The sequence below is a fragment of the Thamnophis sirtalis genome, unplaced genomic scaffold (assembly GCF_051295495.1).
Source record: "Thamnophis sirtalis isolate CommonGarterSnake01/CBP01778 unplaced genomic scaffold, rThaSir2_p1.2 scaffold_8, whole genome shotgun sequence".
Lineage (NCBI taxonomy): Eukaryota > Metazoa > Chordata > Lepidosauria > Squamata > Natricidae > Thamnophis > Thamnophis sirtalis.
In genome coordinates, this window is record NW_028261388.1 from 69156877 (window position 1) to 69279195 (window position 122319).

The 122319-nt window shown below is 41.7% G+C and overlaps 4 protein-coding genes across 4 annotated transcripts; 2 read left to right on the plus strand and 2 right to left on the minus strand.

Moving 5' to 3' along the window:
- Positions 1-1601: 1601 nt before the first annotated feature.
- LOC106552653 (histidine--tRNA ligase, cytoplasmic) lies at positions 1602-54854 on the plus strand. The gene is made up of 13 exons (XM_087721847.1): positions 1602-1878; positions 5252-5341; positions 8564-8683; positions 14031-14126; positions 16524-16649; positions 18640-18747; positions 20763-20861; positions 33488-33581; positions 37264-37391; positions 37471-37713; positions 39521-39637; positions 48005-48151; positions 54542-54854. Exons 1-13 carry the CDS (start codon positions 1801-1803, stop codon positions 54599-54601), a joined length of 1506 nt encoding a protein of 501 aa, XP_087577973.1. The 5' UTR covers positions 1602-1800; the 3' UTR covers positions 54602-54854.
- A 2352-nt stretch (positions 54855-57206) lies between these two features.
- Positions 57207-62014, plus strand: DND1 (DND microRNA-mediated repression inhibitor 1). The gene is made up of 5 exons (XM_087722139.1): positions 57207-57230; positions 57957-58086; positions 58396-58857; positions 60731-61153; positions 61998-62014. The coding sequence occupies exons 1-5, from the start codon at positions 57207-57209 to the stop codon at positions 62012-62014; spliced, it is 1056 nt and encodes a 351-aa protein (XP_087578265.1).
- A 14556-nt stretch (positions 62015-76570) lies between these two features.
- On the minus strand, positions 76571-94012 carry WDR55 (WD repeat domain 55). The gene is made up of 8 exons (XM_087721848.1): positions 93934-94012; positions 92305-92453; positions 89082-89182; positions 81563-81650; positions 80375-80554; positions 79413-79512; positions 78597-78766; positions 76571-77684 (listed from the first exon to the last, which is right to left on the minus strand). Exons 1-8 carry the CDS (start codon positions 93949-93951, stop codon positions 77369-77371), a joined length of 1122 nt encoding a protein of 373 aa, XP_087577974.1. The 5' UTR covers positions 93952-94012; the 3' UTR covers positions 76571-77368.
- A 5491-nt stretch (positions 94013-99503) lies between these two features.
- On the minus strand, positions 99504-121527 carry IK (IK cytokine). The gene is made up of 20 exons (XM_087721849.1): positions 121414-121527; positions 119808-119874; positions 116844-116936; positions 116296-116355; positions 115861-116028; positions 115663-115777; positions 114888-114958; positions 114747-114793; positions 114104-114267; positions 113909-114017; positions 113484-113523; positions 112947-113154; positions 111747-111765; positions 111239-111319; positions 108558-108636; positions 107865-107922; positions 101109-101197; positions 100551-100659; positions 100059-100093; positions 99504-99782 (listed from the first exon to the last, which is right to left on the minus strand). The coding sequence occupies exons 1-20, from the start codon at positions 121427-121429 to the stop codon at positions 99755-99757; spliced, it is 1656 nt and encodes a 551-aa protein (XP_087577975.1). The 5' UTR covers positions 121430-121527; the 3' UTR covers positions 99504-99754.
- Between the last annotated feature and the right edge of the window lie 792 nt (positions 121528-122319).

Below are 122319 nucleotides of genomic sequence, written 5' to 3' on the forward strand. Positions count from 1 at the left end.
TTTCTTTTCACATCCAGAGAAATATTCTACCTTTTCAATATTTCCTAGGATATTTCATTTTTCTGGGAGAGGGCTGGATGATAACTTCCCACACTCCATAGATAAGGTAGACAGAGACAGGAGTTTGAACAAAAGAACGCTTTAAAGAGCATGTTGGTAATGAATCTTTTTCTTTGATTGGATAACCTTTGTTTCTATCTGTCTAAAATGTATATAATACTCTGAGCTACTCTTCCAGGGTGTGGCTACTCATTACATTTGTTTGTATGTTTTGGATTTAGTTTGTCACCCAGCTTTTACTAAGGCCATAAATAAAAGCTGCTTTTCTTTGCAAGCCTCGTCTCGAGTCTCACTCTCTTTGGCATTTCAGTGGTTCAGGGAAACTGCTGGAACCTTACAGTAGGTATGAAGCTGTGGGTATGAACTTCTCCTGTATCACCATCATCACAAGAGAGGTTGCAGGCGGTACGCCCCCGGTGCCGTTCCGGTATGGTGCTCCGGAGGGCCCTCCCTCCCTCGTTCCTTACCTGTATTTGAAGGAAACGGGCCATCTGCGCACACATATGCAGCATATGGCACCTGTGAGACGCTCCGCTGGGCAGCTGGGGCATTGCGGAGCATCGCAGGAGGTAAGGACGCATGCGCGTGCTGCGCATGTGTGCACAAGTTCATGTGGTGGCCGCTGAGCTCCGTTGCACCGTACCGGTTGTTACAGGATCCAGAACCCACCACTGCAAGGGAGCCACGATATTTAGAATTGTATTAAAATATATTTTTTAATCTGCCTCAATAGTGTGAGCCCTAGTCACTATTTACATATGTATATTCTAGACTATTTCCTTTTAATAATATAGTAGAGCAGATATAGTAAGGTTAAGGAAGACCAAATTATTTTGCAATTTTTGTTGAGGTTAAAAAAATGAAATGGGTATTTTAAATTGATCCTAATAGTTTCTTAAAAATACAGAGAAAACTGCTAAATTTTGGTAGGGAGATCTCAAAGATGAGATAGTTTGGGGGTTGCTGCAGCCCATCTCGGCCTTTGTGCAATCCTCCTTATTCCTAGCTTATGGTGGCTTCATATGAAGTTCTGACACCAGACAAGTAACTGCTTACCAAACGGCCTTTCTGTAGAATTAGCCATTACCTGGTTTCATAGATTACACTAAACCTTGTTTGCCTGAAATAATCGCAACTGCATGAGATCATACAACACAATCTAAAGCCAATAGACTATATTATGACACAGTGTAATTAAATGACTTACGAAAATGTGCAAGTACAGTTCCTGCACTTTTCTTCTATAAATGTGTTTTAAGATTAACGTATGGTTTCCTGACGTCAAAGGATCTTATTTCTGAACAGAGATTAACAGGACCGCAACTTCTAAAACAAAGAAAGAAAACGGAATTACTAGGAGCAGGTCTCCAACCTTGGCAACTTTAAGACCTGTGGACTTCAACTCCCAGAGTTCCTCAGCCAGCTGGCTGAGGAACTCTGGGAGTTGAAGTCCACAAGTCTTAAAGTTGCCAAGGAAAGGGGAATAAAGTTTAGAACGTCACTTCCTCTCTTCGCTATTTTCTCTTGCATCATCCAGCTCCCATTCGTCCAATTTCGCCCGCTGCACACTGAGTTGGGCAGTGTGGGCAGATTCAGCTGCCGCAACATAAAGCAGTACGCATGCGTAGGAGAGCAAGAGAGTAAATTCATTCTGCGGGTGAGGAAGCGGGCAGAGTGGCTGGTGGCTCTCACATTTCTCTCCTTTTTTAATTTTTACCGTCGGCGAGGAGGGTCATCATCATGGCTGAGGAAGAGGCGCTGAGGAAGCAGGCGGATACGGTGCGGCGCCTTAAGCAGGAGAAGGCTAGCCCGGAAGAGGTAAGAGGATGAACGCGACTACTTCATGGACAATCTTTTTCCATATTCCAGATTTCGGAGGTCCGTAATTTTCATAAAGTGGAGGAGAGAGACACTCCAACTGACCTGTACTTGCTCTATATCCATAACATAGGGTGCCACAGATCACCCTTTCTAATGCGTAGATTGGGCTGGTGAGACAGCTTTCATAATTATTACTGGGCAAGAGTCTTGCTGTTTGGGAGTTTCTGCATTGGTTCTTGATACAGTATATTGAAAGTGCACAATGCAGCGGCAAATAATTTGTAAAACCACGGTGAGAATGTAGATGAGTCATGTACCGCTTTGTAAAGCCTTAGTAAGGCCACACCTGGAATACTGCATCCAGTTTTGGTCACCACATTACAAAAAAGATGTTGAGACTTTGGGAAAAGTGCAAAGAAGAGCAACTAAGATGATTAAAGGTCTTGGAGACTAAAACATATGAAGAACGATTGCAGGATTTGAGTTTGGCTAGTCTAGACAAAAGAAGATCTAGGGTGACTTGATAGCAGCGTTCCAGTATTCCAGAGGCTGTCACAAAGAGGAGGGGGTCAACTTTTATACCAAAGCACCTGTAGGCAGGACAAGAAATAATGGATGGGAACTAATCAAGGAGAAAAGCAACCTGGAACTTAGAAGAAACTTCCTAATAGTGAGGACAATTAACCAGTGGAGCAGTTTGCCATCAGGAGTTGGAGGTTTTTAAGAAGGGATTGGACAGTCAGTCACTTGTCTGAAATGATTATATGGTCTCCTGCTTGAGCAGGGGGTTGGACTAGAAGACCTCCAAGATCCCTTCCAGCTCTATTCTGATTGATTGCGTACTGTACAGGTGAAAGAAAACGCAGTCAGTACAAGTCTCAAGTTGACATAACATTTGAGCATAGACATTATAGCAAATATTTGGGCTACTCTGTCTTTCAAAATAAACTACAGCAAAGTGACAACATATTTTGTCAAAAATCAAGCAGCATAGAGTTGAACTGGACATCTCAGGAAATCCCAGAGTAGGTTGGGAAGCCTTAAAACCAGAAGGCAACATGGTCATGTGGTTGCCAAGAAAATTACATGGAGGTTTTTGTATACTCAGGAGGACCTGAGGTTGACTGAAGAGACCTTTATAATGATAAGCACTGGCCCTGGAAGTCTGCCATTACACTGTCCAATTGAAACTTTTTCCTCACCTCTATTTACCTTTCTCATTCTTTGCTCATTAAATATAGGTAGTCCTCAAAATCAGTGTTTTTCAACCACTGTGCCGCGGCACACTAGTGTGCCATGACATAGTGTAAGGTGTGCCGTGGGAAAATTACTTTATATATAGTCAATATAGGCACAGAGTTAATTTTTTTTAACATTTTCTAATGGTGGTGTGCCTCGTGATTTTTTTCATGAAAAAAGTGTGCCTTTGCACAAAAAAGGTTGAAAAACACTGCTCAAAATCACAAAGGAAGCCATGTAACAAGCTCTTGTTACATGTATGTAGTTCTTCAGTGATTTTAATTTTGCATACCTCAATATGGTGTAAAATTGATACCAAATCTTTACAAAGCTAGTTTAGTATATCTAAAAAGCAAAATAAATAAACAGGTTTTCAAAAATGTAAATGAAATGTTATACTGTAAGACGTATGCTTACTGTATTTTCGGAGTAGAAGACGCACCAAGATTTTGAAGAGGCAATTTTTTTTAAAGTAGGTAGGTAGATAGAGGGATAGAGAGGGAGAGAAAGAGAGAGAAATACAGTAGGTAGGGAGGGAGAGAAAGCAGGTAGGTAGGTAGGTAGGTAGATAAAGGAATAGAGAGAGAAATAGAGAAATACAGTAGGTAGGGACAGAGAGTGTAGTTAGGGAGGGAGGGAGGGAGAGGGATAGAGAGAGAGAAATAGAAAGAAATAGAGAAATGCAGGATAGATAGGGAGAGAAAGGGAGTAGGTAGGTTGGTAGGTAGAGGGATAGAGAGAGAGAAATACAGTAGGTAGGGAGGTAGGTAGATAAAGGAATAGAGAGAGAAATAGAGAAATACAGTAGGTAGGGACAGAGAGTGTAGTTAGGGAGGGAGGGAGGGAGAGGGATAGAGAGAGAGAAATAGAAAGAAATAGAGAAATGCAGGATAGATAGGGAGAGAAAGGGAGTAGGTAGGTTGGTAGGTAGAGGGATAGAGAGAGAGAAATACAGTAGGTAGGGAGAGAGAGTGCAGGTAGAGAGAGAGAGAGAAATACAGTAGGTAGGGAGAGAGAGTGCAGGTAGAGAGAGAGAGAGAAATACAGTAGGTAGGGAGAGAGAGTGTAGGTAGAGAGAGAGAGAGAGAAATACAGTAGATAGGGAGAGAGAGTAGGTAGGTAGGTAGATAGATAAAGGGAGAGAGAGAAATACACTAGGTAAGTAGGGAGAGAGAGTGTGTGTGTGTAGGTAGGTAGGAAGGTAGATGAATAGAGAGAGAGAAATAGAGAGAGAAATACAGTAGATAGGTAGGTGTTTCTGCTGGCACAGCACTTGATCAATGTAATTCTCATCAATCAGTTAAAGAGCTTTCCAAAAGGAAAAAAAAAGTTTTTGCACTCTGCAAACCTCCCAAAAATGGCCCGTTTTCCCCCCCACAAAAAAGGCATGAATAGCCCGGGGGGGGGGGACTTGCAGAGTGCTGGGGGGGGGGGCTAAAAACAAGCAAAAGACAATCCGTTTTTTGTGAAACCAGGCCTGTTTTTTGTGAAAAAAATTGCATGCATAGCCTTATGGAAGTTTATAGAGTGGAGCTGGGAGGGGGAAAAATGGACCATTTTTTGCTCATTTCTGCTCTCCCCAGCCCCCAGGAGCTCTCTGAAAGCCTCCATAAAAGTATGCATGGCCATTTTGGTGAAGGAGCGGGGCTTCGGGGGACAATAAATGCTATATTCGGTGTACAAGACACACCCAGATTTTCAGCCTCTTTTTTGGGGGGAAAAAGGTGCGCCTTATACTCTGAAAAATACGGCATATGTTGTTGGGAAAGAAAGAAACAGCACCAGTATATAGTCTTTACTGGGGAGAATATTGTCCATATAGTATATATGTTTGTTTTTCTTGGTGTAATATTGGGTATTTCTATATCACCCCTAGTTAAAAGTAAACATTTCCTATTATACTAGCTTTCTAGGAAATTTTTGGTTTTTTTAGCACTTACATATTTAAGTAATTTTCTTAGAAGTTTAAAGAGGGAAGAAGTGATGGCTGTGTTCAGCCATGAAAAAAAAAGTTAAATGTGCAGTAAGACAATATAAAAAAAAGATACTTGAATACAATAAAGGAAAAAGTTGTGCATTGTAACAATTAATATATACATAATTTACAGTGATTAAAAATAATATATTTCAGATTACAAAGCAAGTGTCAAAGCTGCTAGAGATGAAGTCAGCAATGCATCCTGAAGAAGGCAAGCATAAATTTGTTTTGAAGACACCTAAGGTAAACTCTTCAACTTTTCCTCTTTTTCCAAAACATTGCTTTTTGTGTAACACTTAACATTTACAGGTAGTCTTTTACATTTGTTTAATCCCTGATCAAAGTTACAATAGCACTTATAACCGTTTTTACAGTTATGACCATTGCGGCATCCCCATGGTTTCATGATCAAAATTTGGACACTTGGCAACTAACATGTATTTATGACAGTATGTCTCAGAGTCATATGATCATCATTTGTAACTTTCCCAGCTGGCTTCCATCAGGCAAAGTAATAGGGGAAGCCAGATTTGCTTAATAACTGAACAATTCACTTAACTGCAGTGATTTATTTGACAACTGTGGCAAGAAAGTCATAAAATGGGGCACAACTCAGTTAACAACTGTCGTGCTTGGTAACAGAAATTTTGGTTTCATTGTGGTCATAAGGACTACCTGTATTCAGTTTTATGCTACCAAAAAGACTTTTTGGGAATTTGATGATTCTTCATTATGGTCTCTGTGCCACACATGTACTAGATTTTCATCTGTATAAGCCCCAGCTTTAGAATCTACTGCAGCTATGATAGATTTTTTTTTAATGAAGAAATTTATCTTTAGTATACACATTTCTGGGTGCAATACTTGCCCAGTTTCCTTTTAACCTCTAACACTGGAAAGACTTTGAAGCAAGTTTTCTATCTTTGTACTTTTGTAAGCTAAATAAAGTGTTCAGTAAGCAAAATACTTAGCAAAAGTTGTACAGGATAGTCCTTGACATATGACCTTGACTTGGGACTGGAATTTTGGTCACTAAGCAGTGCTGTCATTAAGTAAGTCATGTGGCTGGATCCATTTTTACAATCATTTTATCACAGTCCTTAAGGGAGATACAAAATGATATAATTTTATAAAATAAAACAAAAATATTTTGCTAAGATATACAGTTCTATAGACACTTCAAAATAATGGATCTGTGGTCGACAGGCAGTTCTCCAGCTGGACAGACGTGGGGTGTGTGGGCTCCTAAGAGTCTCACATGAGCCCTGTCTGACAAACCATCTCCGAGATTCTTTTGAATCAGAACCCTCACTGGAGGTGGGGGGCGAAGAAGGGCAGCGTCTCATCGGACCCTGAAGGAAGCAATAGATCCCTCATGGGTTAGAGATTTGCCTATGAATTCGAGTTGGAGCGGCAGCCATCAACATGGCTGAAAAGATGCTGGCTTTTTGTCAAGGGCCGGGTAAGGAAATTTATCTAACCCACAACTATAAATTAAAAATGGAAAAGGCAAAGAAATTTTGAGAACATAAGTCATATTGATGGTCAGATCCAAAAGAAAAGGAAGAAAGGAAGGTGGAGGGTTGTAACACCAGCCCCCCCCCCCCCAGAAGCTCTTTGTTTGAAACGCTTTCAGACAAAAGGATAAAAAGCAGACAAGTGACAAACCCACGCAATTATAAATCTGGTTTTGGATCCCGAAGTTTACTTTTACTTTGTTAGAATTCCTCCCAGCAAATATAAACAAGAAAAAAGCATGTCTTCTTTCTGATAATGGATAACTTAACCTTGCCTGTGTGGGAAGTTTTAATCAACCAACTGCCATAAATTAGAAGGCGGCAAAAAAAACTCTTGGCTGATTACAAACTTGCTACAAGTGATTTATTTTGAGCAGTTATTAAAGGAAAGACTAAAACATCACACTCAACTGGGAAATATGAAAGTTTCTTTTTTTCTTCTCTCTCTTCTTTTTTTTCTCTTTTCTGCAAAATATTAAGATGGTGTCAGCTTCTCTTCCAGTTTCAAATTACTTGGATTTACTAAATTTAAAGCGGACCAGAATTTTTGAAATAAGACTTGCATAACTAACTGCAATCTTGGAACTGGATAGCGGTGAAGAACAAAAGACTAAAATGGCTCCAATTGCGTTTCTCCGTAGCAGTTGAAGTAGATAAACTTAAGGTGGATTAGAACTCTGAAACAAGAACAAGTATAACTAACTATAACTTTGGAACTGGACCATGGAAAACTGGGAATTAGAAGAACTACGTGAAATTATAAAAAATGTGCATAAATCATTAAAATCAAGCCTAAATGGAATTCTGAACCCAGGGAAGCGGAGATCTAAAGAAGAACTCAGAGAAGAAGAAGGGGGGCAAGGCAACAAAGGGGGAGAAACAGAGGGAAATAAAAAGCAGACAAAAAACTCCATCAGCCTGGGCAGCGGTATAGGGAAAACAGTAAAAAGAGGAGGTGTCCCAACAAAAGGGAATAAAAACAGACAAAAGTGGTTTTGAAGGTTGTTAGTGGTATAAGGAAAATTGAACTAGGAGACTGCCCCAACAAAGAGAAAAATAAAATATGTTTGTGGGAGTGGCTGGGGGAAAATTGATGGGAGTGGAGGTGTTAAAATAAAGAAAAAGGAGAAGATAGGAATAGAGAAGTGGGACAAAAGACTTTTTGTCTAGGAAAATTTTTTAAAGATTTTTACTAGGAAAAATCAGATACCTAGATATGGGAAAATATAAAGCAAGATGAAGGTTTTATTCCTAAATATGATAATAAAATGGAGTTGCTAACATAATAATGGAAAGATACAGTCATATAAAAAGATTTCTACATTTTGCTGGTGTTTTATAACTGAATGTATCTGTTTATAAGCTTTGTAGTTCTTAAAAAAACAGGCTTGACTGTCATGCCAGATGCATTTTCTTCCCCATTTAAGTTATGATCTGAAAACTTCAGGCTCAGGTGAGTGATATAAGACTCTATTGCACACTATCTAAAATCTATAAAATAGGATGTGGTTATGACACTGTCTAATTTGTCATAAGTGGAATCTTCTTTATTGTCAGCATTATCAGCATCCTCTTACCACCACCAAGGCTGTACTGTTGTGTTTTGTTTTGTTTTTTTGTATCTAGCATATGTGCTAAAGTGGAGGACTTTCCTTTTAATAGTAAAGGCTTTTCCTGTATAAAAAACTATGGTGCCCTGGATTGCATGCAATTGTTTAAAATTGGATAAGAAGGCCATAGTAATTCTCCCATAGGTTTCAACACAATGGAGGTTGGCTTTAAGGAGTGCTTCCTCTTTTTTCCCTTTGATTTTTCATAAGCAAAAGGAAGACATTGGACAGTTTCTACTTAGATATAGTTTCTCCTTTCTTGTTGCTACTCACCAATAAAATCTCACCATTCAGTATTCAGTTTTGGTTTTCTTCCAACGTTTCATTTTTGCTTTCAGGGTACTCGGGATTATAATCCCAAACAGATGGCTATCAGAGAAAAAGTCTTCAATATCATTACTCAATGCTTCAAACGTCATGGAGCTGAGACAATAGATACTCCAGTATTTGAATTAAAGGTAAGATGGCATAAGTTAGAGATGGTACCAGTTCAGAACAGAAGTATATTTTCTTATTTAATGAATAACCTTCAAATCTATGACTTTCAAATAAGTGAGGGAAAATTAAATAAAAATAAAAATATTCTAAGAAGTAATTCCTCCACTGAATTTTACATCCTGAACTGGCTCCATAGTTAACTTTCCCAGTTTTTGGCAAATCTCTGTGTTCTTCCTAATTATTATTTTTTCTTAAAGAGGGGGCAACAGGCAGAAGAACAGAAGCTTCTTGGGAAAGACAGAGAGAGATGAGGGAGAGGAGCCTGTGCAGAAAGAACATATTTTTGGAGTATAAGACGCACCTTTTTCCCTCAAAAAAGAAGCTGAAAATCTGGGTGCGTCTTATACATTGAATACAGCACTTTTTGCCTCCCAAAGCCCCGCCCCCTTCACCAAAATGGCTGCGCATACCCTTATGGAGGCTTTCAGAGAGCTGGAGGCTGGGGAGGGCAGAAATGAGCAAAAACTGGGCCGTTTTTTGCTCAATTTTGCCCCCCACCCCTCAGGAGCACTCTGCAAGCCCCCTAAAGGCTATTCATGCCTTTTTAAAAAGAAAAATGGGCCGTTTTTGGGAGGTTTGCAGAGTGCAAAAACTTTTTTTTCCCCTTCCGGAAAGCTCTTTAACTGATTGATGAGAATTACATTGATCAAGTGTTGTGTCAGCAGAAACAAAGTCTTAGGTGCTGCAAATTGTCAGCGATTTCCTTCTTCGCCACATGGATAAATACACCTGGAAACATCTATCTACCTACCTACTCTCTCTCTCTCCCTCCCTATCTACTATCTATCTCCCCCCCCTCTCTCTCTCTCTCCATCCCTCCATATATACATACCTACCTACACTCACTCTCTCCCTCCCTCCCTATCTATTGTATTTCTCTCTCTTTCTATCCCTCTACCTACCTACCTACTTTTTTTTAAATTTGCCTCTTCAAAACCTTGGCGCATCTTATACTTTGGTGCGTCTTATACTCTGAAAAATACGGTAATGATGGAGCATAGGAGCACCCTAAGTGAGAGTGAGATGCATGATTATCAGAGGGATGATTCCAATAGTTTAAAATTTATTTCAACCAGCATCCCTTCTGGGATACTTTATTCAAAATCCTAAAGGTTTTCGGTGTCCATTAAAGTTACAGATTCCTGCTATGACTGTTTTTCTTGGATCTCAATGCTACTCATTTCTAGTTATGAATATGCTGCCCATGCAGTGTTAATTATTTTACATTTAAGTAGTTTTAATTCAAATCCTTTTTAAAGTAAGAATTTATAGAATCACTAATGTATAGGAGATTTCCTCTCCAGAGAAACCTATGTATTAAGAACCCATCCTATGTCCTCAAATTACACTTAAATATAAATAATAATCAGCATTGTACTAGGGCTAAAACCTACAACTAAAAGTTAGAAAAAGCTAAGAAAAAATCAAATAAAATTAACTATATGAAGTCAGCTGACCCCATTTATTTTCAGTTACTATATTAATGCAATGATAGATGCCTTCATGCAAAGAAGAGTTTCATATACAGTACTCATAATCATTGCAGACTAGTAGACCTTTATTGCTTTATGCAGATGATGCAGTCATGGCATTGCAAACACCAGTGAGTCTTGGAAGAACCAGGGAGCACTAATCCACCTCTGTAGGGAAAGTCATTACAAATAAGTATGAAAAAGGTCTTGTGATTTACATAAAGGTACAAAATACATAAAGGAATTTGTCCCATGTTTTAAAAACTTGTGATTTCTGCTATATTATTCAGGGAAGTGACATACCCATATTTCTGTGATCACTCTGAATATTTGGAAGAGTTCAGCAGTTATCCAGTCTTTTTTTCTAGAGAAGCCCAATATGTACCACCCGTGACCCGTCAAAACCGCGGTCCACAAAAGCGCGCTCGACGAAAGCGCGCATTTGACGTCATCACAGTGCGACGGAAAAAATTAAAAATTGAAATAAAAATAAAATTAAAGCAAGCCGATTCACATAAAGGTAAGGGTTAGGGTTAGGGTTAGGGTTAGGTTAAGGGTTAGGGTTAGGTTTAGAGCGTTAGGGTTACGTTTAGCGTTAGGTTAAGGGTTAGCGTTAGGTTTAGCGTTAGGTTAAGGCTTAGGTTTAGGGTTAGATTTAGGGTTAGGTTTAGGGGGGTTAGGGTAAGGTTTTCGCTTTATTTTTGCATTTATCGATCACAGCGCGATGTTTTCATCGAGCGCGCTTTTGTCTTCCGCGGTTTTGTGGTGGAACCGTACCACCTGCTTTGACGCTTTTGAAGCCAAGATTCAGATATTGGTATCTGAACATTTTTAGCCTCATGGTACATCTTTACAACTTAGCTTAAATGAGAACTCTAGACAAGAAAGCAACATGTGTGGAACATAATGAGGGAATAGGTGACCATTTGACTGTTAATACTGTTGACTATTACATTGGGAGTGAAATTGGCAAAATAAAAAAAATTAACATTGAAAAAATATAATAGCTGTACTGATTATATTGAAGCTTAAAAATCATATAGGCCCAAGACTGAACAGAGAATTGCTCAACTCCAGAATATAGGGACACAAATTAATCTTTGAACGGACTCGAATCCTAACATTGGCCCTAAATGGATAAATAATATCTACTTGGTGAAACTTTAATAGTTTTTTTCCCCCTTGGATTTCTTTTCAACACCACCTCATATGGATCCTTCCTTATCAAGTCAGTTTGCAACAGTTATTGAGTATCTGTTATTGGGCTTTTATACTTTGTTTGAGTCACATTGCCCTCACTGGACCAGGAATTTGTTTTTGATGTGATCTCACTTGAATCCTCACCTTTCTCATCACTACTTAGGATTTAACTTCCTGAGATAATCCAATCCTTCAATTCCTATTTCATCTATGAGTTATTTACATTCCCTCAGTATCATAGTTGTGTCTATTCATGAATCCTGAAGACTCGTCTGTTCTTGGATTAAACAATTTCTCATCTGATTTAATCTGTCTGAACAGAATGCACTAAGTAAAGTTTTATAGGATGAAAAGATTTCATGTTTTCAATTGGAATTTGCTGGAAATCTGAGTAGAAAATTAGACTTTCCTGATAGACTGCTACTATACAGATGTGTCTGATTTCAGGATCAATATAAATAAGGTTTGAAAGATGTTTCTATCTAATCGTTTTCTTTAAAGGCTAGATTTGAAAACTCCAAAGGAAGTTGATTTTCCGAACATATAGCAACAGTTAAGCTTCTTAATAACATTTTTTTAACTATTCCTAGCAATATTCTGATCATTAAATGTTATCACAGCCTGATTCCATCAAAATATAAATATCCTGCAGAGACAGTGTAGAATGCACCAGAGATCACATCACTTACAATGTATAAATGATGAATTATGTGTTCATGCTTAGCTAAAAAATCCTCTAGGTTTGGGAACATTATGAGTAATTTACGTTGAGCAATACTAAATTCCAATTGGTTCTTTTGTGATTCTCTGGCTGTAACTGTCTTTTATAAGCTATAGGACCTGTCTGATTCTATCATTTAAGCCAGTAGTAGCTCATTCACCATCCACTTTCAAACTCTCACTTCAATTCTCAGCATTCCAGTCTCAGTAATTAGGTAGACATCTAGAGACAGCAAAAATGAATCTCAGGAATAGTGTTAACATTATTTGTGGCATTCTTCTTTTGGACACCATATACATTTTGCTTGCTATTTTCCTTTAGGGAAGAAGAATATCAGTGAGGATTTTAACACTGTTTGGCTAATATATTCATAATACGTTTTCCAAATTCCTATAAATGAAAGGGTGGCATGGTGGCTCAGCACTTAAGATGCTGGACTTGTCGGCTGGAAATCCGGCAGCCCAGGCTTGAGACCTGAGCTCCATGCGATGGGGTGAGTTCCCATCCTGCATGGACTTGTTTGATTCTATTTCCCTCAATGACCATAGTTTCAGAGTGGGTTTTTGTTTTGTTTTTTGTCAAATACTGTACTAAAACTTTCAATTTTGGAATGTGATGGCCAGCTTATTCTGCATATTACTGAACTCTACAGAGCATGTAAAGAACTCTACAAAGGAATAAAGAAATCAATACAATAAGAAGAGACAATTATATCCTTAAGTTTTGGGAACACCAAAACTGGGCTATCTAAAGTTTCTACCATAGAATTATTGTAGAGGCTAAATTTGGCTGGAATTAAAATACATCCATCTTTCCCTGTTCTTAACATTTTTGAGGGCAATTGTGTGAATGATCTCACTACTGTTCCTGAATTTTATTGTCAAATGTAAGTCTGCTACAGGCCTTCTATCTAAAAATCTAATCCTGAATAATTATAAATAATTATGACTTTTTCTAGAACCTTCTGCTGAACCTTCTTAGTGTATGGTATTTATGACACATCCGAGTGTCAGAAAATTTGCCCTTGTGGCTCTAGGAAGAATTGCCATCTCTTCATTATTTTTATTTTTAAGTGCGATTAACTCTTCTCTTGTGGCTAGAGTTGTGAAATACTTTAGTGGCCCATACACCTGTGCAAAACTTTGAGTTAGATGTGTTGTTTTACTGCTTTATTTTAATTTCTTCATAATAGATAGATGTAGCACTTTATTTTCTTTCTCTGAGAACAGTTCTGTTAAATGTCCCTGTTCCCTTTTATAGTGTACCTAACACTATCAGAATTGGAGAATATTTATTTAACACAAGGTACCAAGACATCAAGCCTTCTTTAGTCAAGTCTGGTTGCAGCACATATCAGATTTTCCTGATAGTTTTCGGTGTCTGCTTGTGTTCATCGTCCATTAAAAGTACAACTTTTCTCCTACCCATACAAGAAAAAAACCATGTACATGTGCCTCTTTCTGTGATACTGTCATGGTTCTAAAACATCATTTCAGTTAAATCTGCCATGCATTTGCTTTAAAAGTTTTGCACAATGAAGTAAAGCAAAAGGGTAAATTGCTTTAATCTGGTCTCTATATCTCATGGAATGCCCTCCCTGTATTGGTCTTCCTTTCCTATTAATATCACTGCTATTCATTATTTTGACATTTCAATTAAAATTGATTAATTTTACTGGTTTTTGTTTTGTGGGTTTTTGTTTTGTTTAAGCTGCTATTATATGAAGTAGAAGAAAGGAATATAAATTATGCAGTATTATTATTTTTATTCAGTTGCCCAAGTAATTGTGACCTTTGTAAGCACATTGTGAGTAGAACTTTTATTGGTCTCTTGTAACAACATGATTTACCGTTGCTCCTTTCTGTCCTTTTTTATTTCTTTTTCCTGTCTTCTTTCCTATTCTTTTCTTTTTAGGAAACCTTAACAGGGAAATATGGAGAAGACTCAAAGCTCATCTATGATCTGAAAGACCAAGGAGGAGAGCTGCTATCACTTCGCTATGATTTGACTGTATCCTAAAGCCTGGTATTCCTGGCATAAATATAAAATGGCAAGAAAACATTTTTAATTTATATTCCATATTCTGTGATCAGAACTATTCAAGCTCAGTCAATAGACTGGAAGCTTTATTTTGATCGTTTAACTTGTTAGTTAAATACGTTTTCAACTTATTTAATCAACAAGTCAAGAGGGAAAAATATATAAGTATCCAGACAATTTGATGCCACTGTAACAGAAGTTACAAAATATCTTGGGATCCATTGCTAAAATATTCCATTTCTTAGGATTATTTTCACAGCCTGCTTTTACAGAAAACTATGAAGTTGCTTAATTACATGTAGGCAGATGTATATGCACTTATATGAGAGCATGTTCTATTGAGGAATATTGAAAACAACTTTAGTGAGATTTACTTTCAAGTAGGTAATATAACACTGTGTTATTATCGGTATTTTGCAGAAGGTAAATTTAGGTATTAATTTCATATTTTCATATCTCCATATTGGATCAAACCAAATACTGGCTGAACTACGTAAAGTAAGCAATTAGGAATAAAATAAAATCTAGATTTATAGTTCTGATCAGAGTAAATCCCTTTTGCAGTTTTAAAGATTTGTTTCTGAACAGAGAAACAAAAACTGAAGTGACAAACCAAAAAGAAGGAGAAGTGACCATAATATTTTCTTCTGGACTCTTTAAGAGAAATGGTTAAGCCCTCAACAATGGTGAGATTTAGATTTTTCAAAGAGATTTGCTAAATAATATAGCTATCTGAAGCCATATTTCAAGCTGCTTAGGAGGAACATAATTGAACATCTCTATATACATACTTAAAGGGATATGGTGGCTCAGTGGCTAAGACACTGAACTTGTCAATCAGAAAGGTCGGCGGTTCAGCAGTTCAAATCCCTAGTGTCGTGTAACGGAGTGAGCTCCCATTACTTTCCCAGCTTCTGCCAACCTAGCAGTTCGAAAGCACATAAAAATGCAAGGAAAATAGGAACCACCTTTGGTGGGAAGGTAGCATTCTGTGCACCTTTGGTGTTTAGCCATGCTCACCACATCACCATGGAGATGTCTTCAAACAACCCTTGCTCTTTGGCTTTGAAATGGAGATAAGCACCTCCCCCTAGAGTCGGGAACAACTAGCACATATGTGCGAGGGGAAACTTTACCTTTATATAGGTACTTAAGAACAAGATACCTCTCTTGTATTGCTGAGATATGGATTATATCCAAACATTGAGGAAGGTTCTTAGGGTTACAGCTTCTTACTTTAGACCTGACTTCTCATTTTGCTCTCGTGCATTTTTTCCTTTCCTGTTAGTGTTTCAGAGGGTCCCATGACCTGGCTTTGTGGGGATTTTTAACCCAGCTTGTTTTTGTTTGGTTTCATCCATTTTGTTATTCTGCCATCTCTATCTTTTTGTTGTTGTTATTGTTTTGTTATTTTTACTGCCTTATTTTTCATGTTTTAAATCATTTGTGAATCATTAAATTATTTGTAAACTGCTGGGAGTTGATGGGAGTTGGGTTAATTTAAATAATAATGATTATCCCTTGGTGCATCTTTGAATTACTCAGAAGTCTCAGAGAAGAGTATCTTCCTGTTAGGATTTTTAATAGTTTCTGCTTGAGAGAGGTTACTTAGCAGTACAGGTGGTTCTCAACTTATGACCACAATTGAGCCCAGAATTTCTGTTATTAAGTATTTATTGTTTTTGCCCCATTTTATAACTGTTTTGCCATAGTTATTACTGCAGTTGTTAAGTGAATCACTGCAATTGTTAAGTGAATCATGCAGCCATTAAATGAACCTGGCTTCCCCCATTAACTTTGCTTGTCAGAAACCAGCTGGGAAGGTTACAAATGGTGATCACATGACCCTAGATAGTGCAACTGTCATAAATACATGCCAGTTGACAAGCGTTCAAATTTTGATCATGTGATAGCAATAGCAATAGCAGTTAGACTTATATATCGCTTCATAGGGCTTTCAGCCCTCTCTAAGCGGTTTACAGAGTCAGCATATCGCCCCCACAGTCTGGGTCCTCATTTCACCCACCTCGGAAGGATGGAAGGCTGAGTCAACCTTGAGCCGGTGAGATTTGAACCGCTGAACTGCAGATAACAGTCAGCTGAAGTGGCCTGCAGTACTGCACCCTAACCACTGCGCCACCTCGGCTCTGCATGTGATCATGCAGATGTTGCAAAGGCCAGGTGAGAACTGGTCATAAGTCCTTTTTTTCAGTGCCGTTGTAATTTTGAACAGTCTTTCAACAAATGGTTGTACATTGAGGACTACCTATAAAGGTTTTTAGATTCCCCCTCTGTTCTAGAAGAATAGCCACAGAAAGATGGGTTGCCTTAGGATTTCAAGGGTTCTCCTTAACCTTCTTTGTCCAGGTGCCATTTGCTCGTTATTTGGCTATGAACAAAATCACCAACATTAAACGTTACCAAATTGCTAAAGTCTACAGGCGGGATAACCCAGCCATGACGAAGGGACGTTACAGGGAGTTCTATCAGTGTGTAAGTACATGCAAACTTCTACTAGATTGATTGTACATGACTAATTGGCTTTCTCCACAGTGAGATCCATAGCTCCATGGTATTGGATACAAATGTAGGTAGCATTTCCTAATGTTACAACAATTTTTGTCTTCTTCGTTTATGTGATCATATATTTGGATAGTTCTGCAGCAAGCCAAGGAATAACAACATTGTTTCTCTTTTTATCTTATCAATTTCCATGGAAATGTTTAGCCTTTTGGGGGAGTATAGCATGTGCAACGTACATTTATACTGAGAGCAGATCATTCTACATCAGATACTGATATTGTTCTTGTAGATGCAGTATTTCGGATATTTAATACAGATTTCAAGTCTTTCTAATTTCAGATACATGGTAATTTTTCAATAACATATTTTTAATTCTATGTTCTATATGTCCTATATCCATTATCATAATTACATGTGTCCATATATGTATGCTAAAGTGGTACGTATATCTTAATTTAAAAGGAAAAGATGCATTGCTTACCTGGTAATGCTAATGTAATTGAGATATTTATAATTATGATACGAAATGTGATTTTTACTTTTTCTCCGCAATTCCATGTTAAGCATGCATACATACACACACATATATATACATACACGTATACATATACATACATACATATTTAAGAGGTTTAGTTACATTTATCAGCTTAGAGGCCAGATAGTTAATATCCCAGGTATTTATGGAGGATGTTTAGGTTTTCTATAAACAGCCATTTTATCTCTTAAAGTGGTTTTCTAGATGGGAAAAATGCCGCCCCCCCCCCCTTTTGGGAGGGCATTACCTGTTTTTAAAGTTGCAATGGGTGCCTTAAATCTTAAACTATACATACAAGTATACTCTGATTGAACATATGTACTCTGGAAAATGTAAGCATGTCTTGGTGGGAAAGGTGGTTAGGTTTTCCCATAGAGCCATGAATTTCCCAAACTTGCTACAAGAATATGTTTATTCTTCACCCATTGACATTAGAAAAGGCCTCCATAGGTGCATCATAATTTTCTCAAAATAAGTGGCAGTAACACAATACAGTATATTTAGATTCTTTATATAATAACTATGTGCAGGTACTCCTTAATTTACAACTATTGTTTAGCGACCGCTTGAAGTTACAACAGGAATGAAAAAAAGTTATTTATGACTGCTCCTAACAATTACATTTGTCATAGTATTCCCATGTTCACGTGAACACAATTCAGGTGCTTGGCAACTGGCATGTATTTCTAAAGTTTGCAGCACCTTGAGGTCATGTGATCATCATTTGCCAGTTTCACAGCAGATTTCCAACAAGCAAAATCAATGGGAGAAACTGGATTCTATTAACATGATTCATTTAACTGCAGTGATTCCCATAACAATGGTGAAAAGGTAGTAAAATCGAGTACAACTCATATAACAATTGCCTTCCTTTGCAACATAAATTTTGGTCCCAATTATGATTCTATATTGAGGACTACCTGTATGTCTTATTCTAAAGTTTATTGTCCTATTGCAATAAAATTGGAGAGTAGCCATTTTCTGAGTTCTTTCAGACATTGCCAAGGAGGTTGGGAAGCCATTGCTTACTTGTTTTTCCTTCCCACATCAATGCTATGTCTATTTGCAATGTTTACCCATTCCCACCCCTTTATGGTAATTTTTCAGAATCATATGATTATGGATGGGAGGCAATTAAAGAGAGGCAAATGCTTCAAGAAACCTAGCTACTCTGGGATTTATTTATTTCTATGACAAATGAAAGGAGACAGTTAATCCTCCAGTAATAATTTGCATTATTGGAAGATGTAGAAGGCTTAGCCTCAAACAATCCTAGTTGCCTCAGTGTGTAATATATGCGAGATCCTAGAAGTTTCTGCTTTTCTGATATCAAGACTTGGAAAGGTAGTTCCTATATGCCAAGCAAGGCAGCACCAATGACTGAATCACACCTGATTTTCTTATCTGCAATTTGTACCCCAGGATTTTGACATTGCTGGCCATTATGACATCATGATTCCTGATGCTGAGTGTCTGAAAATTGTGCATGAGATTCTATGTGCCCTACAAATAGGAGACTTTCTAATCAAGGTAAGTAAGTACAAGACCTGGGTCAGAATCCACTTTTTTCTTGCAGTTATGTTGGTTTTAGCATTAGAACAATTATAATCAATTGGTACTTGTATTTTCTCCTTGATTTCTGCCAACAAGTGGTAAACTTTAATCATTGAGACATATTTTTAAATCTGTGTGTATTTGGCAGCAGAATTGTTCACATTTTGTAATAAGCCTATTGCTACTTACTTATAAATACTGATATCCCAGCCATTCATTTTGATGCTGCAAAAATTAAAAGAAGTTCTAGAAGGATCTTAAATCAAACACACCTTCAGCTATAGAAGCTACAGGACTGGCCAATTTGGAACCAGTTCCATGTCTCAAACCAGTCTAATGCTTATAGTTATAAGTAAATATTGAAAAGGGAATATTATAAATATTCTTTTGCATTCCTGGGTGAATCTACAGAGGATATAAAAAGTCTAACCAACCCATATTAAAATGCCAGGTTTTTGACATGTTAAAAAAACAGCCCAAGATAAATCACTTCAGAGATTTTTCCACATTTAATATAGCATATAAGATATATATTCAATTGAAAAATAAACATTTTAGGGGGGAAATAAAAATAAAAAACAATAACATGGTTGCACAAGTGTGCAAACCATCTTAAGTAGGTGTCTATGGAGATTCTCAGTCATCCAGGTTGTCCCAAAAGTGCTTTTTTTTTTCAAGAGGTAACAACTTTCTGGTTTTTCTTTCTTCTGGTAGGATTTTTCTGATGTTTACTCATTGCCACTTAGAGCAAATCCCCTGGTTTGCAAAGACCTTATGAAGCATCAAAGGGATCTTGTTGAAAAGTATCAGGAGAAGGGTACAAAATATATCCAAGGCATTGGATGGGACACAGTAGATACAGGGAGGACAGTCATCAACAAGTAGAGAAAATATGGCACAATAGTGACTTTACCAAGAACTAGATGTCCCTCCAAAAGTGACAAAAAAAAAACAAGAAAAAAACCTGGTCTGAGAAGCTGGCAATTATGGCACAAATTTTCAGGCCTCTGCTGAAATGCTAAAAATGAAGATGAATGTCACCTTTCAAAATAACAGAGACTCAAAAGATATCTCCTAGTCAACAAAAGAATGACTTTGTAGAAAAAGATCAAAGTTTTAGAGCTTGAATCTGAATACAATTGAAGCTCTATAGGGTGGTCTGAAGAGGGTTGTGCTCAAGAGATGCCCTCACAATCTGACAGATTTGGAACATTTATGCAAGGAGGAATAGGCAAAGATTCCTAAGGCCAGATGTTCCACATTGATAGGCTTCTGCCCCAAAAGACAGAATGCTGCCAGAAAGTCAAAAACGGAGTATTAGATTAATGGGGTGCACATTTACACAACCATATTTTATAGTAAATAGAACTTAGACTTCTATACCGCTTCACAGTTCTTTACATACCTCTAAGATGTTTCCAGAATCAGCATATTGTACCCAACAATCTAGGCCTTCATTTTACCAACCTCAGAAGGATGGAAGGATGGGTCAACCTTCAGCTGGTCAGCATCGAAGGAATCAAACTACTGACAATATAAGCAAATGCAGTAGAATGCAGTACTGCATTCTAGCTACTTTGCCAACAATTTTATTATTTTTCCCACTAAAAGATTTCAATTTGTTTTTCAATTGACTTATACAACTCATATGTTATATTAAAAGGTGGAAAAAATTTAAATGATTTAACTTGCGTTGATTTTTTCACATCTCAAAACCTGGCACTTTAACAGAAGTGTGTAGATTTTTTATATCGACTGTAACCAAAAAGCATACAAACAAGTAGTATTAGATTTGCCATAAAGCTCAACATTTTTCAAGACTAGAAATAAAAATAGATTAACCATCCAGTAATCCCTAGTACAGCGAGGAGGGTTGGAATAACTTTAAATCAATGGTCTAAGGTCCAAACTACAAATAGTCCAGGAATATTACCAATAGAATCAAAATCTATTGGGAATTGTTGCTTGAAAACATCTCAGTTTCCTTCTAGGTCAATGACCGACGTATCCTTGATGGGATGTTTGCAGTCTGTGGGGTTCCAGATACCAAATTCCGGACCATTTGCTCCACTGTAGACAAGTTAGACAAGGTAAGAAGTTTATTATTAAGATAACAAGGTAACCCAAGTGACTAGAAAACCCAGAAAGAAAATTTTTATATATTTTCATTGACCATGAAATCTCAACAGAATTATGGTGGCTGCTGTTAGAGAAGTTACAAGAGCAAAGAAAATAAAATTTAACTTCTGTATTCAAGAAGATAGCTCAGGATGTCAGGATGGACAACTGTTGAGGGATCAGGGGCCAAAATTTAGGTTCCTGACCTTCCAAATTGCTTTGAGAAAACCAAAATTCAGCTACCAAATTTCAGTGATGTTTTCTTGGAGTGCTAGTGGTAGGCTATTGGTGGCATACCCCTGTTTTATAAACAAAGAAAACTTATAAACAATCCATTCTAAATCTGGAAGCTTTGCAATGAGAAAGAACCCCATCAGGCATAAATAGTTGTGGTTTTGATTTCAATGAGATATCTTTTAACAAAGGAGTTGATGAAACCCAGTAAGACAGTTCACAGGGTTCTGATTTGTCTCCCAGTAGAAATAAAGAGTTCAGAGACCAGCCTGAAAAGTGTGTATTATATCAACGTTTATTATTTAAGGGTGGGGGGGGAATCAACTCTCTACATTTAGAATGAACAGGAATAAAGGAAGCACTATTGATTTCTTTCAGTTTAGCTGAGCTATAGATCCAAATCCTTAGCTTACATAAATGGTTCCCTTAACCAACAAAGAAATTCTACCTCCTGACCAATTTTGAACTTCAAGAATGTAGTGAAACCTAAGGGGGGCAAAGGGAGGTTTTGAGAAATATGTGATATTTGACATCAAAATTATATCAGGTTTTTTTTCCCATAGTGCGCAGTCCCAGTTTCATAACTAACTGTGTTTCCCCGAAAATAAGACAGGGTTTTATTTATTTTTTTGACCCACGAAATATGGTCTTGGGCTCATTATAGGGGAGGGCTTATTATTTTCTGGGGCAGGCGAAAAGCGAGGCGCGTCTTTTACCTTTCCAGCTCCGTCAAGTTCCTCGCCATTGTGTCCAGGGAAGCTGCTGGTAAAAAAAAAAAAAAAAACCTTCTCGCGAGTTCTATCAAACTTCTTGAAGTCGCAAGAAGGGTTTATTTTTTCTTTTTACCAGGGGCTTCCCCGGACACAATGGCGATGAACACGACTGACCTGGGAAGGTAAGAGGCACACCTTGCAGCCCAACACCGCCCACCTCACCCCAATGGTAAAGGCAGCCTGCCTGGTTCCCTTCCCCACTGCCCCTTTAGTGAGGGGTGGCAGGTGGGGGGGGAGAGAAGCAAGGCGCGTGTCCTAGCGCTACCAGACTGACAGCTCCGCTGCGTTCTTTCATCCAGTGAAGCCCCTTGTAAAAAAAACCTCGCAAGTTGAACTCATGAGGTTTTTTTTACAAGGACGAAAAGGCAAGGAACGCAGCGGAGCTGTCAGTCTCCCATAGCACAAAGGACACACGTCTCGCTTCTCCCCCCACTGCTACCCCTCACTAAAGGGATGTCGGGGAAGGGAAGCAGCCAGGCTTGGTGGGAGGTGTTCTTTTTGCGTGAGAGGGAATGGGGTACGAGGTGTGTTGCTGGCCTGCCACCTCCCACCTCACCCCCAATGTAACAGCTGCCTGGCTTCTTCCCTTTAGCAAAGGGGGAGGGGAGAGAAGCGAGACGCCCATCCTAGTGTGGAATGGGACTGTTCTCCTGCCCTTCCTCCGCCTATTTCACCCCCAGGGTTTCTCCCCCAATCATCCACCTCTTATCACTTCACCTCCGCTGTGAGGCACCTGGCTGTTCGTCCTTCTCTTCCATCCCCAGCCCTTTCTCACAGGCCTTTTGGAGAGATACTCTTCACCCCGGCCTTTTGGGCTCAAGAGACAGTTTGCTGCCAGCCAATCGGAGGAAGGGAAGGGAGAAAGAGAGAGGCACGGAGGGAGAAAGTGTTTTGTGTCAAGTTTTCCAGTTGCCTCGGGTCCGAGCTAGAAAATCTAATAAATCCTTTGCATTCCCCCCACCCCAAAATGCTGGGGAATAACTAATAAATCCCCCCACCCCAAAATGCTGGGGAATAGCTAATAAATCCTAAAACAGTAGCCTTGTCTGATTCATTTCAAGAACTGATAGTCCCAGGGGGATAATCAGAAAGAGTAACAAAATAGTGAATAATTACCATCTTGTTAAAGCAATTATTAGGCACAGGAACTAGTCAGATTTCCCAAGTTCATTTCTTTTCAACAGAGATAAACCCTTTTTCCTTCCAAACAAATCTAAACTAAGAAAATTATTCCATCAATAGATATAGCATTTGGAGGGAATAATAATAAATAAAAAGTAATAATTTAATTGTTAAGCATCTGTAAAAACACATGCTAACAATCCTTTATATGCCACCCCTATCTCCTCCAGGAATCAGCACGTACCTATGCTCTATCTCAAATACCAAAGCAATCCTCACAACTTTTGTGCTGTTAATAAGGGGACCAAATGGGCAATTAAGCAAACAGAGAAGGGAAAAGATAACAAAACAAAACATAAACATTGCCAGGAAGGATGTAAATCTAAGTTAGGCTATATGCCTGAGTTTTACAATGTAGTTAGATTACATGACTAAAGTAATTTAGAATAATTAGGATAATCAATTTGAGGGAGCCTGAATGTGTTTTCAAAATGTGAAGTATACCTATGGTTGACACGTGTTGGAGAATCTTACCACAGAACAATGGTGAAGTCGTAATAATACACATTTAAGCCTCTGCAAAGATAAAAGAGAGGAAATAGGCCCTCTCAGGAGAAAGAAATCTTCCCCAGCATTTTGGGGTGGGGGGATTGCAAAGAATTTATTAGCTATTCCCCAGCAGACTGCCTTTACCATTGGGGTGGGGTGGGCGGTGTTATTTTGCATGAGAGGGGACAGGCAGGAGGGGGTGATCGCATTGCTGGCCTGCCACTCTTTTTGCAGCGGGCTCTTTGCACAGGAGGGAATGGGGCGTGAAGCACTTTGCTTGGCCTGCAGCTCTTTTTGTGGCAGGCCCTCTTTTTGTTTTGGAAGCTGTACTGATAGGTGGTACAGTGGTAATGGCGGGGACCAGTTGCGCATGCGCTTAAATAGTTTGGGGCGGGCTTATTTTTGGGGGAGGGCTTATTATGGTGCATGCTCTGAAAAGCCTGATTGGGCTTATTGGCAGGGCGTGTCTTATTTTCGGGAAAACACAGTACAAATACTAATACACTAGATTTATAAATCAGAACTAATAATGAATTAGTGAATATTGTAGTGATAGTAGAGGTTATCATATGAGGAGTCCTTGGTGGTCCCTGAGCTCAGTTGTTGCCTTGCAGACGTTCCATTACTCAAATTAGGTAACATCACATATTTAGAGAGCACCAAGGATCCCTCATTTCAACCCTGAGCTACAAATATTCTCCTTTTTAGGCTATTAGATACTCCTAAAATAGTACCTGTAAGGTCTGTACAGGTAGTCCTCACCTTACAACAGTTCCTTTAGTGATCATTTAGTTATAACAGCACTGAAAAAAGTAAATAATGACCATTTTCACACTTACGACCATTGCAGCATCCCCATGGTCACGTGATCAAAATTCAGATGCTTAGCAACTGACTCATATTTATGATAGTTGCAGTGTCATGTGATCCCTTTTGCGACCTTCTGACCATCAAAGTCAATGGAGGTGCCAGATTCCCTTGCAGTTGTTACTAACTTAACAACTGCAATGCTTCACTTAACAACTATGGCAAAAAATGTCGTAAAATGGGGCAGAACTCACTTAACAAATATCTCACTTAGCAATGTAAATTTTGGGCTCAATTGTGGTCATAAGTCCAGGACCACCTGAGTGTATTAATTATAAAATTATACACTTTTATTTCTCTGAAAATAGGCCTTTGTTATTTATAACTGATTTATTATTAGTTTATACCTCAAAAACTATAATATTTTTAAAAATCATGTTTAATATTAACATTTGTAACAACTTTGTCATGTAGTTACATGAAGGGGATTGTCTGTGGTGCTACTGGAAGAATACATGTGTCATAAGACCATAGGTAACACATTGCAAACCTTGGGTCCTGTGGTTATTTTCAAATGTTTTTGGTGATTCTCCTGTGCGCTGCTTGGGGAATCCAAGCATGGGTTAACTTTGTCCATTAGCCTAGAGTCTGAGTTATGTAATTGTTGACCACGCCTCCTCTGGGATAGTTCAGTTTTTTAACTCAGTCCATCCTAAAGAGATTTTTTTTTTTTTTTTAGAATTTTATTAGAATTTGTAGGCCGCCCTTTTCCCTGAGGGGACTCAGGGCGGCTCACACAAAAACTGGGAAAGGGGAATACAGACAGTAGGACAAAACATGTAATAAAATAGCAAACAACAAACACTCATCATTCGGGCGGGTAACTATCCTATCCCCAGGCCTGACGGGCGAGCCAGTTCTTCAAGGCTATGCGGAAGGCCTGGACGGTGGAGAGGGTACGAATCTCCACGGGGAGCTCGTTCCAAAGGGTCGGGGCTACTGCTGAGAAGGCCCTCCTCCTTGTAGTTGCCAGCCGACACTGGCTGGCCGATGGAATACGGAGGAGGCCTAATCTATGAGATCTTATCGGTCGTAGGGATGTAATTGGCAGAAGGCGGTCTCTCAAGTATCCAGATCCACTGCCATGTAGGGCTTTATGGGTGATTAATAGCACCTTGAAGCGCATCCGGAGATCAACAGGTAGCCAGCGCAGCTCGCGGAGGATAGGTGTTATGCGGGTGAATCGGGGTGCACCCGCAATCACTCGCGCGGCTGCATTCTGCACTAGCTGAAGTCGCCGGATGCTCCTCAAGGGCAGCCCCATGTAGAGCACATTGCAGTATTCCAGCCTAGAGGTCACAAGGGCCCGAGTGACTGTTGTGAGAGCCTCCCGATTCAGGTAGGGTCGCAACTGGCGCACCAGGCGAACCTGGGCGAATGCCCCCCTGGTCACAGCCGTTAAGTGGTGGTCAAATGACAGCTGTGGATCCAGGAGGACTCCCAAGTTGCGAACCCTCTCTGAGGGGTATAAAATTTGACCCCCCAGCCTGAGTGGTGGAATAATAGCCAAATCTTTGGGAGGGAAACACAACAGCCACTCGGTCTTTTCTGGGTTGAGCACAAGCTTGTTCACCCTCATCCAGTCCATAACGGCCTCAAGACCCCGGCTCATCACGTCAACCGCTTCATTGATTTGGCACGGGGCGGACAGATACAATTGAGTATCGTCCGCATATTGATGGTATCTAATCCCGTGCCTGCGGATGATCTCTCCCAGCGGTTTCATGTAGATGTTGAATAGTAGGGGGGATAAGACCGAACCCTGAGGCACCCCATAATTTAGGGGCCTAGGGGACGATCTCTGCCCCCCCACTAACACCGACTGCGACCTGTCCGAGAGGTAGGAGGAGAACCACCGTAACACGGTGCCTCCCACTCCCACCTCCCGCAGTCGTCGCAGAAGGATACCATGGTCGATGGTATCGAAAGCCGCTGAGAGGTCAAGGAGGACCAGGATGGAGGAACGTCCTTCATCTCTGGCTCTCCAGAGATCATCCATCAATGCGACCAAAGCGGTTTCTGTGCTGTAACCGGGCCTGAAGCCTGACTGGAAGGGGTCTAGGTAGTTTGCTTCCTCCAAGGACCGTTGGAGCTGGAAGGCCACCACCTTCTCAACAACCTTCCCCAGGAAGGGAAGGTTGGAGACTGGACGATAGCTATTAAGAACAGCTGGATCCAAGGATGGTTTCTTCAGGAGGGGTCTCACCACCGCCGCTTTCAGTGCGGCGGGGAAGTTCCCCTCCCGAAGGGAGGCGGTCACAACCGCCTGGATCCAGCCTCGTGTCACCTCACTGCAGTTAGTAACCAGCCATGAGGGACACGGATCCAGAACGCAGGTGGAAGTACTTACAGCTCTCATGGCCTTGTCCACATCCCCGGGGGTAACGTCTTGAAACTCAACCCAGAGCTGTTCTACTTGGTCCCCCTGCGCCTCGGCTGGAACTGCGGGGGTGGAGTCCAAGTCCGACCGAAACCGAGCAATTTTGTCCGCTAAGAATTGGGCATATTCTTCAGCTCTGCCCTGCAAGGGTTCCCCCGCCTCCCTTTTGTTCAATAGGGAGCGGGTTATCCTAAACAGGGCGGCTGGGCGGGACTCAGCGGATGCTACCAGGGTGGCTATGTGCGATCTTTTTGCTGCCCTAAGTGCCCTGGTGTATTCCCTGGTGCAGGTGGTTACCATTGCCCGGTTCGATTCGGACTTATCGGACCTCCAACGGTGCTCTAGGCATCTCCTCCGGCGCTTCATCTCCCGGAGTTCCTCGGTGAACCAAGGGGGTCTCCGGGATCCGCCGCCTCGGAGGAGCCGCAGTGGCGCAATCCGGTCGAGGGCCTCCGACGCTGCCGAGTGCCACGCAGCAGCCAGAGTCTCCACCGGATTGTGGGCGAAAGAGTCAGGAATAACCCCAAGCTCTGTCTGGAACCTTACTGGCTCCATAAGACGCCTGGGGCGGAACCACCTGGTCGGTTCCTCCTCCCTACAGTGGGGGTTTGGCCTCCGGAAGTCGAGCCTCAGTAGGCAATGGTCTGACCACGACAGGGGTATGATGTCACTCCCCCTCAGACCAAGATCACAAATCCACTGCTCCGAGAGAAATACGAGGTCAAGCATGTGTCCCGCTGAATGGGTTGGGCCCCGAATTACTTGGGTCAAGCCCATGGCTGTCATGGAAGCCATGAACTCCTGCGCCCCATCAGAGTTTTCACCGAGCGACGGCAAATTAAAGTCCCCCAGGACCATCAACCTAGGGAACTCAATTGCCAGCTCGGCTACCGACTCGAGGAGCGAGGGGAGGGCTGCTGCAACGCTGTTGGGAGGCAGGTACGTTAGCAGCAGACCCACTTGACCCTTGAGGTCCAACTTTAACAGCAAAGACTCACACCCGACAATCTCCGGAGCAGGGACCCTACGAGGAACTAACGACTCTCGGATAACAGCGGCCACACCCCCACCCCTTCCCTGGGCTCTCGGCTGATGCAGCACCTGAAATCCTTCTGGGCACAGCTCTACAAGGGGGACTCCTCCCTCTGGGCCCAGCCAGGTTTCAGTAATACATGCCAGGTCTGCCCTCTCGTCTAAAATTAAGTCCCGGACGAGAGGAGCTTTATGTACAACAGACCTGGCATTTAGCGACAACAGCCTGAGACCAGGGTCCTGACTACTTGCGCCATCTGGTCTTGGAGTGGGACTCCTAGGGCCGGAAGGAGGGATCTCTGTAATGTAGCGAACCCTCCTTCCCCGGTAATGGCCTGCCCTAAAGTCCCCGCCGTATCTGCCCCTCCCTGTTACGACCGCAATACCCCGACCCTCTCCCGTGTCTCTGGTCCCCTCAACCACCCCCGTGGCCCCCGCAACTCCCGGCAGGTCCTCCGAATCACGCATACTCATACACTCCCCCAAACAGTCCCCACGTAAGAAGTTAAAAACACAAAATTACAACAATATGATCATAAAAAAGTGGGACATTCATCCATCTCAAGCGTACCTCAAGCATAACCCATACAAAGACAGAAGAAAAAGGTGAAAGAAAAGAAAGAAATTATAAATTGCGCATAAAAATTGATTGGTTTAAAGTGCGAATAGTTCTGGGAAGGTCCAAAAAAAAAGTCCAAGATGGTTAAGGCAAGCAGAGGGCCTTCTATGTACTGTAAGTACCCCCGCTCGGCCAGTAGTGGCGCTATCTGTGGCCGCAGATGTATAATTTTTTGCTCTAGGGTAATAGACAAAATTTACTCATTTCCTTCCTTTGGATTCCTACTACTATTTGACTGATTGTTGTGGATCGGCCAACTGCAAGACAGGACTGATACACTAAGTTAGCCTGAGCGCCTTAGCAGTTTGGTGAAGTTCCCTTTAAGGCTTTTGAGGCCGGGGGAACCATCGGCTCGAGACAATCACAGTCACGGAACTTGGTTTGCTTCGCTGCCGTGGAGGAGCGTTGGTTTGCCGCTCTCTGTCTGGATTGTTGAAGCAGTCGGAGTCGGTTCGCCGCTCTTGCTTGTCGTTGCCGCGATCAGGAGTCAGTTCACCGCTCTCATGTCAGTGAGCGATCAGTCCCACTTATTTTGCCACCTAGCCGCTTAGCGCCGTTTCCCCTGTTGCTGTAACCAGGTCAGCAGAGGATCACGGGGGGGGGAATTCTAGTGGCAAGTGGTGGCCATTTTGCAACCACATTTGAAATTCGTGCCATCCTTGCTGCGTCGGCTATTTTGATGGCCATTTGGAGTTTGGTGCCAAAAGGTGACCGGAAGGGGCGCTTCTAAAGCTTTGCGCCCAAATTGCAGAGATGATGTTCGTCGTTTTTGCCTGAGCATTGAGGAAGTCGGTTCGCAATCTTACTGCTCCAGCACACACGGCTCTCTTGCCATTCTCAGCAGCCTCAATTAGCTCCGTTACAGCTTCTATCAGTGCACTCACCCGGATTGGGATGTAAGCTGAGCCTTTCAACTCCCCCCCCCTTTATATTTCAATGGCGGATTGTTCAGTTTCTGGAGGCAGCGCTGGGGCTTCTACTCCCCGCTGCACTCTGATGCTACCAGAACTAACACTAGGGTGGGCAGAGTCACCACTAGGGCCGCTAGTCAAAGGACTGCGGTTCCCGACAGGGCCACTAAGCGCAAGGACAAGAGTAAATCGGCCAAGGCACCTGTGGTCACTAGCAGATCACCACCCACGCTTTTGGCTGAGGGTCCTTCCCCTGGTTCTTCCCTTCATTTGGCAGGGATCCAAGGTTGGTCTCTTGACACCTCCCCCTGGGCCTACCATTTGAGGAAGGGGAATAATAATTAAAAGCAATGTCAGATTTGGGGAGGTTTTAAGTCTTTGCTAAAGAATTGTAAAGAATTTTGCAACCTGTGGTTGGTTGAGTTTCCCATTTTTTCTTCAAGCTGAGAATCTATTTTTTGTTAGGATACCAGATATTTAAATTTATTTATTTATTTGATCAATTTACACAGCTGCCCATCTCAACAGCAACACTCATTGAACAATGATTATTGTAAAAAAATACTTATAGAAATAGCATTTAGTCTTATAGATCGCTTCATAGTGCTTTACAGACCGCTCTGAGTGGTTTAGAGAGTCAGCATATTGCTCCCAACAATCTTGAGTTCTCATTTTACAGACCTTGGAGAGATGATTCAACCTTGAGCTTGTCTGAATCCAACTCCAGTTTGTGGGCAGAGGTAGCCTACAATACTGCATTCTAACCACTGTGCCACCATGGCTACTACAAAGTTTAAAATACACAGCAGCTGAAAAGAGCAATAATCATTCACATAGCTAAGAGATGCACTTGCACTGCACCACCTGTTACCCATGCATTCTCATACACCCTCCCCTACCCAACATGAGCCACCTCAAGGTCTGCCATGCTTGTGTCTCCCTTGCCACCTATGTACCCTTCCAATCTTGTACATGCATCACACCTCCCTGGACATTCATCCTCCCAGAGCCTCATTTGTATCATATATCCTCAGCTACTTATGCACCACCACACACTTTCTCCAACCTGGCAGCAGCTACCCCAACCCTTACTACACTTGCGCCATACCTCCCCAGCCATTCATGCCTCAAAGCACTCATGTCATGTTTTCCCAGCCATCTGCAGACTTACACCTATTGGTAGCAGCCACCCCAAATCCATTCCACATGCACCTCCACCACCATCTGCGTATCCTCCCCAAACCTTGCTGTACTCACAACATGCCTACCCCAGCCACCCACACCCTTGCCTCCTCTCCCACTCAGCAGCTACCTATCAGCCTGCTTGCAATCCACCTGGGACTTGCAACTTCCTGCTGGGCTTCCCCACTGACTGTGTTGTTGGAAGATGGTAGGATTTGTGCGGATATACTTGTTTACCAACTCAATCCTCATTTAATAGCAACAGGGATTGTAGAGATTGATATTGCTAAACAATGTGTCGTGTGAATGCTTTATGTCCACATTGCTTAGTAATGAAAGTTGTAGTCCCAATTGCTGTTGTAACTCCAGAATTACCTGTATCTCTCCAATTGCAATAATAGTGGAAGAAATTCATGTGGTAGCATTTCTTTATTTTCTACTGGCAATATTCTCCCAAATGAGATTCTTATCTTCTCTTCCCCCCCCCCCTCCTGTGTGTGTGCTTTGAAAGAAACCTTTCTACAAAGAAAAGCCAATTTTCTTGGAAGATATAAATCTATAAAACTGTGCTGTAGCTCAGTCTGGTTTTATGGCAATGGTAGATTTGATTTCAAGATAGCCTATGGTCAGATTTGAAGAATTATAATGAGAGCTGAATTGAAATAAGATGTTATTGATTTTGTAATTGCTACTGTGTCTTATCTCCTAGAAATTCAGAAGGCCTATTTGTTTTCTTTGTAATTAGCTTTGCTTACTTGACAGGTAAAAATTAGAGGTTGCCTGAATAGATGAACAAGCTAAAATTGTAGAGGCTAAAATTGTAACTCTATTTAATAACAACAAGTTCCTAATAAATTAAAGAGAACCTTGAGGCCCTGAATAGCCATTCCTTTTGTACAATCCAGCAAACTCATTGAGACCTGGTATATAAATTATGCTTCCATGTAACCTAAAACTAATGTACAAAAAAACCAAGACTACTAGCTATCCATCCATTGATTTGGCTAGTTCTGTTTAACAATATTACTACTTGTGTTTTCCCAAAAATAAGATTGGGTCTTATATTTTTTGGGCCTCCAAAAAAGGCACCAGGTCTTATTTTGGGGGAAGTCTTATTCCCCTCCCCCATTTTTTCCTTTAAGGGGAGAAGGGCAGAGCAAGCTGCCCCTCGCACCTCCTTGTCGGGGTTCCAAGTAACAACCCCAACGAAAAGAAACTCCAAGGCTTGTGTTTCCTCAAAGCTACAATTTATTGGAGATGTCATATTGGCACATTTGGAAAAATCTGAATCTGAAAGCTTCCAGGCTTTCCCCACCCAGTTAAAAGTTCAGACCCTGCCCCAACACCCACAAGTCCATCACATGGACAATCATTCATTGCCATTCATTGGATTCTTCCCATCCACATCCGTCCAGGTGCACGGACAAGTCTACCTTGAGTTTCTGAGAAGGAATGTTATGTCTACAATTCTCCCATACTCCATACCACCCCCCTTCCTACAATATAATATTGTTATATATATATGTGGCAGCCTTGAGGCCCTCTCCAAAGATGACTTCCAAGCCTGACAATTGCCTAACGTGAAACAGTTGATCTGCGGCTGCTTTAGGCGCTGCCTTGCCTAACATGAAACAGCTGATCTGCGCTCACTTTAGGAGCATCCTTGCCTAATGTGATACAGCTGATCTGCGGCTGCTTTAGGAGCCTGCATGGACTCCATGAAACAGCTGATCTGCGGCTGCTTTAGGCGCTGCCTTGCCTAACCTGAAACAGCTGATCTGCACTCACTTTAGGAGCCTCCTTGCCTAACACAAAATAGCTGATCTGTGCTTGCTCTAGGAGCTGCCTCGCTTCTTGCGGCCCTGCTTCTTGGAGCTGATGGCAGGATCGCCCATGAAGATCAGCTGTTTTGTATTAGGCAAGGAGGCTCCTAAAGTGAGCACATATCAGGCATCTGTAACAGGAGCAGAATAAGCCATAAATTTATGCATGTTAGAGAGGCCTTCAGGAAAGACCTCTATAGCTGATAACAGAGTTCTGGATCGATCCGGAGCTCTGTTATCGCCTACAGAGGCCTTTAGGAAAGCCTTGCTGGCTGCAGAAAAGATGGGCCGCAGTCTGCAAGACCTGGCTGCAACTATCCAAAGGTAAGTAGTAGAGCAGCTCCAGACACCCCCATCCCCACCCTAGCTTAATTTTTACCTGTGCACCCTGGAGTGGGCAGGGTCTTAATTAGGGCTTATTTTGGGGGTAGGATTATTGGGCATACGTGCCAAAATCAAGCTAGGACTTACTTTCTGAGTAGGTCATATTTTCAGGAAAACACAGTAGTTGGCTATCACCATTTTTGATGGCAACAAATTCTGTAGTTTCCAATTTGTAAAACAATTATCAAATTTAAGTCTTAAATTTTATTAGATAACTTCAATTTTAATATAATAAGAAATAAAGCTTTCCTATTCATTTTCTATACTATGCAATTTCATATACTTCTATAAAATTTTCCTCTTATCAGCCTTTTTTTAAACTAAAATGGCCCAAATATTGTTCTAGTTTCTTGCAGGTTAAGATAGGGTAGTCTTTAATCATTTTGGTAGACTTTTTCTGCGCAGTTCCCAGCGTTATTGTATAGCTTTGAGATACAGTGACCAGAACTGAATACAATATGATTAAAAGGAAGTAATTATATTGGTTGTTTCATGTTTAGTCTTTTTCCTAAAGATTCTATTCAAAGAAATATTTTTATTCCCAATTGTTGCATGTTTTTAATAGAATATTCTGAAAATTACTAGTCTTCTAGACTCAAGAGTGTTTAGAATCAGAGTAGAAAAAACAGGAAGAAACAACATGATTTCAGATTATGTCAGGATAATAGAAGAAAAACATCCTTCATTGAAGCAGATATATATAGTTTTGATCTTGTCTACAGATGGCTTGGGAAGATGTAAAAAATGAGATGGTTGGAGAAAAGGGATTGGCACCAGAAATTGCAGATCAAATTGGTGGATATGTAAGACTCCATGGTGAGTATCAAAACAGGTCAGATATGTATGTCTTAGTTCTCTAAGACTTGCAGGCCTAAAACCTATATCATTCTCTTCTATCTCATTACTGGTTAAGTGATACATAAGAGTTTACCAGAAAATAGAAAGTCACATAAGAGGAATATACTGGCTGTTTGCTTAGCACACTCATGGCTGCCAACACTAAAGAATCCCTTTCAGTGTATATTCCCCATTGTATGCTCTTCACTCTCTTGTATTCCTTCCTTCCTTCCTCTCCAATCTCTCTGCTCTATGTGAGTGGAAAAAGATGGGTCAGGCACAGGACAATGCATACTGAGTTTAATGGGGATCGAAACAGAGATGGTATAAAGATCATAAATGCTTGAATAGATCACAAAGTTGTTTTTTCAGCATCCTCATAACTTTGAACACTTGCTGCACAAGACATTGAGGCAGTCAGTCAGATCTATCTATATCAATATAGGTGTTCCTTGTTTAAAATCATTTGTACAGCAACATTTTGTTTTATTTTACTATTTTTCACATTTTTGAACTGCCCATCTCCCTTAAAGAGGGAATTTATAATGGCATTGGAGTGGTAGTTATGACCAGACTTCATACTTGCTGTCACAGTCTCACAGTTACATAATCTCAAATTGTAATCTTCTCTATCAACTTCCCACAAGCATAGTCTTGAAAACTGACAGGAAGTCAGAAGCCAGGGTTACATGAGGTCTTTGCTTAGCGACCTGAACAGTTTTTGTTTAACTATGGCTACTAGGAAAGCCATCACTAAGCAGTATGTTCATATAGTTTTCAGTTTATATCTGCATGACTTTACAAGGGCATTTCCTGTCTCAGTGTTGTTAAGCAAGGACTACCTGTACTGTATGCCTGCTTCAATTTGCACAACTTGTACATACAATAATGTGAAAAGAAGTATACCCTCTTTGAGTTACCCATGTTTTTCGGAGTATACGCCACTCCGGAGTACAAGACGCACCTTAGTTTATGGGGAGGAAAACAAGAAAAAAAAATGAGATGCAGGGGCTGACGTCGCGATGGCACAATGTGCGATCTTGGTGCTCCAAGATTGCAATCGATATTTCTGCCGCTGGACTGTCCATTTGGACCTAAACTGTCCTGCAGAGAAGGTGATTGAGAAGCACACCTCCTGCTAATCTCAGGGACACTGCAAAGTCCCTGAAAGATCCAGGAATAGCCTTTTTTCCGGCAATAGAAATACAGCTAATGAAGCTGCTAAAGTTGGGACAGCTTCGGAACGGGAAGAAAGCGAAAAGAGAAAGTATGTCAAATTGGTGAGGAAATTTTATTATTAGAAAAAGAGACTACCCCCCCCCCAAAAAAAAATTCAGTTAAATTAAAATTGAAGATAGAAGACTGTAAGCAGTGAAATTAATCTATATTAAACAAATGTGGCACTGTGATTATGGCTAGACATCTCCACTTTGGTCTCATCTGTCCAAAGGGCAGTGTTCCAGAAGTCATGTGATTTGTTCAGATGCAACTTGGCAAACCTAATCTGCGCTGCCATGTTCTGTTTAGAGAAAAGAGGCAAACCTTCCAAACAAACAATACTTGTTCAATCTTTTTCTAATTGCACTGTCATGAACTTTGACCTTTAACTTAATACTTGTGCTAATATATATATGAGTTACTTACACACACACAACATGTATAAATGTGTGTGTGTGTGTGTGTGTGTGTGTACATACATACATACAAACAAACAAACATAAGAAACAGACATTGTGATCTCTGGAAGTGGAATATCTACGTGGAGGGTGATCCCATATATCCGGGGGGGGGGGGTATCCAAAACTGCCGCATCATCCTTTCCACAGGGTCAAGGAGACGCATAAACCAAATCAAACATTTGAGAATGAGATTGATGCGCCCAAAAGAAGCATTACCCAAAGAAGAGGCATCCTCAGTGATTTACCATATTAACTGCAGCAACTGTGCAAGTAACTATGTAGGGGTAACAGCTAAGTGGCTACCGACTAGAGTGCATGAACATGAAGTGACTGTCCAGCGCAAAGAACAGCGCTCTCAGATCTGGACACATATGAAAGAGCACAATCCCATGTTCAATTTTCAAGAGCCAGAAGTTATTACCCATGATGCAATAAAAGGAGGACACCTACTGAAAAAAGCCTCATTTTCCAACAATAACTCCATCAATAGGCATATCGACCTGCTACCCGCTTACTAGGCATTGAGGCACCAAGAAAGATCCTGCAGGATGAGCAGAGACCAACTTCTATCCCGGAGTAGAGATTGATGGCACACACATCCCTTTGGACATGCAAACCTGTCCTACAAAGACATAGCCAGCCCAGGTTGAATGCCAAGGAGCCCTTCAGAATTGTCTCAAGACGTAATAGATATGAACAACGAGGAACAAGTCGGGCCAGTTACAAGATCACAGGCAAAACAACAAATTAAGCTGGTTAATACATCAGATGTGGCTGTGAGGTGAAGAAGAGTGGGGAGGTGTGAGAGGAAGCCAGAGAGAATGCTGTTAAAGCAACATCAGACAGCTCAGCATTATTCCCTGAGGATGAGCAGCCCAAGCTGACATGCCTGATGTAAAAACAACAAAGCTAGTTACAGATGGGAGGCAGGTGGATGGGCCTATCAGCGTGCAATGGCCAAATTGATTAATAGTGTATAAAGGCAGATATCTCTTTAATGGTTTTTACACTTTGATGATGTTAGCAGTGGCTAACGAAAGCTAAGTGAGCAATATATTTTAAAGTTCCAGAGATCGCAATGTCTGTTTCTTCCTTGGGGTGAATTTGCTGGGACATCCACTTCTGGGAACATTGGCAACTGTCATGAATATTTTCCGCTTGTAAATAAACTTCCTTGCTTTAGAACAGTGTTTTTCAACCACTGTGCCGCGGCACACTAGTGTGCCGTGACATAGTGTAAGGTGTGCCGTGGGAAAAACACCCGCCGGGTGTTTTTGCCTCGGGACATCTCTGTGTCCCGAAAGTTGCTTTCGGGACACAGGGATGCCTCTATTAAGTCCCTGCGGCCCCGCGTTTACTTTAAAAATGCGGGGACCGCCGGGAGGTAGCGCACGCAGGGACGTCACTGACGTCCCATGCGTGCGCCCATAGCAACAATCGCGGAGGACTGGAGCAGCGAGGAGAACGTGCGCTGTCAACTTGGTAAGTGTTACCAGCGGCGCGTCTCCTTCAGTGTTCCGAGCACCGAAGTGGGGCAGTGTACACAGGCATACAGCCTTCAGTAATACACTGTATGGCTGAAGGCTGTATGTCTGTGGGGGAACTATACTGCACCTAATGTGGGGGAAATACAACCTATAGGCACAGAGTTAAAAAAATTTAACATTTTCTAATGGTGGTGTGCCTCGTGATTTTTTTCATGAAAAAAGTGTGCCTTTGCACAAAAAAGGTTGAAAAACACTGCTTTAGAATAATTGACTTTGAATTGTTTGGAAATAGCCTTATTACCCTTCCCAGATTGATGGGGAGCAACAACAGAGAATGTACTTTTTTTCACATGACTATACCAGTTTTAGAAGAAATGAAATTGCACTGCATGAGAAATAGAAGAAACAAAAGAGAGATGAATGAAAGGATAAAAGTTTAGTACTACTGCTGAATCCTTCATACAGGCATCAGTCCTACATGTCTTATTCCTACAGGTGGACTCAGTTTAATTGAACAATTGCTTCAAGATCCAAAGCTGTCACAAAATAAACTAGCTCGGGAAGGGCTTGAGGAAGTAAAACAGCTATTCAAATATTTGGATATTTTTGGCATTTCAGATCAGGTAAAATTCTATTATTTCTTCTTCTAATTACATTGAGCCGAGTCTGTTCTGTTAATGAGAGTTTTAAATTGTTTTACAGTTTTCCTTTGATCTAAGTCTGGCTCGTGGTTTGGATTACTACACTGGAGTAATATATGAGGCTATCCTTCTCAAGGAACCAAATGATCATGTAGAGGAGTCTGTTGGTGTTGGCAGTGTTGCTGGAGGTGGCCGTTATGATGGGCTAGTAGGGATGTTTGATCCCAAGGGTCGGAAAGTGCCTTGTGTTGGAGTCAGCATTGGCATTGAACGAGTCTTTTCCATTATGGAACAAAAAATGGAGGTAAAGATTGTTTACTTTTTTTTTACTTGAAAGCTTCTCTCTGATTAGATTAGATTTTCTAGAAGTGGATAAAATGCTTGAAGTCAACATATTCTAACCTCTGGTCAAGTATATCCCAGGTCAGATATCTGTTCTGATGATAGAACAAAAATGAAATGTTCAGTGTCAGGAAAATAAGATGCTTCCTTCTCAAAATTTTCTCCACATCTCCTCTAGTGTTTTTTCTCCGTGGGCTTCTGTGTTCTTTACCATTTATGAATTCTTTTGTCTCAGAAAACCAAGTCCAAATTCATGTTTTGTGTATTGAGTTCTGGATCTGATTTGCAGTCAGATTGTTTGTCCTTCATCATTACTAATTTGCATTCAGTGAAATTGATGTTCTGTAAATGACTATCCCCTCCAGGACAGCCACTTCTACAACAGTCATCATACCATGCCAGATGACCAAATGTGTAGTATCTGTCCAGATAGATAGATAGACAGACAGACAGACACACACACACACACACACACACACACACACACAGACAGACAGACAGACATAAAGGACTTATGCTGCCATCAATCCTATCTTGGCTGGCTCGGAACATAACATTAAAAATATAACAAAAACTCCTATTTTGTAAGATTATGTGAGTAGGCTGTATTAAGCAGACATTTCAGGGGAAAGGGTGTTTCATAAGGCAGGGGGTGCTAAAAAGAAAGTGTGCTTCTTAGTTCTTACCAAGACAAGATTTAAGGAAAGGGACCCACCCTGTGTGGCCTGGTGGAATGGGTAGATTTCCTCTGGAAAAGGCTGTCCCTCAGATAGCCTGGCCCCATAACATTACATAACATTAGGGCTTTAACCAACACATTGAATTGAACTGAATTGAAGAAAGAGACAATAACAGAGTATAAGAAGATAGGGAGGAAACAAGGAGGATAGGAACATTTTTTTTAATTCAGGCAGGAAATTGAGAGCTAAGAGCAAAGCACCTCCTAAAAAGTAATCTGAAAAGTCAACATTCTTTGTGGAGAAAAAGAATTCCTTCCCTTTGTTAAGCAGTCCCATCCCAGTAGCAAAACAAACATAATCATGAGAACAGAAGCTAACATTATAGTTCGTAAAATATGGTTTTTTAAAAAAAAATATTATAAACAGTTATACACATTGACAAAAACATATGCAGCACTTACAAATAACATCAGAACTACATGTTCCTTCTTACAGCAGATATCCATCAGTGCATCTATACAAACACTATTTCCCTCTCAATATATTCTAATTTTACACTTATAGTCCTATTATTTCTTATTCTTTTGCTTATCAGTCTATGTTTGGTTATTTGTATCAGACAGTCTTTGCTGTTCTTCTACTACTATATAACTTTTCCTACTTTTGTAAATCCTACTTTTCTGTTATTCTTTCTATTATCACATGTAAACATACCAGTCTGGAATGGTATAGGACCATGAGGGCAAACCTATGCATATGTGCCAGAAGTGGCACGCAGAGCCATCACCCATTACTTTTCCAGGTTCCGGCACACTGGCCAGCTGGTCTTCACACGCACGGGAGTGCCGGAAACCAGAAGAGCAGCCGCCCAGTGCACATGCACATGCCAGGAAGATGATCTTCTGGTTTCTGGCATGCATGTGCACTGGCGGCTGGGAGACAAGCCAGGTTTGTATGGTTCTTTGGAACATCAATAGGATGGGAGCCATCATAGTAATTTATTAAACCTGAGTTGCATGTATGAATTGCAGTAATATTCTTACTGTATTTCTATAAATCTCTCTCTCCTCAACATTTTTTCTCCATCAGGCTTCTGAAGAGAAAATCCGAACAACAGAGACCCAGGTGCTTGTAGCATCTGCTCAAAAGAAACTTCTTGAAGAAAGACTAAAGCTTGTGTCCGAGCTGTGGGATTCAGGAATTAAGGTGCATCTTAATCATATCTAGGTCAAGCCAATAATTGCAATTCTAGACTAAACCTGAGTTTGGTCACAAAGAATTCTAAGCCTGCCTGATGCAATATAGCTCTTCAATAATATAGATCTATTTAAAACTTGATAATTTAGCTCAATTAACAGTGTCAGCTTGATCATCTTATAATGCAACAGGTATTTAGCTTCTCAGCTAATACTACAGGTAGTCTTTGAGATACAACAGGACACTTAATGAACATTCAAAGTTACAGCAGACACTCCAAAATTACACATGACCCTGTTTCAAAGTTACAAGGGCTGCAGTGCCCCTGTGGTCATTCACCCTTACAACTGACCACAGGGATGCTGCAGTGCCCCTCCACTTCCCCCCCCCCCCGCATTCCACCTCGCCAGGACCCTATAGCATATGCCCATATGCCCATCACCCATCACATTCACTTTTTGAAGCTCTCTGGACCTCATGTTGGGGAACACAAGCAGAGGCCGTGTGTCCCTGAGCTGTGCAGAGACAACCCCAAGGCAGCTGCCATTGTGTCACACCTGCTCATAGGCAGGGAGAAAGTGGCAGCTGCCAGACAAACTCATTCATTTTACTGCTTTAACAGGGTCTGCACCTTACTGCAGAAGCTTCTGAACACTGTAGAAAGCTTCTGCGGTGCTGTGCAGACCTCATTAAGGCAACAAAGTGAAAGTTTGTCCCTTGTCCCAGAACTTCCCATGTGGCTACACAAAGAAACAATCCATTCCAGTGCTCTGGAAGGCCTCAAAGGTCTTCAAAAGGTAAGTGAGGAGGAGGGTGTTTTCAGTGGTGTGTTCTGGGCAGTACGCCCTGGTATGGGCGTACCGGTGGCAGCTGGGAGCAGCAGCCACCGCACAAGAACAGTGTTTTAGAGGTCCCACCCACCCGCCCTATTCCTTAACAGTATTTAAGCCAACTGGGCCATATGCGCACAGCGCCTGTACGACCTCTACCGAGCAGCTGGAGCATCGCAGGTGGTGAGTGCGCAGCGCGCATGGCCAAGGTGGACGCCCGGCCCCACGCAGTGTACCGGTTGTGACGGGATCCAAAACCCACCACTGGGGTCTTTGGCCTGAGGGGAATTAGGCCACAAGTCTCGGGACCCAATGAGAGTGGGAAAAGGGCTGTTGGGACCCATTGTTGTGTATGGGAAATAGAGCACATAGCATCTCAGGCAGTGTGGGACACCTTGATTGTCAGGACAGATGGGCCTGTGTCTGTGCTAGGTCTCCAAGGATCATCTCCACCCAGGAGGCATCCCACATTCCATTTAATAACCCAGGCATTCATTTAATGATTCATTGGGGAGAACAGGGATGGGGGGGTCATTAGGTGAGATGCTTCACCTAATGATCATCACAACTTGTAATAGTACCGTAATAGGCTCCATTAGAGTCGTATCTCAAGGGCTACCTGTGTGAGGATAACCATAAAATAGCATACATCTGTTATTTGATTGTTTGAAGTTTAGTTGGTTTAGTTGGTCAGTAGAGAATACATTCACCTACCCTAGGGAGAAGGTTTCTAAAACATTCAGACCTAAAAACATTCCAGCTCAGAATAAATGTTTCAATTGATCTTTCATTTCTCCAAGCCCAAACCCCCTGACCAGTCCACCAGTAACCAATATACTGCGTGAAGTTGTTTTAATCTCTGAGGTGCAAAGAATAACAGTTCACCCTCAGGGCATGATGGCTTTGAGAAACTGGCTGGGAGGGACCTCACTCTTGTCTCTGAAGATGCCCCCCCTTTTCTGTCTTTGAAGATGCTCCCCTCTTGAAATTCCCAAGTGGTTGTAGCAAAAGCAAGCTAAAATGCCAGCAAGCCTCCTCCCCTACCCTCACACACTTTCAACATAATGGCAGGACATGCAGGTGGATCTGACATGCTTCCCCACACCCTCACCCCCGAACAGCGATGTTAGTCCTAGAGAACAGAACAAAACAAACATGGAGAGACAAAATAAAAAACGAAAGGCATGCTATTTGGATTTGTCCAGGCACTGATTGTGGAAGTGTTTAATAAGTCTAGCGGCCCTAACAAGGCAATGGTCAACCTATTCATTCTAAACTGTTGGGAAAACCTTCATGCTGCCAAATACTGAAGGGTTCCCCTATGTCTAGGGGAGTCTTAAGAGTTCTATGATTTCAAAGTGCTGCTCCCCATCTACCATTAAAGGTTCTGGGGTTGGTGGAAGTTCAGGTCTAAGGGGAGAAGTAATCTCACGCTTCAATAAACTACAATGAAACGTGGTGAGCCGGTCAAAGCGACTTGGGCAAATCTAATTCCACAGTCACAGGTTTAATAATGCACTTAATTTGGAAGGGCAAAATTAGGTGCCAGCTTTTTTGATGGTTTTAGAGATTGCAGGAAATGGATGGAAAGATAGACACGGTTGCCAATCTTAAAACGGTGTGGGTTTTGCACACTTCTTGTCGGCCCAAATGAAGCAACTTGCCACATAGCTCTCCAATGTCTTTTTTCAGAGATGGTCACCAAAACTGTCTTGATTAGCTGTAGAGTTTTTACGAAGCCAAATTGTGCAATAGACTTGGAATCATGACTTTTCCCAAGAACCTACAGCCTACAGCCTCTGGCTTTCCAGTACATGTAATTTAGATATATTGGACTGAACACACATTTCCATGGCTTCAAACCATTTGTCGTGCATCACCTCGTTGTCAACTTGTCAGTTTTCTTTCCCCTATGCCTGGGTGGTCACTTGGGCCGCCAATTGCTTGGATTGAAGTACAGGTTTGACTACTACTGTTTTATGCAATTATATTGAGGCATTTGGGACAAAGCATCAGCCAGGAAGTTCTTTTCTTCTGTGAGGTAGCACAGTGTGAAGTTGAAGTGGTTAAAGTATTACGCCTATTGCATTCGTCTAGGAGACAGCCTCCAAGGTTTTTTTTTGTGTCTCTAGGTTCTTGTTGTCAGGCCAAACTTTGAAAGGCACTTTGCTTCCCTCAAGGAAGTGCCTCCAGGTTAGGAGTACCCAATGTACTGCAGATGCCTCCTTTTCCCATACCGCCCACCTCTGCTTGGTTGCCGAGAATTTCCTGGAAGTGTAAATGCAAGGCTGCATCTGGCCAGCCTTGTTCTCCTGTAGCAGCATAGCTTCCACAGCCATGTCACTAGCATCAGCCTGGATGACAAAGGGAGTGTTTGGGTCAGAGTGTTTCAGGACTGGTTCAGCTGCAAATAGACATTTGAGTTTCTCAAATGCTGGTTGGCATTCCAAAATCCATCCAGGAGGCTAGCTAGGTTTAGGTTTATCCTCCCCTTTTGTCTTAAGTTTGTGATAGGGAGTGCAATCTGTGCAAAAGACGGGATAAATTGGCAGTAAAAATTAGCGAAGTGTAGGAAGCTTTGTAGCTGCTTCTTGGTTCAGGGTGGAGCCCAGTCTAGTACTGCTTGGACCTTTTGGAGGTCCAGGTCAATGCCTTTATGTGAGATGTGATAGCCCAAGTAGTCTATTTTGCTTTGATGAAACTCACATTTGGAGAATGTCTATGGAGATTCTCAGTCATCCAGGTCATGGTTGTCCCAAAGGTGCTTTTTTTTTTCCTTGAAAAAAAGCACCTTTGAGTTACATTTGGAGAATTTGGCATATAGGTTGGCAGCCTGCAGTTTTTTGAGTACATCCTTTACTAATTTCACATGCTCAGTCTTTGTTTTGGTGTAGATTAAAATGTCATTCAGGTACACCAGTACTCCTTTATACATGTGCTCATGTAAAACCTAGTTTATCGATTGCATGAACATTGTCAAGGACAATGGGAGGACTTTGAATTGGAAGCATCCCAACAGGCAATTGAATGCAGTCTTCTACTCATCCTCCTCCCTAATTCCCATGCAGTAGTAAGGGGTTGGAGAAACCCCCGCTGTGGTGTCTAACGCTGAAGCTCGCCCTCCATCCTCCTCCTTGGGTTCACTGGGCCTTGCTGGCAGCAGTCTTGGCATGTGCTTTGTGTGACTTCAGGGTTTGGAAGGCATTCATCATGAACTGCATGGCTTGCCTCATTATTAGGCCTGCTTAATCGAGCTCTTCCAGCTCTAATTGCCTTTTTTGCCACTGGCCGCCTCGTCTGCCTCAGGTGATGGTCACCTCTTCGGTTCTTCCTTCTTTCTGACTCCAGGGATCACCTGGATCTTGATGAGTCTTCCAGATTCTGACTCCATCTGCTGGAAGAGGTCCAGCCTGGGGGGAGTCTGGATGACGTTTCCTTCCAGCACTAGAGTTTCCTCCTGTTTGCTGCCTTGGTCTGACATCATGTGCACAGTCCCCACGGTAGGACAGTGTGCCGCTCCTGATTGACTGAGTTTTCAGCTAGCCCTCAGGAAAACAAGACTCTTAATCCATTAAGTTGACTCAATAGGAACTTTGAGAGAAAAGTGATTGCAGGAGAACAAGGCGAAATCTGAAAAAGTCCATGCAATGCAAACAGCATTGTTTTGTTTCCCCAAGCCCAACCCACCTGACCAGTCCACTAGTAACCAATATACTGCTGTGAAATTGTTTTGTGAATCTCTGAGATGCGAAGAGACAAATGTTCATATTCATGGCATGACGGCCTTGAGAAACTGGCTGGGAGCTCACTCTTGTCTCCAAAGACACTCTGCCTTTCTATCTTTGAAGATGCTCCCCCTCTCTAAATTCTCAAGCAGTTACAGGAAAAGCAAAAAGCTAAAATTCCAGCAAGCCTTCTCCCCCCACTTCCAACAGAGTGGTTGGGCATGCAGATGGATTTGACAGGGTTTGAGATCTGTATAGCCAATAGACAGCTAGTATCGATTTAATCTTTGTTACTATTCGTAAAACCTATTTCATGGGAAGAGGCAGTGGTGTCCATGATGGAGATAAAAGAGGTCAGAGTAATATAAGTAACATCCTGTAACTATAAAACCCTGAACCTCTTCTGTATGACTAAAGTAGCAAGAACCTACAGTTACTTCTGGGAAGAGGGGTAAAATTTGAAGAAAAATTACACCGGAGCTATTTGGGAAATTAAAAAACGGCAACCAACACTACTCTTTTTCTCTTTTTATATAAATTCTTTACTGTGGCAATGTTTGAATTCATGAGTTATAATGGAATGTTGCCCCCATGTGCTCGGTCTTGTATTGTGTATACTTTTGTAGGCAAGTTGACAAATGCACAAATGTGTCATACTATGAAATTCTCAGGCTTTGAAGCTGAAGTCAATCCCTTGCTGTTGCTTCTTTATTGGGCTAAAAAAAATGTTTATCTGTTCATATACATTACGTTGCAAAAAAGTACGATTGACTATTGCTTCTGTTTTCACTATTTAAAAAATTACTATTTAAAGTTTGTCTAAAAATTTCAATCCTTTAACAAATTCTACTGAAATGGGCAGTCTGTAGAATAAAACTTTGACAGAGCCTAGTAATTTTTATTAACTTTGTGACCTAAGGGCTTGTTTCAAGTTCCAAAGGTTTCCTATGATAGACCATAATGGATTATGTGAAATAGAAACAAATCTAATAACAGTATTGTGGTCATTAACCAGCAGAATGAAATAAAAACATTCTATTGGAAAATTGCATGTTTAAGAGATTGCAGTGGAACATTCAGAGTGGGGCTGATTTCTTTGTCTTGTCACTTTGGAACAAAATGTCTATTTTGTGCATACTATTTTTGTTTTTCTATGAAACTGACATATAGTAGCTAACCTCTCATACAAACTGAGCATTTCAAGTGCTTCAGTGTTACTTATAGATTACACATTAAGCAAAGTCTTTGATTTGCCACATATATTATGGATTTATTTAATTGGATCAAGCTTTTTTGGATATTACAGATTATTCAAAATCAAATTCTTGTTTACTGATTGAGCCTAACATTATTTAATTAAATATCCTTTGCAAACCATCAAATAAAATAATAGAGGAATCCAAAAAATTGTACCCTATGAGGATAGCTGCTGTCGATATCATATGCCTAACATTTAATTGGTATAAAATTTGCCACTGCAATTTAGCAATTTGGGAACAATCTCTGTATTTTAGAATTTGAGAAAAAAGCCTGTCAAAGTAAAAGAAACAGCTCCATAACTGCCTGGTTTGGCTCTGCAACCAAACAAGACAAACATAGACTTTAACGGATAATTAGAACTGCCGAAAAAACAACTGCTACCAATCTGCCTTCCATGGAGGACCTATATACTCCACGAATGAAAAAGAGGGCTGTGAAAATATCTACAGACCCCTCACATCCTAGACATAAATTGTTTCAACTTCTACCCACAAAGCAATGCTATAGAGCACTGCACACCAGAACAACTAGACACAAGGACAGATTTTCCCGAATGCCATCACTCTGCTTAACAGGGACGTGCACTCACTAAAGGCAGGGGAGGCGGGGCCTCACCAGTTTCTTGAAGAAAAAGAAAGAATTTTAAAGATTTTTAAAAAAAAATAATTAAAGCCAAGCTAGTTGCTACCAGAGTCCAACTCACAGTGACTTGGAGTCTGCTTATTGCTAACTGTAGGGGGAGGCCAGAGAACTATGGGCCTCCTTTGCATAAGGAATTTTTCGCCTTTTAACAGTTACGCAAGGGTTAAAAAGCAAAAAAATTAGTATGCAAATGAGGCCCATAGTTCTCTGGCCTCCTCCGGCAGAGGGCATGTGGTGACTCTAGGAGCAACTATCCTAGCCTGCCTGGCCCTGGAGCCTGGCTAGACCAAATCTGGAATTTTGGCGCAGCTGGAAGGTATGTGGGTCAGAGGGACGGGGCAGGGGGGAGGAATTCAATTTATTTGTAATGTAATTGTAATTTGTTTTTATTGTGTGTGTGTGTGTGTTTTATTTTTTAAAGTGCCTTCTGGGCCGAGTGAAGCAACAACCTTCGGACAGGAAAGCATACAGCTTGTTAGAGAAGTAGATTTTAAGGGGGGTTTGAAACAATAGCAATCTTACAAGCTCAAAGTTGGCACATTAATACAGAGTTTCTGTACAGGCTCCAAGCCATCTTGTTTCATTTCCATATTCAACATAATCAGCTAGGAAAAGTTGTTAGATCAAATCAGAGAAAAGAACAGACTTTCTGTGGTCTGAATGGATTTGTACTTGAAACTCTTGTTAATAAAGGATCGTGATGTGCATTTTGAAGGCAAAATTGCTTCAGATCAGCTGCAGCTTGGGGAAAGCCAGGGCTTGTGAGTTTGCCAACCGTGCGGGTGTGTGTGTGTGTGTCACGTCGGGGCAGCGCCAAACGCAGAGTCTGACCCTCCGACAACCTAGCTGGAAAAGGATGGGGGGGACGGAAAAACAAGAGGCGGTTTGAGCCCAATCTAATGGGTTGTGGGGACGAGGAGGAGTCGCCTGTTCCTTTAATTTGCTCTGTTTCCTCCCTGCTCCATAATTGGCAAACCGCATCTTCACAAGCCAGGACCACATGGTTCTCTCGAGAGAGAGTTAGAGAGGGAGAGAGAGGAGGGCGCCTTTGGAAAGGGGGCTGCTGACGCAGAAATCCTCCCTCCCATCTCTCAGGTCTCTTTCCCCACCCCATCCCTCTGCTCCCCCCAAAATCCACCCTCTGCCTTGCCAAGCCGCCGTGATGTCCTCAGAGAAAACAGGTGAAGAAGCGCCCTGGAGGCATGGGGGGGGGGGCGGAGTGGGAAAAACGTGGGGGAGGGAATCGCGTGTGCGTGCATGTGCCACGGAAGACCCCCATCTCCACCCACCCTCTCCAAGCAAAATGGATAAGGCCCGACCAAGTGGGGAGGAGCGAGGGGTGTTTTGGCCAGATCTGGAGCAGGAAAGTTTTTATGTGGTGCAAGGGGCAAAGTTGCAGTCTTTGGGAAGGTGGTGGGGTGGGGTGAGGGAGGGAAAGAAGAGCCGCGGTTTTTTTTTTTTCTCTTTCTCTCCGCCTCACCGGCCATGAAGCTCACTGCACGTCACTGCTGCTTAACAACTAATTTCCACAATAGTAAATACATTACTAAGAATGTATTACTATTATTCTTCTCTTCCTTCCTAGTATCTATCTCTCCCCACTTATGACTATAACTATATTGTTTGTATCATTCAATTCATATTGTTTTTATTTGTTTCTTAGTACGATTTGACTATCACTAAGTGTTGCATCTTTTTATTCTTGATGAATGTATTTTATTCTCCTTATGTACACTGAGAGCATATGCACCAAAGACAAATTCCTTGTGTGTCCAATCACATTTGGCGAATAAAGAATTCTATTCTAATGCACTGAGAAAACTGCAATGAAGAACAGAATTTTTAGAACCAGAATACTGAGAGGTAGTTTCCATCATGGTGTACTAACTTTTTCTTTTCTTTTTTCTACATTTTTCCAGGCAGAGATACTTTATAAGAAAAATCCCAAACTACTAAACCAGTTGCAGTACTGCGAGGAAACGGGAATTCCACTTGTTGCTATATTGGGAGAACAAGAGTTAAAAGATGGAGTTGTCAAATTGCGTGATGTGGTTACTAGAGAAGAGGTATGCCTGCCATTTATTGTAGGGTTGTATCTACATATCAGAATAAATACTCAACTAAAAGCAGGAATAATTATATTCTTTGTGATCTGTAAGCTTATTTTTCTTCTTGCAGATATTTCATTATCAAAATGGTTACCATCCTCTGTGATTTGTCCTGATTATCTTAATGGGTTGTTACAGCTAGTTAATACCCATTTCTGATTGACCTTCCTGGCTCAGTTCATTGCATTATCTGGGTTGATTGTTGTGGTTCCTCTTATTTAACTGTTGATTGCTGAGTATGTTATAAGATTTACTCCAATCCAGCGGTCACCAACCAGTGGTCTGCGAGAAAATTTTGGTGGTCCACAATGCACCCAGGTGTAGGAGCTGCTCCAGGATGGCAAGTGGGCCAGTCCTGTGACTAGAGCTCTTGAATATGGGACCGGACAGGCAGTTTGTGGCGGGGCTGGAAATCTCTGATGTAGAGGGCGGTAAGTGCAACATGAAACTTTGCAGGTGGTGCAACCTGTAAGGAGTAGCGCAGCCCTCACCAGCCGGAATGAGATAATGGTGCTGTTGCAGCAAGGAGCGGTGGCGGCAGAAGTGGGCCAAAGCAAAAGGTGTCAGCAACTTTTTTTAAAGACTTTATTTTTTATTTTTGAATAAACACAGACAAAACAGACAAAAAAAAACATAAAGCCATCTTCCATTACAAATTGTAGAAAGTGTGTCGATTGGTTACAAAAACTTCCATGCATCCCTTCCCCAGTCATCACCTACAATTCATATCGAAACATATATTTTAAATCAAATATATTTATATATATTACTATCATCATACCTCAACCTTCATTTGACTATAATTGTTTTTATGTCCTTTTATATAAAATATTCCAGATTTAAAGCAAAACCACATAATGGCATTCCATTAGCTCTTCCCAATATCATCCAGTAACATTACATCTTTATAACATGTTGTAAATAAAAATTGGTTATATTTAATAACAGAGTTTCTAAACCTCCTTTCGTAATCACCATTTGCAATTTATATCAAATTTCCTCTTATCAAACCAATACATATATATGCATTATTATCATTATCAATCAATTATTTAACTGTATCCATTATCACTTCATTTTATACATAATGCTCTAAATTTAACTAAATTTGACTTTTTTATTATAAGCTTGCTTTCATTACATCAACCTGCGTCTTTCCAGTAATAGTGCAGTCTTATGTCTCTTGCCATTTGTGGCATTAGTATTCTGGTTATTTCCTTAGTAAGTTTTGTATGGACTTCTCTTCGCAATTTATTGCTTATTGCATATCTTGTATGAGCTCAAAACCCTCCATCTGTTTCTTCGATCAGCTTATCTTTGGTTATCACTAGTGCTTCTGACAAGATTTCTCTCCTTAGTTCCATCAATTCTTCTCTCTTTCTTCTTCTATACTTTGAAATCTGGGGTAGAGCTCCAGTCCATCTATCTCCCGTTTCCATATACCACTCTTTACATTTCCAACCACGCTCAGTTACTGTCAGTATCAACAATTTTTTTGTCTCTTTGTTTATTTTTTCCTTCAGTTTTTAGAACTCTGACCTCCACTTTCTTCATTTGATGAACCCCCTCAATTTTTCCATCAAATTTTACTGTTCTACGATCTATGTTCTCCAATCTCTTCTCAATTTTCTCTGTTACTTCTAATAATTTTTGAATTTCAGACATAACCTGCAGCAAAAAGATTTCTTTTTCATGTTGCGCCATTCTTCCAACTTGTAAACACTGCCACTCTGGCATTTAAAACTTTTTATTAAATTTAAAGCAAGTTCATTTATAATCTTTCAAGACAAGGTTTTGTTTTCACTCCACTCCAGCTGCCAATAAAGGTCCCGAGGAGCACCTGTATAAACAACCCATGCTCTTCTCACTATCACTCTCTGTAAACAAGCTGAATAACCTTGAAATGCAAAGTCAAATGATCAAAGAGAAAAAAGAAAAGACAATATTTCCAAGCCTCCAGCCTCCAAGTGGCAGTGTTACTTCCTTTCCTTCTATTATTACAGCCCTCTTTGTATTCCTTTAATAACTTCTTTATATTCCAGGCTTAAAGAAAACAAAATTCTTAAATGGAGCAAAAAAACCAACAACTATCCAATCCAGCATTATAAAAATAAGGAAAAAGATTTTAATTCATAGGTATAAAAAAAATATAAAAAGTAGACAAAGAAAAACTAATCCGTTCAATTTAAAGAATAGGAAACATTTGCGAAAGTTCCATCTGTAAAAGAAAATTTTAAAAAAGGATAATACAGTCTAGTGTAGCTTAATTTCACCACTTGTTCTCTTCTGTTTTCAAATTTAATTTAGCTTTAATTTTTTGGGGTGGTAGTCTCTTTTATAATAATACGATTTCCTTACCAGATGGGCACACTTTCTCTTTCCGTTTTCCTCCCGTACCGGAGCTGTCCCAACTTCAGCAGCTTCAATGGCTACGCTTCTGTCGTCGGCTAAAAGAGATTCTTCTGGATCAATCAGGGACTTTGCGGTATCCCTGAGATCAGCAGGACATAGTCTTCCCTGTCACCGTCTCTTTGGGACGGTTTAGGTCCAAAAGGACTGTCCAGCAGCAAAGTATCAATTGCGATCTTGGAGCTCCAAAATCACACGTTGTGTCGTCGCAACGTCAGCTCCTCCTTCCAAGCAAAAATTAGATTTTTGTAAGCAGTCATAGCTCAAAAATTCCATTACTGAATCACCTGTTAAAATAACAAACAAAAAAAATAAGATGGCTTAGAACACATTATCTCCATTTTTCTAATCTATTCCAATGTTAGCTTTTAAAAAAGGTCTTATTTCTTATTCTAACATTATAGACATTTACATTGCATCCAGATTAATTTACAAGCTGTTTGGGTTTAAATTTTTCAATTAAAAAAAGAGCAATCCTTAATATAAAAGATCCAGTAGGCAGGCAGGATAGTATCATAGTACTGGGCAGAGAAGCAGTAGATGGTATAGAGACTGGCTAGGCAAATGGGCACTAGACAAAGTAAATTAGAACAAAGCAAGAAAGGGGAAAGGATGATGAATTTTTAAAAAGTTTTAAAAGGGTTATTCTGGTAAATATTCTGAAAAACATCCTTTATTATCCAGGATGCAATTCATCTGCCCTTTTAAATAATTCAGAGTAAATAAATTGATGTCAAGCTAGTTCTCCATGGCCTGCGGGCTACATCTATTCCTCCAGAAGGTTCCTTCTGGCCTACCAGTTCCTCCCACATGCTGTGCTCTGATCCTTTCCAAACAGCACTGGGAGAAAAAGCAAGGTTGTATTCACCACTGTTTGGAAAGGAAGGTAGGACGTGTGTGTGTGTATGTGTGTGCACGCTCAAATCAGCTGGAGGGTTTCTGGATGAGGAAGGAGGAAATACCTTTCTCTTTAAAATTAGTCTCAGCTTTCAGCCAGCTGAAGAGTTGCTTTCTTGCGGCTGTTTTGTCCCTCTGCTGTGGCTCCCTGTCTGCTGAACCCACCAGTGGCTGGCTTTACCCCTCGCCCTCCCTTCCCAGTCACTCCTCGCCTGGCCTGAGCAGGTAAGGACGGGGAATGGAGACTTGCTCCATGTTTCACAGGAGGAGCAAAACGCCCCTGTACTTGCTTCATCTCTTGCTGGGTCTCGTGGGCATTTCTTTCTTTTTGGTGCTGCGTGCACCTTGGTCACTTGGGGAGACACACAACTTTCTGCCCTGACACTGCTGCTGCTGTTGGTGCCTCCATGGCCTTCCCGCTGCTCTTGTAGCTCCACCGCCACCAAAGGCCAAAGAAGTGCCCGCAAGACCCAGAGAGCATCGGAGAATCAGAATGAGAGAGAGATACAGAGAGAAAAAGAGAGAGACAGAGAGACAGAGAGATAGATGAGAGACAGACAGAAATGAGAGAAAAGGACACAGAGAGAGAAAGAGATGCGTGTGAGAGAGAGGGGAGGGAGAGATATGGAAGAGGGAGAGTGGGCTGGATTCAGATTAATGGTCTGTGGGATTTAAAATTATGAATTTAGTGGTCACTGAAGTCCGAAAGGTTGGTGGACCCTGCTCCAGACTGTTTGTTTCCGTCTTTGGTTTGTGTTTGCTTTCTTCTTTTAATACTTTTAAAATAAAATTAATCTTTTTATGTCTGTGAATGGGTGATCTATTGGAATGCCAAGATTCTAGGAATATTCTTGTTTTTGGGTGGTTGGGCATTTTCTACATTATCCCAGATGAATTTATGATTTGTCTTTACCTTGTAAAATTAAAGAATTTGTCTGTGTATACTGAAATTAAACAAATTAAAACACATGTAGATTAAATCTTTATAATTTTTTAAAAAGCAGTCAAAAAGCCAAGAAGGAAGGCCTATGAAAAAATGGTTCAGGATAAAAATTTATATTACATTTTATGAAAATAAAATGAAAGCCAACTAGGCAACTTTGGACTAGTCACTTTCTCTCAGCCCTAAGTAGAAAGCAAAGGCAAACCACTTCCCAAAATCTTGCCAAGTAAACCGCAGAAACTGGTCCAGGGAGTCACCAAGAGTCAACATTCACTCAAAGATACAATTAAAAAATGGCAGGAAGAAAACCCTTGGTCACAATCACAAAGTAGCACCAGTGTAGTGGTTCCCCAGGCGGGGGGGAGTTCACTTCCTTTGAAAGATGTCAGGATGTAAAGTGAGGCCATGCAAATCTGGAAGAAGTTTCCTGCAATTAAGCATCACCATAGAAGCATTGCCAGTAATACTGCCCTGGTGGCAGCACATCAGTGGTGGGTTTCAAAAATGTTTGGAACGTCTTCTGTAGATGTGGCCTGCTTTCTGGATCCACCGGTGGAACCTCTTCTAACCAGTTCGGTAGATTTGACGAACCGGTTCTACCTAATAGGTGCGAACTGGTAGGAACCCACCTCCGCAGCACATGAATTGAAAATGCACCTTCACACAAAGATAGAAGGTATAAGCCATATTGATTAAAGGCAACTATAGTGCTGCCATATTTCATGTTTTATCGATAAGAGCCTTCAGAGACATATGAAAAGGTGAAAAAAATTGCCTCTGTGATGAATGGGTGGGGAGAGTAGTACCTCGAAGAAAAGTTATAAAGTTATTACCACTGCAGCAGCATTAAATCCTTGCAACTGTTGGAAGAAATACCCATCTGGTTCAGTTCCAAGCTGAAAGACACTGGAAGAAGAGGCTGGTTGGAAAGATGGTTTAATGATGAACAGAACCACCAAGCACATGTGGTTCTGGGTAGCTGACCACATGGAGTTGAGAGTGAGGGGTTTTTATAGCTTCTCTTGGGCTTTGAACTTGAGCTTCCTGTTCCTGTGCAATAACATGTGTTGGCTGCTGTAAAGGTCATAGCTGGTTCTGTAGGTTGTCTCAACTCTCAGGTTTGGTTGAGGTTTGGCTGATTCAATGAAGGGGCTTGTTGGGCAATTCCTATTGTGACTGAGGGCTAATCAGACTGCTGCAGGAAATTTACTTATGAGTAGAGCTAGCTATCTCTTAAGTGCTGATATCTGCTGTGGGCTGTTAGGGAAGGTGGGGGCTGCTTTCCAAGAGCATGTTTTTCCATTTCTCATCCAGGAAAATATAATAAATTGTCTTAATATTTCTCAAAATATTTCATTCTCCAAAGAGAAGGATGGGTGCTAAATTTCTATATAACTTTATTCCACAAAAAGTAATCCACCAGCTCTTCGTGAGACACATGAAGCCTTGAATCAGAATGACCTTGTACCTTTCCAGTCTAAGAAGTTTTATTAGACAGGCATAAATTGTTATGAACTGCAGCTCACTTCATCAGATGCATGGAGTGACTAAACTGATATTTAAACTGATGTTTAATTTGGGAAGGGGGAAGAGACAAGATGCTTATGCAGCAATTGTAATATGTTAAAAATCTACTATGTTTGTGGAGATCCCAACAAACTGCTAATTGATTGTAATCTGCCACACTTGTAACCTACCTAACTATCCTGTGTTCTGGCTTCCCCTCTTCCTCTCCCTCCATCCCCCCCCCCCATCCCAGTTTCAGTCCAAATCAACATACCTCTTCATATATGATGCATGAGCAGTTTATAACAAGATGTGATAGTCTGAAAAGATGCTAACAGGTTTCTTCTGATATTTGGCTACCATAGACCAGCACAGCTCCCCCTTTAAAATGCAGAATTGAATAGGCTTTCAAAAATGTAATTAAAACTGTATCGACTTTTGACATGTCTTTTGCTGCATGAAAATTAAAAAAAATGCTTGGAAATGATGGACGTTATATAAATGTTACATTGTGATACTTTTAAAGTACAGTGAGAAAAGTATTGAGATAGTGTATATTATTTTATACCTTAAGCCATACTTTTTCTTTGCAGGTGGATATTTGCAGAAAAAAGCTTGTGGAAGAAATCAAGAGGCGAACATATATTCTTTAGAAATATTGGATTCCCTTTGAAAAGATCAGCAAAATTCTTCATAAGTGTGCAAATCAGTTTTTTTTTCCAAAGCTGTAATTTATTTTTCTTTAAGCCACTTAATCTTACAAGATCAAGGAGCTTAAGTCTTAAAGAGTAAGGAACTGTGGTTCAAAGCAAATGAAGGCTGGTGTTTTCAATATACTGTTCCAGCATTTAAAATACTGGCATTCTGAATCTATGATTTGACATCAATAAAACTTGTTTCAACCCATGTTTTCTGCATTCGTCTTTTCCACTTAAGCAAAATAATGAAATGTACTGAACATTCAGTCTTACCTTACTCAAATATGGTCAGTTATCCTAATCTGAGATTTTAAAAAGGTATTCTGCCTGTGATATTAGCAAGTCTACCTTGGAAGCTTCATAAAACAGTTGGACATAAACATGGTAGAAATGGAGAGGAGGGGTTTCCAGTTAATTTATTTTGTCCTGAAGCCCTTCTCCAAAACCTTTCAAACTGAAACATTCAAGTTCACAAATTCTGGAGGGCTATAAAAACTTGCAGCGGGGATGGGGGAGGGAAGAGGACACAGCGGTTGCCGTTCCTGTCCGCCAGGCGCGCCTTCCTAGGAGTAGCAGAGCGCCTGCCACCCTCCAAAAGGGATGAGTCTCACTTCCCACTGCGTCCTGCCTGGCTCCACTCAACATCCAGGTCCTCTGGGACGCTCCAGTATCACCAGGAGGAATTGAGTGTAAAGCGGAGCCACGCAGAATGCAGCAGGTGGCGGCGATGGCTGCTCCCTGAAAGACTGGGAAGGGGAAACGCCCCGCCCCCGACTGCCCTTCCACGCGGACTCCCTCGACCTCCACCAATCCGGTGCAGCCGGCAATCTGGAGGAGGAGAGGCAGCCGGCATCGAGGCCGACATAGTTGCACATAAGAACAGAATTAGCCCCAGTTCAGAAAGTGGAGAGGAGGAGGAGGAGGAGGGAAGCAATGTTGCCGGCCCCCACCCCGCTGCCCGGTTTCATTTCTAGTTATAGGTATTTTCCCGGATGATGGTGCAGCGCTATCGAGAACCCGAGGGAATTTTGCCTTTCTTGAGAACTACAAACTTAGTGTCCATGTTGAAAGCAGCACATCTTAAGAGGGACAAGAGAAAGCCAAGGGGTGTACCCCAAAAGCAGAAGCGAGCACCTCCAAATCTGCTTCCTTTGCTACTGGAAGAAGCTGAAAGTGCATGGGTTGCCGTGCCAGCGAGCACCCATGCAGAATGTGGCTAGTTTGCTGGGAAAACCAATGCAGGGTTATTGCTGGTGGTTGGGAATGTTTTCTCTTGCCATTCCGAAGACGCCCCAGTTTTCTCCCCACCAAAGGTTTGACTCTAGTGCTTGCCCGGGCGCGTAGTTTCGTTACAACCCCTCCACCTGCGCGCTTTAATGGCTGATTCTCTTGCATTTTTCTTCTAGGCTGTAGGGGAAAGACAAGCACTTACGATCTCGTAAAGGGCCCGCTGAAGTTGGACACCTTCCCAGTGCACAAAAGGTGGAGAGAAGGGACTTATACGTCCTTACTGGCTGGATCTAAACTAAACAAAGTTTTATTCCCTTCTTCCCATCAATGTTAGATCCAGCCAAGAACAGATTCTGGGGATATTTAACAACATAGTTATTTTCTGGTAAGCTGCATAGCTATCTAAAAGGTAGCAGAAGTCCTTGACTTGGAATTAAAATTTACCACCCGAATCTTCCATTTTCATTAGTCATTCCCTGTAATTTACTGAGCAGGGCCAGGCAGGATGCAATAATGGGACAAAAAGTTGTGGATCTGATATAAAACTTTTTGCTACTGAAGAGGATTCATGCCTTGGACACACCTTTTTTACAACCCAAATGGTTGGCTCCATGATTACTAGGGCTCAGTTCATGCAAGCAGCTGTGATCAATATTTGACGGTTTTAAATTGTGAGAAATCAATCTAACTAGTTGCTTGAATCTTTTTCATTACTGTGTGCTACAGTAAAAAAATAGTTGGTAATGTGCATGTTTTCATAGTGCCTTAATGGGTATATGGGGCATATATAGAAAGTGTGAATATCTTTGCCTCAAATTATTTTGACAATAGTGGGACAAAACATGACACGCGGTATATCCACGCGCTGTGTAATGTAAACATGGAAAATCAAGAGGATCCACTTTCCTTTGGAGAAGGAAAGTTAGCCCAGAAACTCGGGAGAGGCGTGGCTGTCCTGCCCTTTCCTTTTTCAGCAGCCAGTAACTCTGGCCTAGACCAAGCTGGAAGGAGAAGGCCATCAAACTCTTCGCACCTGTCCCATATTAAGCTCCCGCCGCCGTCACTCAACTCAAACAACTCTCCTAGTGACGGGGAAGGCTAGGGAGGCGAAGAGGGCTCGGTCTCTCCTGCGCCTCACGCAGCCTTCGCGCTCTTAATTAGTCCTAAATGATCCAGCGAAACACTAAAGAGTGACCCACCCAGCCTAAAGGAGGGGCTCTTAATTCTGCCCAATCAGAAGACGCCTTCGTTCTGATCCAGTACAAAAGATGCCGCCGCACCTCCCGAGTGAAGGATAGACTTGTGAAAGTGGTGTTCGTTTGGGGCAAAGATGAGTGACATGCTGGAGACCCAGGTACTTGGTGGCGTTGGTTTTAGGGTTTTGCAGCAAATGTTTCCTCATGGGAGTCCAGCATTAGTAAACTCGCTGATTAGCCAAACATGTTGGGTGCTGTTGTTTTAACCTCAGCTTTATTGACTTTTAATGCGTTTACTGACCAATACATAATTACGAATCGGTATTACATTAATATTACCATTCAGACTTTTATTCGGGTTTAGTTAGGAGTACAACGCTGCAAATTCACACTGCGCTCGTGTTTTACCTTCCCGCTTTAATTAAGAGGGCGTGGAGAGCAAATGTATAGAGGCCCCGCCTTTCGTCCAATTTTGCCGTCCTCTAGTAATTCTTCAAGTTTCATGCTGAGTTGGTTGATTCCATACTAATAGAATATTATTGTATTCTAATACAGTAAACCAGAGAATAGGCTGCAGAAACCATACTAATAGAATATTATTGTATTCTAATACAGTAAACCAGAGAATAGGCTGCAGAAACCTTTTTCCCTTATAGATTTGTTAATCCTTGCAATGAGTTTGCTGCATACAAGATTGAAAGAGATTGTTGCCCCTGAAGTACTCTGAATGTTCAGAAAGAGTTACATAAATGGTGGTGTTAAAATCAAGGCAATCAATTGCAGTGGAAATACTTGGAAGAAAATGTCCCCAAGATAGTTGTAGAGTTCTACTTCAATGCTTTCCATTAGAGATAGTTACTACACTGGACTTGTGTTTATTCTAGATACCATCTCAAACGTGGAGTGAAAAAATAAACCAGGCTAATAAAGCTGCCCTTCTGACTTGGGTGAAAAAGACTGGAATCCAGTTAGTGCAGATCAATGGGCAGAGAAAATATGGTGGTCCTCCACCAGGTGAGTAGAAAACTTAGAAAAACCTAGTACTGTAATCCAATGTTGTATTAATGTATAGCTGGATAGCCAGCAATGGCATTGGTGACATTTCCTGTTTCTTTAGTTATATACCACAACTTGCCTTTGATCTATATGTCTTGCTTATTGTAGCCTTTAGTCCTTTTCCAGGTATCAATGGTGTTTCTTGGCCTGCAAAATGGTTGTCTACATGTATTGCAAATCAATATGAACAAGGAACATTTCCCTAAATATTTCAGGGAAGTGAAAATACTTTGCAGATAATGTGACTTTTCCTTGTTCTTTCCACAGGATGGGCTGGCTATGCCCCACCATCTGGTTCAGAGGTTTATATAGGAAAAATCCCCCAGGATATCTATGAGGATAAACTTATTCCTCTCTTCCAAAATGTGGGGAGGCTTTATGAATTTCGTCTCATGATGACATTTAGTGGGCTTAACCGTGGCTTTGCCTATGCTAAGTACATGAACCGCCGAGACGCCCAGGAGGCAATTGCTTTACTCAACAACTTCGAAATCCAGTCTGGCTCCCCCATTTTGGTTTGTAGAAGCACCGAGAAGTGTGAGCTTTGCATTGATGGCCTGGCACCCTCGCTGAAAGAGTGCCACCTTCTGCCAATGCTGCAGGAACTAACCCCAGGACTCCAAAGCATCTCCTTACATGCCAGCCCTTTCAGGAAGAAGAGGCAGCTGGCAGAGGTGAAATACATTTCCCATCAGGCTGCTGCAATAGCCAAGAAAAATCTTGTGGAAGGTTTGTTTTATGTTTTGCCATAGCGGAAAAAGAATGTTGCTCATGATATTCTGTGAACCAATTACTCTTGTCATGTGCTGGAAATGGTCAGGAAAGCTGCAGATTTCCTATGCATCTGAAGCTTTGAGGTCAGCAAAACTCAGCAACAAAGCCTTTGGAAACAGTTTCTAAGGGTGGTATAATGTGATGAACTTTGTTTAAATCTAACATACGTGGTTGAAATTAAGAGCTCCTCTCTCTTCCCCCAGAATAGAGTATAATGAATCTCTTTTGCATTTGTTGTCTTTTCAAAATGTATGACAAAATAAGTAGGTTTGAGAACAATTTACAAACTAACTCTTCATTACTTCGGAAAAAAAAATATTGGACATGCAAAAGTGTATGCAAAAGTAATCTCTTGTCCTAGTTACTAGATTTTCATAGTCTTTTTGTAGAAAAGTGATGGTGAACCTACAAATTGTGTCACTAGTGACATGCCAGGCCTTCACACCCTCTGGAAGCTGCACAAGAGGACCCTGCTCTTGCACAGCCTCTGGAGCCTCTAAAAAGCGTGTGAGAATGGGGCATGCTTTCCTGTTCTTTTTGGAGGCTGAAAGGCCCCACAACCCTTCGCCCCTCAGAGAGGGTCCGCAACTTGGGTGTCCTCCTGGATCCTCAGCTGACATTAGAATACCACCTGTCGGCTGTGACCAGGGGGGCTTTTGCCCAGGTTCACCTGGTGCACCAGTTGCGGCCCTACCTGGACCGGGAGGCACTTCAAATGGTCACTCATGCTCTCATCACCTCTAGGCTTGATTACTGTAATGCGCTTTACTTGGGGCTGCCCCTGAAGAGTGTTCGGAGACTACAATTGGTCCAGAATGCAGCCGCGCGAGTGGTATTGGGTGTACCTAGGTACACCCATGTTACACCTATCCTCCGCGAGCTGCACTGGCTTCCCATCGGTCTCCAAATGCCCTTCAAGGTGCTGGTTGTTACCTTTAAAGCCCTACATGGCTTAGGACCTGGATACCTACGGGACCGCCTCCTGCCACATACCTCCCAGCGACCTATAAGATCTCACAGATTGGGCCTCCTTCGGGTACCGTCGACCGGGCAATGCCAGTTGGCGACCTCTCGGGGGAGGTCTTTCTCTGTAGCTGCTCCGGCCCTGTGGAATGATCTCCCCGCAGAGATCCAGACCCTTCCCACTCTCTCGACTTTCCGTAAAGCCACTAAAACCTGGCTGTTCCGGCAGGCCTGGGGCTGTTGACCCCAAAATATGGTCCAGCCCCACTTGGAATGGAGTGCATGGTGTGTTTTTTAAATCTATTTTTTCTTTCCTTCTTTTTGATTTATTTGTATTGTTAGCCGCCCGGAGTCCTACAGGATTGGGCGGCATACAAATGTTATTAAACTTTGAAGAGTTCTTTGACTTAGACTTGCCTCAGATATTTACAGGTAAGTATTTATTAAATAATAAATTTAAATAAAGTATTACTCTGTTATGAATCGTGTCTCTTGTTGGAGGCAGGGGATGATACACCATCATTCAAGATAGGCACTGTCTGAATTTGTAACAGGCCAAGCCCAAAGGTTTTGCCATCACTGTTCTAGTTCGTTTAGACAGAGTTGGGGAATATGACCCTTTTATGACTTGTGGACTTCAACTCCCAGAATTCTAGCTCAGGAATTTTGGGAGTTGAAGTCCACAAGTCATAAAAGGGCCATAAGTACCCCACTCATTTTTGAAGAACCTATGTATTGCCAAAGCAGAATCAGTGGGGTACATGTAAACTATGATGCCACTATCTTGAAGTTAGCCGTACTATTAATCAAATGCAGAGAAATCTGTATTGAAATTCAGATATGCATTGCTTTTTGTCTTCTGCAGGTAGCTTGTGTCTCTGTGGAGATCAAATTGAAGTGGTTTGGCTAACACCTACTATTAAACAGGAGCTCCATAATGTCTCAGTTGCAGGTAATCTAAAGACCCTGCCATCCAGCTGGAGCCACAGAAGTGCCCTTCCTCAAATGTCTTCCAGGCCTATAGACTGTCATATGCTACCAGCAAGGGCCAGTGTATTAGATCATTTAAAATTTCAGTGTAAGCTGCATCAGCTGGGCCGTCCTGTAATCTTTACAAAATGTGTGCAGCGGAATCCTGAAGACTGGCTGCAGTTCTGGTATCAAGTTGTGATACCAAAATATCCATCACCCTTCAGTGGGTTCATTTGGATCAAGCCTGATCCCTCTGGCTTGGAAGACCATGAAAAAGTGAAGAATTTTGTGGCCTTGCAGCTACTTAAAGTCCTAGGTAAGTGTGTTTATGGTTTAATTTGGGAAGCAATTATTGTGGTAATTTATTAACTGATCATTTCACAGAAAATAAAAGATCTAATTCTGAGCCATTTGCTTCTGGGCTCTATCTGAGATTCAGGTTTAGAGCAGGGGTGTTAAAACGCTTAAGTCTAAAAGGGGCAGAGTTCGCAGTTGAATAACACGTGAGCAATATTTTTTAAGGCTGGGGCGCCACATGTGCTTGTCCCAGCCATATCATGAAGTGCCATGATCATGGAATCGAACAATTTAAATGTTGCTCTAGAATAGATTCTTAAGAATTACAAAAAAACCCATTGACAAGTATTTCTCAAATTGGAAAATGGTTTTATTCTTAGCCAATTTAAAGATCTATTTTTTGCAAGTAATTCCATGTGTGTGTGAGTGTTTGAATTTATGGTAGAGTTGAAAAAGGAGATATGCGACCAGTCTCAGAAGTTTCAAAGATCACTTTGCAGTCACATGGTTGCACTCCTGCTGATGTTTGCAGCATCCCATGAACTGGGGGGATTGCTTAATGACTGCCACAAAAAATGTCCTAAAATTGGATTAGTAATATGATTTATCTGTTTTACAACCATTATGACTTGCAACTGTAATGGGCAGGCTCGGTTATGGTCATAATTCAGCTACCTCTATTCAATTCTGGATTAGCATCATCCTGCACAGCTAATTTTAATTGTTAATAAATGTGTGCAAATAATGAGCTTGTGTTTTCAGACCAATGAAGTGTTTTTTGGAAAGTGACAAGTATAATAGATGTATAGCAGAATGAGATTGGAAATATCGAAAAAAAAAACCTGTTTTTCTTTTTCCAACAGGGTACCCTGTGATGTAAAATAGAACCACTCTTCAAATTAATGAGGCTTGTATGTCTTACTCTTTTAATTGGTTTCACTGAGCCAATTCATAAGGAAAATGTGTGCTGGATCTCTTTTGTCTTATTTTCTGTGGGAGGATTTGAGAATTGTTTTCTGTTCTCGTTTTCATGTTGATAGGCAGATTAGAATTTTCAGTGCACTAAATTATTTAATAGTTATTTTGGGAGCAATCTATGCAGTTTTAGAAAAAAGACAAGCCATTGGTTACTGGATAATATAACGTGGGTGTGGTCTGAACACAGTATTTAAAATCCAGCCAATGACCAATTTCCTTTAAAATTGTGGATTGTTTTTCTTTTATGTTCAAATATTGTCCTTTATATTTTACTATTTGAATGTCTTTTCATTTCTGATGGTTTGAATTTACATTAAGCCAGATGCCTTATGAGAAGAGCATCTTGGAGATACCATAGTACTGAACGTTGTTAGTGCTTGCTGGGTAGGAAAAAAAAACCCTTTTCTATGAAAAGAAGAATGTCTCTGTAATACTTAATCTTTCCAATATTGCAAACCAGCTTGCACTGGACAGAGAGGCCTTGTTCTGACACCTTTGAAATGCAACACTAAAGCAGATGCTGCATTAACAGAGGAAGCTTATTCCACGCGGAAAATAGTAAAGGGGATCTAAGGGGAGAAATGTATGTCTTTTACTGCTCTACATGTTTCAGTGCTGGAATTGATATGTAGGGCATATCTATATTAAAGAGGTTTTGACCCAAATGTGTAGTCTCTTTCTGAATTAATGACTTGCTTTATTGATTACAATTAAATATTTCAACGCGAAATTTAATGATTGCATATCATTTTGTTTCTTGCTTTCCACCCAAGTACCTTTTTTTAAAAAGCTGTCATATGGGCCATATTAGGAAGAGAAATCACTTTCCTGTGGCCTAATTGTTCTATGCATGAGAACTAGGATCACTACTCAACACTGCTTTAACACAGCATTTTCCACAATTTGCAGGAAATGGAAGCAACAGTGAGGCCAATGTTCTAAACAAGAGGGCTGTTTCTCAAGGTCTATTTTTGCCTGCCCCCACCCCTCACCTGAATTTCCTTATGGTTGGTAGATTCTGCTGGTTGCTAAGCACCAGTCGTTGAACAAAAGGTCACACAGTAACTTACACTTTTACTTTTACCTTCCGTATTAACTCTGCTTGACACAAACCAGTTGTGAAGAGTGTACAGTGGTGGTTATGTGACTCATTTAAATGCCGTAAGGGTTCTAAATGCATGCCAGTTGCAAAGTGCCCAAGTGCCAATTACATGAACATGGGCTACGACGACACTCAGGAATGCAAGGATTGGTCACAAAACCATTTTTAATACCATAACAAGTGGTCAGTAAATGAGGCAGTCAGTGAGGACTACCAACAATTTCATTTAAATATACAGCATAAAGTTCAAATTTTTGCTGTTCTCATATATGTCAACACTCAAAGTAATAGGTCCCATTCAATAAGAACTCCAAGGCAGGCAAATTCCTCAAAGAACATTTTATTGGGACGTACCAAATTGGCACATTCTTGGTGGAAAACCGGCTCTAAGTTCCCGCCAGGTTTACACCCAATTAAAAGTAAAACTTTATCATTCCCCCCCCCCACATAGTATTCAGTCACGTGGGTCCAATCAGCATGTAGTTCAGTTGCCCAATGACCTCAATCTCCACCTTTCAAATACCACCAACGTCCTTGATTCCCAGCAGAAAGAATTTTATTTAGTCCGGGACGGATCTGCCACTTGCTGGAGGAGACCTGGGGTCTTTCCTGGTCTTTTTTTCATAGTTGCACAAGTGGCACAGCTTTTCACATAATCCACAAAGTCTTTCTTCATTTTTGGCCACCAAAACTCTCCTAGTGAGATGCAGCATAGAAGCCGAAGTGTCAGGCTGGCTTGGCATCATGGCTTTGTTGAAGCACTTGAAGATATAGGTTTTGAGACACGTATATTTTTGGACTCTTCCATGCCAGTCTGTCTTTGAGGCTTAGTGCCCTTTTATTCTCTTTCTACCAGGGATCTGTTAGCAGCTCCTTTTTAAGGTTTTGGGTCATGTCTCCTGCATCTCTGAATTTTGGTCGTCTGGTTTGTAACCAAATGGTTGCTTGCACTGATGTTTGGGAGGAGGGGATCATTGCATAGATTGCGGCTTGCTGTTGAATTCTGATTTTCTGGATACGGCATCGGCGAGTAGGTTCTTCCCTCCCGGGATGTACTTTAGTTCGAAGTTAAACCGCTTGAACTACTGTGCCCAGCAAATCTGCTTTGGGAGAGTTTTCTGGGGATTTTTAGTGCTTCTAAGTTTTTGTGGTCGGTCCAGACTTTGAACAGTACTTGTACAAAGTTTTTTATTTTTTCATTTTCATAATATATGACCACATGTATACTATTACATAGCCAACATGATATTGTATTATTAAATGTTTACATCAATTCATCTTACCATCAACTCCCAAAAACAATTATTGGCTCTTCTGCTCTCCATACACCATATTTGTCACTTTCTTCTCCCTCTCTCCTCCTCCTCCCTCCCTCCTTTCTTCCCTCTGTTGTCCTTCTCTACTTCCCCTTCCTCTCCCCTTCTCCTCTCTCTCCTTTCCACTCCTTCTTTCTCTCTTCCTCTCCCCCCCCACCCTCTCTCCTATCCCTCTCTTATTCCCTTACCTTTCTATTCTACTTCACACTCTTCATCTCATTTACTTGGTGTATTTCAGCTTCTGAGCAAGCTCCATTTTATGTTGATGGTATTTATAATTCCTTTTCAATATACATATTTAATTTTAACATATCGGTATATCTTACTCCTCCTTTTTTTAAAGAGAAAAAAAAGTATACATATATAGTAATTGTATTTTTAAACCTTCCCTCCCCCAGCCTATTTTTGGCCGAGATGTAACCAGATGTAACCTGGTTACAGTTCCCAGCTATTCTCGTCATTATATTTATATAATTATGCATCCTTACACACCTCAAATTTGTGATTCTAGCTTTATAATCTCAATAGTTTTCCATTGTAAGTATATTTCATGTTCCCTCTCCATTTTTCCATAACTTGGTTTAGGTTACCCTTAACTGTCTATAAATAACAATCTTTGCTGTTCAATATTCATTACAATTGTCCTTCCATTGTCATATTCAACCAATTAGCAACTCAGTTTAATTATCATGTATAAAAGTGAATCACAAACCTCTGCTTTACAATCTCCCCATATCAGTTTCGTATCTGCCCATGGTCCATATATTTTAACCTTTATTTAATTATTTTTCCATTATCATATTCAATCAGTTAGCAACACAATTTTGTCATACTTATGAGTAAACCCTTTATCTCAGCTTTATATTTCCCCATGTAACAACTTCTACTTGTCTGATTTTTCTTTACTATTTCCTAATAAGTTTTTTGACCAACTTCTCTATTCCTGTCTTCTCCCTTTTCTTTGTTTTGACACGTCCACCCTCTTCAATTTTCCCCAAGCGACAGTGAAAGAAATATTTTATATTTCCCCTTTGTTGGGGCGTAACCTCCTCCTTTAGTTTTCCCTATGCCACTGTCAGCCTCTGTAAAATCTTTTGTCTGCTTTTTATTTATTTTGTTGGGACATTCCCCCATTTTCAATTTTCCCTATACCACTGCCAAACCCAAAGAAATTTTTGTCTGCTTTTTATTTCCCACCATTTTTACCCCTTAATTATCCCTCCCCCCTTCTTACATCCCTTCCTCTTTAAATTCGTGCTTCTCTGCGTTCAGAATTCTATTTAGGCTTGATTTTAATGATTTATACATATTTTTTATAATTTCACATAGTTCTTCAAATTCCCACCACTCCATAATGTCCAGTTCCAAGGTTACAGTTAGTTATACTGTTCTTATTTCAGAGTTCTGGTCCACTTTAAATGTATCTAATTCAGCTGCTGTGGAGGAGAGCAATGGAAGCCATCTTGGTCTTTTGTTCTTCCTTAATGTCCAATTCCAAAATTGCAGTTAGTTATACAGTTCTTATTTCAAAGTTCTGGTCCACCTTAAATTTAGCTAATGTGAAAGCGGAAGAGAAGCTGAAGCCATCTTGATCTTTTGCAAAGAAAAAAAACTTCATATTTTCCCAGTTCTTGATTTTATTATTATTATTTCTCTTGCTACCTTCCACTTCTCGTTGGTTATGGTTGCTCAAAACATATTAATTGGAACAAACCTGCATACAGCCAAACTTGGGTATGTTTCTCTTCTTCTCCTGCTTTTCCAAGTTCTGATTTATGGCAGTTGGTTAATTAAATCTGTCGCACAGGCAAGATTCAGTTATCAGTTATCAGTGAGAAAATAGTGCTTTTTCCTTTATTTTTCTCCCTTGTTACATTCCACCTCTCATTAATTGGAGTTGCTTAAGATATATTAGTTAGAAGAAATTCGGACGAAATAAATCACCTCAGAATGTTTGTTTTCTATTTCAAATCCAAAACCAAATTTAGAGTTTGTATTTGAGTGGGTTCATGACTTCTCTGCTTTCTCCCTTTCTGTCCAAATTGTTTGAAACAAATGACTTTTGGGGTGGGCTAGTGTTTCAATGTTCCATTTTCCCCTTCTTTCCTTTTGCCAAAATCCAGATCTGTCTATTAATATTATTTGAACTCTCAAAATTCTTTGCGTTTTCCAAATTTAATTTATGACTGTGGGTTAAATGAATCTTCTTATCAGTCTTTCATCTCTTCCTCACGCTCCTGTTCAGTTGCTTTGGCTGGAAGCCAGGTTTTTGTGCATCCATGTTGCCATGCTACCACCCCTACTCCGATTCAAAGGGCAAATCTCCAACCTGCAAGGGACCTGTTGCCTCCTTCTGAGTCTGATGAGATGCTGCCCCTTCTTCGCCCCCCCCCCCGGGAGTTTCTGATCCAAAAAGGATCCCAGAATTGATTTGTCAGACAGGGTTCATGTGAGGCTCTTCAGAGCTCACATCCCCCATGTCTGTTCATCTGGAGAACTTCCAGCTTCCCCACTTTGAACGGTACTTGATTGCCCTCCAGAAAGTGTCTCCAAGTTAGCAATACCCACCAGACTGCATAAGCTTCCTTCTCCAATACTGCCCACCTCCCTCAGTTTTTTGGAAGTGTAAGCACATAGTTGCAGATCTCCACTTGCATTTCTTTGCAGTAGGACCGCGGCGACAGCAACATTGCTGCCGTCTGCTTGCATTACAAAAGGCTGGTCAGGATCAGGGTGTTTGAGGGTTGGTTTCTCAGCAAACAATCTTTTTAGTGTCCTAAAAGCCTGCTGACATTCCAAAGTCCAGTTTAAGGCTTGGCCAGGACAGGGTTTCTAACCCCCCCCCCTGCTAGTCTTCAATAGTTCCATTATGGGCAAGGCTACTTTGGTAAAGAAAGGGATGAACTGCCTATAGAAGTTGGCAAACCCTAGGAAGCTTTGAAGTTGTCTGCAAGTGCAAAGGGGCTGCCAGTCTAGTACAGCTTTGACTTTTGCCAGATCCATTTCTACCCTCTCATTTGACACTTGGAAGCCCAGGTAGTCCACAGCGGTCTTGTGGAACTCGCATTTTAATAGCTTGACATATAGCTTTGCTGCAAGTTTTTCAGGACTTGGTGCACTAGCTTCACATGTTCCTCCATTGTTTCATTGAATATGAAAATGTTATCCAAATAGACAGGAACTCCTTTATATAGGTGCTTATGCAGCACCTTGTTGATTAATTGCATGAAGACAGCAGGGGGCCCTTGTAACCCAAACGGCATTAGCTTAATTCTGAAGCTGCCCATTGGGCAGTTAAAAGCAGTTTTCCATTTGTCTCTTCCTCTAATTCAGACTCGGTAGTATACCTCCCACAGGTCTAATTTGGTGAACACCTTCCCCTTGCCCAAGTGGGACAGCATGTCTTTCACTAGTGACAGCAGGTAGGTGTTCTCCATGCATACTGTGTTTATTCCTCTAAAATCCACGCAGAGCCTCATTGATCCATCTTTTTTTTTCTTTGAACAAGACGGGGAGCCACTCTAGATTTTTCTGGTTGTATGAAACCCCGGGCTAGATTGGCATCAATAGAATCTCTTAGCTCTCTCATCTCCTTCGGAGTCATAGAATACATTTTTGGTTTTGGTAGTTTAGCCCCCGGCATGATCTCTATTGCTCAGTCTATGGGTTGGTGGGGGATAGAGTATTGCATTCCTCTTCACTGAACACATCTGCTAAATCCAGATATTCTTTTGGGACCAAGGGAGTCCCTAGGAGCAGCCCTACCATAACAGCAGCCTTCTCTCTTTGGTTAGTGTCATTCAGCCGCTGGCAGGCTTCCCTCTCAGTTGAGGTTGGGGGCAGGTATGGACCCAGCGCCAATTTCAATTTTCAGTAAGCCCCTTCCCAGGTGATCATTGGGCAAATCCCAGTATGATGGACTTGGTCATTTTTGGCACCACTATGAACTGGATTAGCTCCCAGTGATGGCCCATCTCTAGTTTGACAGGTTTAGTGACATGTGTAACTGACCCTCCCCCACTGGCAACCCCTCGACCTGTTCAAATCGTATTGGGTTTGCTAGGGTTTTGAATTTATAGCCAGCTTAGTTACTGTGGAAGGCAGCAGGTCCAGCCCATGTCTATGATGGCCTCTACCTCCCCTTGGCATCCTGTATCTGGAACCACCAATTTTGACTTAATTGTGAAAGGACAGATGGCTTCATTTACCATCGCGTTGTCATCACTGCTCACTGCTCATCAATGGCGGGACTTTAGGGACCAGAATTCTCTCTTTCCCTTCTTGGGGGTGTGGGTGGGGCTTATCACATTCCAGCATTTAGCAGACAAAAATGCAGACAACAAAGTAAATTGGGCACCTTTTATTTTTCAAGCTGGAAAACTGGCACGGACAAACAATGAAGAAAACAAAGTCAGTGCTACTTTGGTTTAGCCCTCCACCCCTTAAATGGTCTCTATCTCACCACCGCGGTTTCACCCCTGGGCCCTGCCCTATTTACTTCCTACTCCTCACATGCCAAGAATTTGCCTGCGTCTTTGCCGCATCAGAGCTTCTCATCCATCACACCATGCTCTTTACCAGCATGCCAGGCTCCCTGCGCCTGCGCATGCTCTGCCACCCATCTCTTCTGCTGCCCATCAGCTGTTTATGAAGCATGCAGCTCAGCTGTGTGGCTGAGGGCTCCATAGATGTGGTAGGCTTCTCATAGATGTGCCTATTCACAGCTCGGCAGGGGCCCGGCTGCGTGTGCACACTCTGCGCGGCTCAACTGTGCGGTATGATGGCATTCAGTGGGTGTTCAGTGGACGTGGTCGGCAGTGGGCTTGGACACACATCCCATCTAGTAGCTCTCCTTCCCCGCCCAAATGGCCTGGCCCGGCTGGCAACCCAGGTGCTGACAAACGGCTTGCTGGGTGAATTTTCCCTTTTCCGCGGGTTTCAGCTGCAATCCTTTTGGCTTTGAAGAAGAGGTTTGGCCTCTCGCTTGTGGCATGGGGACTGGGGCCAAGCACTCAGATGCTCAGTGGCCTTGATGTACACCATTGTGGAGGCCCCTCTAAGTGGCTCTTCCAATGGCCATGGGCTGACTCACCATCCCAGTTGTCTTTTAGGCTTCCTCTCTGGGGACTCCTCCTGATGCTGCTCTAGTTTTAAGTCCATAGACACAGCCATCCAATACCAGTTGTGGATGAGATCTGGAACTCCTTGGCAAAGGCAAATTTGAAGCAGTTCCTTGTCTAAACCTTCTTTGAAATTGTGGATCAGCATCAGCTCCGGCCACCAGCTCAGCTTCCTGACAATTCTTCGGAATTCCTGAATGTATTCCTTAGCCAGGCAGCCTTTCTCATCTTATTGTCAATTTCTTTCCTCTGCCTCTAGCCCATGGGATACATCTTCAAATCATCTCCTTAGTTCCTATAGAAAGTTTCTAGCTCAGGAGCCCCCTCATCGTGAAGTTGGGTCATCCATTCCAACGCTTCCCTCTCCAAGTTGTCAGTGAGGGTGGAAACGATTTCCCAGTCTTGGTAGCTGCACCCATAGCGGTTGATATACACCCATGCTTGGTTTAGGAAGAGGGCCAATTTGTCCAGGCTCCCATCAAACGCCGCTCAAAAGCGCAGTGGGGCTTCTCCTTGGAATCGCAGCAGTGGTGGTTGCAGCACAGCCAGTGGATTTGGCACGGCCAATGGTTGCACTGCAACCAGTGGGGCTGGGATCCACTTGGCCTGGACCTGGACCCAGCCCTGTTTGGGCAGAGGTGCTATTCAGCCGGTTTGGACCGGTTCTAGTGTCCAGGAGGGAAAAAGTTTGACTGGTTGAGAACCGGTAGGGAAAATTTTGATTGGCCCTGCCCACCTGCCCCACTCTCATCTCTCCTATATTCTGTTGTTTATTAGCTCAGCTGATTTGTGTGGCCATACTTCAGCTGAGCTAAGAAACAGCTGATGGTCAGTTTGTGTGTGTGTGTGTGTGTGTGTGTGTGTGTGTAATGTCACCTGAAGCGCTGGGTCTCCAAGGGAATCTCTCTCGTTGCACCTTTTCCAAGAATGTTCGGCTTACTTCAACTGGACTTTTTTGCTTTTGTTTTGATGTTCGAGAATGCCTCATGTGTTTTGGCAACATCCTTCCTGCTTTTCATCTTTTGGTTTGGTGTGTGTGTATGTGTGTGCGCACATGTGCGCTTAAAGAGCTTTGCAAGCTGAGTGACTGCATGCTTCAGGTTTCTTTGCAAAGAGGTGTCAGAAGATTCACCTTGGTGCCCCTCCACCTGGGTGAAGCTCCCATATTTTTATCATATTTTTACCATATTTTTAACACCAGAAAAGCAAGCAAACACAATAGAATAATAAACCGACACTTCTTGCTGCTTTTTTCCTTTCCCTCAGGCAACAGGGGAAAGCTCCTAAAGAGCTGGGCGTTCAGCCAAAAGCACTTGTCAGCTCATAAAATGTTGCAAGGCTGAATAAACCAGCTCAGCATTTGCCCAAAGGGAGCCATTAAGAAACTCAGACAATATAGCCAATAGAAACTCTGCCTTGCCTCCAAGGGGATTATTCCCAAAAAATAGAAATCAGATAGCCACAGGAACTCTCTGCCCTGCCCCGATGGGATTATCTCCTAAAATAGAAACTGGACAAAACAAGTACCTCTTGAGTCAAGAAGGGAAGCCCTGGACAGATATCTAACACAATAGAAAGAACTATCAACTCATATTGGCCCAGGGTAGAAAAAACATATAAAACTACGACTCGAGACCCCAGAAGATCACCTTGCAAGGCAGGAACAATGAAGTCACTTTTGCTGTCACAGTATTGCCTTCCTGAAATAAAACCTGCTTTTCCATAGCTCGCTGTCTTCAAATCTCTCAACATTCTCTCCCCCTCCCCCTCCCTCCTCTCTCAGCATTCCTCAATGTGCTGGATCTTTGGTTTGTTATGCTGGAAGAGTGAGTTAGAATTGTCTCTTCTCCCCCACCTTCCTTCCCACTTTCCTAGAAGCAGAAAGTTATAGGGCTAATCTGGAAGGGAATCACTGTGCTGAACCATTGAAGAGTACAGGTGGTGGTCACTGACCCTTTTTCTGCTTCTCCTGGTCTTTGATTTTGGGTTTCCTCTGGAGCAAAAGCAGAGAGCCTCTTCCAATGAAGATTTCTCTGTGTCTTCTAGTTTTCTTCCAGAGCAGAACAAAAAGTTCTTCCTGTGAAGGCTTTTCCAGTTCTTTATTCGCGGGAAATGTGAAAGTAGGTTGGCCCAGGATGATTATCGTGTGACCAGTACACTGCTGCTGGCCGACGCTGCTGAGATGCATCTGTTCGAATCTTTCAGGCAGCCCCTCCAGGGTTTGGCTTTGAGTCTGCTTCCATTCCCCCGACCCATTTGAATCCAGGGATCCTGTCAACCTCCACTCCAGGATTCTTGCTTCCCTTGTGCATGTGATTGGTCTCTCCCATAACTGGTCCTGAGAGTCTAGTTTACAGTCCAGGTCCTCCTCCGTTCAGTAAAGCTCTTCAGAAGCTGGCAGTTGGAATTGTTCCTTCGCCCTGGCCCCTAGTTGGTGTTCAACGTCAGCCGAGGCTGCTCACTCGGGCGTTGAGGGGAATGTCAGGCTCGCCTCGATTCTCCTGCAGGCTCCACCAGTGTTTCTCCGATTCATTCCTCCATCTTCCCTGAATCTTTTCCACTGGTCAGGTAGACCAGAAAAGCAGCCTGAGCTCAGGAGCCTAGACAGCAACTCTGGTTTGGAGCCTTAGAGTTTAGACAACTGGTTTAATGTCAAGCTCCCAAGTAGGCTACAACACCCCAGCTACCTCTATACCCTCCATTCTGTGTCAGTCCTGAAGCAGTGAGAAGAGAAACCTCCCTAGAAAAAAAGTTACCAAAAGAAAATGGCCACAGTTCGGCCAACTTCAGGGTTGATCATATATGTACCTTAAACAAACCAAGAGTTATCCTGTACTGGCTAGTTCTTACTTCCTCTGGAATAGAGGGTTGGCAGCTCTAAGCTCCCTAGCCCCCTATTGCAAAACTCAAAATATCTGAAGATCATACTTAAAAATGCATAGTGAAATGGTGAGATTTCAGTGGCAGCATCTTCAGCTGAAATAAAATGTAGGAATGTGAGCACAAGATCTCTAGATATGAAATGCTCTGAAAGCATACCCACAAGCACAACAAGGAAAATAAGGGGAAGCAAAATTAACTATTCATATAACTACATAACCAAAGGATCTCTTATTTTATCTTCAACTATTCTCTACTGGAATTAATGGGGTGCCAATTCATAGGAGGGAACAGTGGACCATCTCCTGCTTTTTGGGGGGGGGGTGTTTTACTGGAGGATCTCTGGGGTCCCTTCCAACTCTATTATTCTGTTTGTCATTCTGTTATTCTTTCTATGATCACATTATACCCATTCCATCAAGCAAAGGAAGTCCGGTGCGATTTCTCCGTGGGTGGTTCATGAAGCCAATGAGGAAAGAAGACTCGGACACGAATTTCCTTCGGGACGAAACCGACCCAGAACGAAGTCTGGGGGTCCTTTTTTATTGAGCATACACAAGGGAGGGGTGGATTCACATAGCCAATGGGGACCAATCATGATTGTGCAAGCTTACAGTATATGGTAACTCATTTACTCTCATGTAGACTCGAAGAACACTCATAGTCAATAAACCTTTTATCATCATGCAAACATCCAATGCTTAATTAATGTTTGAGAGTTAAACAGTTGTAACCCCTGATTTAATCAACGCTTAGTTACAAGTCTGTGGTTGCTGATCTGCTTAGTGTTAAGGGTACTGATTTAATCAACGCTTGGAGTTGGACAGTTTGTCTTACTGATCTAATCATATGGCCAATTATTGCTTTTAGTTTACTGATTTAATCATATGGTTAATTATTGCTTCTGTTCTATAGTGTTACAGTATGGCTGAATGCATACCTGCACGTATATCGCAACAGTCCGGAATGACATAGAACAGTGTTTCTCAACCTTGGCAACTTGAAGATGACTGGACTTCAACTCCCAGAATTCCCCAGCCAGCGAATGCTGGCTGGGGAATTCTGGGAGTTGAAGTCCAGACATCTTCAAGTTGCCAAGGTTGAGAAACACTGATATAAAATCTCCTGCAATGGGCAGGGGGTTGGACTAGAAAACCTCCAACGTCCCTTCAACCCCATTATTCTATATTCTATCTTTTCTTTCACCAATACAACCCCGGCATAAATCCTGTAAGAAAGGCTAGCATTTCAATTTTTGTTTTCCTTCTTCCTTTTAAGCGGTACTGTCCCCTGGGGGGCGGTGGGATGACTTGGGGGGGCGGGCACTAAGAGGCAAAGGAGGGTGGCAGGGGGGGCGCTAAGAGGGCGAGGAAAAAAGATAGTGTATTGTGTTGGCTGCAGAGGGAATCGCCCCTAGGTTGGTAGCTTCCCCTTAGCTAATTGTCAGATGGAAAGAAGAAACTTGCCGAGCAGAAGATGGATTGTTTAAAGCCCATTGACGCGAGCAGAAGGACGAAATTACCCAAAGAAACCTGGAAATAGCTGCGGGTTTCCCTTTAAGCAACGTCACCACCCTCCCCTCCAATCACCGCCTTCCTCTCAGGAAAGGGGCGTGCCCCGCTTCAATCGCCCACCCCGGCGTCTTAACCAACCAGCTTGGCTTGTGAAAAGTGTTTTTTTAAAACTGTTGGTGGGCGGGGAGATTGTGCACGGTGTTGTTAGGGAGGGGGGAACCCACCAATCCAATTCTAGTTGACCTTGCGAGAGAGCTCTTTGCCACCGGTTTAAAAAGCGGTCGCATATTTCATGCCATCCTTTTCCTTTGCATGGAGACGCTGCTGGATAAAAGTAACTGGGGGGAGGGAGGGATGAGTGGAAGTGCGGTCGCTCTCTTTTGGTGGTGTGGATTTTGGTTAGGGAGGTTTGGATTACCAGCAGGAGGGAGCTCGCATTGCAATCTTCCGTTTCTAGCCTTGGAAATATGGGTGTTGTTAAACTCACGGGAGCTTTCTTTAATATAGGTATAGTATACTATATGTATATACTACTATAGTATAGGTCAGAAGTCCCCATACTTGGCAACTTTAAGACTTGTGGACTTCAACTCCCACAATTCTCCAGCCAGCATAGCTGGGAGTTGAAGTCCATAGCTGTCTGGAGAATTCTGGGAGCTGAAGTCCACAAGTCTTAAAGTTGCCAAGTTTGAAGACCTCTGGTATAGGTTCTCCTGCTTGAGCAGGGGGCTGGACCAGAAGACCTTCAAGGTCCCTTCCAGCTCATTTATTCTAAAGCTTATAAAAGCTCCACTCAATACTGGTCGAGGGTGGATTTTCTTTTAGGATATGTGTTTAGTTTTTGAAATATCCACATTCCCGTCCTCTCTCCTTGCGGAATTACTGGCTTTGAATAGTTGGTTCGGCAAGCAGAAGTTTAGCCATTGAAACCACGTAAGCATTTAAAGGCAGAATGTCTGTGTGTATGCCTTTGTATGTGTGGATATACATAAATTTTGCAGCAGGGTTAACAATGACCAGAGCACCTCTTGGTTAGCATAGCCATAAGAAACTTGGCCAATAACATTAAGGCAAGTATGAGCAATTATCTGTCCATGGTTGCTTAAAAAAAATGACACTAGAGTTTCTTGCCATTTTTTGATGGGGACTGGATGAAAACAGTAATACAAATCTTAAAATTGAGATTATTTTTTTAAAAAGGAAAATAGATTGTACTTCAGTTTTGCTCAGATATGTGATGTGAGTCAACCATTTTTGATATTTAGACCACCAAATCTTAAAGACTATGCAGGTGGTTTGGAAGGGGTTAGTAGCAAAGCTAGTGTCGATATTGTGGAAATTAATGAAACTAAAAATTACAATGATGTTATTGCAGGGATGTGACTATCCAGCTAAAGTTGTTCCTCTGACATTCTAAGACTTAGATGTCTGAGTGATATCAGGATCTTTTGATGGAAATTCCAGATTGGGTGATAAATCCATTTTCAGATACCGAGGAAGATGGGGTAGTGGAGGAACAACTCATAGAGCTGCAAAATGACATTGAGCTGAAGCTAAAGTTTAAGAATCGCTATCCTGCACTATGGACAGTGGTTAAGAAGCTCCTTGTTGCATTTCCAACATCATATTTGGTGGAACATGGCTTCAGGGTGGTCATCCAACTTCTCTCCAAGCAAAGAAATTGACCCCACACTGAACGTGGTGATTTAAGACTCCTGCTAAGTGACTTAAAACCAGACATTGGGAAATTGGTATCACTTCATCAAGCCCATCCATCACATTAAGAATTTACTGAACAGTGAAGTAGTTTCTAAATTTTACCAAGTTTACTAAGTTACTAGTTACTAAGGTTCTTGATAAATGACTATCAGACTTTGAAAACCTGGTATCATTGGATCATGTTCAACAATTTTGTTGAATTAACATTAACTAAAAAGGTTTTTAAATTGGATTTTGAATAAATGTGCAATTGTTACAGTTTTGAATTTTACTTACTATCTTCCTTCTGTTGTGCAAACCACTCAGTCACATGACCCTCCCGGCCACACCCACCAAGCCACGCCCACAGAACCGGTAGTAAAAAAAAATAATTCCACCACTGGGTGGGGGGCACTGAGGATCAGTTTGTAGCACCAAGGGGGCGGTAAACTGAAAAAGTTTGGGAACCACTGCTTTAAACTAAGTCTTATTTTACAAGACTTAAATCAATGGTGTGTATTTAACTGGGTTTTTAAATTTATATCTCACCTATATTATTTTTATAATACATAACGTAAGGCAGAGAACACATACAATACTCCCTCGTATTTTCCCAATAACTCTGTGATGTGTGTTGAACTGTAAGTGAGCGACAATCCCAAAATCTTTGACTTTCATGCCTAAAATGAGACTAAAACTCAGAGTCTCCTGCTTTCTAGCCTGGTGCCTTAACCACTAGATGAAACAAGCTGTTGACTATAATCCACTTATAGTCAAGATAGTTGAGGTAGTTCACAAACAAATATATTAAATTGATGCATCTTCATATATGGACTTATCCTATTTTTATTATTTAAATAAAACCCCAGAAAAACAATAATTTAGAAACTCCCCAAGTTCCATTATGAACATTAATCCATTATTTAAATCTATTTTCTTCTGAATTTCAGAGGTATCCCTGTTTCACTACCATAGCAATGAAATGGAAATCACTTGTTAGGTGGAACAATAGCCTGATTCCTAAATTTTTCAGGTGGCAAAATAAAAAGCATCACTCCATGAAAGAAACAGACATTTGGCCTTTGCAAGGAACTCTTCTGATACATGAAAAAAAAAATTCTTAATATTCTAACTCTCCACATATGATGCCATTTCATTTCCCTTTTCTGTAGCAACCATGTTCTCCCATTTCTCTCAGAGCTAGGAAAATTCTTGCAATCTTAGCTCTCTTCTGTACTATTAATTCTATTAGGCTACCAAGGTTTTGCCCATAGATTACAAGTTTAACTATCCTGAAGTTTATTCTTCAGCATAGCTGAGTTTTTCCAAAATGTCCTTTCAAGGGAATGAGCCTCTAATCAATAGCAATAGCAATAGCAGTTAGACTTATAAACCGCTTCATAGGGCTTTCAGCCCTCTCTAAGCGGTTTACAGAGTCAGCATATTGCCCCCAAAAACAATCTGGGTCCTCATTTTACCCACCTCGGAAGGATGGAAGGCTGAGTCAACCCTGAGCCGGTGAGATTTGAACAGCCGAACTGCAGAACTGCAGTCAGCTGAAGTAGCCTGCAGTGCTGCATTTAACCACTGTGCCACCTCGGCTCTAATCGGATCAGTGTGAGTCTTTCAGTCGCTGTCAGTCTCAGAGGTATTCTCCTCTTTCTCCAAGTCTGCTGCCACCTCTTTCAAGTCTGCAAAGAAATCTTCCCCATTGCCAAATGCTTTGCGACTTAAAGGCTTCAGTTGCTTATTTTTCTTCTTTTTTCTATAATCGTCCACAATCATTGAACTAAGTGAAGAGATGTCCCAGAATTTCACTTTTTGGTCATGGCCACAGCTGGCCAGGTATTGGCCCATACGACACTTAGCCAGCTGTTCAACAGGCTCACCCACATGCTGCCCGACACTTCCTATCACTCGATTGGGCAAGATATTTACTGCCCTGAAATAAAGAAAAACTTAATTACCAAACAGAATACCAGTTGTTGAGAGAGATGTATCCAGCCATATCCCAAGTTCTTTTTTAGAAAAATTTAATCCCTTATATAAAGGTAAAGGTTTCCCCTACCAGTTTCAACTCAGCCAAGCGTTGTCCATGGTCATGTGGCTGGCATGATTACATGCCGAGGTGCATGCAATGCTGTTACCTTACAACCAAAGTGCTACTTACTTATCTACTTGCATTTGCATGCTTTCAAACTGCTAGGTAGCAGGAGCTGGGGCAGGAATGGAAACTGACCCTGTTGTGTGGCGCTCGGGTCTTGAACCCAAGTCATTAACTTTCCAGCCAACAAGCCCAGCATTTTTAACCATTGAGCCATCACACATCTCTTATGTAGCTAGTTTCTATATAACCGTGATGATGAAATTATGCTTCTCTGATGGCATGCAAGCCATTGCCCCAGCTCAGCTCTGCTGCGCAAGTGCCTCCCGCCAGCCAGCTGGTCTTTGGGTCTCTGCTGCGCATGTGCAGGGGGGGAAGGTATGTACGAGGGAGCCCATGCACAGAGGGGGCAGGAATGTGCAGGGGCATGCGCGCATTGTTTTGGGGTTCAGATGCACATGCGCATTCACGCATGCACACCTGTGTTTTGGGCACTCATACTGGAAAATATATAGTCATAATATTGGCCCAGGAAACTAGGCAGAATTTTTCAAGGATCATCTTCTCAATCTCTTACTATTGAATTTTGTCATACCTAATTTGAAATTATAGTTTGCTTTTGGCCATCTGCTAAGAAGAGCTTACCCAGATTTTACCTAGTTTCATTTGCAACCAGTCTGTAAGTATTTTCGTTTACCTTTCCAGTATTAGCATCTCTCATGAGAACTTCTTGTCTCATGACAGTCTCACCTAATGACTCCATCGGTGGAACCTGTGCACACAATGCTCTCAGTTATGGGAACCATGCAGTCTATGGATTCTGCTTTCAGTGCAAAACGGTCACTGGTGGCACCAAAACCATCCCAGTTGAAGAGGTAAATCGTCCCCTCACTGGAGCCACAGGCTACTTTCCTACCCCTCTGAGGAGAAAAACAAGACATAGTTCAGCCAGAAAAAGCAGCATATCTTTTGTTATTAAGAACTAGGGGTTGAGAGCTATTTAAAATAGAAAAACCCTATTTATCAAAAGCTTGAAACATACTATATCTTGAATAGAGACATCACATATTATACTAATGCAGGAAAATATTTTAAATTCTTTTTTTTTTAGCCCTTTTAAGTCCTGTTGTCTCCTGGTGCTTGCCTACACCAGTGGTTCCCAAACTTGGCAACTTTAAGACTTGTGGACTTCAACTCCCAGAATTCTCCAGCTGGCTGGAGAATTCTGGGAGTTGAAGTCCACAAGTCTTAAAGTTGCCAAGTTTGGGAACCACTGGCCTACACTAATCTCTGCATTTTTCTTTAAAAGTTTTCAGAAGTGGTTTGCCATTGCCTGCTTCGTAGGGCTGAGAGAAACTGACTGGCCCAAGGTCACCCAGCTGGCTTTGTATCCAAGGTAGATGTTGAACTCATGGCCTTCTGGCTTCAAGCCTGATGCCTTAACCACTATGCCAAATTGGCTCTCATAAAGAACTTGCTATCATCCATTTCAGAAACAGCGTAGCTCACTGGCTCATATCTGCAAACAACCTTTTTTCCAAGGTGCAACTAGATAATCGAACTTACTTTCATCAGAGATATAGCCATTAAGTCTCCATTCTGAGGTTCTGAGAGAAGCTCAAAGCGCCTTCTCCTAATGTTGAAGACTCCCATTGTTCCATCTCCACTGCGAGAAATAGGATGGTACATAATATTTATTTACAAAGTGAACTTTATTTGGAATATGATAGTTCAAGAATGGAGCTTTCTGGAGAAACCTAAAAATGTTCTGCTCTCTTCTTCTCATGTAAAATCTCCTCTTATGAATTCAGCAGTTTTCGAAAGTAAATTCTGTGATCTGGTAGTAGTTAGATGCCTTGAGTATGATGTCCTGAGTGACTTCCAGTTTTTGAGATACTTTGAACTGTTTCAGGAATTTACTTCTGGAAATTACTGGTCTGCTCCAGAATGGCATGTTCCAGAAGGGGGATGAAATGTTTTGGACCTCTCCAGAACATTCCATTCCTAAATCACTAAATCTTATACATACCTATTTGCCTTCTGGCAAATTCTAATAAAAAGCTTATTTATAATCACTAGCAGTTCAGAGCTGGCTATAGATTACACTGCATTTAGCAATAGCAATAGCAGTTAGACTTATATACTGCTTCATAGGGCTTTCAGCCCTCTCTAAGTGGTTTACAGAGTCAGCATATTGCCCCCAACAACAATCCGGGTCCTCATTTCACCCACCTCGGAAGGATGGAAGGCTGAGTCAACCCTGAGCCGATGAGATTTGAACAGCCGAACTGCAGAACTGCAATCAGCTGAAGTAGCCTGCAGTGCTGCATTTAACCACTGCGCCACCTCGGCTCATTTATGTGAAATGCCATTACAACAGTGAAAAGAATAACACCAAAAGATATGGTGATAGTTTTTATCTAAAATTGTTCAATCTTTCCTGTAGCAACAACTGTTGTAAAACACCTGCACTCTAAACATACAAATGTAATCTACTGATCTACTGAATTAACAGGAGAACGTAGTACCTGGTTGTGAGAAGCAGCTTCTTGTTTCTATCTAGGATCATATCACTGATGTAGTCTTCATGCTGCTTCATTTCCATGATGGACGTGCCCTTGCGCAGGTCCCATAATTTCAACATTCCACTGTCATCTCCTGTGGCGAACAAATGCTCATCTATCACCAATAGGCTGTTCAAAGCTGAGCTGTGGAAATTTCAGAGTAGAAGAGCCAACATTATAACTTATTTGTACAGCTGTTCTCTTTTTAAACCCTTATTCATATATAACTATTCTACTCAAAAGGCATGGGTACCATTAACTAATTCTAAAGAGTAAAACCAGGGGGAGGGGCCTTAAATGGACAATAAGAAAATCTGACTCCATCATTATTTTCTCTCTACATAATGAAAGATCTATGTCAAGAGAACAATATTTTAAAAAAAGGAAATAACCCCTTTTTTTCTAAAGAGGTCAAAACCTACAGCCACTATAATTGCTAACAAGAATCCAAAATTAAAATTGAAAGAACATGAGGTATCTGTTGGAGTGAGTGTAATTCATCACTCTCAATAAGTTTAGACAAATATGAATGTTCATGCTGCAAACTGCTAGCCTGAATTACTAGAAGTTGAATTCTTACCCAGGAAAAATACATTCATATGGGATAAGGCTGAATCTTTCCTTTTCTCGCTTTCCCATAATTCAGAACATTTTGAAAGCTGGTATTTCTTATTGTAAGAAATAATAATGGACTTCTTTGAGCCTAAGAGTTCTAACTGAAGACTGATGGACTAATAATAATCTAGTTCAATTGCAAACCTCCAAGAAAGTCTTAAATATAGATACCCATCCTACAAATTAAAGCCAGTTTGGTCTAGTGGTTAAGGTACCAGGCTGGATAGGAGGAGACCATGAGTTCTAGTCCCACATTAGCCATTAGCCATGAAAGACCTTGTGCCAGTCACTTTTTCTCAAACCAAACTGACCTCAGAGTTGTTGTTGTGAGGAAAATAGGACGACAAAGCTGTGTTGGGTATGTTCACTACCTTTAATTATTTGCAGAAATAATTAAAGCATGATATAAACAAATAACTCACGCTCAAGAATCTTAACACGAGGGAAATAAAGAACTATAAGTAGAAAATATAGTACCACAGTAAATGCTGCATTACCAAGGCTACAGAATGGCCAATAAATAATTCAGATACCTACTTGTGAGCCTTGGAGAATCGTGTCACAAGACGGCCTTCCTCCACATTCAGGATATGAATAGATTTATCCTTGGATACTGTGAAAAGCCCTGGAATATAGATGGGGGAAGCCCATACCATGACATGACCAAATTACAAAGGGGAGGGGCTTTTTCTAACAGTTTTATACTTCAATATTTCACCCTGAGTGAGGGTTATGGGGTTTTCACGTATGCAACACCCTTTATTAAAAAAGTATTTTTTTTTAGCTATTCTGAAGGCATTCGCCTTTACTAATCTATAATCCAGAAAGAAGGGCAGCTAATTGGGAGAATTGGCAGTACAAGATTCTACTGGGAGAAATGTTTAGAGTGAACAAAAAAAGATACATGAAAATAAAGATAAAAAGGAAGAATGTGGGAGCAGAATTAAAAAGTGGATAAGAATTGAAGCACTAAAAAAGAGAAGAGATGATGGGTAAAAAAATTGCCGTTTAAATATTAAATTAGTCTATTATAAACTGGAGAGGCAGAAATAAAAAGTAGGAGAAATATCAAAACATAAACTGCTTATAGAATGAAGAAAAATAATAGATTAGATGTTTACAGATGTTAGGTATTTTTCTTTCAATGTATATTTTAACAATGTAACGACTATATAATTTGACTAATGTGATAGAGATAATCAATAATGTTAATGTGAATTGGACTAACATAAATGATATCTAGTTAAACTTGTTCATACTAGTATTGTGAATTGGATTAAAATAGAAAAATGGATAAGAATTAAAGTACCGAAGAGAAAATGTATAAATAGTATAAGGATTACATAAACTTGATAAATGTGATAGGGATTATTAACAATGTTAGCGTAAACTGGATCAATATAAATGAAACTTAGATACATTTGTTCATATATAATAGAGAAATATTTAGATAGAACAAGAAAGATATAGATGAAGGTAGAGATAAAGATGAGGAGTTAGGCATTTTTTGAATATATATGTTTGAACAATATATAATAAACATTACTTAAATTTGTGAAATGTGATAGAGATTACTAATATTGTTATTGTGAATTGGATTAATATGAATGATACCCAGAACCAACTCTGTTCACACACAATATAAATGTATAATTTAAATTTAAAAAAAATATTACAAAAAAAAGAGTAAGAGACACACGAAAATAATATCAATTTCTGACAAGATAATTAATTAAGCATGAAGTAAACTACAAATAGCTGATACCCGAGGGAATTCTGGTGATCTTGATGGATCAAAGGCATAGATTAGATACTATAGAGAAAGCAGAGCAATTTTATGATGAGCAATTTGGATCAAATGAGGAAAAAAGAGAGTAGATGAGAAGAAACGAGGAGGAAATGTATAACAAAAAGAAGATAAAACAGGAGAGAGGCGAATGAGAAGGTGCAAAAATAAAAGAACAGAGAGAAATAAGAGTGACCAGAACAACAAGACCTACCTATAAGTAAAACTATGGAAGATGAAATAAAACTATTGTCAATTAATATAAGTGGACTGAATTCTCCTATGAAAAGGACCTTTAATAAACTAGGAAAGTTAAAATTAGATTTTATTTGTCTTCAAGAAACAACACAATAAATTATTGGAATATCCTAAAATTCAGAAATTATATTCCTCATTATCACAACAAAAGAAAAGGGGTGTGGTTTTATATATTAAAGAAACAATAAAAGCAAGACAATTTTCTGCAGTTCAGCGGTTCTAATCTCACCGGCTCAAGGTTGACTCAGCCTTCCATCCTTCCGAGGTGGGTGAAATGAGGACCCAGACGGTGGGGGCAATATGCTGACTCTGTAAACTGCTTAGAGAGGGCTGAAAGCCCTATGAAGCGGTATATAAGTCTAACTGCTATTGCTATTGCTAATTTTTTTTAGATAAAGAGGGGAGAATATTGATGGTGGAGGTAACAATGAACAATAAACCAATACTTTTGGAAGCAATATATGCACCAAATTATAAACAAGAATTTTTTTATGAAAAATTGCATAAGAAAATTACTGAATAGGAATATGAAAATATCTGCATGGTAGGAGATTTTAACGCAATTGTAGACACAGGATTGGACTACAAAAGCAGTAAAATAAGTAAAAAAGCTAGAAAAACGCTTCCAAAAAGTTTTTTTAATGGCGGAAGAAACAGGTATTTAAGAAGTATGGTGAGAAATAAATCCTAAAAGAAATCAATACTCATTTTATTCAAATAGACTTATGTCCTGGTCAAGAATAGATATGATATGGATGTCACCGGAGTTAAAATCAAATGTGCAAGAAATAGAAGCAAGCACTTGGGCAGATCATAATCCCATTGCAGTTAAGTGGAAAGGACAAAAGAGAAAATGGAGATGGACATTGAATCAATTAATACTAAAAGATAAGGAATTTATACAAAGTATGGAAAAAGACTGTTGTTGAAGGGAGCAAGGCAAGGCGCCACTTGGACCTCATATCTGACTGCCAATGGCAGAGCCACACAAGACGGCATGACGTTACATTAGAGGCCAAGATCCCTTGAGAAAGAAGAGCTCTGAGATCTAGCAGTCTTAGAGGTACTTCTGGTCTTAGCTCCCCTAGGACGATTGCAATTGCTGGAGGAGCCAGCTTCTGAGGCCTCCTTACTGATGATCTACCATTTTGAAAACGTTGCTGGGCCTGGGGAGTTCCATGTGATTGCACCAAACAAAATGATGAGGCCTAATGACACGAGGCCAAGCACAAAGCAGCCAAACGCTCCGGGTCAGGGGAATGTGCTATTCCTCCCCTGTAGGTGATGAATAGCCCCTGCATAGACTGCCCACATAGACTTCCTGAAGCCAAATCCAATGCGAAATGCCCGGAGCGTGACCTAGTTCTCGGACAGAGCTCTCCTGGTGTTGTAAAGCCTTTCCTATGGTTGTAGCGGCTGAAAAGGAGAAGTGTGCCATTTTCTAGGCTTCCCTCTGCCTCCAATGTCGATATCGGCTGTCCACGCAAAAAAGCCTCTACCTCCCTTGCTAGCGCACCCCAGCAACGGGCAATGCATTGGAGGAATCGCCAGAGGCAAATGGCAGCTGGTCCGAAGTGTTGGAGTGGACCAGTACTCACACCTGACCCGGGAGGCTTGGAGAACCCCATGGCAGTTAAACTGCTCTTCCCGACTCCCTGCTTGATGGTTGAGAGAATTCAGATGGAATAACTACTGTAAATCATCTCGACAGAGGGGTCCAATTCACTTCAAAATTTTTGGGGGAATTCTTAAACTTACTAGGCACCAAGGACTGAGCTCCAGTCACCATCCGTGCATCAATGGTCAAACTGAAAATCGGAATATGGTTCTAGAACAATACCTAAGTTGTTTCATTAATTTTCAACAGGATAACTGGGTTGATCTTTTACCTTTTGCAGAAGTGGCCTTCAATAACACTGTGCACTCAAGCACTGGTTTCACCCCTTTTAGAGTAGCAACAGGCCAGGATTTCAACCCCATGCCTGAACTACCCGCAGAAGAACCCACTATCCCCTCACTAAAAGAATGGATAGACAATCTACGAAACACATGGCCAGTGGTTAGATTAGTGTTACAGGAAGTTAGAGAGGCTTTTAAAACTCAAGCTGACAAAAAAAGAGTAGATCCCAAACCTTTCCATGTTGGAGATAGAGTATACTTATCTACAAAATTCCTGAAGTCGTTGCAACCATCAAACAAATTAGGGCCAAATTTCATCGGACCTTTCCCAATCACCAGAGTTATCAACTCAGTAACAGTAGAATTACCCCTTCCAAAGACACTCAGGCAAATCCATCCAGTGTTTCACATTAGTTTACTCAAATGAGAAGTAATCTCACAACTCAGACCACCTGCATCTACACCTCCTGTTCCTATCATGATAAAAGGCGAACAACATTTTGAAATTAAGGAAATCCTGGACTCTAGGACCCACAGGGGGAAAACTCAATACTTAGTTGCTTGGAAGTATTTACCTTCATCCCAAAATGAATGAGTAGAGAAACACTAAGTTAGGGCCCCTGCCCTATTGAAAAAATTTCACTCCCAATACCCTGACAAACCTTGTTAAAATACTACGATGCAATTTCTTTTCCTATTTTTTCACAGGTGGATCTCTCCTTTTTCTAAGGAACAGCAGCATGTAAGATCCCTAAAAGTGATACTGTTATTCAATTGGAAGGAGTGGGGGCTCAGAGTTAAATCACTAGCTGTATCTGTAACAACTGAGTTTTACAACTTTACAACTGATTTCCTGTCACCGGAAGACTGAAGGTCCCAGCATCTCTGGAGGGATGTTTATGATAGCCATGTGGGACAACTTACTTTAATGTCTAACTAGAGATAGCCATGGGAACATGTATTTTATTGACTCTCAGGGCAGAAGAGTTAAGGAAACATCTTCACACTTGTGTATTGGTCAGAATATGCATTCGGACAAAGGGGAGGGGTCATTATCAACTTAATCCCATTGCATTTGCATTGCCTAAAGGTTTTCAGATGCTGCTTCGCCTCTAATGGTTTCCATCCTGACTGATTAACCTGTTTCAAGAGTCTTTACTTTCTCAAGTTAGGAGAGGAGCCATTACAGTTGGTATATAACTTGAAAACAGAGAAAGAGAAGAAATTGATACATAGGCTGGTAGATGAGAAAGGAACTTTATACTACCAAAATGAGGATGAAAAAAAAGATTATTATGAAAAGTTGTATGAGCAACAAAAAGTTTCAAAAGAGAAAATTAAATAATATTTGGAAAAAGCAGAACTAGCTAAAGTACCAGAAAAAGTAAAAGCTATATTAAATGAACAAATATCAATGATAGAATTGTCATAAATGAATGTATACATTTAGACCAAAATGGCTTCTTGTCTAAGAGACAGATTAAAAACAATATGAGAATGATTTTAAATACATTGGAATATTATGAAGTACATCCTGGAAAACAAATGGCATTGATCTTCTTAGATGTGCAAAAAGCATTTGATAATGTAAATTGGCAATTTATGTTGTTACAACTAAAATCTATGGACTTTGGTGAGAGATTCATTAACATGATTAAAGGCAATATACCATAAACAAATGGGAAAGGTAAATGGAGATGACAGAGAATTTTAATATTAAAAAAGGCACAAAACAAGGATGTGCACAATCTCCTTTACTATTTATATTGACATTGGAAGTGCTAAATATAAATATTAGACAAGATATAGAAATTAAAGGTATGGAAATTAAAAAAGGAATATAAATTACAGGCATTTGCAGCCGAACTGATCTTTATCTTGGAAGACCCACAAGAAAATGGACTTAAACTAATTAGGAAAATGGAAGAATATGGTGAAGTTGCAGGACTGAAAATAAAGAAAATCAAAATAATAGTTTAAAATGTTACACACAGAAAAAACAATGAATGAGGGAAATAGGTATACAGATAGTCAAGAAAATTAAATATTTAGGAATTCAACCAATGGCAAGGTGTGTAACAATTAAAGAAGATAACTATTATAAATTGGTGCAACAAATTAAAATGGATTTGGAGAAGTGGAAAAATCTACAACTATCATTGATGGGAAGTGTAGCCACTATAAAAATGAATATCCTGCCAAGATTGCTATATTTATTTCAAACAATACCAATAAAACTGGGAAAATATTTTGAAGATTTAAATAAAACAATATTAAAATATATTTGGCAAGGGGAAAAAAGCAAGGCTAAGCTTGCAAATGTTGCAAAATTCTAAAAATAGATGTGGTTTTGGCTGCCAGATTGGGAATTGTATTACCAGGCTTTGATACTTACTTGGGTGAAAGAATGGATTGGCTTGAGGAACAAAAGACTATTGACCTTGGACAGACACGATCTTGAACTACATTGGCATGCTTTTTTATAGTTAGAAAAAACAAAATACTTAGCTATTTCCAAAGACATTATGTTAGGAATATATTATTATTAGTATGGGAGGAAATTAAAGAACAACATTATTTGAAAATACCAATCTGACTTTCCATAATGGACGCACTGATTTATCCAAATGTTATTGATATATAGAATATTACCAGATATAAAGATATTTTAAATTAAAAGGGGGAACTTAAAACTAAACAGGAATTGAATGATCAAGTGGTTGAGATAATATGGTGGTCATACATGCAGATACAATCTAAATACAAGAAGGATGTTAAAGTGTATGGTTTAAATAAATAATTAACAGAACTACATCAGATATTAACAGGGACAAATGAAAAATTAATAATGAAAAATATATAGCTATTTGTTAAACATTAAGATGGAAGATGAACAAGTAAAAGAGACAATGATAATATGGGTTAAACATTTTGGCTATTCAATTCAATGGCAGAAATTATGGGCTAGAAATTATAAATTAACAATGTCTACTGCACACAAAGAAAATCTTTATATAATGTTTTATAGATGGCATTTTCCGCCCTCAAGGTTAGCAAAGATATTTAAGGATAAGTCTGCAAAATGTTGGAAATGTCACCAGATACCTGGTTTAAACTATATGTGGTGGGCATGTTAAAAAGCAAAAACATATTGGACAAAAATACATACATGGCTTGAAAAAATGATAAAACAACATATAGATTTGAAACCAGAGACGTTTTGTTGGGCATTTTTCCAGACAAGTATAACAAGGGGGATTTATATCTGATTTTACATGTATTGACTGCAGCAAGGATAGTATTTGCACAACAATGGAAAAGTGAAGAGATCACAATAGACAAAGATGTGATTAGAAAAATATTAGAATGTGCAGAAATAGATAAGATAACACTTACAATTAAGGAAAAGAAAGAAACTGAATATTTTTTTATTTGGGACTTATTTTATCAATGGCTAGCTGACAAAAATAGGAGCCAGAAATAGGGAAATATATGAAAGGATTAGTGATATAAGGAAGATAGTTAACTTGGTTAAACAAATAGTATGATTATTACTGTTATTAATATTAATGTAATTGATATTAATGTAATGAATATGGTTGTAAACACTGTGATTATTCCTAAAATGATTTGTACCAGACAACACACTGAAAAAAATGAAATTTTTGTATGCTATGAAATAAAAACATTACAAAAAAATGAGTAATCTTTCATGATTCAGGGATCAAGCCTGCCTATAGAAATTACAAGATGCATCTAAATACACATCTGTTCAGGCTTTTTACCTTTCTTGGACTGCCTCATTTGTTCCTGCTCAGAAAAACTCCTTTCAGCAAGAAGTTGTGGCATCTGCTTCATGGAGTATATTTATGCCAACTTTTCAAAGACAGGTTGAATTTGTTCAACCCATCTTTGAGAAATATTATACATGCGCCCTTGACAACTTTCTGTTGCAGTTCGTCATATGGAAGCATTATCACTTAAAGTTGAAATCAGCATATGAACTAACCTTGTTGAATTTAATTTAAAGCTTGCCATACTCCTTGCGGTCTTAGCACCATCTATATTCTAAAGAACATTATAAAAACCATAAAAGCAGCAAAGAGCACTCACTCTGTCCATCTTGCGAAAAGGATATTTTCCGGCAGGATTTTAAATGATGACCTGAGGACCAAAGTTCTTTGTTTTCACCTTCCAAACAGGAGTATGAGTATCTGTAATTATGATTTTAAAATGGAAAGAGAAGCATCAGGCACTTATTCAAGTAATTCCTGCACCCAATAGTGCCTACCTTTAACCAATACAGATATATCCAACTATCTTCTTTTGCTACTATTCATACACACATACCTCATTTATACTGCATACATCTGCCATAAACAGTAACATACATGCATACACATACACACACACACCCTTCCCTAATCTGCCAACCATACCCTACTCCACTAAGCGTTTGTTTCTCCAGCAGATACAGAATCTCCCTCTTCCTATCAGTCCTCAATCTCTCCACCACCAGAGAATCTGTTTTATCAACATCGTACACTTTCTTCCATTACACAAAATAACTTTCTCTTTTAAGACAGGGGTCCCCAACCCACAGGCTGTGGTTCACTAGTGGCCCATGGCAGGGGTGGATCCTACCAGTATAGCAACTGGTTCACTTTGTGTGCGTGCACAGTTACCCATCACTCCGATGAATAGCTGATTACACAGCAGGGGCAGCAGTGCTCATGCGTATGCGTGTTGCAATTCGCTGTTTCCCAATAAAAACAGGTATGGAGCAGGGGCGGGTGGGTAAGCCCGAACCAGTTCGCTCTCCACTGCTTACCGGAACTACCGGTTCGCCTGAACTGGTCCAATCTGGTAGAATCCCACCCCTGGCCCATGGTCTGTTTCAAACTGGGCTATGTGAATGGTGGGCAAGCATACATGTGTGTGTGCAGCCGTGACCCGACAAAAGCGCGCACGACAAAAGCGCGCCGACAAAACCGCGTTGCTAAAACCGTGACGTCATCAACGCGCCAACAACAGCACGCCAACAACAGCACGTCAACAGAAGGGTGATTTAAGGGCGATTTAAGTTAAGGTAAGGGTTAGGTTTAGGGTTAGGTTTAGGGGTAGGGTTAGGTTTAGGATTAGGATTAGCGTTAAGTTTAGGGTTAGGGTTAGCGTTACGTTTAGGTTTAGGGTTAGCGTTAGGTTTAGGGTTAGCGTTAGGTTTACAGCGCGCTTCTGTCACCGCACTGTTGTCGGCGCGATTGCTCATTCATCGGCGGGGTTTAGAACTCACGGTTTTGTCACCGCGGTTTAGTCGTTCGCGGTTTTGTCGTTCGCCCTTTTGTCGGTGAACCGTATGCAGCTCCACTTGCATGAGTGGTGGGCACTTGTACTCATGTGTGAAGCTTCATTTCTGTGAGTAGTAGGCACGTGTGCCTGTTGCTTATGCAAATGGAGCTGCACGCATGCACCTATGACTCAAGGAAACCATCCCCTTATCAGGCCAAGCTGGAAAGGTTGGAGTCTGATGCTTTAAAAGACATAGAGACACGCACCTAATTTTTCTTTCTACCCACACAATCCCTATTGTATAATGCGTTTTCAAATAATCTTTTTATAGAGAGAGAGATAATCATGTTTTGGCACTTTTACTGTCTTTTTTGTGCCAAGCCAACAGATTCTGTCTGCTCTAATCTGTAACTACTTTATTCTCAGTAAAGTATACTTTTTTGTGGGGGGAGGGGGAATGAACCGGGAGCCTTTCTTTGCTAATTAAACTAAGTAGATGAATGACATTGATTTAGCCACGAGTACACAGACAGCCCCCCTCTATCTCCCCCCCATCTCCCATTAATAAAGACATCTTTCACACATAAGCAGAAATACACAGAAATTTTCTTTCTAGCACATACAATATTGTGGATGGTCCTGATACAAAGAGGTCTCCCGTTTTCAACCATACCTACCACTTCTACCCACATTTCTCTCTCTCAGCCACACTTGGATCAAAACTCTTTTGATCACTTGCAATCTCCTCTCACAACTGCACATTTTCTGGCCTGTTCACAAAAAAACAGATCCCCTCTCTCTGGAAGACATGTATTTGATGTACATCTACCCAAATATCCCAAAGCTTTTAGCCCATGGCTGTTAAACTCACGGCCCATGGGCCAGATGCGTCACGCACTGGCCACACTCATGCCGAGTTTAGTGAAGGGGAAAAATGTCCTGATATGTCACATGACAACGCCATGACGATACAAGTTTGACAACACTGCTTTAGTCAGTCATACAGATGACCTTCCTATGCTTTTTCCCTCTACAGGCAATTGCCTTTGTCAGCTACAGATAGACACACCACCTTAGTCTCTTAATTGTACACAAAGCTTCTCTTCCACTCTCTCAATTATGCACAGAACCCCTCTATCAGTGACAGACACTGTTTCTTAAGCAGGTCTCATCATCCTACACAGAGATTCCCACCCACACATACACAGCACTCTTTAACCCTCAACTATTCTTCTTTAGCCACACATCATCTCTATCTCATATCTACTCTCCAAAACTCTCCTTAATGTCTCTCTGGTTCCTCTTTGGATAAGAAGGCATAGCTTTCAGCCACAGAGCCACTCTCCTGTAAGGAACAGGTACTTCTTCAACATACAGAAATCTTTTTTCTCTCTTAAATCACTCAGCAGAACACCCCTCCCCCCCAAAAAAGTAGAATGGTCTCCCTTCTTCAAATGACCAACCTGTCCTCTTTCTTAACTACATGTATACAATTACAACTTCTTGCTCAACTAAATACATACACAATCACACACCCATCAACAACTACACATTCTCTTTCTCCAACACATCTTATTTGTTTTTTGGTATGATTTCTACTAGTGACTACACAGGATCTTCTAAAGTCACCCAGCATAACAGTAAATAGGACAGATTCCATACTAGCTCTGGGATGTCTGGAAGCCACAAGGTTCTCTAGGTCTCAAGTGAAGAAATGGTTTTAGCTTTAGAAACATTTCCTGTTACTAATAGTCTTTAAACAGATACTTCCTCTGAAATGTGTTTTTCTATACAGAGAGATGGATATTCATTCTCTCTTAAACATATAAAGTTAGCCTCTCTCAATCTGTAACCATAAATGCATAAATCCTTTTTCTCTTAGTCAACTGTATAAAATCCAACAATGGAAACATACATGCTTTTCTTAAACACTTACACAGATTCACCTCATTGAATTACTGATGCACCAGGAAGGTTTTTCTACAATCTCCATATACCTGATACAAGAAGGCTCAACCAGTAAATTTATCTAAGAAGTTGAACTCACACATAGACATCACCATCAACATCTCCAATAGCTATGATGTCCCGGGAGGGGTGAAAGTCAATGGTATTTGCTGCTGCCTCAAGGAAAATGTCTTCAGGAGTATCATGGAGTCTAGGCTCCAGTCCAAGTTCTTTCTCATCTGAATGTTCCTGGATGGAGTAGACAATAAGATACAATAATCAAATCTTCATAGTAGCTTTATAGTCCTTTCCTAATGTAATTAACATAGTCCGTATAGTTTATATTAATGTTTATTTATTCAGTTCATATCCAACTTTCTCCAGAAGTTAAATTGCTTTCCACTGACGCCTCCTTTTTCTCCCACAAAAGGAATCCTGTCAACCCAAGTCTCCCCAGATTGAATTGAATTAATTGAACTTTATTTGACCAAGTGTGATTCAACACACAATGAATTTGTCTCCGATACAGAAGTGTGCATGCAAATCAACAGAATCATCATTATCATCATCTCAATAAAAGGGGGGAAGAAAGGAAGATAATAATAATGATAGGCAATAATACTACAATCAGACTACTACATAGATATTAGACAGTACTGTGAGAATTAGGTATTCAGCAGAGTGGTTGAGGTGGGGGGAACTGTCTCTGAGTCTAGGTATTTTGGCCTGCAATGCCCTGTAGTTCTGTCCTGAGGAGAGGAGTTGAAACAACTTATGTTCAAGATGTGAGGCATCTGCTGATATCTTCTCAGCCCTCCTTATAACCTGCACAATATACAGGTCTTGCGTGGAAGGCAGGATGCTTGCAATTGTTCTTTCTACAGTCTTCGCTAACCATTAGACTCTGTACCTCTTCTGTTTGATTGCTGTACCATACCAGATAGTCATAGAAGTACACATTCAAGTCCAATTTCTTAACAACCACTAGACTAGACAATTGGCTTTTGAATTCTTCCGTCCTTTTTTCCAATATTTCATTAGCCACCACCACTGATTTAGCATTTTTATGAATGTATTAACAAAATCCATATTAACCTTATGGTTATTTTACAGTGCTACAGTGCAGCTCCATAAACACACAGGGAGAGAATAGGGACAGCGATCAATATGTGAGAACAATTCAGCTGATTTACCGGTTTCTGGTAATTTTTACCAAATTTTTATCAAATGCTCCTAGAACTATGCAACGTTTGAACTCTCTTTATACAGATAAATGCTATTCAGTACATTTATACGGGCACACATGCATGTATGCATACATACCAGGGAGGAGGGGACGCAGCTAGAGTAGGGAAGCCTAGAGAGGGAGTCAGTTTCGGTTTGCCTGGAGCAATCTCTTCCGATGCTAGCCTTCTCTTGCACCGCTTTGGCGCCGGGAGCTTTACTACCCGTAAAACTATACTTGGAATTGGGGCTCAGGGCAAAGGGTAATCTATGTCCCATAAAACGCGGCGAAATGCCGAAATAACTAATGACTTTCAATAACTCTAAGGCAGTCCCGCGATAGCATCTAGCACTACGTTCCTACCGCAGCAAAGCTCCCGCACAGACCATTCCTCCATCGCCTAAGCTTACGTTCCTAGACCGCTGCTTCGTGACCCAGGAAGCCGCGCAGGCCTCTTTCCCCGGCAATGGGAAGTCCACGTGAGGACAAGGGTGATGTACTCACAACGTCAGGCGCAGCCATTTTCACTACACGCAGCGGTCTCCAAGCTTGGCAACTTTAAGACCTGTGGACTTCAACTCCCAGAGTTCCTCAGCCAGCAAAGCTGGCTGAGGAACTCTGGGAGTTGAAGTCCACAGGTCTTAAAGTTGCCAAGCTTGGAGACCACTGCACTACAGCAGTCAGCGTGGGGGCACAAGCGTGTTAGGAACAGCGAACGCCTGCGCAGCAAAAAGAGGCGGAGCGAGGACTTTTCCTCTGGAAGCCCAGGAGATTGAAAAGAGAAAGTGACGTGCTTATTATTGAATTGCAGGTTGGCCTTTTGTAGTTATTTTGTGTGCCGAAATAGCCATAGTGGGTGACCTATAACCCCACCATAGCTGTCCTGGAGAGACAGTGAAGAGGGGGGCGCAAGTGGGTGTGGTTGGGGAGGAGGAGAAAGGAGAGAATTTAGCAGAGAAGATCGCAGAAATTCTCTCAGCGGCTACAGAAATGTGTAAGGAATATATCCTAGGCGGAATGGATGAGACTTTTAGAGTATATGCAAAATATGCAATGAGAAACAATTTGCCCAGAGATGTACATGTAAGATTTGTAAAAAATAAATAAATCTAAAAATGAAATATTGTAAGCAGCAAGAAGTTCCACAATAAAATACAAATCTAGAGATATAGTGGTATTGAAGAAAATTCCAAGGAGGGTCAGAGAAATAAGAAAGGAATATCACTTTTTGACTAAGGGTCTGATCAAAAAAGGGGTGAGTTTTAGATGGCTTGTTCCAGAAGGGATTTTGGTAAACTGGCACAAACAAAGGTACAGACTAGATACACTAGAGAAAGCAGAATTATTTTATGAACAAAATATAGCAGCACAGGAGGGAATGCTGGTAAGAGAAGAGGAAGGAACTAAATGCCAGGAAGCTAAGGGGAAAGACCAAAGGGAGATGGGGAAAAAACAGGAAGAGAAAGCGCTAAGAATACTGCAATGTGCTCTACATGGGGCTGCCCTTGAAGAGCATTCGGCGACTTCAGCTGGTCCAGAATGCGGCCGCGCGAGCGATCATGGGTGCACCTCGGTTCACCCACGTAACACCTATCCTCCGCGAGCTGCACTGGCTACCTGTTGATCTCCGGGTGCGATTCAAGGTGCTACTTATCACCTACAAAGCCTTTCATGGTATTGGACCTGGGTACTTGAGAGACCGCCTACTGCCAATTACCTCCACTAGACCGATACGATCGCATAGATTAGGCCTCCTCCGAATTCCATCATCTAGCCAGTGTAGACTGGCAACTACCCGGAGGAGAGCCTTCTCGGTGGCTGCTCCGACCCTCTGGAACGAACTCCCCGTGGAGATTCGGACCCTCACCACCCTCCAGTCCTTCCGCGCCGCCCTAAAGATCTGGCTGTCCCGGCTGGCCTGGGGTTAAGACTCTAACCCCACTCGAATTTGTGTGGCTGTTGTGTTTTTTTTAATATGTTGTATTGTCTGTATTTTGGAAATTGTTTGTCCTCCCCCCCTTTTTTTTGAACTGTGAGCCGCCCTGAGTCCCCCCTCAGGGAAAAGGGCGGCATACAAATAAAGGGAAAATGAAAAAAAAATGAAATAAGAGAAGGAGCAAGGGCCAAAGAGACAAAGGAGCAGAGGGAGCTAAGAACAATTAGATCAACTAAACCTATAAACCAATGACATGGAGGAAGAAATAAAAGTAATCTCCATTAATATAAACAGATTAAATTTGGCAACAAAAAGAACAACAAAATTCAACAAATTAGAGAAATTGAAATTGGACATTATATGCTTACAGGAAATACATATTAGAAAGCAACACAGAAAATTTTTGGAACAGGCAAAACTTGGTAATTTATATACGACCCTGGCTGACCAAAACAAAAAGGGAAATAGCATTATATATTAGAAAGACAATACAATCAAATAAAATTTTTGAACCTATTCCAAACAATACCAATAAAACTAGAGAAAAAATTCTTAGTGGGGAAATATATATGGCAGCGGGGGGGGGGGGAGCAAGAATTAATATAAAAATGTTGCAAGATGCAAGGATTCAAGGTAGATTTGCATTACCAAACGGAATTGTGCTATGAAGCAGTGGGACTAGCTTGGATGAAAGATGGGTTTTATTGAAAAATGCAAAATTATTCACATTGGAGGGTCATGATTTGCAACTGGGTTGGTATGGTTTTTTGTGGTATGATAAAAGTAGGGCACATGGCTATTTTCAAAGACATTATGTAAGGAACGGATTATTAACAATATGGGAAAGAATGAAAAGGAAATATTATTTAGAAATACCAATGTTGCTTTCAACAATGGAAGCATTGACACATCCAAATATTACTAGTATGAAAAATACTATTCTATTCTACTATGCTGTTTCTATAGTGGGGAAATGAGAGGGAAAATGGTGCGGAGTAGAATGTTATGTAGCTAAAATAAAATTCCTTCCTAGATTGCCACGGCATCCTTTGTCTTGACACCTCTGCACCTGACTGGAACTGGATGGGTGGGACTGCCATAGTGGTGGGTTTCAAAAAATTTTAGAACTTATTCTGTAGTTGTGGCCTGTTTTGTGGGAGTGGCTTGGCAGTCACGTGACCGGGTGAGAGTGGCTATCTTGTAAAATGTGGTGAAACTCACTTAACAACGCTCTTGCTTAGCAACCAAAATGTTGGCTCAGAAACTCACAAGTCTTAAAGCTGTCAAGTTACAAGACCTTTGCACACCTAACCCTTTAGAACCCACCCACCCCCAGGGTGTAAAAACTTGACAGCTTTAAGACTTGTGGACTTCAACTCCCAGAATTCCTCCTCCAGTCATGTTGGCTGAGGAACTCTGGCATTTGAAGCGTGCAAATCTTAAAGCTGTCAAGTTACAAGAGTCTTGCGCCCCTAACCCTTTAGAAAAAAAAACCCAGGGGGGTTCAAAATTGAGAGATTTAAGACTTGTGGACTTCAACTCCCAGAATTCCTCCTTCCCTCACTCAGCTGCTATCACCGAGGTGCCACCAGGACAAGAGAGGTTTTGGGAGGGACCTTCCCTCCCCCTCCAGAGAGCCCATGCCAGAAAGAGGAAACAGGCTGGTTTGAATATTGACTAAGGGGCGGTTTAGTGACCAGAGTGTCTTCTTCATTCATTCAGGCAGGCAGAGAACGAAAGAAGCCTCCTTCACACATTCAGGCAGCGAGTGGGGATTATTTCGCACATGCCTTTTTTCTTTCTCCCCCTGCTCGAACAGGTGAAAGCGGCAGGTGGAGAATGAAAGGTGCACATAGCCTCCTTCACGCGTTCAGGCGAGTGGAGCCTTCTTCATGGGTTCAGGCGAGCAGGGATCCTTTCGCACATGCCTTTTTTCTTTCTGCTCCTGCCCGAATGCATGAAAGAGGCACGTGGAGAACGAAAGGTGCGCGTAGCCAAGAGCAAAGAAGCCTGCTGCTTGCTCCTTCAACGTTTGGGCAACGGGGGTGCTTTCTCGCACACCTTTCTTTCTCCCCCTGCCCGAACGCATGAAGGAGGCACTGCCGCCCACCCGCATTCAAACCAGGCCTCCTCCTATCTCCTCACACGGGCACTCTGTAGGGGGAGGGAAGGTCCCGCCCAAGTCCTACTTCCCTTACCTCGCGGCACAATTCTGGGATGGCAGGATATTCTTTTTTTCACCGGTATGGGGGCATAGCCTCAACACCTGCATTGCTGTCGCTCCCAGTCCAGCCCCGCGCAATATCCCCGCCAATCCACTGACCTTGGAACACTCTGTTGGAGAGCCTCTCCTTTGCGTCCTGTTGCCGGGTGCAGCCGCGTCCGGGGAGGTGCTGTACCCCCAGAGCGGTCACATTGCAGTGGCACGTGGGCGGCTTACCGTCCCAGGGCCCACTCAGTTTCTTCTGGAGGGGACAGGCAGCATCCCCCCCACCTCCCCGGCCGCCTGGAGCCTTGGCTGGGCGGGCAAAGGAAGTGGGTGGGCGGGACAAGCATAGTGTGGATGGGTGGGGTAAATGAGCAAGTGGCGATCGGGCAGGCGGGGGGAGCGAGTGAGGGGGGTGGCGGGAAGGAGTGTTCCAGTACGGTCCCACCAGACAAATGAGTTCTAAAAGGTACGGTAAATTTGATGAACCCCTTCTGGCGTACCGGTGCGAACTAGGCGCAACCCACCCCTGGACTGCCAGCATGGCAGTGGGCGATTGGATCATGTGATGGACTTGTGGGTGTGGGGACAAGATCATGAACTTTAACTTGGGGGGGGGAACAGAAGAAGCTTCGGATTCGGGTTCCCCCCCCAATATGCCAGCATGGCTCTCTTAATAAATTGGAACTTTGAGCAGCACGTTGCCTCGGACTAATTTAATTTTGGATGCTATCTGGAACACTGACACACTACTTATTTTTTTTAAAAAAATGCGAAACAGCTTTTTTCTTCATACATTGGGGACATTGTGTAGATCAAGAAAAAAATAAACATTTTCTTTTGATGACTTAATCTAGAGAGCCAGGTTCTTACAAAAGTCTTTAGAGTGGTTCTTATGAATGACTAGGCTTCAATATTTGGGAGACAAAATACTGAATTGTTTCACATGAAGGTAGTTCTCACACATTTACAATTCAATGACTGTGATTTATTAAATAGATAGAGAATAGCAACACTGACAAAAAAAAATCATCTTTAACTATTGGAATCCAACAACAAATAAGAAAACTAGTAGAGACAATCTTAGAAAGCTTAAGAATGGAAAGCTGTAAAACCAATCTTTAAAAATTATTAGTGGGGATTAAACAACTGACATTTTCAGAGCTAATGTTGTAAATCCTTCAGTGGAAAGTATTATTGCCTCTTCATTCATGATCATTAAACAAATATTTGTATTGTTTACTCCTATTTATACTAGATTATTTGCTTTAAAGACTTAATTGTGGCAATTTTACTTCTTCGTTAAATTAAAATATTTGCATCTTATTTATTATTGCTATTTTAAATGGTTTAAAAAACATGAAATATGACATGGAAATCCAGATTAAAAACAACTATTCTAATAAAATCTTGTGCTGTAGCAGGGATGTCAAACTGGCAGCCGACGGGCTGGATGCATCACACACAGGCGACGTTCACTCTGGCTCCACAAAGGGAAAAATGTCATATGTCACATGACATGATCAAGTTTGACACCCGTGCTCTAGAGGAATGCTGTCTCCAGGCTTGGACCGAGCCAGGTCTTAAGGGCATTCTGAAACCCAAAGGGAAAGGCTGCTATTGGTGTCCAGGAGGATGCTGTTCCAGAGGGCAGTGCCAGAGAAGGCATACTTCCTTTGTCCCACAAGATGACAATGTTTGAGGGGGTGCAAGACAGGCGGAAACTTTCAGAAATAGTAAGTAACAATGGAAACAAAGGATTTTTCCTAATAGGCAGAATATGCTATGTAAGTTCATATCAGGCTGTATTTCTACATAACAAACACTACTAATGAACATTCATATTGCATTCTGTATAAAGAACACCCTCCCAAATCGTACCTGCCCCAGACTGCCATGCATTCAAGGAGCACAATAAGAATCTGTAACATAAACATTATAACAATTTTTTTATTGCAGTACAAATCCAAAGTGCAAGGCCCAGGGGAACATCCCTTGTCTACAAGGAAAAAAGCATCAAAAGTTTCATTGCAATCTGTTTCATTCATCTGCCCTTCATATTCACATGTAAGCAGGAAGCAAGGTGGGCTTGTTCCAGTGACTATTCCATCAGAATCAAATCTCCACTGGAGCTGAACTTTCAGAATACAGCTGAAGGAATCAACTGACGGAACCTGGCAGCTTCAGTATTTTGGTCTCTTCACCTCAACCCTAAAATTACAGACATTTTTATGAAATGCTGTTAAGATGGGACACTTTAGCAGGAACAACATACACACACACCTTACAGTACTAAAAATCAAGCATTCTAAGAACAAAAAATGCAGAAAATAAAATAATTAATATTCTTCAGACCAACCATGCATCTCTTGCCACAAATGTTGGACTTAGCTGAATACATACAAGATAACATATATGAGATAGAGATGGCTCCATGAGTACTTTTCACATTACATTAACTTTTCAAGTGAAAGCAATTATACTAACCCATCAGCCTCCATCTTCTTTCTTTTTTCAATGATCTGCAAAGAGAATACAATTACTGTATTGTGGATATGACATTAAAGCATTTATTTATTTATTTATTTATTTTTGGAATGCCTAACTTTCAAGCAAAAGATCATGTGAATATCAGAAAAGTCAAATAGAGCAAGCTGCTTTCTGGTAGAATGGATACTGATTCTATTGCACACATGAAAAAGTTTAGTCTGCTCCCACAATATAAATAGAACTTTTAGACATCAGAATTTTGATCATAAAAAAGCTATTAGGCATCATATTCTGATGGAAAGCCCTGACACAGAATTGCAAGGAGCTCAAAATATAGCCTATTTCTATGCATGAAACTGAATGAAATAGCAGAACATAATCCTTTTCAAATCTTAAAACCTGTAAGTGTGTGTGTAAAACCTTAAAGAAAAGTACAAACTATGGTGGACAAAACAAATGTTATTAAATAAATATAGCTTCAGATCTTACTGCACTAATCTTTTTCCATTGCCGATCTAGTTCAGCTTTGTCATTGGTCTCTTTGAAACGCCTTGTCTTACGGCCTTCAGACATCTTGATTCCATACTGGAATGCTGCTCTAAAATAAAAGGAACAAGTCAAGTATAGATGGGGAATTTGTGATACAGCAAAAAAAAATTACCACAAGATCTACTTTCTCAGCTCTATTACATGAGGCATCTTAATGAGGCATTCTACAAAATGTAGTACAAATTTAACTTTAATAATTTTAATTTAATTAACTTAATATGGCTACCCATTCCAGAAAACTCTAGGTGGATTATAAAATCCATAAAAAGAGTAAAATAGTTAAAAACTACATAATAGGAAGTCCAGACTGTAACAACTAGAACAACAAGCAGTGTAATACAAATAATACACTATACAACTAATATATCACACCACATTAACCCTCGGCCTGGAGACAGAGACAGGTCTTAAGAATTTTCTGGAATCTTATTATTTATAAATAATATATTCTATAATACCATCTATCTTCCTACTCTTAAAAACAACTTGCAAACTCACTTGGGTAAAGCCTCTTTGTTATTCATGTACTCGCTATATTCTTCTTGTGTGTCGAAGTCCCAGCGACCCAGAGGTCCTTTTTTGTTTCCCTTGGGAAAGGAGAAAAAGACAAAAAGAACTTTAGGCTGAAAGTAAAGGAAACCTTACTAAACTTTTCTAAAATAATCCAAATTTTACAATACTCAAATCACTAATTTTGCTGCAGAAAAACATTTGCTTCTAAGAATAAAGTATCTACACTATGGACTTTTTGCAGTCAGTATGCACACACACGTATACAGATAAAAGCATTAAAATATTTTATCTCACATGGTAAAATCCATTGTGGCACCTTATTCAACTGTAAGTGAAGCTAAAAAGTTAAAGTTGCCAGGTTCCTATGAAAAATTTCAATATAAATATATACTAGACAAACACTGATCCATTGGGTCAGCTTTTCAAATCTATTTCCTTATGAGATTCCTCAATACTTTCAGCAATGGCAGAGCTTCTAATGTTCTGCCTTCGCTACAAAATAATCTTAAATATTCAGGGAGATATTCAGATATGTATCTGCCTTGAAAATAGCCCATATTGAAGTGACCACAGGACGTGGTTTATAACATTTTGTATTATGTCATAAAATGTTTTATAAAATGACCGTTGTCTTACCTGAACGGTCCTTCTATGGGTGCTGCGAAGGGAATCCAATCATGGGTTAACTTAGCCTTCTAGCCTTGAGACTGAGTATGCAAATATCAAAGTTACGCCTCCTCTGACTGGACTTCCGCTTCCTCCCCAGTTCTTATTACGAAGTCCACCGAAGAAGCATTATGTCAATCCTCAACAAGCCGCAAGTCATCCGGCACTACGGAGTCAAGTCCAGTCAGCAACTAGTCATAGTCAATGGAGCCCTGACCAGCCGAAGCTGCGGGCGGGTTTGGATTCCCTTCGCAGCACCCATAGAAGGACCGTTCAGGTAAGACAACGGTCATTCTCCTGTGTGCTGCTCCGGGAATCCAATCATGGGATATATCAAAGCAATGAACTCCCAGGGCGGGAGCTAGGCTGGTCAGGCTCCTCCGCAGACGGAAGGACCCTTTGCAACACTCTCCGCCCAAAGGACGCCTCGGCCGAGGCGAAGACATCAATCTTGTAGTGGCGAATAAAAGGCGAGGGGGATGCCCAAGTGGCCGCCCTGCAAATCTCTTCCACAGACGCTTGCGTCGCCCAGGCCGCTGTGGTGGCCGCACTCCTGGTGGAATGAGGAGTGATTCGCCTTGGAACCGGTCTGGAGTGGGTGTCATACGCCAACGCAATGCAAGCTTTCAACCATCGGCCGATGGTGTGGGAGGACACCTTCTGTCCCATTGAAGATGGCTGGAAGGAGACGAACAGGGCCTCCGATCTTCGGAACGACGCCGTGCGCTTCACATAGCGACGAAGGGCCCTGCGCACATCCAGATGGTGCCACTGACGTTCCCGCGGATGAGACGGGTGAGGACAAAAGTCCGGCAGGACAAGTTCTTGAGTTCTGTGAAACAATGAGTTTATCTTTGGAAGAAAGGTCGGATCCAAACGAAGCACTACCTTGTTCGGGTGGAAGATGCAAAGATCCGCACGAACCGAAAGGGCTGCTAGCTCCGACACCCTCCTGGCCGATGTTATGGCCACCAGGAAAGCCGTCTTGAGTGTCAGCAAGCGGAGGCTGATGGAGTGTAGAGGCTCAAAGGGGGCAGCTGTAAGGGCCCTGAGAACCAAGGTCAAATCCCACGTGGGATAACGATGTACCGTCGGCGGTCGTAAGTTGGAAGCACCCTTAAGGAAGGTTCGAACTCGCAAGTGCTGGGATAAGGAGCGGCCTTGGCCACCCCCGACCACCGTTGACAAGGCTGTGACCTGACGGCGAAGTGTGTTTGGTGCCAACCCCTTGTTGAGGCCGGACTGCAAGAAATCCAGAACTTGGGGCACCGAGGCCTTGATGGGATCGACCCCGGTGCGTCGGCACCAGCGGCAGAAGGCCTGCCAGGTAGCTTCGTAAATACGGGTAGTCGACGGGCGACGGGCCGCTTGAATTGTAGAGATGACTTCGTCTGAATAGTGGAGGGCCGCTAGCATCTCCCGCTCACGTGCCACACGGCTAACTGCAACAGCTGAGGGCCCGGGTGCCTGAGAGCCCCTTGGTGGAGCTGAATCTTGTCGTCCGGGATCCTCCAAGGACGCGAAACGGACAGATGGACGAGGTCTGCGTACCAGGGACGTCTGGGCCACATTGGAGCGACCAGCAGCACTTCCGCCTGTTCTGTCAATATCTTCTGAATGACCGACGGAAGGATCGGGAGAGGAGGAAAGGCATAGAGAAGGCCGGCCGGCCAACGGCTGCGTAGAGCGTCTACCCCCTCCGCCCCCGGAGCCTGGTATCGGGAGTAAAACCGGGGAAGTTGTGCGTTGTGCGGGTGAGCGAACAGATCCACCTCGGGCAGGCCGAAGCGGCGAGAGAGCTCCTGGAAGAGAATGGGGTGGAGCTGCCACTCCCCCTGATCCACAGTCGCTCTGCTCAGCCAGTCCGCCTGAGTGTTGGCTTCGCCCGAGATGTGCTCCGCCCGAATCGATGAGAGTCTGGGCTCCGCCCAATGGAACAACCTTTCCGCTTCCAGCATCAGAGCTCTGGACTGCGTTCCCCCTTGGCGGTTGATGTGAGCCTTGGAGGCCACATTGTCGGTCAGGATTAACACATGGTGATGAGATACAATGTCCCGAAATTCCAGGAGAGCCAGACGGATGGCCCGCAACTCCAGCCAGTTTATGCTGTTCGCCAGCTCCTGGTCCGACCATCGACCTTGGGCCACCTTGTCCAGGGCATGGGCCCCCCATCCGAATAAGCTGGCGTCCGTTGTAACTTGAACGCGGTCCGGCTCCTTGAATGGACATCCCCTGAGGAGCCTGGACGACATCCACCAATGCAGGGACCGCCTGGCCTTGCCCGGGAGCTGCACCTTGATGTGGGAATGACTGGTATGCGCTCTTTGGAAGGGCAGCAGGAACCACTGGAGAGGACGCGCATGGAACCTGGCCCAGGGCACCACGCTGATGCAGGAGATCATCTTCCCTAGCAGTTTGGAAAGCGACAGCAGCGGTACTCGCCGATGGGATAGCGCATGATGCGCTAGGCGGTATATGCTCTGCCTCCTTTCCGGGGACAGGAAAACCTCGCACGACATCGAGTTGATGGTGGTTCCCAGATGAAGGAGGGACGTGGTTGGGCGCAGGTGGCTCTTGGGCAGATTGAGGACAAAGCCATGGTCCCGCAATGCGTCCATCGTGACCTGTAGGTCTCGGAGGGCCTGATCTCGAGAGGACGACAGCACCAACACGTCGTCCAAATAACAATTGATGCGTATTGGAATTGAGCGAAGGGAGGCTGCCAATACTGCCAGAAGCTTGGTGAACGTGCGCGGGGCCGAGGAGAGGCCGAATGGCAAGGCCCGGTATTGATAATGACGGCCGTTGAAGTGAAACCGCAGGAACTTCCGATGTGCCGGATGAATGGGCACATGGAGGTACGCTTCTTTGATGTCTATGGAAGTCATCATGTCGCCTTGGCGGATGGAAGCCAATATGCTCTTTAGAGAGTGCATTTTGAATTTTTGGTGTTTGATATACTGATTGAGCCGTTTCAAATCTAGGATTGCCCTCCATCCCCCGGAGTTCTTTGGTACTAGGAACAAGATGGAATAAAACCCTAGGCCTCCCTGCCCTTTGGGAACTTGCTCTATGGCCCTGATGGTGAGAAGATGAGATATCTCGGTGTCCATAAGGCGCCGCTTTGACGGGCACCTGGGCACAGGGCACCTGATGAACCTCCTCGGGGGGATGGATAGAAATTCTAGCGTGAGACCCAAACTCACTACTTGAAGGGCCCAGGCGTCTGACGTGAGCTCCGCCCACCGGTGGGCGAAGGCCAAGAGACGTCCTCCTATGGGCCCTACCTCCTGCGAGTCAGCGGTATCTGCGAAAGGATCGGTTGCCCGCTCCTCGGAATGACCGTCTACTCTGCGCCTGACTCTGCTGGCGCCCCCTGTCTCTGGCCCCGGCTCGGTCCTGGCCACGGTCCTGTGCCTGGGAGAACCCCCTGGTATAGTTGGGGACATAGGGGGCAGAGGTAAACCCCGAGTCCCCAGACCGAAAGGGCTGCCGTCTACCATAAGGCTGTGGCCTTCTGGCCACACGGGCACTTGTGGAGGGAAGCACCCTACGTCTGTCCCGAGTCTCAATGAGAATTGGATCCAGCACTGAACCAAACAAGGCCCCGCCCTTAAAGGGCGTGGACGCTAGACGCCACTTGGATTTGATATCAGCTTGCCAGTGGCGGAGCCAGAGCAAACGGCGAGAGGCCACATTGGAAGCCACGGCTCGGGAAGCAAACTTTGCCGCGCTAAGGGTGGCATCAGCAGAAAACTCTAGGGCCGCTATCAGTTTGGTGACATCCTGATGGAGGCGCAGTTCCTCCGGATCCAGCCTTTCCTGTAGCTGTCTCAGCCAAACTAAAGAAGTCCTATTAAAGAAGGAAGCTGCAGTGGCTGATCGCAAGGCCCACGCTGCTGCCTGATGAGTCTTGCGAAGGACCGATTCGGCCTTGCGGTCCTCGGCCTTCAATCCTTCCGAAATTTCAGAAGGAATTAACGCCGGTGAAGCAAGAGCCGCTATGGGAGCATCCACTGTGGGAAACTGCAGGAGGGCCTCCAACTCTGGGGAAGATGTGAAAAGCTTCCTATCACCAGACCCAGGGGGCTTAACCGCGGTCGGCTCATCCCACTGCTTTTGGATTAAATCAAGAAAAAGCTTGGGAGATGGGATAAAATCCTGCAGAGCCACCTGCTCAGCAAAGAGCCGCTCGGTGGCATCCAGGCCCACAGCAGCACTTTCTGCAGAAATTGCCTCCCCCATGTGGGTGGTAGTCTTGGCCTTATATAGCAGGGATTTGAAAAGAGTGTGCCTGAAAAGCCCAGGGGGCGGAGGCAGGTCCACAGGAAGGCCCTCGTCACCAGAGAGTTCCCTATCCTGGATTTCACCTTCTTCCACTAAGGGAGATTGTGCGCTAAACACAGAGTGTAAAGGGGAAGGAGGATCAGTTTGCAGAATGGAAGAATCCCCTTGTACTGCTTGGGGAGCCAGGCCTGAGTAGGCCAGAGTAGGCCTGGAGACCTGGGATCTACGCGCTAATTCCGCATCCACCCCTCTGGAAATAGCCTCTGAGATCATGCTGTAGAATTCAGCAGAAAGGCCCAAATCCTGGCCCTCCAGAGGCCTGAGGCCTGCAGCTGTGGGGGTGAACGTGGCAGAGGGCCCAGCGCGTGGAGGTGAACGAAGAGAAGCCCCACTAGCCTCCGAAATAATTGGGGGAGAACGAGGCCCGAAAGCCCCTACCTCGGGAATAGGGCCCTGGGGAAGTTGAATATCAGGAGACCAACCCTGCTCAACAACCCTCACCGGAGACACAGGCTGCTGAACCAAAACCGGAGGGGAAGAAATGGGAGCCCCAGATGCCTTGGGGGGAACTTTGGCCTTGTCCTTGCGCTTGTGCGACTTATCCCGAACAGTAGATGAGGCTCGAGGCCTACTAGTAGAGGCCCTGGTCGCGGCCCTGTTGGGCCCAGGGCTGGCCCCTCCCTCGCCAGGGGAACGGGGCTCAGAAACTGGCCGGACAGTACCTTGCAATTGATCAGCCATGATATGAGTTTGAAAGAGCTCAATCAGCGAGACAAAGGAATGCAATTGAAAGCACTTCGCCAAGAACGCCACGTGGAAGCAGAGACTAAGAGAAGCGACCTCCTCCCTGAGTCAGCAAACTCGAGTGAGGGAAAAGGGAGGGGCGGAAGCAGTGCGCAGACTCAAGCGCGCGAACAAAATCTGCCTTCTCATCCCAGGCGTTAGAGCGCATGCGTGAAAAGCGCTTCCAAATAAGGTCACCGGCTTCAAAGGCGCGAAATTCAAAGGAACCGCAAGGGAAATTCCCAACAGCCGATCCGTGTAATTCTCCGGCAGCCGCTCCAGCGAGGGCACAAAGGAGGGAGGCGGGGAAGGGGGGGAAGCCCCGCTCCGACAAGCCAAAGCCTCGGATCTGACCGCGCCCGCGGGCGGGTGCTATCCGGCAGGGGTGGCAGCGCTGGGAGACTCAGCTTCCTTGCGCGCTGATGATAAGGGAGGGCAGGCGGAGAAGCCCCACTCCAGCTGCAGCGATCCGATATCCCTTTAAGGGAAATAGCGAGGGAGGAATCTGCTGACAGCAATCTGCCGCTTTACCTCCAATCCAGCAAGAAATCCACAGTGAAAAACCAAGTAATTTCATCCTTAACCTAGAAATATTAGCAATTAATCAAGAGAGCGTTGAAAATAAGTCTCGTAGGCTTGACTGAGTAATAAGGACTGGGGAGGAAGCGGAAGTCCAGTCAGAGGAGGCGTAACTTTGATATTTGCATACTCAGTCTCAAGGCTAGAAGGCTAAGTTAACCCATGATTGGATTCCCGGAGCAGCACACAGGAGAATTTGCCAAATTTCAATTGTATGAGAGTAATGGATTCTGAATTTTGACAGCAATCTTTAAGTTAGTCCATTTGAGGTACCTTGAATCAAAAATTGTCATTTTGCACCATTTTGCCCAGTTAAAGGTTACACGCAAACATGTAGAGCTTTAATAGGATACAGATTCCAAATGACTCACTATGGAAATATTACACCATAGAATAATACTTATTTTAAAATTATTGATGGTATACCTGATCCATTTTACTATAATCTACTTCTTCATCACTATCCACAGCCATGGCATCCATTCTAGGAAAAACACAAAATTGGCAGTAACTATATTTACAATCCCATTCAAAGTTATATTTTGAGGTATAGCAATAACAAATCTGGAATTCTCTGCTTAGTTTATAGATTCTATATATATACATGGTAAAATCTAATACTGAAAAATTGGACTTCAGTCAGCATCTATAGAAGTAGATTATTTCAAAAAAGATATATTCTCCTAGCCCACTACTGTACCCATTTATAACTCAGTTGAGTAGCAAATGGTGTGCATGTGTGTGTGATGCACGAGCTGATAGAAAACTTTAGTTGCAGGACTGTTTTGAATATCTACAAACTATTTAACTTCATTATCTAGATTTTACTAATGCTTCAGTATAAGGCCAAAGAGTTTCCAAGCATGTGCATATAATAATGAATTAGCCCTATCAACCTCTGGCCCTGACATTTTAAATAAATGCTTTTTATTTTGTCAAATTTATTTGCCAAGAAAATGTGCATGGCCCTTGAACCAAAAAGATTTCACATTCCTGGTCTGAATGGTTTTTTTAACTTGAAATTTATCTTCCACTATTCCAAAATTTCAAAAACTTGCTGATGTTACTTCTGTTCCTATATAAGTAGTCCTTAGAATGTTGAATACATAATATTCTTACGTTGCAGGGTAGCATTCAGCATAGCTGTTTAGCATTCCAAAGAAATCACCCAGTTGCTTTTTATCTTCAGTTTTTTTTAATGTATTAAAGGATAAGGAACAAAAGTATTGAAAAAGACAAGATTGTCTTTATCTAATAAGCAAGCACCATGAATCCATATGGGGAGAACAAGCAGAATATTAAAAAGGTCTTAAGCTGTTCAGAGTCAATATTTTCTTTCTCACAAGCTTTACTAACAAGCACATCAATTTCAGCCAAGTATCTCTTCCAGTCACTCCACTGGAAACAATAGGTAGCCATCAACGTACAATTGTAAAGGAGCCTGGAATTTCTATCTTAAGTCATACGTCTAGCCCAATTTTATAACTTTTTTTGCAGCAGTTATTAAGTGAATTTTGTGGTTTTTAAGCAAATCACTGTGTACCTATGGGTGTTTTCTATGGATAAAAAAGCCAGAAATCAGCATAAAACATCATAAAGTGTGGTCACATGACTATAGAACACTGTGACCAGCTATAAAACTGTACTGCTTGCCAAATGCCTAAAATGCAATCATGTGATTACAGAGGATATGCAACTGTCAGAACTTTGGAACTGGGTTGTATGTAGTTCTTTGGTGGGCGTCTGTCATAAGTTTAAAAGGTCAGTAAGCAACTGGTCATTAAGCAAGGATTATTTATATACATTTCCATAAAAGATATAATCTCGGTCCTTGACTTGCAACCATTCATATAATGATCATTCAAAATTATGACAGTGCCAAATTGACTTGTAACTGTGCCCAAAGTTATGGCCGCTGCAGCACATCTGCAGTCATGTGATCAAAATTTGGATGCTTGGCCGCCCACCTGCACTTACAGCCGCATGGGCACTGCAACTCCCCTCCTCCTATCTGCCCAATCCCCGTGGTACAATCCTACATAGAGGCCAGGGCCTTCAGCAGTTTTAGCCAGCTGTCCCTACTCTTAGGCCTCAATTTCAATCAGGCTGCCTCTACCATAGAGAATTGCTATCTCAAGCCTCTTACTGCAGCCAGCCACACCAGCACTAATCGGCCCCATCTGTGGGAAATGAAAAAAAATCAGGGAAACATCTGAAATATTAGGAGAATGGCTCCTACCCTTTTCTATGCTGGCATGCTGGCAATCAGCAGCAAGGGAAAAACAAATGAAGCTGAGTAGCATGCAGAGTAGCTGGCCACAATGTGGAGCTTGAGACAGTACTTCTCAACAGCAGTGGCAGCACGAGGGCTGAAGTTGAAATTCGGGGGTGGCAGCAACTGGCCAAGGTTGCTGAAGACCCCAGATCTCTACTCTAGGACCAACCCTGGCAAAGTCACTAAATGCCGCATTATAAGGTTGGCCTGGGCTGGTTGAGGCTTCCTGAAATGGTTGTGGTTTTGTACTGCACTGCAGCACCTAGCCAAACACACATATGGCCTACACTGGGCTCCTAGGGCCGTGATGGCAAACCTATGGCACACGTGCCACAGGTGGCACACGAAGCCATTTGTTAGGGCATGCGAGGGGTTGCCCTGTCAGCTCTGACTTCAGTCTTCTTTTTCAGCCGTTTCCAGCCAACGTGCAAACGGGATATTTGGGAACGGACTTCCAGTTTGCGCATTGGACCGTTTTTCGCACTCCAGAGCCTTCAGGAAAGCCTCCTGAAGGCGAAAAACGGTTCCACCACAAAACTGCGGTAGACTAAAGCGCGTACGTGACGTCATCACAGCGCGATGAAAACAGCACGCTGTGATTGGTAAACTTAAAATTAACGCGAAAACCTTACCCTAACCCCCCCAAACCTAACCCTAAACCTAACCCTAAGCCTAACCCTTAACCTAACCCTAAACCTAACCCTTAACCTAACGCTAAACCTAATGCTAACCCTTAACCTAACCCTAACCCTAACCCTAACGCTTAACGTAACCCTAAACCTAACCCTAACCCTTAACCTAACCCTAACCCTTACCTTTATGTGAATCGGCTTGCTTTAAAAGCGCTTTTTAAAGCACCTTTTTCTCCGCGGTCGTATTTGTCGCGCTGCTGATGATGTCACATACGCGCTTTAATCGGGCGCGCTTTAGTGGACCACGGTTTTGACGGGTCACGGCGAAAAACAGCCCTAGGGGGCAAACTATGTCATCGGGGAGGGCGGGGGTTGCATGCACATGCATGCAGGGGGGAGGGCAGAGGACACATGCGCATGCATGCGGGGGGTCGCCCCACAGCATTATGGGTGTGGGCACACCTGCGCACGATCTCCCTGCTCTCCCCCCGCTTTTGGCATGAGACCCAAAAAAGGTTAGCCATTATTGTCCTAGGGCCTCCCCAACTCCTACAGCACCCTTGCATTCCTTACCTGGGACTCCTCCATTTAACAACTTGCAAAATTGCATAATGACTGCAACCTGATGTGCCAGGATTGTAGTCATTGAGCAAAGCAGTCATGTAACGTCTCTCTTAACAGCTATTTCAATGAATCACCAAGATTTTGGTTTCAAATGTCAACTTAAGTCTTGGGCTACATGTATGGCGTTCTTTTGAGCTTTCCCAAGATACAAAAACAAAGTATTTTTTAAATAAAGGTTAGACTTTGTATAAAAGACACCTCTTTTACCAAAACCCCTACAGCAACTGCTAAACCTAGAATCCCTCATTCACTGTACAGATGTAAAGGATATGGTTCTGCCCCTTCCCAGCCAGTAGCACCAGCAAACTTTTCATTGATTGATTTTATCAACTCTTTGGCTGAGCCAGGTCCTGAAAAAAAGGAGAAAGAAGAAACTAATTACCGACCAATCTGATAGAAATAATACTTTTCCAGCTGAATCTTATTGAAATCTAAGAGAAGATAAAGAGACATAGGAGACGCCCTTGACTGGGTGGGTGCCATTAAATCAGCCTTTAAATTCACCACAAATATGGAAATAATCATACAAGCAAACCAAATATATGTTTTTAAAAAACTTTCTAGCATGGCTAACCATCAAGCTAAAAAAAAAAGAATTCCAGTAATAATGTATTAGATTTTCTAAATATTCAGTTGAGATAAATATCTAGTGATATTGAATGATATCAATAAAACTTGTTTCTTCTTACATCTGCAATTGCAGAGATATTTTGTTTAGCAATCGTATTTTTCTGCTTGTAGCCAGTTTTTAAAATCAAGGTTAACATAAGAACTTACCTTTGTCTATATCATTAGGCTAAATGGAGAAAAGAAAATGAACACATTACTCTCAAAATAGCAATCAAGATGAAGGCTAGTTACTTAACATAAGATAAGCTATGTTCCATTAATTCAAAAGATGCATATAGTGCAGAATTTGTGCCCACATAAGAAGCCAAAATTTTATGTACCTCTGCAACTAGCATCTGAGAACTACTTGAAAATAGAGTAAAAAAACTACAAGACCATTATTTCTACAATTTTACTGACAATTTTGTACAAATAATATTTAATTCACTGTTTACATTTAATTATTGTAACCTCATTAAGGTTACAAAATACTTCAAAATTGTTTTATAAAACAAAAAAATTGTTTTACACTGTGGAAGGGGGGGTAACCACACCCTAGAACTGTAATGGCAAACCTATCAGAGCCCTCTCTGTAGGCACGCCAGCTGTCACCCCAGCTCAGCTCCACTGCGCATGCACATGCATCTCCCGCTGCCCAGCTGGTGTTCGGGTCTCTGCTGTGCATGTGCAGCGGCAGAGGCTTCCCCGATCTCCACAGGTTCTCTCCCCAGCACGCCCTACCTTTCTCCTCCATTTCTTCTGCCCATGCTTTTCCCAATCTCCACGGGTTCCCCCCCCCCCCGGCACCGCGTCCTAACTTTCACCTGTATTTCTGCCACCCATGCCTTCCCCGATCTCCGCAGTTCCCCCCGCCCCGCATGCCCTAGCTTTCTCCATTTCTGCCAACCGTGCCTTCCCCGATCTCCAGTCTCCCACCCCCAGCATGCCCTAGTTTTCTCCTGCATATCTGCCGCCCATGCCTTCCCCAATTTCCGCAGTTTTTCCTCCCAGCACGCTTTCTCCTGCATTTCTTCCACCCATGCCTTCCCTGATCTCCGCAGGTTCCCCCCTTCACAAGTGCCTCTCCATGGCAGAAATGGAGGAGAAAGGTAGGGCATGCTGGGGGGCAGGGAACTGTGGAGATTGGAGAAAGCACGGGCGGCAGAAATGCAAGGGAAAGCTAGGGCATGCTGGGAGGAGGGGGGGAACTGCGAAGATAGGGCAAGGCGCTGGTGGCAGAAATGCAGGAGAAATTTTGGCGCAAGATCCTATCCATTAGATGTAAGCAAGTAAAATTAAAAATTTTTGGGCTTGACAAAGTCTCAATTTTATGCCATAGATGATTGACAGATATTGATGTGTGCTTACCTCATCATCAGCTTTAGGTTTCTCAAAGTAGCTGTGCCTCTTCTTCTCCTCTTCACGTTCCCTTTCTCTCTCCCGTTCACGATCTCGCTCATGTTCCCTGTCTCTCTCTCTCTCTCGTTCTCGGTCCCGTTCCCTGTATCTCTCTCGTTCCTTTTCTCGTGGCACTTTTGCTGCCGACGGTACGTAATCACCAATATCTTCAAAAATACTTTTCATCAGAAAAGCACATATTAAAAGGGCGAAAGATAAATCAAATACAAATAAGTCTCAGAAAATGGCATAAAAATCTTGCCAAGAGAATCACTGAGCATAAATTATTCTTTTCTATTAAACATTTTTGCTCCCAAGGTGATGATATCTTTTTTTTTAAACAATTCAGCCCCTGTAACCTGAAGGGGAAGCCAAATAAGTTCACTTGTCTGTTCCTTCCAAACTGAGGACCGTGCAAGAACGCAGCAGCTTCCTGAAAATAGTTCCAAATACAATGAGAAAGATCCAACCTCAAAGGATAAGCACTTGATGTATCCATATACTTACCTCATGTCTGCCTCTGGGGGTTTCTTCTCATCCAGTTTCCCTACAAATGGAGAGCAATCAGATTACACTTATTTCCATACCTATGGTACATTATTTATTTTAGGCAATAAAAATATGTTTTTGCAAATGTCTTGTAGCATTTCATTAATGGTGTAATTTTATATGCTATGATACCCAACCTATGTTAATCTTTTCACTCTTTGTTCATACAAGTGTCTATTCCTCAGATTGAAAAAGAAATAATCCCCATCTTAAACACATTTTCCACCCTAATGTGAAACATCAACCTATAGGGCAATGTAGAATCTAAGTTTTGTACTCTGTTACCATTCTGACATTAATCAAATGTTAATAGAATGTTATTTTTTAATGTTCATCATGTAAAACAAGATATGCAAGTCTGAATTCTCAAAACCTATCCTTACCTTTATCCTTTTTCTTGAGCTTTTTATTTCGAGTGCCTTGCCTCAGATAGGAAAGAATCTGCGTCAGTTTACTAATTACAATGTCATTTGTAGTCAATGTGGTCTGGGCCTAGAAGGATAAATCACAGGAATCACTACTCTGATAGCTCATATATAATGCTCATAAAGCATTACCATAGCAATTAGGTCAATTACCTCCATGGTTGGACAATCAGCCTTACTTCTAATCAAAGTTGTGGGAATATCTGTGTCAGCATACTCATCATCAAGATCCACCACATAAGCCATTCGCCCTGGCAGGAAGAGCTCATTCCGCTCATATGCCTTGTTCCTGAATAGCATCCGATAGATGTTACGGCCTAGCAAAAAAGAGGATTCATGAATATGCCACTATTCACACAATATATTAAGCTAAACAAGCCACAGTATGTTTTTATGATATTGTCAGAACTAGAACCAAGACACTGCAGCCATTGCTCCAATAAGCCATTCTTCAAAGCACATAGACCCAAGCCTAGAAAAAGATCACCCTCAGGTTATTTAAGAACTCAGAGAAACAGAAGAAGTTGCTCACAGTAAAATGTTCATAACATCTTATTCTAGATAAAATATACATATATAACTGTTGGGACTAAGATCAAGATGATCCAAGTTCATTCTCAAACACAGAAGTTCATTGGGTGACTGGATGAGTCACCCTCTCAGCCAGACCTACAACACAGGGTTGCTGTTGGACAGGGGGAAAAAATGGAAGGAAGGCATTATATATGTTACCACAAGCGTCGGGAGAAAAAAATAGAATGTAAGTCTAATAAATAAAATGTTTGAATAACCTTACCCAAGCGAGTCTTGAATTCAATTTTATTTTCTGGATCTTCATCCTTCCTAGAAAGGAAGCAATGAAATACACATGAGTAGCTGGGCTACTATTTTTTCAGCCCAAAGTCTCATAGGTCAGAACTCTCTTATCCCTACTTACTTAGTTTCTTTTTGAGGCTTTTCCATTAATTCTTCTTCCTCTTTTTCTTTGCTGGCAATCTCTGCCCGTACCTGAATAGAAATATATTTTCTTTAAAATGGTATGGTGTTATGAACATAGATTCCCAATAGATTAAATAGGAACAAACTGCTGGCTCCCAACAGGTCTTCAGCACTGTTTATAGATCTGGATCCACCATTTTCCACTACCATCAGGCTGCTCAGCCACCACTGTTTTTCCGCTGTTACGAGCAGCAGGAAAAAAAACTTCTTAACTTACTAGGAAGTTTAAAACATCTCCCTGCATAATAGCCTTGTACAAAAGTACTATTTACTTACTGTTATTAACAACCAAGAAAAAGCATTATTCCATGCTCTCAGGATTGCTGAGGCAGGGAAGGTTAAGGAGAGGGGGAGAAGTAGGTAGTGGCAAATGGAAAAAAGGTTATTTAGATGTTTAATGCAGATATTTCATACATGAAATGTATATATTCTATGCAAAATATGTAATTGACATAATATACTTTAGTAGTAACCACTGAAAAATAGTGGCTTGAAAGCCCTGAACAAATTCTCAGATGCTTCTTGATTTCAACCAATTTCTGCAATTATACAATTGGGAAAAAGAAGCATTACAATCCAAGATAGGAAAAATTACAAAAAAACTCCAATCCCTTAGAAATATGGAACATTTTTAGGCAGAGCAGCAGCACAAATAAGGGCAAAAACTTGCTTAAGATGTGAATTGTTATGCACTGTTGCATTTTCTGGCTCACCTTTTGCAACAAAGCAAAATCAAGACCCTTCACCAAGTGAGTGTGTTCCATGTCACCACCCAAGAATTTGGACTCCTGAATCAATTGCCGCCTTTTTTCTGCCGCTGATTTATCCCTAGTACAACAAAAATAAATGGTTTAAGGTAAGCACTACATTCTACTCCCAGCCAGAACGGCAGTAACTGTGACTGTACTCACGCTTCTGCAGTGGGTCCTACTGCCCTGTAATTGGCAGTTGTACTGATTAGTTCTGTTTCTTCATAATCTTTGTTCACACCATCACGCCTTTCCTTGGCACGGTCTCTGTATTTCTCAGCCAATTCCCTCTCTCGCTCAATCTCTTGCTGGCGTAGTTTTGCATAATAGCTGACATTTTAAAAAAGAAAAAAGGGCCAAAATAAATTAAGTAAACAAAACACAGTATTCTAAGAATACTTTTTTAAAACCAGTAATGCTGATTGCCCCTGTCCTTTGTTTCATTGTTAACCTAAACCTACATTAGTCATACAGAGAAATAACTTATATTGTATGATTCATATTTATATTAAATACTAAGAGAAGCAAAATTATTATCTCCATTTATCCAGCAATATGATTCTTCCTTCAGTTCAAAAATGCATCAATCTCTATTACCTTTTTTTCTTTCTCCTGCGGGCAGCTGGATCTTCATCTTCATTGTACTCTTTGGGCATTCTAAAAAGAACAAGAATAAAAATGTTCATAATATTCAATGATTAAACTGCAATAAAATGTAAACTCTTAATTTTAAAATATTAGCAATAATGAAGTTTTCCTCTTTATTCACCTCAGAGGAAACCATAAATGCCTTCAGGAAAAATGCTTTCAAAATAATAATATCATCATGTAAGCAGTTTATAGAAAGTAATAAATCTTAATTTTCAGGATTCCTACATGGATAAAATGTACATGACATTCTCTGAAAAACATTACTATTTTTTTGCAAATTCTATTTATTCAAGTAGCCTAATCTTGATTTTAGCATTTATTGTGTGCGTATTTCAATTATTTTGATATATAGATTACGCATGTATTTATTTTATAGATAATATGAGATTAAATTAGAACTAGTATAAGATAGATGCATCAGGTAAAATGTATTTGGTAAAATGTATTTGGTAAATACATTTTTGATAAAAAAAGTACAAAAATTGCATGCTTACTCATGATGGCGAGATTTTGAAGGTGGTGCAGATGTTGGTGTTGCCCGTGGAGTCATAAGAAGCTTACGAAAGTCTTCATTGGTCAATTTAGACCTATCACAAAAACAATTGCTTAAAGAAGTGCATAAAAACAGAATAAGTAACTACTGACTATAATTATTCATTAAATTTGTATGCCACCTGACTCCAAATGACTCTGAAAAAGTTAGAGAAATTAAAGCATTTGAAATATTGCAAAAATATGCAACACATAGTATATAATTTATTAAGAAAGAAAAACTAAATGATCCTATACAATATTCATTTACTACACCCGTACACTGTATATAGATTTGCCACAATCCCTTGTAGTGAGAAAATTACTTTGTGATGCTTTTTGATTTGCCCACTGATTATACCCTGAAAATTGGTCAGAAAAACCAGAAAGATATAGAAAAAATCAAAATGTTACAGTTCCAAAGCATAATACATTATTGCACTCTTATTGTTTCCTTGGTTGGGTGGTATTTTATTTTAAGAGCCAAGGTGGCGCAGTGGTTAAATGCAGCACTGCAGGCTACTGCTAGATCAGCAGGTCAGCGGTTCAAATCTCACCGGCTCAGGGTTGACTCAGCCTTCCATCCTTCCGAGGTGGGTAAAATGAGGACCCAGATTGTTGGGGGCAATATGCTGACTCTCTGTAAACCGCTTAGAGAGGCCTGAAAGGCCTATGAAGCGGTATATAAGTCTACTGCTATTGCTATTGCTATCTACTGCTATTTATTTCATTATCAAAAGTACACTAGAAAAAATGCCATTATTCTCCAACCTTCCCTTTTTGAGGAAGGTGATTGAGAAGGTGGTCGTGCAGCTGCGCCAGAGATTTCTGGATAAAACAAATTATCTAGACCCCTACCAATCAGAATTCAGACCTGGATTTGAGACAGAAATGCACTTTTGGATGATTTTTGGTGGGAGCGGGATGGGGGTAGTGCATCCATCCTTGCTCTACTTGACCTCTCAGCGGCTTTCGATACCACCAACAATGATATTCTCCTGGGGCGGCTTCGGGGGAATGGGAGGCCTTGTACTATCCTGGTTCACTTCCTTCCTCTGTGGCCGCTCTCAGTCAGTGTTGATAGGAGGGGGGAGATCCAGACCTTGCGCACTGCTTTATGGGATTCCGCAGGGCTCAGTACTCTCTCCACTCCTGTTCAACATTTATATAAAGCCATTGGGTGAGATCATCTGTCACCATGGACTGAGGTATCCTCAATATCTTGATGATACTCAGCTGTATGTCTCGGCCCATGGTGAGTTAAGTGATGCCGTATCCTCCCTCTCACAGTACCTAGAAGCTGTTAGGGACTGGATGGAGAGCAACAGGTTGAAACGAAACCTTTGCAAGACCAAGTGGCTCTAGGTTTGGGGTTCGTTAGCTCAGGGAGAATTGCCACCTTTGGTCTTGGATTGGGGTGGCACTACCCCAAACAGACCCTGTGCGTAATCTAGGGGTTTTCCTGGACTCATGACGGTTGTGGCCCAGAGAGCCTTTGCACAACTGCAAGGTGTGTGCTAGTTACCCCCTTTCCTGGATCAACAGTCCCTAATCACAGCCACTCATGCCAGTGGTGGGTTGCCAATTTTTTTTACTACCAGTTTCGGCGCGCTCATGCCGTTTCTGCGCATGCAAAGAAGCATCTGGGCGGGTAGGCGGAGCCTCCTATTACTGCTACTACTGGTTTGCCCGATCCAGGCCGAAGCGGGAGCAACCCACCTCTGACTCATGCCCTAGTTACTTCCCGTGTTGACTATTGCAACAGGCTCTACATGGGGCTGCCCTTGAAGAGCATCCAGAAGCTCCAGTTGGTGCAAAATGCAGCAGCCCACATGATTGCGTGCAGACCCCAGTGTGCACATGTATCACCTCTCCTGTGGGAGCTGCATTGGTTGCCAAATTGCTTCTGGGTGCAATTCAAGGTCCTGGTTGTCACCTTTAAAACCCTTCATGGTTTGGCACCAGGTTATCTGAGGGACCATCTCTTGCCAGTCACATCTACCCAACCCATCAGAGCGGGGAGGGAGGGAATGTTGCGGGTCTCATCCCTCAGGGAGATACACTAGTGGGACCCAAGAGAAGGGCCTTCTCCGTAGTGGTTCCCTCTCTCTGGCACAACATTTTCCCAGAGATTAGAATGGCCCCCACTCTAATACTCTTCTGGAAGATGCTGAAGACCTGGTTCTGCCAGTGGGCCTGGGGAACCCAGAGTGGGATGGAGCCCATTAAATGGCTCATGTGATCTGCTGTCACTGGGGCGGGAGGGTAGCAGGTGATTTTGTTATATTGTACTATACTAATTTATTTGATTCTTTTTGTTAGTTTTTATTGTTTTAAATATGGTTTTATATTCTGTAAGTCGCCTTGAGTCGCCATGGGGGAATAGGCAGCAATATAAATTCAATATCTATCTATCTATCTATCTATCTATCTATCTATCTATCTATCTATCTATCATCTATCTATCTATCTATCTATCTATCATCTATCTTTTATTTATTTATTAAATTTGTTTCATCTTGCTGCTAGGCAATTCTAGGCAGCTTACAACATTAAACACTATTTTGGCCCTTCTTAATCTCATTAGCTAATATACCCAGGTTTTTGCTGGCCAATGTATTCCAATCACCACTGACAAAGATCCTTTCCCTTACCTCTCACTGCACCATTGTTTAATAACAAGGCTTGCTTTTCCTCAAGTATAAATTGGAGATAGAAGCAGGGATTAATGAAGTGGTACTGCTAAGATTTTGCATTCCACAGAAGTGTGAGAACAATTGGCAATCTTCAAAGTTCTATGTATAGGATACAGAAACCCTATTGTTGGAGGAAAATGTGCTCTGTTCCCTTAGCAATGTATATGAAAAAAAACCTGGTCTGTAATACTGAAAGCTATATCTTTAAAAACAATTAAAAGCTCTACTCACTGATTAAAAGAATGAGAATCATCCACTTCATGGCCATCTGGGGCCAAAGGGTTAGAGAATGGCTCACCTAGAAAGAGAATTATGTCAACATAACATATCTGAAAGATAAGTATTTTAGTCAAATAATCTATTGTGACATTTTCCATACAGAAAATATCTGCAGAAAAATAATACCAAGAAATACCTTATATGCCACTGATTTTCAGCCAGTTCCAAAATGTAACAGTGTGGAAAAATTAAGAAATTCAAGAAAGTACTTGCCCGGAACAGTATTAGCTTTCTTGCAGTCTACAGACCATTGTGTAAAACCCAGTAGGAAAATACAGCAATAACAAACTATTTTTTCCTCATCTAATTTTTCCAAATTTAAACCTTCACAAATATAAAGTCCTCTTCTTAATTGCATTTTTCATCACAACACCTTGGTCTTTTTATTTTGTACATACTGTAATAATTATTATCTGTAGGAATATTAACATTTGTGTCTTAAAATTTCTACCAGAATTTTTTCAATTTTTTCCCTAAGAAATTGCAACCAAAGATATACCATTATTTTCTATGCAAGTAAAATCAAGGGAATAACACAAAGTAATATGATTGTTTGCAATATCTATAGTTATTTGGAATCACTTCAGGGTTGCTTGAAGACAGAAGAAAGGAGAGTCATGTGTGTAAATCCCACAGAACCATTATAATACATAAGTGCTTAAGAATCTGGCCATGTTTAGAAAAATCAGGAAGTAAAGTAAAATATAAAAGGATGGGGGGGGGAATCCCAGTAGACACAAAACTTTGGTTTTCAACAGTCCATAAAATGTAAAACAAAAAGAATTAGAAACTGATGATAGTGATCCTATTCAATTCTGAAATTGTAATTGAACAGGTTAGTACTTCTTGGTAAATAACTCTTGCTTTTCCCTTCCTTTTTTCCTCAGGTTCCCCCACTGGAAATTAGCCTTTTTCATATCCAATATAGTACCATACAGAGCAAAGACAGAAAAAGTGTAGCATGTTTTGCAAAAATTTAGCAAACAAACCACCAATAACAATCCATCATCAATTTCTGGTAGAAATTTTAAAACACAAATGTTCCTACAGATAATAATAAAAAACCAAGGTGTTGGGACAAAAAATCAAATTGAGAAGAGGACTTTATATTTGTGAAGATTTAAATTTGTAAAAATTAACATAAGAAAAAAATAGTTTGTTATCGCTGTATCTTCCTGCTGGGTTTCACACAATGGTCTTTTGCCCATCTGGCTCTATAAAGGCTCCCCACCCCCAGCTGCAATTAGAATCGAAAAGCCCCCTGCTCTAGGCCGTCCATTCTCTTCAGAGAGAGGGTCCCTCGTTCATTAGGGATGGCTTTACTGTACCCATCACATGGGGACAAGAGCCCCCTCACAGCCTCCTTTGTATGGATGATTCAGCCCACCGGACACACACGAATAAAACAGGGAAGGGAGGGCAGCGGCCTCGGTCCCTCAGAATATATTCACTGGTCCTTTATTTGAAAAGGGAGGCCAGCAACAAAAAGTCCGAGGGCAATTCGGCGACTCTCTTTCACCATCACCCCAGCCCCACTCAGGTTTAAGGTGACACTCACTGTCTCGTTCCGGCATTGTCGCTTCAGTTATAAACGACTCCGACTAAGGTGATAAACAACCTCCACCGAGCTCTGCCTCTTTCCCACAAGGCACCGCGCAGGGAAGACAACTTAACCCGCGTGCGCTGCGCGGAAACTCTCCGGGAGCTTAGAGATATGTTATAATTCATCTAGAGACTCGTCGAGATGGGCAATTTCCGGGTTCATTTTCAGAATTAAGTTAGCCCTTTCTTTCAATGATCTCTCATTAAACATAAAGGGCAAATCTAAGACTTCAGCATGTCTATTCAACAGATTTTTTTTTTTAGGTATTTTATTAAAATTTATAGGCCGCCCTTTTCCCTGAGGGGACTCAGGGCGGCTTACAACCAATAGGGAGGGGGTACAATACACAATAAACGATATTGTAGATTGCAGCAAAAACACCCGTTTTCATTCAATATGTATTCAAGTGCAAATGTGTATTTCAAAATGTATTCAAATACAAATATGTATTTCATTCAAGTCTTACTTTAACGCTGAAAAAGATAATTATTTTTTGCAGGTTGAGGGAACTTTAAGTGAGCTTGGCTATTTTGTAAGTTGATTTCAACGGCTTTTCGGGTTCTTTGCCTAAATGTTTAAAAACTTAAGTACATCACTTTTTAAAACAATATATAACGTTTATAGAGAACTTTGCGATGTAGACTGTAAAGATCGAACTTTCGGATTTTGGGTGATCTGGGCCTATGAAGCCGTATTAAATAGGGCCTATTTGCTTGCTTACAAAAATGTTGATCGCTTTGCAGCCGCATTTCTTTCTACATAAATCAGCCGTTCCATCGCTGCTCTTCTAATTTTTCACTTTTTTAATGCGTAGTAAAAAACTCAGCACCGACCCCAGAACCGTAGAAAGTGCAGAGAAGA

Coding starts and splice junctions, on each gene's coding strand:
- LOC106552653 (XM_087721847.1), top strand. CDS start 1,801: ATGGCTGAGGAAGAGGCGCTGAGGAAGCAGGCGGATACGGTGCGGCGC. Junction 8,684..14,030: donor CTCCAGTATTTGAATTAAAG/GTAAGATGGCAT, acceptor TTTTCTTTTTAG/GAAACCTTAACAGGGAAATA. Junction 37,392..37,470: donor TTTTTGGCATTTCAGATCAG/GTAAAATTCTAT, acceptor ATTGTTTTACAG/TTTTCCTTTGATCTAAGTCT.
- DND1 (XM_087722139.1), top strand. CDS start 57,207: ATGAGTGACATGCTGGAGACCCAG. Junction 57,231..57,956: donor GTGACATGCTGGAGACCCAG/GTACTTGGTGGC, acceptor TGTTTATTCTAG/ATACCATCTCAAACGTGGAG. Junction 58,858..60,730: donor CAAGAAAAATCTTGTGGAAG/GTTTGTTTTATG, acceptor TGTCTTCTGCAG/GTAGCTTGTGTCTCTGTGGA.
- WDR55 (XM_087721848.1), bottom strand. Junction 78,767..79,412: donor TGGCTATATCTCTGATGAAA/GTAAGTTCGATT, acceptor TTTTCTCCTCAG/AGGGGTAGGAAAGTAGCCTG. Junction 77,685..78,596: donor TCCACCGATGGAGTCATTAG/GTGAGACTGTCA, acceptor TCTTTATTTCAG/GGCAGTAAATATCTTGCCCA.
- IK (XM_087721849.1), bottom strand. Junction 115,778..115,860: donor GTAGGACCCACTGCAGAAGC/GTGAGTACAGTC, acceptor TTGTTGTACTAG/GGATAAATCAGCGGCAGAAA. Junction 108,637..111,238: donor CTGGGAAGGGGCAGAACCAT/ATCCTTTACATC, acceptor CCTTTAATACAT/TAAAAAAAACTGAAGATAAA.